Raw genomic sequence first — 144,179 nt, 5'->3', positions numbered from 1 at the left:
TTGGATATTAAAACATGGGAAAGAACCTAAGGGATTTAGTTGATGTTAATTTTGAAAAATTAGAAAATGGAGGCTTAGGTTTTTGGTGTACTGAGGATGGTTTGATTGCGTGTGAAGGTAGACTGGTATGTGAAATGAGAACTGATGAACGGTTGAGTTCGGAACTGAAATGTGAATTGACAGTAGTTGAGATGAGTCGAGGACTCTGAATGAGATTATGGATCCATGTTATACTGAAAATGTTTACTGAAAAGCCACTAAAGTACTAATTTATACTGAGATTACGAGACACTATGCGCCTGGCAGGGATGGTGGTTAATCTCACCTGTCGAGGTGGCGGCTGTTGAGATTATGAGACGCTATGCGCCTGGCAGGGACGGTGGTTAATCCCATCTGTCGAGGTAGCGGCAGCGACGTGAGGACGGTGGTTAATCCCGCTTACGTTGAGATGTGAGGTCTGTGGCAAGAGTATCCCGCTCGCATCCCTTCGGATCACTAGAGTGTGCAGGCACAAAATCCTGAACGGTGTTCCGACCATCATATCTCGGGGGTTCCTAATGATGATTCCGAAGGGCGACATCTCCATGGAGGTGTGTCGGGTTGGCAGTTGAACCAACAATGTGATATCACAGCCAGTAGGACAGGCATTCATCATGTGCATCTTCTACCTGTTTGTTTGCTTTGCCAACGTGTAATAATATGCCTAATTGAATAACATGCCTAATTGCTTACTTGAATTACTTGCCTTATATGCTTCTACTTGTGTTTTACTTGCATTGAAATTATCTGTGTTTCTACTGGGATTGAGGAGGTTCGGAAGGCGGTGGCGATGGAATCGCATGGAGGATAGGTTGGTGATGCGTGAGCATCTTTCCTATCTTTTCCTAGTGAATTTGCATTTAATTTGTTGAGTTTAATTAAGAATTAATTATCTTTTAGCCACTATGGATGCTATTTTGAGTCTTGTGCAATTCTGTTTATTTTAGGTAGCATTTGGTTGGATTTGATGGAGCTTCCGCAGAAAAAAAGAAGAAGGCTATATAGGGCAGGAATAGCTTAGAGGATGGAGAGGAAGCTTGCACAAATGGAATCAGCACAAGAACTAAAGGAGATGACATCGAGGAGCGACGCGTGCGCATACCTGACGCGTGCTCGTGATTTGGAGCTTTCCATGGTGACGCGTGTGCGTGCCTGACGCATACGCGTGAAAAGCGAAATTGCTCAGCAAGGCGTGCATGTACCTGACGCGTAGGCGTGACACGCGAAGAAGACCATCGACGCGTATGCGTGACTGACGCGTACGCGTGGCGTGCGCCACGTGCAGAAAACGCTGATTCCTATTAATTCTGATTTAAACTTTAATTTTTAATAGGAAAAGATATTATTTTAGTTTTAGGAAATAGATTTTTAATTAATGAGGACTAGATATAAAAGAGAAAAGAAACTTCCCTTCTAGGGGGGAGGGATTCCAATTAGTTAACTTTTAATTTCACCTCAGTCAAAATACATTTTTATCAGAATCCTTATTTTCTCTCTGAACCATGAGCAACTAAACCTCCACTGTTAAGGTTAGGAGCTCTGTCTATTGTATGGATTGATTTTATTATTTTTCTATTTTAATTCATGTACTGATTTATATTTCAAAAATTATTTTTTCTCTTTATTTTATGAATTTGGCTGGAACGGAAGTATGACCCTCTTTCTAATTGAGTTCTTGTATAACTTGGAAAAGCTCTTTACTTGAACAACAGCTTGAAAACAAATTCTCCTTAATTTCTAGTTTATCTGAATTTAATGGGATACGTGACATATAATCCTTTTATAATTGGGTAATTAGGATTTCTGTGGCATATAACTAGAATTGAACTTCACCCTCTAATTGAAATTAATTGACCAAGGAATTGGCTATTGATGAAAGTTAGAGGAGACTAGAAAGGTCTAAGGAATTAGGGTCTAGTCACATATAGTTGCCATGAATTAAATCTTGCATGGTTAAAATAAATTAATAAGAGAAGTCAATCTGGAAAATAGATAACTCTGAAGCCTTAACTGATTCTCCATACTTTATTCCCAACTTATTTACTTGCCTACCTTCTGATTTTCTGAATCTATTGTTTAATGTTTTTGAACAATCAAACACTCTTTTCTGTTTGCCTAACTAAGTAAATCACTTAACCATTGTTACTTAGTCCATCAATCCTCGTGGGATTGACCCTCACTCACCTGAGGTATTACTTGGTACGACCCGGTGCACTTGCCGGTTAGTTTGTGGGTTATAAATTCCGCACCAAATTTTTGGCGTCGTTGCCGGGGATCGATAGTGATTAACAACTATTAGTTGTTTGATTGCTTAGATTAGGCGTTTTAGTTTTAATTTTATTTAAATTTTGCTTTAGTATTTTCAAAAAAAATATATATATATATAAAAATTTAGCACTAATATTTTTCTTAATTTCTAAAATTAAGTTTAGTGTCCCCTTAGTTGTTTTATTCTTCCTAGTTATTTTATTTATTGAGTTAAATTTCCTTTATGTTCTTTCTTCTTTGCTTGCCTGTTTACCACATGGTGCGTTTAATTCTTTTTGATATTTTGTGCTAAGAAAAATAATGGAGAGAGATCACATGGGTTACTACTCACACCCAAGGAGTGATTCATATTATTATGAATGGGGGAACTACCCAAATTTTGGTTGGCAAAATCAAAACCAAATGAACTTCAGTGCTCCATGTTCCAACTATCAAGAACCACCATCTCCATATTCATATCAAGAACCACCATCTCTATACTCATACCAAGAACCGCCACCTCTTTATCCATATCAAGAACCATCATCTTTCTACCCATATCAAGAGCCACTATCTCCCTATTTATACCAAGAACCATCATCTTTTTACTCCTATCAAGAATCATCATCTCCTTCTTATTCATATCAAGAGCCACCATCTCCTCATTCATATCAAGTACCATCAGATCTTGAGCTTCTCATGAAAGAATTCATACATGATATAAAGACGAGTGTCAAAAATGTAGAGAAACATGTGCAGTCGATTATCAAGTCCCAGGAAGAGGAACAAGCAAATTCCTTCCCAAGAGATATAATGCAAGATCCTATAGAAGAAAGTGAGAAAATCAATCAAAGGAGTCTATACTCTAATGAATTAGAGAACTTTCCACCCTCACACATGGAAGAAGAGGAAGATGCAAAAACAAAGGAGGAAGATGCACCAACAAAGAAGGAAGATGCACAAACAAAGGAGGTTGCAAGAGATGAAAACAATTATGGGAATCTACACTCCAATGAAGCAGAGAGTGGCATAGAGGGTGAGCTTATTGAACCACCAATTCAAGAAGTTCTTGATGAAGGGTACACTCTAACCATCACACAAAACCCAAATTTTGAAATCAAAGAAGTGAAGGAAACCAAGGAAAGCACTGAAAAGGGGATTGTGACCAAGAAACAGAAGAAAATATCCATGAAAAAGAGAAAGTCAGAAAAAAATAATCCAACCTCTACACCAACAAGCAAGGTGAATCAAGTTAATCACAATGAAAGAAAGCTTGTTCGGAAGAATTTATATCAGGGGGCACTAATTTTCACCTCTCCCCCCTTGGAGACATTTCTCTTAACCAACTGGAAGAAGAGGAAGAAAATTCAACAATCAAGTGTCAAGCTAGTGACATTAAAGAAGCGCTTGTCGGGAGGCAACCCGATAATTTCGTATCCTTAGTTATTTTTCGTAGTAGTAGTTTTCTTACTTATTTGATTTTTATTGAGTTTTTACTGTATTTCTGATCATGCAGCTATTTTAGAACAGGAACCGAACACTTCGAGAAGGATTATATTTCAAAAAAAAATGAACACACGACGCGCAAGCGTCGTTGACGCGTACGCGTCATATGTGTGTGCGTGAAAAATAAAAATGAACAGAGAGTTGCGCATGAGTGGTGCTGGTGGCGTACCTAGCGCACAAGCAAGCCCACGCGTACGCGCCCCGTATGCGTCGCTTGCGTTTTTTCCAGTCCACGTGTACGCGTCCCCCACGCGTACGCGTGACCCTGTAAATCGGCGTAAATGGGTGTATGGCCAGAGAGTTATGATGGTGTGGGGCTGGAACTGTGCTGGGCGCACAAGCCCCACCACGCATACGCGTGCGCGTCGTTTTCCCACAATGGCCATCCACGCGTACGCGCCATATGAAATTCGCGCGATCCACGCGTACGCGTGCTTTACTCGTACGCCTCGCATGCGACGCCCAATCAAACCACCTCAGCGCCTGATTTCAAATCCTCCACCCCCAATCCTAATTCTCTCTTGTTCTTTTATCTTTTTATTATTCTTTCATCATACTATTTTTTATGTTTTTTTATGCCCCTCTCTGTTTTCAGTTCTTCTTTGCTTGAGGACAAGCAAACCTTTAAGTTTGGTGTTGTGTCACTTCGCTTATGGCTTTTCTATGGGACCAAAGGGAGGCGAATCATCTTCACTGAGGAGCATAGCCAGAGGAATGAGATGGCCACCAACATAACTGAGGTGGTTGAGTTCCTTTCATTCTATATTCCTTCCCGCTCTTACTATGTTATGTTCTGGTTTTTTGCTATTTTGTCTCTTTTATTGCATGATCCTTTATTAGTTAGATTCCTAGGTTCTAGTTTAGTTCTACTATTTTAAAATTTTCTGTTAGTTGCTTTAATTCTGAAAGGTGCCTCATGTATTGCCCACTGAGCTTGAAATCAAAAAGAAAGAAGAAAAGATGTAGTGCATGAGAAATTGAGTTTAATTTTTAGAGTAGTCTCATTTAATCAAATGTGGTGGTAATTTCTGTGACTCTGAATACATGACATGAACAGTGCATATTTAAATTTGAATAAAAGAATGTTGATGTACAAGGAACAGGAATTTAGAGAATTATTATGACTTATCTTAAATAAACAAAAATTTAATCCTTGAAGCAAAAGAAACAACAAAAAAAATAACTAAATAAAAGAGGGATATAGAAGCAAGGTCCAAGGCTCTGAGCATCAATGACTAGGGAGGTCAGACATGATTAAAAGCTCAAAGAGTTGTTTCCCTAGTCATATGCTTGTGGTGTTCTTATGTCAAGTAATCTTTGAGACAAAACATTTAGAGTCGAGATCAATTGCAATTAGCAAAGTATGCTAAAGGCTTTGAGCACCACTGTCTGGGAGTAGATGAAAGAAAAATCAGAACTTCAAAAGAGTTCCCCAGTTAAGTGCTTGTGGTGTTTCTGTGTCAAGTAAAGCTTGAGACAAAACATTTAAAGTCACGGCTAGGCTCAAGGTGCAAAGCACCAAAGAAAAGAGAATTAAAGTAAATTTTGCTGTGTTCAAGGATTAAACCGGCGTATAAAGATCAGAGAATTCATAATATGATCCGAATTCTAATTCCGAATGACACTAACATCCCTCTGATTCAAAGGAGAGTGAGATGCCAAAATTGTTTAGAGTTACAATGCATAAACCCCATTTTATAAGAAGAGACCTGAGCATAACTGAACTCTCACCTCTCATGCAAAGTCACATCTTAATCATGTACTAATTTTGGTTGCTTGAGGACAAGTAACAATTCAAGTTTGGTGTTGTGATACGTGAGCATCTTTCCTATCTTTTCCTAGTGAATTTGCATTTATTTTGTTGAGTTTAATTAAGAATTAATTATCTTTTAGCCACTATGAATGCTACTTTGAGTCTTGTGCAATTCTGTTTATTTTAGGTCGCATTTGGTTGGATTTGATGGAGCTTCCGCAGAAAAAGAGAAGAAGGCTATATAGGGCAGGAACAGCTTAGAGGATGGAGAGGAAGCTTGCACAAATGGAATCAGCACAAGAACTAAAGGAGATGACAGTGAGGAGCGACGCGTGCGCGTGCCTGACGCGTACGCGTGAAAAGTGAAATTGCTCAGCACGCGTGCGCGTACCTGACGCGTACGCGTGACACGCGAAGAAGACCATCGACGCGTACGCGTGACTGATGCGTACGCGTGGCGTGCGCCACGTGCAGAAAACGCTGATTCCTATTAATTCTGATTTAAACTTTAATTTTTAATAGGAAAATATATTATTTTAGTTTTAGGAAATAGATTTTTAATTAATGAGGATTAGATATAAAAGGAAAAAGAAACTTCCCTTCTGGGGGGGGGGATTCCAATTAGTTAACTTTTAATTCCACCTCAGCCAAAATACATTTTTATCAGAATCCTTATTTTCTCTCAGAACCATGAGCAACTAATCCTCCAATGTTAAGGTTAAGAGCTCTGTCTATTGTATGGATTGATTTTATTATTTTTCTATTTTAATTCATGTACTGATTTATATTTCAAGAATTTTTTTCGCTCTTTATTTTATGAATTTGGGTGGAACGGAAGTATGACCCTCTTTCTAATTGAGTTCTTGTATAACTTAGAAAAGCTCTTTACTTGAACAACAGCTTGAAAACAAATTCTCCTAAATTTCTAGTTTATCTGAATTTAACGGGATACGTGACATATAATTCTCTTATAATTGGGTAATTAGGATTTCTGTGGCATATAACTAGAATTGAACTTCACCCTCTAATTGGAATTAATTGACCAAGGAATTGGCTATAGATGAAAGTTAGAAGAGACTAGAAAGGTCTAAGAAATTAGGGTCTAGTCACATATAGTTGCCATGAATTAAATCTTGCATGATTAAAATAAATTAATAAGAGAAGTCAATCCGGAAAATAGATAACTCTGAAGCCTTAACTGTTTCTCCATAATTTATTCCCAACTTATTTACTTTCCTGCCTTCTGATTTTCTGAATCTACTGTTTAATGTTTTTGAATAATCAAACACTATTTTCTGTTTGCCTAACTAATTAAATCACTTAACCATTATTGCTTAGTCCATCAATCCTCGTGGGATTGACCCTCACTCACCTGAGGTATTAATTGGTACGACCCGGTGCACTTGCTGGTTAGTTTGTGGGTTATAAATTCTGCACCAGTTGGTGAAGGCTATGGGACAGCGGGGACTGTTAGAATAGAAAATCCTTTAAGATAGATTACCCCTCTTTTGTATTATGATTTTATATATGCTTATTGTTTTAGTATGCTCTAAGATGAATCTTGTGATGGATATGAAGTCTAGGATTGCCTCTTGCTTCCCGGGGTTTTATATCTTACATCACTGTTACCATACTAAGAACTTCTGGTTCTCATACCATATTCTGTTGTTATTTTTCAGATGCAGGTCGTAATCCACCTCGGTGAGTTGCTCTGATGGTGACAAAAGCGGAGGATCATGGTTACTTTTTGGAGTCCTTTTGATTTATTCTGTTTATATATATATATATATATATCTCTCACTTTTGTATTTTGCTTTTTCCTAGAGGCTTGTATTGAGAGAGAAAAACTTGTATAAGCTGTTTTAACTGTCTGGTTTCCGTTGGTCTGTATATGGCTAGCCAGCTTAAACTCCGCAAGTCGTGGCTAGATTCCTATGCTATTATACTATTATCTATTGTTATATTATATCTATATCTTGTCCTTTAAGTTAGTAGCTCCGTTAGTACGTTTTGCGATTTTCAAATCCTGTTTTTGAGCTATATCCTTCATCGGACTTCTAGATTATATTATTTTCTTCTATATATTATATGTATGAGCTTAGAATTGTTGTAACCTTTGATTAACCTTTGCTTTACGATGCGAGGTAAAGCTTAGGCTAATTAGGGTGTTACATTTAGTGGTATCAGAGCGGTTCGTCCTTGTGAGCCTAAGGGATGGACCGATTGTGCTTCATTGCATACTCTGTGTGTCTTTTCTTTGATGATATTAGGTTATCTACTTGATATTGCATAGCATGCTTGTTTGTGAGTTCCTGTTTGGGATAATTGAAGCACTAGGCTTTTGATATTGAGACTGATTACCTTGATATCGACTGTTTGGTGTAGACAGAAACCCTAATGGCTACTCGCGGACAAGTTCGGTCACGTATACGGAGAGATTATGAGGGTAACCCGTCGATGGACAATCACGCTAAACTCATGGCAGCAATGACTAACTTAGCTAACATGATTCAAGCGGGCACTGCTATGGCTACTCATGCTATGCGACGGACAAGGCAATCAACTAGAAACGAAAATGGAGAAGGTGTTGAGGATAGCTTAGGTGCTGTTCTGAGAACTCTAGCTACTTTTCTGAAAGTTGACCCACCGATTTTCAATGGATCGACAAACCCTACAGAAGCAAACAACTGGTTCCAAGCTGTGGAGTGTGCATTGCGAACTCAACATGTCCCAAATTAATCAGTTCGTGAAATATGCGACTTATCAATTACTGGGAGAAGCTCAACATTGGTGGCAAAGAGAGTGTCGATTCCTGCAACTACAGAATATGGATATTCCGTGGGAGCTGTTTCAGGTTGCTTTCTACAAGAAGTACTTTCCTGAATCAGTAAGGGAGGCTAGAGATTTAGAGCTTATGCAGCTAAAGCAAGGGTCCATGACTATAGCTGAATATACCAGCATGTTTGAGGTGTAGGTTTTTGAGAATAAGTCAGGGTACTCCTGAGTCCTATGAGGGCTGGAAATGTGTTAAATACCAAGTAGGGCTGAGGGAAGATATCATGTGTGTTGTGACTCCATTGGAGATTAGGAGATTCTCTGAATTGGTGGACAAGGCAACAATTATTGAAGATTATGCCAAGGAGGCGACTTTGGAAAGAGATGTTCGTGGCAGTACTAGTAGCAGAGTTCGTGGGAAGTATGTTCCATCAAGAGGCCAAAACTTCAAGGGTAGACATGCCACTCAGCATCCTCATGGTCAAAGAAACTTCAGAAGAAATAACAATGCCTAGTTTCACCAGGCGAAGGAAAATGGTCGATGCTATACTTGTGGACTGTTTGGACACGTTGCCACGAATTGTCATCGTGGGAAAAACCAGGATGCGAGTCAGAACCAACAGTAAAGCCGTGTATTCACTGTGAACGCATATGCGGGAACTTGAGAAAAGAGGTAGGTGTATAGCTAGTTATAAAACTTTAGCTGCATTGTGTGATATTGGAACACCGCGTTTACTCATAGCTTGTGACAAAGAGAAAGGTTTAAGGATAAAGGTGTCAAACTTAGTATTCATTTTTGGACCAAGCTCACTTGTGTTGCGTAAAGTATTGCCACTAGAGCCAACAGAACTTGGGGACGTTTCTGGTTAACGTAGCAGAATCATTATTTATTAAATCGTTAAAGACTAACAAGTCAGAGTAATGCTGTGGAGGCACAGTGATCTTAATGACGGTGTGAGGTTTTATATGAATGAAAGGACCAATATATCCTTCATGGTTGCAATTCTATTTTGAGGTGCACTCCCATTTCTCTTTCTGGTGCATTTTCTAAATTCCTACAACCCTATCCGATCCCAAAAAATGTATCTTTTTAACTTCTTACGGATACCCTACAGAATTATTTTCTTTCCTTTGAGCTTGATATTCCTTCAGATAGCTTGAGCTCATTTCGATAATCACGTGCAATTCTTAGACGCAACCATCAATATTTTAGTTCCCTGGGATACAACTTATGAACACGAAGAATGAAACCAGTGAGCGTGTGACCTTACGAGGAGTTGTGAAACTTCGATTTTACAAATGGCGTTACCGATGACTGAGTCGACACACAAAGGTACCCATTGGTGCGAATGTCAGATTATTAAGGAAAATCTTCGAAACTTAAAAGAAAGATTAACTACAGCGCTGGTGTTTGCACTACTTGAACCCCATGGACCATTAAAGATCTATTGGTACGTTTTATAGGAAAATCTTGGATGTGCGTTCCGAGGTAACATCAGGATGTAGAGATTTATGCATCGCGATAGTTGAAGCCGTTATGACTTATGATCTGGAGCCTACGGCATTTGTGCTTTTAACAAAGATGTAGAACAAGGAGAAGACTGCCTCTTGAGAGGTGGATGAAACTACTAAAAGGCTAAGATTTTTTAGTAAGCTATGACCTAGAGATATCCACCTTAATTTTGGTTTTTACGTGTAGGTTCTAGGATAATTGATGTAACATTTGGTACTGGATGAATCATTTAAGTATAGAGGTAAGTAGAAAAGGAGAAAAATAAGTGGGCATGAATTTAGGATTGAATCTTGATTAGGTTTGAAATTGAATGGTAATTGATATTGAATTATGATAAGTAAAAGTGTATTAGTTGTTTAGTATGCCTAAGGGAGGTTGAATCATATACATTGGTAAAATTGTAAACGAAATGGATAATTTGACATGAAATAAATGATGTGGTGGTATTGTGGATCTTGAAATTTTGTCAAATGAGTGAATAAAACGAGGAATAGAATATTTTAGGTGTCTGAAATGATTGAGTGTGTTATGAGTGTGAAAGAGTGGATGGCGGTGAAGTTGTAGTTAGTATAAGAACTATCGCTAGGCTTTGAAGGCGTTGAATGGTTGAGAATGGACGAATATTGTAATTAGAGCTATGGAAAGTTGTTTACGATTGAAAATTTGATGAGACTTTGAATTGGGCATAGAGAATGCTATAAGGCCCTAAGTTAGGAATTAGTCTTAGGGTGAGCGTAAACCCTATTTGGGTCAAGTTGAGAAAGTTCAGAAGTAAGCCTAGGTCCTGTAAACCGATGGATGATGTATGAATTGATTAGATATTTGGATTAGTTAGTTAATTAGTGGTAAAAATCAGAGTAGCACAGCGGATGCTTGTGGAATGCAATAGCACATGATAGTCATGAGTAGAGGTCGTGGGAAGCTGACTAAACATATCTTAGGCTTGAATACTTGAAGAGTTAGTGGGGTAATATAAGTAAAGGTTTTCTAAAGACCAAGTTTGATTGGGGCAAGTAAGATTAGAATGATTTGGGCTAAGCTATGAAGATGAGGGTAGGTAAATAAATTAGAATTGGGTGATAACTGAATGCAAATGTTGTATCGGGAAGATAGGGATTGCGATATTTAATCATGAAGACTTTGGGCTTAGATTGAAATAGGAACTGATTTATTTGAAAGATAGATTTGGAGAGCATTGAATTGAAATGCGAATGTTGTATTGAGGTTGAACTAAGGAAATCTAAGAGTGAGAAGGATGAGTACATCATAGGCTTGAATTCGGTTAAGATATGACATTATGAATAAGATTAAAGAATGTAAATAGAGTATTGAGCTCCTGTGGAGGAATGCAGAAGGGAATGGTGAGAGGTAGATTTAAGCTGAGGGAACATTTAAGGATGATGATGGAAAAGCCAAATTTTGAGGACAAAATTTCTTATTTGGTGGGGAGAATGTAAGAACTGCAGCTAATTAACCGCCTAATTAGTTATTAATATTGCCTAAATTAGGTTCCGAAAAATTAGAATGGGAATTTGAGGATTTAAATATGATTGTTTGACTCAGTAGGTTTTTCTGAGCCAGAAAATGTATTTTCTGCGAAAAACTGAGAAAGATCGCGAACCGATAGTTGAACCGGTCGAACCGGTTCAAGTCTGCTCGGTACTGTGTGAGAAAAATTTAAAACAGTAAAACACTTTAGAAAAATTTAGAAGTAAAAAACCGGGCGTTAATTTTAAAGGTTTTACCCAAAGTTGGGCCAAACGGGCTAAAAACGCTAACGGATTGGGCCGGGCCCAAGTTGGGTCCAAGCCCAACATATATAAAGCCACTTAAGTGGCAAACTCAGCCATTTTCACCCATTTCTATCAGCAGCAATGTGAAATAGAAGAGAGGAGAGGTGAGGTTTCATTCACTATTCATCTTCTCCTTCCTTCTCTTATAACTTGAACTACGAAGCTCCAATTTGCATGCCGTCAGTTGCTACGCAAAGCTCTCATCGAGCTCTTTGATTTTATCCAAACAAAGTGGTAAGGGATTTCCAATTTCTTGCCCAGTTCTTCCTTCCATTACAGATTCAGTTTTTGGCTATGGTGAATGAATGGTTCTTGTGATTTTGATTATTTAGGTACACTCTAGTGTAACAGCCCAGACCACCTGCTAGCACGATATTGTCCGCTTTGGCATACAAGGCCTTACGGTTTTTCCTTTGACGATAGGGATGATAGCCAAAGCTCTCCCCCACACTCACTTGTCAAAACGCGTCATGCTAGGGAGAGGTATCCACACCCTTATAAGGCATGCTTCGTTCCCCTCCCCAACCGATGTGGGACCTTACAATCCACCCCCCTAAAGGAGTCTAGCGCCCTCGCTGGCACATCGATCCGAGTTCCGGCTCTGATACCATTTGTAACAGCCCAAACCACCCACTAGCACGATATTGTCCGCTTTGGCACACAAGGCCTCACGGTTTTGCCTTTGACGATAGGGATGATAGCCGAAGCCCCCTCCACACTCACTCGTCAAAACGCGTCATGCTAGGGAGAGGTATCCACACCCTTATAAGACATGCTTCGTTCCCCTCCCCAACCGATGTGGGACCTTACATCTAGCACTTGATTATTATTGGGTTTTGTCCCAATCATCATTAGGTAAGGTGAGCCTACTTGATCTCTTGTGGTTTTGTGTATATATGAAACCCTAGGTTGATTAGTTATAATTTGTGTGTACATAGCTTGATTATTGTGAGTTTGGAAGCCTTTGGAGTTGAGTTGATGCTTGTTGGAGTTGATTGGTGGCTTGGATTGTGTTGGAAAGCTTAATTTGCGCTCAATTGGGGTTTTGGTTCATATTGGAAGAAATCGGCCAAGGTATGGTTTCGGTTTCCTCTATGTAGTATATAATATTCATGGACACTTAGGCTAGTGACCCATAGGATAGGGATTGAATTGATATGGTTGTTGATGTTGGTTGGTTGAATGAGGTATGATGAATTGATGTTCGTAGTGTTGTTAAATAATGATGTTGAGATATGATATTTGATGAATTTGGATGAATATATATATATATATATATATTATTGATTATTGATATAAAGCCTGAATGGGGTTGATAATGAGAACTTATAGTGATGGAATGATGATTGGTGAATGTGTTGATGGAGGGTTGATTTTAATGTTATATATATTTTGATGTTGATGGTTGAGAATAGTGAAATGTGATGGAAAAAATGGTATAAATGGTGAACGGTGACCCAAGAGGGTAAATTGTGCTGTAAATGGAAGTTTGGTATTGATTTAGTTGGAGGTGGATTGAGAATTTGGAAAAATTGAGTACCGTGGAATTTGGTAAAGAGGAAATTTCGGTGAACTTTGTCTGATCATAACTCATGCCTCAGTTGTCAAAAATTGTTGAAATTTGTTTAGAATTAAAGTCCATTGAAAACTTTTCAAATTGATATAAAGTTTGTAAAATTTAGATTTTTGAAGAGGAAGTTATGATCATTCAAAGTTTAGTGTCAAAATCTGAAATTCTGCAAAAATGCAGAATTTTGTGATTTCTGGTATGTGCGCACACACAGTCTTGTGCGCACGCACACTCCTGCAAAATTTTAAACCTGTGCGCACGCACAGACCTGTGCGTACGCACACACAAGGGAAGGCTTCCTGTTTACAGCGCTAGCACAGCTTGTGCGCGCACATACCCAATTAGGATTTACAATCTATGCGTACGCACAGCCCTGTGTGCATGCACACGTTGGGAAGGTCAGTCTGTGGAGGGCGTTAGCACGGCTTGTGCGAGCGAATAGACTTGTGAACTTTTGTACCTGTACGTACGCACACCTCTATGCGTACGCACACTTATTAAAACTTCTCCTGGGCGTGCGCACGCACACGCCCTGCTTCTCAAATTTAAACTTTGTTTTCAACTATTTCACCTTCCCAACAAGCTTGTAAGGTTCTGTGACACCATTTTAAGACTTTTGGGCTTAATTTTGGATATTAAAACATGGGAAAGAACCTAAGGGATTTAGTTGATGTTAATTTTAAAAAATTAGAAAATGGAGGCTTAGGTTTCGGGTGTACTGAGGATGGTTTGATTGCGTGTGAAGGTAGACTGGTATGTGAAATGAGAACTGATGAACTGTTGAGTTCGGAACTGAAATGTGAATTGACAGTGGTTGAGATGAGTCGAGGACTCTGAATGAGATGATGGATCCATGTTATACTTAAAATGTTTGCTGAAAAGCCACTGAAGTACTAATTTATACTGAGATTACGAGACACTATGCGCTTGGAAGGGACGGTGGTTAATCCCGTCTGTCAAGGTGGCGGCTATTGAGATTATAAGACGCTATGCGCCTGGCAGGGACGGTGGTTAATCCCGTCTGTCGAGGTAGCGGTGACGTGAGGACGGTGGTTAATCCCGCTTACGTTGAGATGTGAGGTCTGTGGCAAGAGTATCCCGCTCGCGTCCCTTTGGATCACTAGAGTGTGCAGGCACAAAATCTTGGACGGTGTTCCGAGCATCATATCTTGGGGGTTCCCAATGATGATTCCGAAGGGCGACATCTCCATGGAGGTGTGTTGAGTTGACAGTTGAACTGACAATGTGATATCACAGCCAGTAGGACAGGCATTCATCATGTGCATCTTCTACCTGTTTGTTTGCTTTGCCAACTTGTAATTGTATGCCTAATTGAATAACATGCCTAATTGCTTACTTGAATTACTTGCCTTATATGCTTCTACTTGTGTTTTACTTGCATTGAAATTATCTATGTTTTCTACTGGGATTGAGGAGGTTTGGAAGGCGGTGGCGATAGGATCGCATGGAGGATAGGTTGGTGAAGGCTGTGGGACAGCAGAGACTGTTAGAATAGAAAATCCTTTAAGATAGATTACCCCCTCTTTGTATCATGGTTTTATATATATGCTTACTGTTTTAGTATGCTCTAAGATCAATCTTGTGATGGATATGAAGTCTAGGATTACCTCTGGCGTCCAGGGGTCTTATATCTTACATCACTGGGCACTGTTACCATACTGAGAACCTCTGGTTCTCATACCATATTCTGTTGTTATTTTTCAGATGCAGGTCGCAACCCACCTCGGTGAGTTGCTCTGATGGTGACAGAAGCGGAGGATCATGGTTACTTTTTGGAGTCCTTTTGATTTATATATATATATATATATATATATATATCACTTTTGTATTTTGCTTTTGCCTAGAGGCTTGTATTGAGAGAGAAAAACTTGTATAAGCTGTTTTAACTGTCTAGTTTCCGTTGGTCTGTATATGGCTAGCCGGCTTAAACTCCGCGAGCCGTGGCTAGATTCCTATGCTATTATACTATTATCTATTGTTATATTATATCTATATCTTGTCCTTTAAGTTAGTAGCTCCGTTAGTAGTACCTTTTGCGATTTTCAAATCCTGTTTTTGAGCTATATCCTTCATCGGACTTCTAGATTATATTATCTTCTTCTATATATTATATGTATGAACTTAGAACTGTCGTAACCTTTGATTAACCTTTACTTTACGACTTGAGGTAAAGCTTAGGCTAATTAGGGTGTTACACGCTCATACCATTATTGCAATTCATATTATTTTAAGACTTTTAATGAATAAGAACGTTGATTTTAAGGCTTATTATTAATGGTAATAAAAGCCTTAAAACATGTCTTGTATTCTTAATGTTACTGTAGAGTGTTATACTCTCATTTACGTGAACCAATGTTGTATTTTATATTAGCACAAAATTAGGGTGAATTTTATGTGATAGTATTTGTTTTCAGAGATTGAGACTAAGACAGAAGGATTGAGATTAAGTATGAAAAGTTCAATTGAATAATATCATTAAAAGATAACACTCGCAGTTAGATTTTTATTCGAGGTTATTTTACTAAATTTAATAACGAATAAACTATTAAAATGAAAAAAAATATATTTAGGAGACATTAATATTTTGTTTAGGATAGTCCAAATTTTCTATTTTTTGTTTCATTTATTAGAATCACAAACATTATTTGCCCTACACTTATGTGCTCATACCATTATTGCAATTCATATTATTTTATGGCTTTTAATGAATAAGAACATTGATTTTATGGCTTATTATTAATGGTAATAAAAGCCTTAAAATGTGTCTTGTATTCTTAATGTTACTGAAGCGTATTATACTCTCATTTATGTGAACCAATGTTGGATATCATATTAGCACAAAATTAGAGAAAATTTTCTATGATAGTATTTGTTTTCAGAGATTGAGCCTATGAGACTGAAGGATTGAGATTAAGTATGACAAGTTCAATTGAATAATATCATTAAAAGATAACACTTGCAGTTAGATTTTTATTCGAGGTTGTTTGACCTAATTTATTAATGAGTAAACTATGAAAATGATAAAAAAATATTTAAGAGACATTAGTTTTTTGTTTAGGATAATACAAACTTTCTATTTTTTATTTCATTTATTAGAATAACACACATTATTTGCCCTCCACTTATGCACTCATACCAATATTGCAATTCATATCATTTTATGGTTTTTGATGAATAAGAACATTGATTTTATGGCTTATTGTTAATGGTAATAAAAGCCTTAAAACGTATCTTGTATTTTTAATGTTACTGTAGCGTGTTATACTCACATTTATGTGAACCAATGTTGTATATCATATTAGCACAAAATTAGAGTGAATTTTCTGTGATAGTATTTGTTTTTAGATATTGAGCCTGAGACTAAAGGATTGAGATTAAGTATGACAAGTTCAATTGAATAATATCATTAAAAGATAACCCTAGCAGTTAGATTTTTATTCGAGGTTGTTTTACCAAATTTAATAACGAGTAAACTATTAAAATGATAAAAAAATATTTAAGAGACATTAATATTTTGTTTAGGATAGTCGTCCAAACTTTCTATTTTTTATTTCATTTATTAGAATAACACACATTTTTTGTCCTCCACTTATGCGCTCATACCATTATTGCAATTCATATTATTTTATGACTTTTAATGAATAAGAACGTTGATTTTAAGGCTTATTATTAATGGTAATAAAAGTCTTAAAATGTGTCTTGTATTATTAATGTTAGTGTAGCGTGTTATATTCTCATTTATGTGAACTAATGTTGTATATTATATTAGCAAAAAATTAGAGTGAATTTTATGTGATAGTATTTGTTTTCAGAGATTGAGACTGAGACAGAAGGATTGAGATTAAGTATGACAAGTTCAATTGAATAATATCATTAAAAGATAACACTCGCAATTAGATTTTTATTCGAGGTTATTTTACTAAATTTAATAACGATTAAACTACAAAAATAAAAAAAATATTTAGGAGATATTAATATTTTGTTTAGGATAGTTCCAACTTTCTATTTTTAATTTCATTTATTAGAATCACAAACATTATTTGCCCTCCAATTATGCGCTCATACTGTTATTGCAATTCATATTATTTTATGGCTTTTGATGAATAAGAACATTGATTTTATAGCTTACTATTAATGGTAATAAAAGTCTTAAAACGTGTCTTGTATTCTTAATGTTACTGAAGCGTGTTATACTCTCATTTATATGAACCAATGTTGTATATCATATTAGCACAAAATTAGAGAGAATTTTCTGTAATAGTATTTGTTTTCAGAGATTGAGGCTGAGACTGAAGGATTGAGATTAAGTATGACGAGTTCAATTGAATAATATCATTAAAAGATAACACTCACAGTTAGATTTTTATTCGAGGTTGCTTTACCTAATTTAATAACGAGTAAACTATTAAAATGATAAAAAAAATATTTAGGAGACATTAATATTTTATTTAGCATAGTCCAAACTTTCTATTTTTTATTTCAATTATTAGAATCACAAACATTATTTTCCCTCCACTTATGCGCTCATAACATTATTGCAATTCATATTATTTTATATCTTTTAATGAATAATAACATTGATTTTATGGCTCATTATTAATGGTAATAAAAGTCTTAAAACTTGTCTTGTAAGACCCCTAATTTTTAAAAGTTATCAATAAATTATTTATGATGTATTATATTTATTTAAGATTATATTTTAGAGATTTTTATATAAAAGTTGAGTAAACTCTTATTTATTATTTAGGATTCTTATAATTGAAAAATAATGAGTATTTTGTATGCCGTAATTTTAATATATAAATTTTTAACCTTATTTTATAAATAAAGGAAAATTAATTTACTTATCTCCAATTTTTTTTAAATTGGTATTTAACTGAAAATTATTTAAAAATTATTAACTAAAAGGTATTTTTAAGGATGGATACGTTATATTTAATTTGATGTTTACTATTATCTTAATTTTTTTTATTTCATAAAATTACACTACTATCCCTATTCACTACAACAAAATCTAATTTAGGCGACCATTTGGGGGAAGCGGTCAAATAGATCCGCCGTCGCTGCAATCCCTCATTTCACATACCAGCGGTGAAACACAACCGCCTCATTTCACAAATCCAGCGGTGGCCATCACGCTCGTTCCACGGCGGTTTATGAAATTCGCGCCATTACTTGCTCAGACCGCCTAATTTCTCTTTCCTTCGCACTTCTCGCTAGCTCCACTACCCACTACTAACTGCCATTACCCCAATTTTTCATTCTTCCCAAACCTAGCACGCCCAGAACCCCAAGTGCAGTGAAAAGAAAATCTTCGTGCAAAACAAAATTTGCAACGAATCATTGTTTAGCAAAATTATACGCATTTGTTCCTATCCCTGGTAAGCTAATTGTGTTTTTCTTTGTTCTTTTCTGATTCAATTTTATGCTTCTTCTAGTTAACAATCACTGATAACCCATTATCTTATTCTCTAGTTGTTTCTCCTTCTTGTTCATCACTCTGAACGCACAAATTTCTCTCTTAGAAGTGCACATTTCTTCAATTTAAGGTTACTCTGTCTCTTTCTCTATTAAGATTTTCTTCCCTCTCTATTTTTCTTACGCACAGTTTTTGATGGATAATTTAATGTGTAATTTTAGAAAGTGTTATATATAATATGATCACATAAGCTTTTGATTGAAAAATATTGATTAATTCTGTAGTTTCTCATACATTAAGATAGAGTGATGTCAGATATGAAAATATAATATTTTGTTGCAAGAATGACCGAAAAAATAATGAATTGAAATTGTGTAAGTGCAACAAAGCAAGTAAGATGAGCATATACTTTCTGTGTTTGTTGTGGAGTTTGAGACACAAGTAAGGGGACACTAATAACAGAATGGGAGAGAGTAAGGTTAGAAATTGGGTAGCAGAAGAGAGACAGAGTGAAGTGGGAAAAGGTAAGAGTTACAAGCTCTATTTTTGTGGCAATAATACAATTAAAATTTTCAACAAAATGATCAGATTATTCCTTCCCAGTTTGAGATAATGATTTGGAGATTTTGAAGAATTGGAAATTGACACACCAGACTGCACAGAAATTGAATTATAAATTTACTTTAGTTTGGTAATATAGGCTTATTGATTATTCCAAAAGCTCTTACAGCTCGTAAATTCTCTGAATACTATAACCATACATGATGGGTTTCGTCGGGAGGCTTCTAACATAGAAGATGTAGTGTTTTAGCAACATGATCATAAAAAACTTTATATTGTTTACAAACTTACTTTTTCTCTTTCGAGCTTTGATCATTTAAGCTCATCCTGAAAAGACTTGTTCAATTTTTGCTCCTCTGTAGTTGAAAGAAAGAACATGATAGTTAGCAATTATTTAGTTTACACTCCCAAAATGCGCCAAAATCTAATAAATATTGAAGTGCTGAATATAGATCCTGGTATTTTAGTTGGATGTTTGCCAATTTATTGCGTTCTTGCTCCAATTCCAACTTCAATTTTTGTATCTCACGAGTATGTAGAACAGCTGCTGTGGGACTATCTTTTTGATCCCTCAAATCCGCAAGCTCCTAGAAGTCATTCATATAATGTCGCACAAAACAAATAAGCTTGTGATTACATTACATTTGAAAGGTGATATTAATCTGATGCTTTTTTGTTCGTATCAGGAGTTCATAAGAGCTAGAGCATGTGGAGCTACATGACGAGGAAGAAGATGACGAGCCAATTTTTTTTCTAATTGATGAATGGAGAGAATTCTTCGCAAAAGCTGAAGCAAGGAGGAAACAAGGTTAGCAAATTTATCCTCAGCACTCTCATGTTAATACAGACTTTTTATATATGTCTTCTTATATAGATACTTATGCAAAGAGATGTAGTGCAGTTTGTGTGTGTTGATATGTTTAGGATTATGTGTACTTTATTCTCAAATCTCAAGTGAACCTGTGGCAGTTGAGAAATTGAGCAAGTCATTTAGCCGGCATACTGTTTCCTTCTTTGTTTTTGTATCTCAAATATATTTTTGAGTCAAAATCCATAAGATGAAGTCAAGTGTGGTGTTGCTAAAATTGAAAAAATTGGATGGAAAGATTAGGACTAATGAACCCGTTATCGCTAATGCACCTAGAGCATGTTTTATAATCTCTATAAACAGTTTTTTGAAACAATCTAGTAGTTTGGTAAGTAAAAAGATAGATTTTTAAGTTGCGAAATAGTTTATAAGTATAAATCTTTTTTTGAAGTATAAATCCTTTTTTGAGGTTTATAATTGTAAGTAAAAGCTGGTTGTTGTTTCAGAAATGTTGCTTTTACCAAATGGATCCTAAGTACTAAATAATGTAACAAAGAAAGCAACGTCTTTCAAGAATTTCTTCCAAGAAAACATCCGTATTTTCATTCTTATTCTAATTAGTCTTGGATAAAAGGTCAATATTATAAGTTTTTTTTTTTATTATTGATATAGATTACATTATTCTCTTTAGAGTTACAGCCTAAGCTAATATTTTCAGCCTAATATATAATTAGCTTTTTCTTACAAATATCAAAATCAATTCTATATCCCTAATTTAATTTCAACTCCAAACACTTTGCTATGTACGTAAATTATGGAAATTAAATCTCTTGATTTGACTGAATATGAAATCAATGTTAAGGACTTAACTCAAATTAAATTAGTTGAGGTTGAGCTTGTAATTTTTGAATTCTAATAATTTAGATGAAAAGAGAAAAGAAAAGAAAATGATATCTCAGTAGTTCGGTGGTTTGACAACGACTACAAATATTGTGATCATCAGTGGTTTAATAATGATGAACTTAAATTGTTAAAAAACTGGCCCTTTTTATTTGATATTTTGTTCAATTATTGCCTTGTCATTACCTTTTTGAAATCATTGATAAGGAAAAATATCATCGACAGTGTGAATATCACAATTTGGGTGCAAGTTGTTATGGTGGCATCAATGTGTATTGTCAGTTTGTCACACAACATAAATATGTGATAGATTGTGTTCAAAGGAAGAAGTTGCATGCAGATACCATCTGCAATTGCATTTATCTTTATCATTAATGATCTAAAAAGAAAAGACAAGAAAAGGAGTTGGAGTCAGCTTGGAGCAATGGACAACTTTTATTGATTATAGATTAAGGTCCAGAACTCAGGTAATTGTATGAACACACATTCTATATTTCACTTTATATTGACAAATTGCTAATTGAATTTGCATGGGTAGGAAATGTGTGAGAAAAATGCAAGTAATCGAGAAAAACAAATAATTCCTCGTACACTCGGATCCAAGACGATTGCTAGGAAGAAACACGAGTTGGTTTGTGATTGAGTCCTTATCAGAAAAATATTATGTTATTTAATTTTTACATACGTTGAAATTGAATTCCCATTTATTGAATTGATAGAAAACTGCAAACAAGAGAGTTTTTACTAGAGCTGAAATATATCCAATTAGTCATAAGAAGAAGGATGGATCTTTGGTTAATGATGAGGCTAGAGAGAAAAGTGTAAGCACTTTCACTTTATTTTGGCTTTGTTTGTTAATGATGATGGAGATTATTCTAATGATGATGTATTTCTCAAATTTTTATCATAGGAACAATTAACTTTGCTTCAAGCTAATGAGAGTTCTACTGATGATGCATATATCAAGTTATTTGGAAAAGAACACCCAGGTCGTGTTAGAGGTGTAGGATTTGGTGTTGGTCTCTCCCAAGTCATGAAATCTTCTAATAGTTTAGGAGGGGTATCTTCTTCATGCAATCATGACTTTGATATGGCTAAAGTTTGCTCTATGGAAGTAGAATTACAAGAGAATAAAGCAACAATTTCTTTATTACAAGCCCAGGTGACATATTTCATTAATCATTGTATGGGTGGAAAAGTGCCACATGACTTTCCTACAGCTACGAATGATGGGGTAAATATTATATATAGATTTTTTTTCCTGAATCTTTCATTGTGCATGATTTAGTAAAATAATAATTTAGTTATTGTTGTTCATTTTCTTAATTTGTGCAGATGACTTATGCCTTTTCATGTTAGACTTAAATTATTTAATGGTCTTTGTTTTTATTCTAACATATTTTTATTTATTTTTAATCCTAGGTTACAAACTCTCCAATAGAGACAAGGCCACCTTCTACTATTCCATGAAGAAGTTGTAGAATTTTATGATTGAAGTGACTGAAGACTTTTATTATCAAAGTAACTCTTTATTTTAAACTTTTAGCTTAGTTAAATATTAGTAGCAAAATTCTTTTCTAATTCAATTTTAGTATTGCGCTATTTGAATTTACTTTGATATGTAAATATAGGTGTTAAACACTGATTGTGTTGGATTTATGATTATGTAAGACTTATTAAATATATTATATTTTGAAATGGAATGTTCATATTATTTTTGGTCAATTTTTCTATTTTACTTTGTGTTGTAGATTTTAATATTTGTAGTAGTTATTTTTTTATTAGGATTGAAGCATTAGGAATAGGAAGTAGTTTATATATAAATTTCTTTATTTTTTAAAAAAGCATGCTGCAGTTTTCAACCGCCGCGAAATTCATGGTAGTAATTCATGTCGACCTTTTAAATGCGGTTTAAAACCGCCGTGAATGTTCAACGATAAGTAAAATTTCAAATTTTGCGGCAATTTTTAAACTGCCACCATACACCTACTCTGCCTGGTTCACGCACATAGTGGCGGTTTTAAACCGCCGCGATTCACCGAGTGACTCTGGCGGCGGTTGTTCCAGCGGTTCTTCAAAACCACCACCGCTGCTGTGCCGACGGTTGACCTGGCCACATTTTGCTCACCGCCGGGAGCTGATTCTAGCGGAAGTTATAACCGCTGCAACCCCCCAAAATAACCGCCGCCACTGCGCTGTTTTGTTGTAGTGATTTTCAATAAAAATACCTAAACTAAAACCCTAACCTAATCCTAATTTTATCTAAACCTAATTTTTACCCTAACCCTCTAACACACAAACAGCAACCACACCCCACCCCTCACCCACGGCTCACCCTCACACACACATAGATACCCACACCCACAAAAGGAAGAAAGACAAATAAAAGAAAAGGGAACAGGGAAGGGGACCGAAGAAGGAAGGAGACGGGGGAGAAGGGAAGGCGGCGCGGTGGGTGTCACTGCCACCGTCGCCGCTGCCGTTGACAGAAAGAGATCCGAGAGAGGGAAAGGAAGAGAAGTTGCGCCGTCGTTGCTCCACGCCTCGCCGCCACCGTTGCGTCGTCATCGGACCTTGGAGGAAGACCACGCCGCCGAACCGTCCTTGACCGCTGTCAAGCAACAGAACCGTGAGGAGAGGAAGACGCGCGGGGAAGAGAGGACCACGACCAGTCCAGCCGTCGTGTCCAGTCGCCGTTACTTCGTTGCCGCCACAGCTGGGTCGCCGGGAGAAGGAGAACCCGACACGAAGAGGGTGAAGAGCCACTGTGGTTCGTTGCTCCCAGTTCACTCTCACCACTGCCTGTGCGTCGTTCATGCTGCCGCCGTTCTGTTCATTGCCGTCGAGGATCCCGTCGCCGTCGGATCTGTCACGTCGCCGTTGAGGGAGCTCGTCACCGCCGTGCTTCCATCAGCGCCGTGGATCTGCCTCATCGCCAGAGTCATGTCACCGTTGCAAACCGCCGCCGTTCTGACTATTGGAAGCTGCCATCGAGCCTTTGCCTTCTTGGTAATCATTTTTATTTCCAGAACCTTTAAAAATTAGTACTTCAATATAGGTTGTTAGAGATTCTGAGCTGTTTATACCTTAGGGATTCGGTTCCGGTGATTGCATGTCAAATTAAGGTTACTGCTGAACCATCAGAGCTTCTGGCCGCTATCAGAGCTGCGGTCCGGTCAATTTGGAAGCTGCTACTGTGTCGTTCTATTCTGTTTATCATGGGGAGATTATTCGGTTCCGTTCTTGTTTATCGCAATACTCTATTATCAATTATGTTTTAATATCTCTCAATATCCATTCCATGTTAATTCTAAATTATGTCAGATATGTGGTTGTCGGAATTTCTGCGGTTGCTGTCGATTAACATGAGAATAAGGATTTAATGGGTTTAATTATGCAGCTTGGGACTAATCAAGGTAGGGACTTTTTCTAAAAACTTAATTTTGTAATTGGAATTGTTACAAATTGATATGGATGTGAAAAAATGCATTTTTAGTGATTATGCAAGTCTTATGAATTGGCTAGCTTGTTTTGGATGAATACGGTTGTGTATTGATTGAATTATTAATTGATTTGTTAAAATTGGAGATTTTTTAATTGGTTTGGTTTGATGTGATTTTTAAAGTTTGAAAGTCTGGATTTTGTTTTATTGGAAACTAGTTTGGTTTTGAACCCATTGGAAATGGTTGCGGAATGTTTTGGTTGGGACCCGGAAAGGGTGGCAAAGTCCAAGTTTTAGGGGAGGTGCTGCCGAAATTTCTATAAAATCCAAGACTTTATTTGAAAAGTTATTCAGAAAATTTGAACTTAAGACATATTATTTTATTTGAACTATTTAAGAAAGTGATGAATTACGTCTTGAATTGAATTATTGCAAAGAGAATTGTGGTGGAGCTTTGTTTCTTAAGAAAAGTATTACATTTTGAGTGCAAACCAATTAGAGAAGACTTATGTTTTGAGGCTGTTTTAAATGTGAGAAGGGTTTATATTTTTGAATTTGACTTGAGAATTTCATTCGAAGGAGCTTCAGTGAATTTATAAGTAAATGGACTTTAATCGACTGACTCCGCTTGCGATGTTTTGGAAAAGTTAAGGAATTGGTTTTAAGGAATGAAATTAAAAATTATTTTGGTTCAAACGGATGGGTTTTTGGTTCTAAATGATTTGGTTTTATTTGGATTTCGCTTGATTAATTCAAACCACGAAAACATGATTTTTCAAGAATTTTAATAAATTTAAGAAAAGGGATTTGGTTGTTCTCCCTTAAAAACTTGAGACCTTGCCGGAATAATTAATTGATAACTCCCATTTAAAAGTAGTTAAAATGATGGTTTCAAAGAGGAGGATTTTGAGTCTTTTCAAAGAAAATTTACATTTGATATGATTTTGGAATTGTTTGTAAGTTTTGAGAAAATGTTACATAAAGTAGCTCTCTTTTAAAAAGGGAATTGAGTTTGAGGAAAAAGTGGCTAGGAAGCTTGAAATAGCTTGAGATATGAGAAAGATTTTGAAATTGAGACAAAGATGAGTTTGATTGTTGTTTTTAAAGAAAAGTGATATGAGGAAAAAGTAATATATGGCATGAATGATGATTTACTTGATGTGGATTGTTGAGAAAGTGTGAAAATGATTATGAATGGTTATGAATGAATTGGAATGATAATGAAAATAAGTTGAATTTGATTGTGATATGCCTCCGGATAAGATGCAGTGGTGTTATCCACTTGCTCCGGGTAAGAGGCGAGAATACTGGGTAAGATGCAAGGGTGGAATTCTATCGCCGCTTGCTCCGGGTTGAGAACTGTAACACCACCTGGGTAAGAGGCAGGGTGAAGTTGTCCCCTGATCCGGTTACGCGGGTAAGATGCAAAGGTTGCGGCGTTGTCCCACTTGCTCCGTGTTTGGTGTTCTGTCCAATGGTTACCGGGACATGTCGGGTTGGCTTTGCAACCGACAGATGAGACTCATCAGCTATAGGGCAGACATTCATCATATGTATTTATGTGACATTGTTTGGGTGTGCATATTGTAGTTGGTTTGTCTATGTGAATAACCATGTTTAACTGCTAATTACTCTACTTGACGTAACTGCTTGTTTGTGTTTGAATCTTTTTATTTGTGTTTGTGACTGAAATTGGTTGGATTGTGGTGAGTTGGCTGTTGGTTGATTTGTTTGGCCTAGGGCCGTGATTAATTATATGATGGGCCGGGGACCGTGTTTGGTTTGTGTTTCTAGTTTAGTAAAGTATGAAAACCTATGCTGGTTCAGCATAAACTTAATGAACCTATGCTTGGAACAGCTTGGTCATTCATGTTGTCTAGGAAAAACTTTTAAAGAAGTTTTGGATTTTTAAAGAATTAACGGATTTCCCTTTTAAAAAGGATTTCGGGTTTTTGGAACATAGTCTTTGGTTTTGAAAAGATTCATAAGGAGTCTATTAATCACTGTACTTTAAAGACAGTTTTATTTCTACGTATCTTATTATAGCAATTCTCTAACCCCATAGTGAGAACCAGCAAGGACGATGTTCTCACTCCCCTACAGGTCTTTTCTTTTTCAGGATATGGACGACAAAGTTTGGAAGAGTTTTACTTTTGCATTTACACGATATTTTTTTATTGTTTTAGTGATGTTTTCCCTCGCCTTTGACCTTTCACATTTTGTATGAGGGATAGGATTTTGTATTATGTAATGCTTGTAAATTAATAATATATATATATATATATATATATATATATATATATATATATATGTATTCTTTGTAAGTATGGATGTATGTTTTGAAAAATACGGTTTAAATTTTAAACAAGCTCATATTTTAGTATTAAATAAATTAAGAGTCGTCGTAATACCCGAGCTATCAGAGTGGCGCAGCCGAAAGCGTGACATTCTGATAGTTAGGGTGTTACATGTCTTGTATTCTTAATGTTACTATAGCGTGTTATACTCTCGTTTATGTGAACTAAAGTTGTATATTATATTAACACAAAATTAGAGTGAATTTTCCGTGATAGTATTTGTTTTCAGAGATTGAGACTGAGACAGAAGGATTGAGATTAAGTATGAAAGTTCAATTGAATAATATCATTAAAAGATAACACTCGCAGTTAGATTTTTATTCGAGGTTATTTTATTAAATTTAACAACGAGTGAACTATTAAAATGAAAAAAAAATTTGGAAGACATTAATTTTTTGTTTAGAATAGTTCAAACTTTCTATTTTTTATTTCATTTATTAGAATTACAAACATTATTTGCCCTTCAATTATGCGCTCATACTATTATTGCAATTCATATTATTTTATGGCATTTGATGAATAAGAACATTGATTTTATGGCTTATTATTAATGGTAATAAAAGCCTTAAATCGTGTCTTGTATTCTTAATGTTACTGTAGCGTTTTATACTCTCATTTACGTGAATCACTGTTGTATATTATATTAGCACAAAATTAGAGTGAGTTTATGTGATAGTATTTGTTTTCAGAGATTGAGACTGACATCGAAGGATTGAGATTAAGTATGACAAGTTTAATTGAATAATATCATTAAAAGATAACACTCGCAGGTAGATTTTTATTCGAGGTTATTTTACTAAATTTAATAACAAATAAACTATTAAAATGAAAAAAATATTTAGGAGACATTAATATTTTGTTTAGCATAGTCCAAACTTTTTATTTTTTGTTTCATTTATTAGAATCATAAACATTATTTACCCTACACTTATGCGCTCATACCATTATTGCAATTCATATTATTTTATGGCTTTATTGAATAAGAATATTGATTTTATGGCTTATTATTAATGATAATAAAAGCCTTAAAACGTGTCTTGTATTATTAATGTTACTGTAGCGTGTTATACTCACATTTATGTGAACCAATGTTGTATATCATATCAACACAAAATTAGAGTGAATTTTCTATGATAGTATTTGTTTTTCGAAATTGAGCCTGAGACGGAAGGATTGAGATTAAGTATGACAAGTTCAATTAAATAATATCATTAAAAGATAACACTCGCAGTAAGATTTTTATTCGAGGTTGTTTTACCTAATCTAATAACGAGTAAACTATTAAAATGATAAAAAATATATATATAAGAGACATTAATATTTTGTTTAGGATAGGCCAAACTTTCTATTTTTTATTTCATTTATTAGAATCACAAACATTATTTGCCCTCCATTTATGCGCTAATACCATTATTGCAATTCATATTATTATATGACTTTTAACGAATAAGAACATTGATTTTATGGCTTATCATTAATAGTAATAAAAACTTTAAAACGTGTCTTGTATTCTTAATGTTATTGTAGCGTGTTATAATCTCATTTATGTGAACCAATGTTGTATATCATATTAGCACAAAATTAAAATGAATTTTGTAACATCCTAACTATTAGTACGTCATGATCGTACTAAAGATAATTATCTACTTTCCTTATTTACTATTTAATATTGAGCCTTTAGTTCGATGTCGCGTTTCAATTTTTAAGAAAATGCTTGAAAAGTTTGTTTTTATTAATTAAAAACCATATATCAAAAATCCCCGAACAATACTAATCACATAGTTATTAATAATAATAAATATCATACAACAGAATTCAAATAAAACTGAGATACAACTCCTATCCCTCTGTATAAAATAAAATCTTAAATAACAAGGACAAGAGAATTCTATGAAAGCAACTCAACACATAAACTTACCTCTAATAAGACTAATATTCGCCCGCAGCTTCACACTAAATCTTTGAGCCTGTCACTGAAAGGGTGGAAGATTTTCGGGTAAGAACAAACCACGCGTTCTCAGTAGGAAATGGGAATGCCGTAAAAATATTGAATATAATGCAAACAGTTAACTTACTCAAAAAAAACTATTTTGTTTAAACGTTTGAATATACTTTATACTCTTACTTTATATAATTAATTACCCTCTTAAAATTTTTGAATTCTAAACAAATCTCAATCGCAACTTCAGTTCTCATTCACATCAATACACAAACTAATTGCAACAAGACAAACATCATATTCACAAAGAAACAAGATAAGCAAGCACAACCAAATGCAAATGCGCAAACAAAGATGATGCATGTCTAGTCCTATCGTAGGTAATGAGCTCATTTGTCTGTTTCGACCTGCACCCGATGCAATCCGACTCGCAAGTCAGATAAGGCATTCCAGCGGCATAACCTCTGCAAGTTTCTACTCTTGCAGGCGCTGATTCTCCGGCTGAAATATGCCGAACATAACCTCTTTAAGTACTTGCAGGCGCTGATTCTCCAGCTGAAGCATGTGCTACTTTCTACTGGAAGCCATTCCATACACACGGGCACCCCGCACAATCATTCACACATAAAGCCCACGGCTTAACATTCTCACATCGGCACACTAACTAGTTACTTTCCGTCACCCTCTCGTGACCTTTTATTCATTTCATAATCACACGTGTCGTGTGCTCTTTCCTCTTTCCTTCTTTCCCTTAACAAACCGAACTCAAATCATAACTTGAAACAAAATCTATTCTCAAAAAAACTGAATGTAAAACCTTATACTTTCTTAATAAATCAAGCTGAAAATAAGATTTTCTGTAATAAACCGAAATCAAATAGTTTTCAGTAATTAAAACGTTTTCTTTGAAGCTAAGCCACTTTCTATTTTAATAAAATTCAGACCTTTCAAATCTTATGTTATTGAGTCAGACCAATAATTATTAATAAATCAAATCAATAATTTCTCAAGAATAAGCTTATAAATCAAATTTTTAAAATGAAATCACTTTTCATATATTTTTACAAAAATTGGACATTAGTTCCCCTTAAAACTGGACTTTGTCACCCTTTTCGGGTTCCCTCTTTCTCAACAAATCACCAGCCCTTTTCATCAGCAGTTATCATAACAATAGATTCTCAATAAACAACTCATCATAAACCAATTTAACGACTATCGTTCTTTTAAAAGTAAACCCGTCCAACTTCAAAAATCCATAACCATTACTCAAAAATCAGCCTCACATGATTCCAACTATTTTAGTGTTACTTATTCGTTAGCAATGTTACGATTTTATTTTAATAAAAATCAAAGGTTTAAGAAAACAATTCAATAACCAATCTTCAATCTTTTAACAATCCTCAAAATCAATTATAATTACTCATAAATCAACATTAACAACAATCTCAACCTCAACAAATAAGCAATTCAATAACCACCAATCTAGTCACCAAAAAAATTCAATAACCACCAATCTTACATAATCAATCAAAATCAGAATTTCCAGCAATTCAATCACAAGCATGATCTTAACTCAACATCAATCTTAAAAACCAAAATCAGCAGTGCCAAGCATTCTTAAAGTTATCATTCAAACATATTCCAATAAGAGATATAACCAGTCACACATTTAATCCACATCCAAAATCCATCACATATCAAGCATTCCTATATTTGCATTAATCCAGTAAACTCCTTAGGCATTCAAATTTAAAGTATTTAATTTAATAAAATATCCCCTACCTCAATTAACCGGAACTTAACTGTGACAAATTCCTTTTCCTATCTCGCAAAAGCGGTAGCCTCACACAGAACCAGCAGCAGCTACCACAGTCCCAAAAACAGCATCGACACCCATACTAGTTGCAACAGAAATTTTAGAAGTAAAGTGGCAGAACTAAAATAAGAATATAGGTGACTAGGATTAGAACAAGAACATGGTAGAGGAACAAGTTTGAAGCAGAACAAGGATAAGAGTGTTACAGTTTCAGAAATGGAGGAATCGGAACCAGAACAGCAACTCTGGTGTTCTTCTCCGGCATCAAGGACGACGGTTTGGCTTACCATCATCAGCAGCAGCGAGCTCGGATGGTGGCAGTGGCTAATCCTAGCGACGGCGACCACCCCGGTGACATCGACGGTCGAAGCTCCAACGGCGACGGAGGTAGGGCGCGGCGGCGACAGCGCGAGACAACGCCCTTTCCTCTTCTCCTCAATCGCGTCTTCTCTCTCTCGATCTTTGCTTCTCTTCTGCTCGGTCGACCCTCTCTCTCTTTGTTTCTCGGCCTTGATGGCGATGGCGGCCCCTATCCCGCCGGCGCTGTCCGTTCCCTCCTCTCCCTCTCTCGCGTTCTTCCGATTCCCCACTCCCCATCTCTGATTTCTAGCTTTTCCTTTTCTGATTTCTTATTTTTGCAGTGTTGAATGAGTGAGGGTGTAACACGCGTTTTTTGGTGGGAGTAAGGAAAGGACAGGTAACGATATACGAGAGATTAGGGGTGTACATGGGACGGACATACCGGTTTGGCTTAATTCAGATCTGACCCGAAATATAGATCGGGCTTAATTTTTAAACTCTAATTCGATCCTAAATCTAATGAAACCTACGCACCTTTGACCTTAGTGAAAATTGGGTAAAAATTGGGCCTTTAATATGTAAAAACTACCTAATCTCTAACTATTATTTTACAATTCACATAGTAAAATTCACTTAAAAAAATATAACAAGAACCAACCCTTCTCTAAAATTAAAGCATAACTATAATCAATATTAATATTGTCTAATAACACCAAATATTTAAATCAATACAAATAACACAATATTATGCATTAGTCTAAAGTCTTATACATTTTAAACATAAAACATTAACTTATAATCTTATAATAACTAATAACACAAAATATTAAGGTTTACAATATTTAAATTTCACATAAGAATAGTCATCATCCATCACTAATAACACAAAATATTAATTATATATGATGACCGGGCCACCGGGCCGAGTTCGGGTAACCCGAACTATGGCCCGGACCCGACCCAAAATAATGACCGGGTCTATTTTTGAGACCCTTACCCAACCCTAGACCCAATAAAATCCAACTAAATTAGTTCCTAAAGTGTTCGAAATCGGACCGGATCTTCAGACCGGGCGGGACCATCTACACCCTTACGCGAGATAATGGGGTATGTAAAAGTAAAACTAAGAAGCTTAATAATAAAAATGTTTAATTACTCTGTTGGTCCCTATAGTTTAGCGAATTTTTCAATTAGGTCCCTACACTTTTTTTTCCTTTCAATTGGGTCCTTGCCCCCATTTTTTTTTCAATTAGGTCCCTATTGACGGTAAACGTTACAAAAAACGTTAAGAATGAGTGATTTGACCATTATAACCCTCACTTATCCCTTACAAATGAAGGATACTCAGTAGGGATCTGAGGATCTGAGTTCTAACTCTCTTCTTCTCGCCTCTTCCTCAAACTTCTGCTCCTCTCTTTGCAACCCTTACCCTTACTATGTCAATACTCATAGATCAGAGTCAGTTATCTTCAGGAGTCTGTAGTTCCAGAACCCTCGTCAAGAAGAGACATCTTTGTTTTTGTGGTGAGGCAGTTGCTGTGATGTCTTCTTCGGCAGTAGCAAGCCATGGAAGAAGGTATGTTGGTTGTGGGAGAATGCTAAAATGCAAGTTCTTCGAGTGGATTGATGATGAAGAAGATGAGAAGAGCGGATGGTTGAAGCAAAAGGAAAGGAGGGTCCGGTGCTTTTGTGGAGATACTCTGATTCTTCGTAGTTCAAGTACATCAAAAAATCCAAACAGAAGATTCATTTCTTGCCTTAATAGGAGATGCAAGTTTTTTGAGTGGGTTGATGGGAAAGAAAAAAAGATATCTGGAGAAGATGCAGTGAACAGTTCACAGCAAGTACTTGGAAGGGTTAGAGAATTGGAGGCACAAGAAAGGAAGATAGACAGATTAAGTGTGGATCTAGAAAGATTAATTGCAAAGGTTGGAGAAGTAGATGCCTGGGTAGGAAGGTTATGTGCTGAGCTGAGTTCAGTGGAGGAGCAATTTGCTAAGATGGAAGATAGTATGAAAAAGTAATACAAGATGCTAGTTATGCTGGGCTTGATATTAGGTGTTTTGATTGTTGCAGTATTATATGTAAAGATGTAGAAAGCATGGTTGTTATGATAATGTAATAGTCTATATAAGACAATAGTGTACTGTTTAGCATGGGTTCAATGAAGTTATATGAAATGTTTAATTTTTGTAAATGAAAGGTGTTCCTTTGCTATTTAATATGCATACAAGTATGATACTGAGAAAAAAGTAGGTAAAACAAAAGATGCATTGAATTATAATAGATAGTTAGATACCATTGTTTTGTACATTATATAATGTAGGACACCTAGATAGCAACAAAATAAATGTGACACCCACTCAAAACAGTTTTCTACCAACATAACAAAAGTGGTCCACAACACATAACAACAGTGGTCCAAACAATAAAGAAACCAGAGTCACAGGTGAACACAAATCCTACATAACACAAGAGATATAAAAAAGAAACCCTAAACTCTATTCAGCCTCAATCAAGTGTAAGGTCAACATGTTCAGGCGGCTGATTTGTTGGCTTCCTAACTCCAATCTTCAGTCTTCCACTTCTTCTGACACCAAAGATTTTGGTCTTGGGCAAAGGTTGAGATGCTGGTGCAGTGGACAGTGATGCAGGTGTAGGCAAAGTGGTGGGCAGTGATGCGGGTGTGGGTAAGGTGGTAGGCTGTGATGGTGGTGCAGGCTGTGATGGTGGTGCATGGGTGTTTGTAGGCTGGGATGGGGGTGCAGGGGTGTGTGGTGGCTGGGATGTGGGTGCAGGGGTGTGTGGTGGCTGGGATGTGGGTGCAGGGGTGTTTGAAGGCCTTGGTGCTGTTGCAGTCATGGGTGCAGCCCTCCCTCTACCCCTTCCTCTGGCCATCCCTCCTGGTGCTCTTCCTCTGCCTCTCCCTTTAACCATCCTGGATCTAGCAGTTGCAGCAGCTGCAGATCCATTTGTTTCATCAGCAGCAGTAGGTTCATTAGCAGCAGAGTCAACTCCTCCAGTTCCAGTTGCAGCATCAGATCCTTGTGTGCCTTCAGGAGCTACAAGATGAAATAGCAGTTAATAATAGTTCATCAACAATTGAACAAAATAAGTTGGCAAAGAATACCTGTCACTATAGGGTTTGGACAGAGTCTCCTATTGTGTCCGTATTGGCCACAATTACTGCAGGTAACAGAAGTTCCAGATCTTCTATACTTTGTCTGTGATCTGTTTTCATCGGGTTCCCTTATCCTAACCATCCTTGGCCTTCTTGGTTTAACTCTGAAAATTGGAGGGATGATGGTATCGCATTGTATCTTTGGCCACATATTTTCTCCATTGATTGGTGATATTGACTGCCCATATGTAGCAAGGTATGCTGCCTTGCTGTAATAGTTACTACAATAATCTTTCGAGTTGTCACCCTTCTCAAAGATAGCACAGCAAGCATGGGGACACGGCATACCACACAAACCCCAGAACCTACAACTACACCTTCCAGCCATCAAATCGACCACAAACCTTTCCATGATCATCCTGTTCTTATGGTGGACTTCATACTTCAGGTCTCCTGCCCATTTAGCTTGCCACTCCATAGCTCTAACCGCGATGATATCTAGCCGTTTCTTGGGTTTTGGCAAAAGTGTACCCTCATACCTCTCTGCCTTCTTCTTTTTCTCTGCAAACCTTGTCATCAAATAGCACCTAATCCATTCAAACATTGTCAGAATTGGCTTGTCTATTGCCTCTAGGATTCTTCCATTGAATGCCTCGGAGATGTTGTTCATCAGCATGTCACTCTTGGCCAGAAATGTAAAGTGACTCTTTGTCCACAATTTTGGATCCAGAGCAAATAACTTCTCATAACAGTCTTTGTTGAGCTCCTTTAGTTGATTCATCCTTCTTTCCCATTCTTCCACATAGGTAGCTTTGGCAATAGACAGAATTAGGTCCCTTAGTACAGTACCACCCCCATATGCTTTCTTACAGTTGGCATATAAATGTCTCAGACAAAGCCTATGCTCCAGTGTTGGCAATGCCTTTTGAAAGATTTGCATCAGCCCCTGTTTTATTGATTCAGTCCAGAACACAATATACACAATATACTCAGATAAATGTTCACTAACATATCAAATATTTAACATTAATATTTAAAAGCTTAGCCATTGCATCTAAACATAGCATCACTAACATGTCAAGCTTATGTTCACAATCTTAGGCATTGCATATATGCTCATATAAATTTCAGATTTACATCTACAAACTTATTAAGTGCATATATGATTATATACATATCAGATTAATATTCACAAGCCTCCAGTTGCATATATCATCATATCAGTTGCATATATCATATCAGCTGATTTTTAAAACTTTATACATATTACATAATAAGATATTCAGTCTGATCCTGGTGTCTTTTTAAAAAAATGGATAATGTTACTTATTATTATTTCCCAATTTTTTAACCTGAAATTGACAACTAATTGATTTCATTCAAACTAATTACATTCGCTGATTCGCTATACTGAACTAATTAATAATCAAATTATATATGTGTTAATGCATATATGACTTAATGAATAGAGAATATAGAGTAATATATATACTGTATTTATAGATTAAGAATACAACTTACTATTCAATTATAAATAATGCGTAGAAAAAACTAACAGAAAAAAAAAAGGGGATCATAGTAATTATGATAGATCAAACTCTAGGCCTTTCTTTGATGTTGAACCATGTGTCTTACCAAGAAAACTCCACTCCTTCTATTCTTATTTCAGGAACAGCTTTTTCAAATTAAATATCATCACTATTCACTATGCTCGTTTTTATGTGAATAATTTAACAACTTGTATAGAGGCATTGCATATATGATCATATAAATTTTAGATTTACATCTACAAATTTCATATATCACCATAAACATAGCAGACTTATATTTACAAACTTATATTCACAAACTCATATCAGTTGCATATATCATCATAAACATGGCATTCTTATATTTAAATAAAATTAGTTGCAAAAAATTAAAGTGATACTTTTTGTTGGTCACTCATAAAAACCCATTTTCTTGATTCTCCAATGTCATTTAACAGCATCTCCAAGAACCACCCCCCAACTGTCCTTAGTCTCTGCCTCTACTGCAGCTACGGCAATGGGAAAGTAATTGTCATTTGGATCTCTGCCAACAGCAACTAGCAGCTGCTGTCCATGGTCGCCCTTCAAGTGACATCCATCTACGCCAATAATAGGTCTACACCCCACCAAGAAGCCTTTCTTGACTGCATCAAGGCACATGTACATTCTCATAAATCGGGGCTGGTGCGTAAGAGAAGGCCTATCAACCAATATGGTCAGACTAGATCCTGGATTTGCCCTAAGTATCTCTGCACAGTAATCCCTTAGTTTAGCATACTGTTGGATTGCCCGCCCATGTACCTCTTCTCTTGCCTTCCTCCTTGCCCAGTAAGCCTTACCAACACTGATATTGGCCATGTATTTGTCTTGTATAGTCTGAATAACTGTCGCAAGCTTCATCTCTTCCCCTCTACTGATGTTGTTGGCAATCTTCTTTGAGATCCAACTACTTGATGCAAGTCTTCCGCTATAGTTCCTTCCACATGTATGCTTTCCATTCAACGTCTTGATCCGGAAACAGTCAGAACCCCCCACCTTACTCGCAAAACAAACCCACTTGCACTTTCCCTTTCTTCCCTTGCAAACAACTCTACACCTCACCTTATCATTTTTTCGAAACCTAATGTCCCTACCATTCAATAGGGCATGCTCCTTAACAGCCTCTTTGAATTGACTAAGTGATTTAAATTCCAGCCCCACCTGAAATTCATACTCTCTGTTCATCTCTGCCTCATTGTACTTAGGGAACCTCCTCTTTTTTATCATATCATCAGAGTCCCCCTCATAACTATCTATGTCATCAGTCTCATATCCATCAGATAAGCCCCCAACTTGCTCATCACCCTCCCTTAAACCTTCATCACCTTCAGCTGTTCCAGCTGCTGCAGTTCTCTCATCATTTAGTGGGCCAGTAAATCCCCCAAATGCATTTGATGGTGGATCATTATCCTCCACCTCAAACCCAAACTGATCATCATGGTCACTATCATCAGCACTATCATCAAATACCTCTTCTTCAGTAGAAGGCTCTGACTCAGCATCCACTTCAACCTCTAACAACCCATCATCATCAGCACTGTCCTCACCTTCCTCTGGCACATAATCAGCATCAGTTGAAGTGATCTCAATCCCATTACTTTCTCTGGCTCCATCGACAACATATACCTCGCAATGTTTGCAGGAATTCGACACCAGTGACCTAGCCATTCTCATCGCATCCCCATCGGACTTCAACTCTCTAAGACCTGACTTTAAATCCATCCCAGGTTCCTTGTACCAGACCCTAGCGAAACCCTTATACCCTAGTTGCTTTAGCTGACTGACAATCTCTTGCAATGACCATTCATCAACCTCAAAATGTAAATCCTCCACAACCATTCCTCCTAAATACTCTAATCGTTGTCCACTGTCAATAAATTTGCCACCATGGTGGATTTCGATACTGAAATCCAAATCACCCATAACTGCATACCAAAAAAAATAATAATGCCATAAATCCCTCTTCAAACACTTTGAGAAACACAAGGAAGCTCTAATAAACAGAATGACAAACTTTCACAGGAGAAAAGAACAAAAACCCTTCAACCAGTGAAACGTTGAGCGTTGTCTTACCTAGAGGAAGAAGCAACGCCTACGACGACGGCAGTGATATCGGAGATACCAAACCCTCCCGCAATATTCTGGTGGGATTAATCTCTGCAGCTGAGCGAGTTGGGAAGCAAGGCATGCACACGAGTTTCTTCTCTAAGTTTGGGAGAAGAGACCGAACAGTTTTCAAGAGGGTAAAATGGTATTTCAGAAAAATATGAGTGAAAGAGCATTAGGGATTTCACATAAAGTTAGGGAATCTTTAACTTAGGAACGAAATATTCCGTTAAATCTAACAGTTTGGTCACGGTAGGGACCTAATTGAAAAAAAAAATTGGGGGCAGGGACCCAATTGAAAGGAAAAAAAAGTGTAGGGACCTAATTAAAAAATTCGTTAAACTATAGGGACCAACAGAGTAATTAAACCTAATAAAAATACATGTTAGTATTTTATAAAATATTTGAAATAAAATCATAATTTAAAACTAAAATATAATACGTAAAATTGTTTTGGGAACACGTAAAATTTAATAATATACCGATGAATTCAATTAATTATTCAGATTTTGAAATTTTAAATAATTAAATAATTAATCTTTTATTTTGTAAAATAAATATAGACCCCAAAACCTCAATTTAGGCAAATTAAATTAGGCAACTTATATTAGTTTTCAATTACCCAAATCTCAATTTTAATTAATCAAAAATATCTAATTGTAATTACAATTTATATAAATCCGAATTAAAACTCAAAGTCTCTTAATTTTGGTTTACTTATTTTTTAGTAAAGACAACTTTTTAAAAATAAAATCATATGTATAAACATAAATAATTTATTATTTATTTTCTAAAAATTTGGGATCTTACAATTTTCTGTGATAGTATTTATTTTTAAAAATTGAAACTGAGACTAAAGGATTGAGATTAAGTATGACAAATTTAATTGAATAATATCATTAAAAGATAACACTCGCACTCGCAGTTAGATTTTTATTCAAGGTTGTTTTATCTAAGTTAATGACGAATAAACTATTAAAATGATAAAAAAAATATTTAGAAGACATTAATAATTTGTTTAGGATAGTTCCAACTTTCAATTTTTTATTTCATTTATTAGAATCACAAACATTATTTGCCATCCAATTATGCGTTCATACTATTATTGTAATTTATATTATTTTATGGCTTATTATTAATGTTAATAAAAGCCTTAAAACGTGTCTTGTATTATTAATGTTGATGTAGCATAGGGGTGGCAAAACAGGTCGAGCCCGTCGGGCTGATCCGCTAAAGCTGTTAAAAAAGGCGGGTCGGGCTAGGATTTGGAGCCTGCCAAATTAAAAAAACCCGCCAAACCTGCACCGCCAAATTGGCGGGTTTTGCTGGGGCGGGGTAGGCCGGTCCGCCGGGTCGAAAATTTTTATTTTTCTTTTTTTTTATTAAATAAAAGAGTGATTACTATTATAAAATTAATAATTATAGAATTTTTAAACACTTTTTTTCATTTTTTGTTTTTATTCTTCTTTTAGTTATTAACTTTATTTATTTTATTTTACAATTTCGTATATATGCTCAAATTATGTGACTTATTTTTTAAAATAAAGACGATTCTATTGACAAATATTATTTTAAACAATTTTATTGAAGTTAAAAATTAAAAAAAAATTATATTATAATTTGACTATTTTTTATTTGTATTTGATTTTTTAATTATTATTTTTTGGTTAATTTTAATGAATTTTATTTTTCAAAAAAAAAAAAGAGTCAAGCGAGCTAGCCCGCTAACCCGCCAATCTGCCATAAAGCGGGACGGGCTAGCATTTTGAACCCATTTTAGTTGGCGGAGCAGGCCGGTCTGCCCCGTTTATGGGGCAGGCCTAGGTGGGGGTGGGGCGGGCCAGCCCGCTTTGCCACCCCTAATGTAGCGTGTTATACTCTCATTTACGTGAACCAATGTTGTATATTATATTAGTACAAAATTAGAGTGAGTTTTATGTGATAGTATTTGTTTTCAGATATTGAGACTGAGATAGAAGGATTGAGATTAAGTATGACAAGTTCAATTGAATGATATCATTAAAAGATAACACTCGCAGTTAGATTTTTATTCGAGGTTATTTTCCTAAATTCAACAACGAATAAACTATTAAAATGAAAAAAAAATATTTAGGAGACATTAATATTTTCTCTAGGATAGTCCAAACTTTTTATTTTCTGTTTCATTTATCAGAATCACAAACATTATATACCCTACACTTATGCGCTCATACCATTATTGCAATTCATATTATTTTATGACTTTTAATGAATAAGAACATTGAGTTTATGGCTTATTATTAATGGTAACAAAAGTCTTAAAACGTGTCTTGTATTCTTAATGTTACTGTAGCGTGTTATACTCACATTTACGTGAACCAATGTTATATATCATATTAACACAAAATTAGAGTAAATTTTCTGTGATAGTACTTGTTTTTAAAGATTGAGCCTGATACTGAAGAATTGAGATTAAGTGTGATAAGTTCAATTGAATAATATCATGAAAAGATAACACTCGCAGGTAGATTTTTATTCGAGGTTGTTTTGCCTAATTTAATAACGAGTAAACTATTAAAATGATAAAAAAAATATTTAAGAGACATTATTATTTTATTTAGGATAGTCGTCCAAATTTTCTATTTTTTATTTCATTTATTAGAATAACACACATTATTTGCCCTCCACTTATACGCTCATACCATTATTGCAATTCATATTATTTTATGACTTTTAATGAATAAGAACGTTGATTTTAAGACTTATTATTAACGGTAATAAAAGCCTTAAAAATGTGCCTTAGCTTGTATTATTAATGTTACAGTAGCGTCTTATACTCTTATTTATGTGAATTGATGTTGTATATTATATTAGTACAAAATTAGAGTGAATTTTATGTGATATTATTTATTTTCATAGATTGAGACTGAGACAAAAGGATTGAGATTAAGTATGACAAGTTCAATTGAATAATATCATTAAAAGATAACACTCGCAGTTAGATTTTTATTCGAGGTTATTTTACTAAATTTAATAACAAATAAAATATTAAAATGAAAAAAAATATATTTAGGAGACATTAATATTTTGTTTAGCATAGTCCAAACTTTCTATTTTTTGTTTCATTTATTAGAATCACAAACATTATTTGCCCTACACTTATGCGCTCATACCATTATTGCAATTCATATTATTTTATGGCTTTTATTGAATAAGAACATTGATTTTATGGCTTATTATTAATGGTTATAAAAGCCTTAAAACGTGTCTTGTATTATTAATGTTACTGTAGCGTGTTATACTCACATTTATGTGAATCAATGTTGTATATCATATCGGCACAAAATTAGAGTGAATTTTCTGTGATAGTATTTATTTTTAGAAATTGAACCTGAGACGGAAGGATTGAGATTAAGTATGACAAGTTCAATTGAATAATATCATTAAAAGATAACACTCGCAGTCAGATTTTTATTCGAGGTTGTTTTACCTAATTTAATAACGAGTATACTATTAAAATGATAAAAAAAAATATATAAGAGAATTAATATTTTGTTTAGGATTGGCCAAACTTTCTATTTTTTATTTCATTTATCAGAATCACAAATATTATTTGCCCTCCAATTATGCGCTCATACTATTATTGCAATTCATATTTTTTATGGGTTTTGATGAATAAGAACATTAATTTTATGGCTTATTCTTAATGGTAATAAAAGCCTTAAAACATGTCTTGTATTCTTAATGTTACTGTAGCGTGTTATATTCTCATTTATGTGAATCAATATTGTATATCATATTAGCACAAAATTAGAGTGAATTTTCTGTTATAGTATTTATTTTTAGAGATTGAGACTGAGACTGAAGGATTGAGATTAAATATGAGAATTTCAATTGAATAATAACATTAAAAGATAACACTCGCAATTAGATTTTTCTTTCGGGGTGTTTTTACCTAATTTAATAACGAGTAAACTATTAAAATGATAAAAAAATATTTAAGAGGCATTAATATTTAGTTTAGGAGAGGCCAAACTTTCTATTTTTTATTTCATTTATTAGAATCACAAACATTATTTGCCCTCCACTTACGCGCTAATACCATTATTGCAATTTATATTATTTTATGTCTTTTAATGAATAAGAACATCAATTTTATGGCTTATTATTAATGGTAATAAAAGCCTTAAAACGTGTCTTATATTCTTAATATTATTGTAGCGTGTTATACTCTCATTTATGTGAACCGATATTGTATATCATATTAGCACAAAATTAGAGTGAATTTTCTGTGATAATATTTGTTTTTAGAGATTGAAACTGAGACTGAAGAATTGAGATTAAGTATGACAAGTTCAATTGAATAATACCATTAAAAGTTAACACTCGCAGTTAGATTTTTATTCGAGGTTGTTTTTTTTTTTGGTGACTATTCGAGGTTGTTTTACCTAATTTAATAACGATTAAACTATTAAAATGATAAAAAAAAATTAGGAGACATTAATATTTTGTTTAGGATAGTCCCAACTTTTTTTTTTCATTTATCAGAACAACACACATTATTTGCCCTCTACTTATGCGTTCATACCATTATTGCAATTCATATTATTTTATGGCTTTTAATGAATAAGAACGTTGATTTTAAGGCTTGTTATTAATGGTTTTAAAATCCTTAAAACCTGTCTTGTATTATTAATGTTACTATAGCGTGTTATACTCTCATTTATGTGAACTAAAGTTGTATATTATATTAGCACAAAATTAGAGTGAATTTTCTGTGATAGTATTTGTTTTCAGAGATTAAGATTGAGACAGAAGGATTGAGATTAAGTATGATAAGTTCAATTGAATAATATCATTAAAAGATAACACTCGCAGTTAGATTTTTATTCGAGGTTGTTTTACCTAATTTAATAATGAGTAAACTATTAAAATGAAAAAATATTTAGGAGGCATTAATATTTTGTTTAGGATAGTCCAAACTTTCTATTTTTTATTTCATTTATTAGAATCACAAATATTATTTGCCCTCCACTTATGCGCTCATACTGTTATTGCAATTCATATTATTTTATGGCTTTTGATGAATATTGAGCCTATAGCGCCCGTTTCATTGCTTGGATCCAGTTATCGGCCTCAGTGGGGTTTGAGGTTCCCCGGAAGGTCGGAGGGTGAACCTTCAGGAATGTGGCAAGCGTCATAGGGCCATCTTCATTGTTATTCCCATGGTTCCCATTGTTTATCTAATTTCCCAAAGCTTCGGCTGTTGCCTGCATAGCCGCAACCATGTTCCCAGGGCAACCATAAAGTCTACAGGGTTAGGATTATTCCCTGTCGCTTCAGGAGTAGCATTTCCTAATCTGCCTCTACCTCGCCCGCGACTGTGTCTGCGAGTCAACATCTGGTCCCTATACACCCCAAACAAGTGATATCAAGTTGATCAGTCTCAATATCGCAAGTCTAGAGTTTTAAGTTCCAAATGCATGCTCATGAACGTTTATGCCACATATATCAGTTAGATATCCTAATAGCATATAGACACATACACAGAGAATGCATAGAAGCATAGTCAGTCCGTCCCTCAGGCTCTATAGGAACGAACTACTTTGATACCAAAATGCAACACCCTACCACACAGAGCTTTAGACCTAGGATGTAAAACAGAGATGGCGAGGCGCTACGACCTCTAAACTAAAATAAATACATATAATAGCAGAAAGAATATAATAAACTAGGAGCCTTGAAAAACAAGTAAAACAACATCGCAAAATAAAAAGCGCAACGCTCAGAAAACGAGATTACTTGCGTGCTAAGAAACCTAGAGATTGTAGATGTAACTAAGTAGAAAATGGGAATGGAGGGTCAAAAGTACCGAATAACAAGCTCCTAAATCAGCCTACGAAGTTAAGGTTGGCCGGAGAATATTTACATATATATACATATCTCGAAAACCCAAAATACATAACTGAAAACTTAACTCTCCTCAACCCTCTAGGAGGGACAAAATAAACAAGTTTTTTGGAGAGAAAGCTAAGTACATATATATAAAGTTGTACATCAAAATAAACCCAAAGACTACTCCGCTTCAGAAGTCCAGACACCTAGCGAGGAGCCTCTCGACTTGCATCTGAAAACAACAACACAGTATGGCGTGAGAACCGAAGGTTCTCAACATGGTAAAGGTGCCACGCATATAATATATAAGGTCCTGGGAATGCCAGAGGCAATCCTAGAATGCCGATACTCAAATTAAAAGCCTTAAAGTATTAAACAGAAACCATAAAGGGGTGGCTTTCTAGAGATATCCAAGCCTAACATAACTTAACCTTAATCTTATTTCCTTCCGCCTTTTCTCCGAACCTCCATCTCCAATGGTATACCATACACAGTTAAACAGATAAAATCAAACACAAAAAGAGTACAAGTACTGCAGATAACAATTATACAATTAGCATAGCAAATACATTTAGGCACACTCATTTAATGCACAAACTAGTAATTCGGGTAATATGCATATGGTGCATGTCTGTCCTATGGCTGATGAGTCCCATCTGTCGGTTATTAAGCAAAACCGACAAGTTCGGTTTGCTAAACCTTTGGACTGTCCTCTGACACGCATCCCCAAGAGTCTATGCATAGCTTTTTCTCATATTATAAATTGCTCAATGGGGGTCAACCTTCCTGGGAATTTAGAGTGCCCGGTCACATCTTACGTCGCAGGGTCAACAAAGTATCGGGTCTCAACCTGGAATACATGGTGGCAAGCAACGGTACTTTATCCAGAAAAACTTGTATCTCAAATAATTTAAATGTGTAAGCCTCATACATTTCATAGTAATTATAGAAATCAATTATTCAAGCCTTAGCATCTTCAATCATTCATGCATGCATCTCCTCTTACATGATTTCATCATTTTTAACCTTTACTTCACCCTCAAGTTCCCTTAATTTACTAACTCCACCTCATTACTAAGCTTCCTAACCAAGGTTCGAACTAACACTAGGAAAATAGAGGTTTAGAAGTTTGAAATTCAATTTAAAAACTCAAAATCTAGTTTTTGCAGAAAATAGAGCCACACGTACGCGTGGACCACGCGAACGCGTGGGTATACGTTTAGGCCAAGATGCGCATGCATCCCCTGATTACGCGTACGCATTAGCGCCAGGCAGTAGCTACCATCTGCGAATGAGGGTTATGTGTACGCGAAAGTCTCATGTCACGCATACGCAGGGCCACGCGTATGTGTGGGCGTACGTTTTTCCAAAACTTTTACCAAGTCTGAAATCTGCAGATTTGCCACTTTAAATCCTAAACTTCCGACGCGCATAACTTTTTCGTTTTAAATCATTTTTCCTCCATTCTTTGAATAGCATAAATTTCACGAACCCAATTTTCATACAAAACAAGTTTGAAACCATTTGAGGGTCCGGAAGTCAAGTTATGAGTTGCTGAAGTTTGGTCAAAAACCAAATTTCACAAAAAGCTTCAAAACCTCATTTTCTTTGCAAAGCTCATTCCAACCCAATCCATCATGCCTATAATCATCAATATAATTTACCTTTAACAATATCACAACAATCTAAGCAATCCTACCATTTCTCAATTCAATAACATCTCACTTCAACCTAAACTTCACAAGTTTATCATCAAACATTAACAAACCAACTCATATTTACATCATGCCATAATCACAAGTTCTTCAAACATCATCACATCATCATTCATCATTCCAATACCAACAAAACCAAAAGAACACCACATATACTCAAACCATATCATTGTTACTAATCATCCAATACATATAATCATTCCAGCTTATCCTATGGTTCTCTAGCCTAAGTTTTCACACGACATTATATATTATACACGCGAAACCTAAACCATACCTTGGCCGATTTCAACGTATTAACCAAGGCAATCCACAAGGCAAAAGGGGAAATGCTTCAATCACCAAGATTCAACTCTAACTCCACCAAACTCTCAAATTAAGCTTCCAATGATTCCAAGGTCTCCATATCATTCATTCACACACCTAACACATATATACATACATTATACCCAACAATTCAATAACCAACATAATCCAAACAAGAAATAACTAGGGTTTAGGACTCTCACCGTGCTCACGGACTAAACGAACTAAATCCGTCAAGCTCCACAAGCTAAATTGAACCTAGAGCACTAAATCAAGCAAAATTTCAACATGGGTTCCCTTTAATTTCGAAAATTGAGGGATAGAGAGGCTGGGATTAGATTAATCTATCCCTCGATGCGATGGACGCGTGACCACAAACGGTGCGACGATCGGAGCTCGGATGAAGAAGTTATGATGGATTAAGGTGGTGGTGAGGGTTTGGAAGCTCTCCACTCCCTTGGCTGTTCAGCATGTTCCTTTGCTGAATGGGGAAGGAAATGGGCTGCCCATTTAAGTGATGGGTCCAGTTGGGCCCACGGGTCCAGTTTAGACCCGGTTCGACCGATTCAGTTTGTCCAGCCTAATTTTGGGCCAAATTCTTCGAAATTAGTGTCAAAATTTTTGTTTTAAAGAGCTCTATCCTATTTTAACATGAGATTTACATTTCTAATTTTCCTTATTAAAATTTAATTTATTGACTATTTATTTACTAAGTTTAGCGGGGTTTACAAGCAACGCACTGTATGGCTCGAGTACGGTGTCAAATGAGCAAGAGCTGCTACATCGGTGCCCGGATGTAGTGTTAAATGAGCAAGGATTCCTGTGTTTTCATGAATAGACGAGGGTAAATAAGCTAGTTCACAAAGTAAAGGGTAAAGGTCAGAGCGACAGAAGGTTGAGATTTGGGATGGAACATAGGCACTCTAACAGGAAAATCCATGGAAGTGGTGGACACCATGACAAGGAGGAAGATTAACATTATGTGCCTACAAGAAACAAAATGGGTTGGTACGAAGGCTAGGGAGTTGGATACTTCCAGTTTCAAACTTTGGTATACAGGAAAGGTGAAGAATAGGAATGGAGTTGGTATTATTGTGGATAAGCAGTGGATGTGGTGGATGTCAAGAGGGTGGAAGATCAGATTATCTCTATTAAACTTGTGGTGGATGGAGGTGCTTTTCATGTGATTAGCGCCTATGCACCGCAAGTGGGTTCGGACGAACAACACAAGATAAGGTTTTGGGAGGATCTAGAGAGTTTGGTCCAAGACATACCTTCGGGAGATAAGATTTTCTTAGGAGGAGATTTAAATAGCCATGTTGAAAGAAAAGTGACTGGGTATGAAAGTATTCATGGAGGCCATGGTTTCGAGGTGATCAATGCCGAGGGTAAAACTATTTTGGACTTTTCCTCAACCTTTGACCTTCTCATCACAAATACATGTTTTAAAAGGAGAGACGAACATCTTATAACCTATAAGAGTGGTATGATAAGCTCTCAAATCGACTTCTTCTTGTTGAGGAGAGTCAACCGAAAATTTTGCATTAATTGTAAAATTATCCCTGGAGAGAGTTTGACAACACAACATAGGATGCTTGTCATAGATTTTTGCGTTGAGCAAAAGTTGAGGAAAAGAAATCATACGATGAACCCAAGAACGAGATGATGGTGGATGAAGGGTGGGGAACAAATAAGCTTCCTAAGACGGGTAGGAGAAGAGGCAAAGTGGGATGGGAATGGAAGCGCGGAAGAGATATGGAGGAAGATGGCAGAAGTTATTAGAAGAACAGCAAAAGAAAGTTTTGGTGAATCTAAAGGAATAGGACCAAGAGACAAGGAGTCCTGGTGGTGGAATGCGAGTGTACAAGAAAAGATAAAGATAAAAAGGAAGTGCTTTAAAGAGTGGTCTTTATGCCGCAATGCAGATAATTGAGAAAAATATAAGGCGGCTATGAAAGAGACAAAAGTGGCTATAAGTTAAGCAAGAACAAAAGCAATGAGGGTCTCTACCAGTCTTTGGGCACAAAAGAAGGAGAAAAAGGTATATATAGAATCGCAAAATGCTGTGAAAGAAGAACGAGAGATTTGGATCAGGTTAAGTACATAAAAGATAAGGATGGAGAGGTGCTGGCCCAAGAGGAGAAGATTAATGAAAGGTGGAAGAGCTACTTCTACGAGTTATTTAATGAAGGACAGAAGACTCTTCCAAGCCTTGGTCGGTTATGCACAAGGGAAGAAGATCAAAATTTTTTACTACTATAGAAGGATTCGAGATTTCAAGGTAAAAGAGGCTCTAAAGCAGATGAAAAATGGCAGGACAATAGAACCTGATAATATCCCGATTGAGGTTTGGAAGGGCCTTGGAGGAAAAGGCATCAACTGGTTAACCAAGCTTTTTAATGAGATTTTAAAGTCAAAGAAGATGCCTGATGAGTGAAGAAAGAGCACATTGGTTCCTATCTACAAGAATAAGGGGGATATACAAAGTTGAAGAAACTATAGAGGGATCGAGCTCATGAGCCATACTATGAAGTTATGGGAAAATGTGATAGAACGGAGGTTGAGAAAAGAGACACAAGTAATAGAGAACCAATTCGGATTTATGCCAGGTAGATCCACCACCGAAGTGATATACCTATTAAGAAGGATGATGGAGAGATATCGTAGTAATAAAAGGGATCTATATATGGTGTTTATTGATTTGGAAAAAGCGTACGCCAGGGTGCCAAGGGATCTACATATGGTGTTTATTGGTATAGGATTACACCAGGGATCATCCTTAAGTCCATACATTTTCACATTAGTCTTGGAAGTACTCACAGAGCACATCCAAGAGCTTGTGCCATGGTGCATGCTTTTTGCCAATGATATCGTCCTTATGGGAGAGTCAATGGAAGACCTAAATAAGAAGTTGGACTTATGGAGAGAAGCTCTAAAAGTGTATGGTCTGTGCATAATCCAAAGCAAGACGGAATATATGGAATATAAGTTCGGTCTGAGAAGGGAAAATCCTAATATAGAGGTGAAGATTGAAAAAAACATCCTACGAAAAGTTAAAAGTTTTAAGTATCTTGGATGCATCATACAGGATAATGGAGAAATTAAATAGGATGTAAATCATAGAATCCAAGCAGGTTGGTCAAAATGGCGGAGTGCATCTGGTTTTATATGCGACAAAAAAGTGCCTTTAAAACTTAAAGGTAAATTCTATCGCACTACTATAAGACTGGTTATGCTTTATAGTACGGAGTGTTGGGCGGCCAAAGGGGAGCATGAACATAAGTTGAGTGTGGCAGAGATGAAGATGTTGAGATGGATGAGTTGTCATACGTGATTGGATAAAATAAGGAACGAAGATATAAGGGAGAGAGTTGGAGTAGCACCAATTATGGAAAAAGATGGTAGAATCGCGTCTCAGGTGGTTTGGACACGTGAAAAGAAGACCGACAGAACACCCAGTTAGGAGGGTGGATAAGATGGAAGATGGACAAAGGGTGAAAGGCAGAGGAAGACCTAAGAAGACCATCCATGAGGTGGTCAAACGAGATCTATATGTAAACGATCTCTCTGTAGACATAATACATGACAGAGCTCAATGACGTTGTTTGATTCATGTAGCCGACCCCACCTAGTGGAACAAGGCTTTTGTTGTTCTTGTTGTATACATAATAAATATCATATAATAATACTGATTGGTAGTATGTTTCTTAAAATTTCTTCCTAATTAGAACAAACCCAGTTTCTTCTATTTATGTTGAGGCTAAAGAGAAGAATAGAAGTAGCTAGCAAGCAAGCAAAACATGAAAATCTATTATTATTTAGTGTAAATAAAGTTCACTTTTTTTCCTTTTAATAAAATTTAGAATAAACACTTAACTCGGTCTTTATCTATTTTTATGAAGGATAAAGCAATTTCTATTAAAAAAATATTTTGATCATAAACCTTTTTATTTTGAACAATACGATTTCTCTATTAAAAATTTGCGATAATTACTCTTATGGAGATTTTACTTATATTTTATGGAAGGTTTTATTTTGTATTTTGTGGAGGTTTAAACTCCCTCCCTCCACCAAAAGTTTTTTTAACAATATGACCATAGGCCATTATTTATTGGGTAACGCTAGGGAGACAATGAAATATGTCTACAATGGCTACAATGGACCGTTTAGAAGGCCCAATTCAGTTTAATAGAGTAAATTAACCCATTAATAATCCTAATCTATTCTAGCTGTTCAGTTAACCATACCACACAATTTTAAGTAATTACATTTTTTTCCCAAAATCCTAATACAGTAGGTTAAGGCCGTTCCACTCCTTATCCAAAACCCTTGCAATTGTTGCAGAGAACCTTGACCAGGAAGACCCATCAGCGCCGCCATCGTCAACCACGGAAGGCGAACAGGGAACGGAAGCGCACCCACCATGGCCGTCGAGAAGACCCCGCCGTGACCGCCATCGAGGCTATCCGTGCTCCGCCTCTGATCAGAACCGAGGGGAGAGTGGCTGCTGAACAACCCGCCGTCACCGACCCGGAGTCTGTCCGCGCTCCGCCTCCGATCAGAGCTGAAGGCAGATGAGCGGTCACCCCCGAAAGGAGCATTCGAACCGTTCTACTCGCGTGGGCGACGTCATTGTCGAGCTGCTGAACATCTGATCCAAGGAAACCAACCACGTGCTCGTCACAGGGAAAACGTCTAACATCATTAGCGCAAGATCCTAACCATCTAAGGTAAGTAGGTGGAGTTGTTCATTTTTCGAGGGGTTGTCACTGTTGCATGTTGTATTATAGATAGATTTTGTTGATGATATGAGTGATTAACCATGGTGAGAAAGCTTTGGTGCGATGATAGCATCCCAGAGATTGTGTAGTAGGTAGTTCATTTACGTTGTTGCAATTCATGGTGATTTAACTTTAGCGCAGGAAAAGGACGAAAAAGTTTGTTGGTTTTGGTTTCATATTTGTTTAAATTAATTTTTTTTGTCTGTATCTGTGTGGACCATGTGCATCTAATTTGACGTTAACTATCTTGACCATTGTTGAATCTTCGTTGATATTTTCTCGGATGGTTAATTTAGTATGATATTGGATGGTTAGTCTTGAAATTTTGCTATAGTTTGGACAATTTTCGATACCAAATATGTTTCTCTTGTCACTGTAACCATATAATTACTTGCTCTTTTTGATATTGCTTTGTAATAACAATAAAATAATTTTATTCTCGGACCCTTTAACAAGGTAATGTCTGCTATATGGACAAAGGAAAGTGTTGGTGGCTTTGCGATGCATCTTTGTTTCCTGCTGTTTTGTGCAAAACAAGACTGACTTTTTTTCTTTAATCTATTTAAATCCTGCTTCTCGGTACATGAGCCGGATAACAATAATTATTTTTTCCTTTTTTTGTGCCTCAGGAAGCGGTAAAACAACCACACTGTCTTAGGTTCAGGCCTTCTACAATACAAGCGTGCTAACCTGCTAGTAGGTGAATCCCCTTTGTTGAGTTTTCCTTATATACTAATTCCCACAACATGCATATTGGTTTATACAACTTGATATCACGGTGTTCGCTTTCTATATGTTTGTATTCGTTGGGTTGTTTGGTGACTTTTTAGATTCCGCCGGAAACATGTATCTTTCCTATTTGTTCAAACCTATTGATGAACAGTTAAGTGCCATCACTGAATCTTGTGCTAGGAAGAGGAATGAAACCATAAATGTGTCTTGGTGCATCTTATAATTTCTAAACGGTCTTGTTCATTATGTCATTAAACAGTTTATAATGTACACGCATATTTTATTTTTTGGTTTTGGTTTCATATCTGTTTAAATTATTTTTTTTTGTCTGTATCTGTGTGGACCATGTGCATCTAATTTGACGTTAACTTTCTTGACCATTGTTGAATCTTCGTTGATATTTTCTCAGATGGTTAATTTAGTATGATATTGGATGGTAGTCTTGAAATTTTGCTATAGTTTGGACAATTTTCGATACCAAATATGTTTCTCTTGTCACTGTAACCATATAATTACTTGCTCTTTCTGATATTGCTTTGTAATAACAATAAAATAATTTTATTCTCGGACCCTTTAACAAGGTAATGTCTGCTATATGGACAAAGGAAAGTGTTGGTGGCTTTGCGATGCATCTTTGTTTCCTGCTGTTTTGTGCAAAATAAGACTGACTTTTTTTCTTTAATCTATTTAAATCCTGCTTCTCGGTACATGAGCCGGATAACAATAATTAATTTTTCCTTTTTTTGTGCCTCAGGAAGCGGTAAAACAACCACACTGTCTCAGGTTCAGGCCTTCTACAATGCAAGCGTGCTAACCTGCTAGTAGGTGAATCCCCTTTGTTGAGTTTTCCTTATATACTAATTCCCACAACATGCATATTGGTTTATACAACTTGATATCACGGTGTTCGCTTTCTATATGTTTGTATTCGTTGGGTTGTTTGGTGACTTTTTAGATTCCGCCGGAAACATGTATCTTTCACCTTTGTTCAAACCTATTGATGAACAGTTAAGTGCCGTCGCTGAATCTTGTGCTAGGAAGAGGAATGAAACCATAAATGTGTCTTGGTGCATCTTATAATTTCTAAATGGTCTTGTTCATTATGTCATTAAACAGTTTATAATGTACACGCTTATTTTATCTCTTGGTTTTTGTACGGTTCTTGATTGTTAAATAAAAATTTCAATTTTATATGCTCATGTAGGAGTACATATGAAGTGAGTAGCTTTTTTATGAATCATTCATTTGCATGCCCTCTTGTGAAGGTAGAAAACAATATCTGGAGCTCTCTAGTTGATGAATTGTGTGAAGGTAGTTTTCCTTGATGATTGGTATGCATGTAGTTGACGGCTGTGCTCCTCGTCTTCGTTTGTTAGTGATATTTGAAAGCTATTTGGTTAGTCATTGTGAGAGGAAATTGGAAGGTTGGTGTGGTTGATAAACATGCCCATAGTTATTTGGATCATTAGTTAAGTGTGTGGATGGTCAGTTATATTGTGTATTTGCTGATATATGTGTTCATGAATTAGTTTTTCATCCTAATTATAGATGGTTACTAACGGGAAGTTTTCAGTTTTGATATTTGTTTATCTTCCATAACATAGAAGATATTAATACAAGGCTATAATCCTTGATGCCAATATTTTCTTATCTGCCTCGATGCATCAGTGTTATATTCTCGTGCCATATAGCTCCAATAAATAACCACGCTGCTCGAACAAATCAATCTCTATACCGGCTGAACTCAAACTCGGATGGGTAAAAAGGTATCGACTAGATTACATCAATAAATGAACATATTTTTTTATGACGTTATTCTGATCCTTTTTGGTTTTGCTCAACAGAAACTAGTAGAGACGCGGTGCTCACCTTGCTACATTAATAACTTATTGACCCACTTAGAATGACAACATGAGCAAGCTAAGTTGGACGAGATTGAGGCCATAGGATTCGGTTTCCTGCGCCGCGTACCACAATGGCATGTGAAACAGAGCATCATGCTCCAACTAGCCAGGTCTTATGACGTTGACACAAACACGCTCATGTTGGACGCAGGGGACGTTTGCATTAGTGCCGAACTTATTGGCAATGTATTCGGCATACCTTCTCATGGTTAGTGATAGTTATGTAGGATGTAAAAATTTCTCTGCCTGGTTTACTTTCTCCGTTGTTGACACTTGCTGATTTGTGGAAAACTGTTCCATTCCTCACAAGTGACCCAATCCCAGAATTCCAAAAAAAAAAATCCATCGCATCTGGCAATTAAGGGGGAGTTTCAGAAGAAAACAACAACCCAACTGCGTGAGTTTGTCTTTGCTTGTCCAATGGAGACTGAGCAACAGAGGATGAGCTTTAGAAGATACTTTATCATGGTTGTTTTGAAGATGTTTCTGAACCCCACAAGCCAGCAAACTATTTCACCGTGGCACCTCCCTCCGATATTAGATGTGTCGAACCCTAGAAGGTTTCATTGGCCGTATCACATATTAAAGTGGCTGCGGGATGCGATAAGGAAATACCAAGACGAGAACAGGGAAACATGCGGCGGGTGCATGTTCGTGTTGCTGGTAATGGCAATAAATTACTTAAATTTAAAACCAATGTACGACCATCGTAGGTGTAATTCCTAAAATTTAAGTCATTTCTCTATAGGTTTTGTACTTTCAGCGCTTGAAGCATGGTCTGTTGCATGCATGCCGAGTACCTGAACCCTGGATTGTTGAATGGACCACTGATGAACTTGATAAGAAGGCCGATCACGTTATCTCACAGGTTCAATATGTAATAATGCATTTTATAAAATCTAGTTAAACAAAAAATGCAATTGGCGGTTCAAGTTGATTTTTTGGAATCTCTTTTTTGCCCCAATGTTGAACACACAGGGTTGCATGGTCAAAAATGCAAGGGACAAGAGAAAGCAGAAGAAACATTGTTCGAGTAAACCTGTTAACGAGGGACGAAGGTGTAAAAGGCCCCGCAAGGACACTGACTAATCACCGTATACCAAAGGGAAGACTACACCTCATCCAAGCTATAGAAAGGCAGAAAAGGTGATTTGCTTTCCTTATGAAAGCTCGTGAGCTCAATTAATTATATCCTTATTTCTGTGATATGATGGTTGATCGTTATCATAGAATTTGCGATTACAAAATTGAAAAGTAACTTCAATATGTGGCTGTATAGCTTGTTTTGATATATGGTGTTTATAAAAGAACGGTTAGGAGAGCTAAATTCAATGACCGTGTATGATATTTACATGTTTTTATGTTGAAAGCTTGTTTGAATATAGTTGTTGTGTCTTATTCTTATTAAGGTATTATTTGAGTTCAGTTTGTTACTTAAACAGGAGGATTTAGGATGCTCAAATTAGATTCTAATCTGAATTGGATAGATAACTTATGATTAATATTTTTATTAAGGTTTTATTTGAGTTGAGTTTGTTACTTAAACAGGAGGATTTAGGATGCTCAACATAGGTTCTAATCTGAATTGGATAGATAACCTATGATTAATTTATTTGGATGGCTTTTTATGTATGAAAGAATTGATTGATGGGGCTGCCTAGTTGATTGTTGTGTGAAAATAGATTTTAGTGATTATTAGTGTGGTTTTAATTGAGGATGTTCACTGTAGCTGGGTTTTGGATGTTCAATATATTGTGGTCTTAGATGGTTAGATGGTTAGTTTTAGACGGATAAGGTGATCTGCTTTCTGTATGATAGCGCATGTGATAATTTGAATTTGATGTTCACTTTATTAGATATTTGGGTGTTCACTTTAGTACGATTTGGTTGTTCACTTTAGTAGGGTTTGGTTTGTTTGTTGATGTAAATGATGATATGCATGAATTTACCTCACAGCAATCCAAGACTGGTACGAGGAGAAAGGTGCATGTCCGTATGAGCCGATCTAGACGCGGCACCAAAAAAGAAATTCCAAGAGAAAGTGTCTCAGGAAGCATTGCTGCGCCATTGGTCGTCCCGAAATCTGATGATGATGACCACGTGCCGCTTGCTAGAAGGATACGGTTATTCCAACAGCACCCTCCGCCACATGATGCTAGACAAGAAGATCCAGTGTTCAACAGCAATCATGAAATTCATCAAGAAGGAAACACTGACCTCAAAAATGGATCTCCACACACACCGCCAGCAGCACCTGTACAGCTCAGTGACTATGATTTTGACCGGTTAGTTATTGATTACCTTGCTGTTTGTTTTTCTTCTTTATTTTTTCACACCCATGTCATGTGATTAGCCATCTAGCTAGGCATGACTTGTTATTTTAGCTAACTTCATGTCGTATTCGTTTGCGGCGAATTTGACATCTCTATTGTTCAGTGTCCTGAATTTGAGCAAGTGCTCAATAATGTTGAAAAGGGGCACCAAACAAAAGCCATAATCATGCAACCCCTGCAAACGATATTTTCAAAAAAATCACCCTATCATACATTAAGTCCAGGTAGACCGAGCTTTTCACTCGGTTTAACTCAGCTTGAAAAGACTCCAACCCCGTCCCCAATACATTTAATTCATCCAAGGCTAAAAGAAATAAAGTTGGGGGAGACTAAGGAGAAACAAATCAGAACATAGAAAGTTAACCCCTCCTTGGATGAAAATCAAGAGTTAGCTTCCTATGAAGGGCAGGACTACATGGTATTACAAAGGAAGGACTTCTGGACCTTGAAACCCCGCAGTTGGGTCAACAACTGTGTAAGTATATAAACTTAATCATGCGTTTTTAATTTCCTATCCTTATATCGGTGTTTGAATTACACTTGCTGAATATTCTGTGTAGGTAATTCAATGGATGTGCTATTATTTCAACGACACTGAATCATCTAGATTCAAGCGAGAATTCTATTGCGTGTGTCCAGGCATATTGGTAACTACATTCTTATTACAATGTGGGAAAAGCTTTTTCTTGGGATTCTTACTATGTATGGGTTTACAGGAATCAGTTATAAAAAATGCTAGTCTGGAATCATTTGTGGACTGTGTGACACCAATTTATGATGGTCTTAGTCCAAGCTTTGGTGATGATAATAGGTTCTTTGACAAAGTAGTAGCAGCAAATAAAAAATGGGTGAGTTGCTGTTTTATATTTAAATACCTGTTGGAAATAGGTTGTCACAAGATTTGAGAATGTTCAGGTTCTTGAAAGGTCGAATGAAATGAATAGGTTTTATTTTATTCTTTTTTTTTTTTTTGCCTCACATGAAAAATCTCTTCATATGTACTGCTTGCTGCAGTGGTTAATTCCTTATTGTTGGAGGGGCCATTGGTGGGTATATGCATTTGATGTGATTGCGAAGCGCCTACTTATTCTCGACAGTTTGCATTATGCACCAGAAGATGATAAACGAAGAAAGCTCGACGCATATATGGTAAGATACCATAATTCTTTTAATCAATATACATCCGCACAGTTCTAGTCGATATCGTTCTGCTCGACTATGTTCGTTCCATGATTTTCAGGGGAGACTATGTGAGGATATGGCAAGCATTACTAATCCTGCATTTGTTCGGACTACGCACGGCCCAGCTCGTTCATACGCGAGGGTTTCAAAGCAACCGAACAAGTGAGATTAAATTATAACCCAAATTTGAGGCTTTTTTAGTTTTCTTTTCAAAATGTGTCGTACCATGTAACTTGGTTTTTCTCAACCTAATTGCAATAGCATTTTATTGTCCTGTAGCTTTGACTGTGGCATGTGTGTCATTAAGCTCATGAAAAGTTGGACCGAAGATCGTGAACTTTGTGAATGGGATGAGGTTTGTTAAATAAACATTTGCACAAATGTCATGATTGATCTTGTAAAAATATCACTGTAACGGTTTCTTAATACTAAACCAACTGATAAATCTACCCACAAGATTCACTCAGATCATACAGGATGGAGTTGATGCTAGACATTATTTGTGGCCCGCATAATGTATTGGTCCACCAGCTTATTTTGTTATTGGAACACAAGGCTAAACCTGTTCGGTGCAATGCACCACAGAACAAGAAGAAGGAAGTTAGTACACCGTACACTGCACCTAGCACGAGGTCATTGATTGAACGTGCGGAAGGATTACCGAAGGGGACAATGTGCAAAGAGAGGAAGAAGTTTCTTACTTAGGTTTATCTAAATAGAATTAAAATACCATATTGTAATTATTTTACTCGCTGTTGATATGCTTATGGATTTATTTATGCCACATTAAAATGACATGATTCCAGGAGGATTTTTTCTTTGGTTCTACATTAAAAGGACTTATTGGTTCTATATTAAAAGGATCCACCTTTTTTTTGCAGCTTAGATTCCCGGAGTTATAAAAATTGTTTTAAAAAAGTTTGTACTAAACAAGTGGTTAATAACTGATTAATAACCATCCACAAGAGCAGCTAAACTAAACATCCAAAACCTTAATGTAATGAACATCTACTGTAATTTTGTCAAAAAATAAACCATAACAACGGACAACCATCCATCTCTAGAGTGAAAATGAACATCTGATTATTTGCAGAATTGAACATCCACCTTATTTGATAAGAAAAAAAGACGTCAACTGATTATATGGCGCGAATTGCAACGTACCCGAAGAAAAGCATGTAGAAATGAACTACAATTTGATTAAACAATCTCGTAACTTACATACTAACCATGAAATACAGTCAATGTGGATTAAGTCTAAACGAAAAAAAAAAGAGCAAAGTGGTGCATTTCACAAATGAAAAAACGGTTCCTGGAATTAATAAGATATAGACTTTTTCACATCTACCAACAAACCTTAAATCTAACATGGACCATTTAAAGACAAATATGACGAGATAATCACTATGACAGCCTTATCCAAATGAGACTAATTTTTGTTTAAGGAGTTTAACAAAGACATGAAACCACCGACTTGTTTGGGAACATTCCGACCAACAACAAAAGGAAGGTTTACATCTTGCGAAGCGTGAGGACGAAACACCTGCCAACAAAAAAAAAGAAAAAAGGAAACAATTATGGTCTTTCATCGTACTATACCAAGTAAAAATAGAAAGATGAGATAAAGCCAAACATGTACCGGGGGTGATTTCTTGTGATTCCTCCGAGCTGAATTCTTGAAGGACTTTTCAAGGGCAGCACTGAGCCTCTTACTCTTTGGCCTGCGCTTTGTGGCGACCTTCGATGGGCCTTGGATGTCATCAACACCAATGTCATTTGAACTCTGTGAGCCGAAGCTGGCGTGGGCATCTGACACGGTCTCAGACCTCTTCTTTGCACGGTGTGCTGCCAACTTGGTCCTTGTTTCATCCAAAGCAGCATGTAGCAATGATGTTTCGTCATCGTCACCGACGAACTCTTGAGCAACATTATAGAAGTGTGCACAAAGTCCCCTGAATGCAACATGACTCTCATCCGACCGACTGACATCATGGCTACTCTTGACATACGTATGCTGGCGCTTTACTTTCTTGCACCATCGAGGGAGAACATAACAGGGAGGTACTTTGTAAACTTTATACGAGTGGAAAACTTCAAGACAGTGACAGCACAACACACCTGAACTCTCAAACAGATGGCACTCACACCGAACCTCCTGTGTTGTCCGGTCAAAATGTACATCGTACGGAATGTAAATCATAGTATCGTTGACTAATTTCTCCTCTTCCACCATGATGGACACCGATGGCTCATCTTCAACAACGACAGAGACCCTGCAATTAGCCTTTTTTATGAACTCCGTTTGAACATCCCTAAATATGCTGGTAGTGTACTCTTGTTGAAACTGTTTCTCAATAGGCGAGCTCGTTGCACAAGGGATAACACCCCTTGAGTCTGCCGCATCATCCTCCAATTCCCTCTGCTCCTTCACTCCAAGCACATTGTCATATTCGTGAACAAATTGAACCAAGCTAGTTTTACTGTGTAAGTATCCACCGTAGAATGCGTGCATGCTCTCACTTCTTTGCGTACTCCTCATGGCAGCCCAAAATTCACCCTTGAAGTATATCGGGACCCACATGCGCCGGTCATCATACAGATTTACAAGAAATAAAGAATCCCAATTTAAGCATAGAAACCTTACACCAAACATATTACTACAACTGAGAAATGACCATCCACAGTCACTAATAAATTAAACATCCAAATGTATACTATAATGAACATCCATATAATTGTCATCAACAGTAACTGATAAGCTAAACATCCAGATGCCGAATAATTGCAATTAAAGCGTGTAGAGTAGTCGTAGAGTAACAAACCTGACAGCCATGTGTTGTTATGTAAGTTGTACTCATCTATAAAATCAGCACAGTTATCTTCGAATGACTCCTCAGTCAGAGAGTTCCATACAATGTCGTTTAGGTCATCATACAAAGATCTGTACCGGCGGTAACCCCCAAGCTTGAAAGGTAACTTCTTCGTAATATGCCAGATGCACCAATGGTGGCGTGTGTCGGGCAAAGTATTTTTTATCGCACGGTAAATGGACTTACATTGATCGGTTATGATACGATGTGGAGCAGTACCAACACACTTCACCTATTGACTGAAAACCCACTCATAACTTGCAATTTCCTCATTCCCCAGCAAAGCACAACCGAGGAGGGTCGACCTACCATGATGGTTGACCCCAAAAAACGACACAAACGATAATCCATGCCTACAAGAAGAACCAACCGGATATAAGAAATGTTAATCACGATCGAATAGAGTTTTACCAACTAAAGGACCAAACACCAACTTAACTACTACATACCTGTTTGTACTGTAGGTGCTATCAACAGACACGACATCTCCGTAGTATTCATACGACGCCCTACACCTTGCATCCATCCATACTGCACTCCTAAATTTACACTCTTCATCCAGCTTCACCGCGTAAAAGAAGTTCGGATTGATCTCCTTCATCCTCATAAAGTAGCTCATCATCTCCCTGACATCAGCATTCACGTTGCTAGTTCGGAGCCTCGCTATTATATAGTTTCTTAAATCCTTTTCTGAGAATCCCAGGTTAGACGGCCCTCCAGCCTCATTTGCCAAAGCTAGGAAGGTCTTATTTGGTCGAAATCCCAGCCTCATCGTTATTCTCGATCACGCACTTCGCATGCATGCTCAACTTCCTATACTCATGGTAGTGAACAGCCTTTCTCGCTGAACAAGGATGCGAGTGCCTCAAGTCAACCTTGAACAAAATCCAATCTTGCATGTCTTTGTCAAACTTGACATATATCCTTGCCTTGCACCCACAGCAGAAATTGTATTCTTCCGTATTGGTGCTTTGACACGAGACCCACGAATCCCATCGCGATTACAGTGGATAGCTTGGTTAACGAGTATCTTTGTGATCTTGTCATATGTTGTCGTCCGTATCTTAGTTGCAAATCCTATTTTCTTGGCGTAGGTAACATAAAAGTCATTAGCCATCTCTAGCTGCGCAAACCGCATGCCAACTCTTGGTATCTCGTCTTCTTGAAGGCAACCATGATCTGGTAACTACAATTTAGATTATTTTAGAAAAATTAGTTACCATTGTGGACCAAATGAAACATGCGAATTGTGACTAGAAAAAATTAAAGTAGATTTTAAAACCTCATCACCAAGTTCCATCTCTTCACTTCCAACCTCACTAATATCCGACAGTTGCAGGGCCTATAATTCAGAAAGAAACACAATATATGAAAGGAAATAAAATTATTACGTAATAATAAAAGTATTAAATATTATGTAAATAAAACCTGAAACAGATGCAGTAAAAACACCACAGCAGCTAGAAATCATGCTAATCATCATACACATTTTAGCTTAAAAACAACTGCATGAAAATAACAAGGATGATACTACAATTATTTATTCCATTTTAGCTATTATTTAAGGGCCTGTATCATCCTTTAGTGGCTTCTTTTTTCACTCCATGAACAAAATTTTTTTCATGTTTATTTACATACACACACTCTTTTTTCAGATGTAGGAAGAACATAAACACCTCATTCATTATAAATCACTCAAATAACTTCATAATTGGTTAATCTATACAAATGTAGGATACACATAACCATATAATCCCATGAGCATAAAAAATATTAAAATAACATGCAAGAAGCCTAGGAGCATGTATCTAAAAAATATGCACTGAGCATATAAACATACCATCACATTATTACAACACTCATATAAGCATTCCATGGTTAGCATGTTGTAACTACAAGTAGCATTCACTTCAATTCAGTAAACAACTTCAGCCACGCATCACCCTAGGGTTATCTATTTTACATACTTGCATGATTATCATGTAGGGATAACATGTGCACACCATAGATAAAAATGTATTCATATAAGCATACCAAAAAATTAAATTATGCTATTCCATCATCCATATAAGCACATAAGTCCATAATAGGATGATTAGCAAATAAAGATGCCATTTAACATGAAGACAGCATACATTCATATACAAAAAACAACTACAAAAATATGCTTCCTGTATATAATCATATAAACACGAAATGATTAATTAATTCCAGCTAATCCTCAATGCATGTAATGATACCATTAAATATAAAACAAACATAAAAATTAAAGAACTCATTTACATTGTGACTAAACATAAAAATTAAACTCAAAATAAACATCCATGGCACAATTTAAGGATCCTAATTGCTCACCTTGTTCGACTGCTGACTGTGGCCTGCGACATCGCTGGCTAAGTTTTCTCGTTCGTATGGTAAATTTTCTGAAACACCAGATGCTACAAAAACTAACGGTTCAACTATATCGACCTCCATTAATGAATTTCGGCAAGGTGATGTGCATAAAGGAGGACCCTCGCTTAAAACACGTTCTTCTTGCGATTCTGCCATTCTGAATGAGTCAAAACCGGCTGCGTTCTGTGCGGAGGAGAGGGCGGCGCTGGTTGGTTAGCTGTTATTGGCGGTGGACTGTTCGATCGTATATGAAGGAGGAAGCCGATCAAGAGGACGCAGTGGTGGGCAGTGGACTGGGAGGTAGAAAGATATGCATGGAGCAGCCGTTTGATCGAAGAAGATATGACGTGGGAGATTCTCGTTTTAACCTAATTAGCTATTTTGATGCTATAATTAAGAGTGATTCTATTAATTTCAAATTTCAAATTAAAAATAATACAAAATTAATTAATAACCCATGATCTATTCTTAATTTCAATTAAACCCCATTGTATGCATTGTACAATAAGTCTATTGTTTCCTCGTACTTTTCCTTATTTATTAGTTATTACCACCATCTTCTTCATGTTCATTATTATCACTTCTACTTCTATATGTCTATTGTGTAATCATATTCTATCATCATTGTTATCTCTTTTATCGTCATCATCACTAATACCAATATCATCAACATTAATGTTTTCTTTTTTATTTCTTATTCGATTTTATTTTTTTTTTAAAAAAAAGTTTTCGTACTACAATTATTTTTTGTTTCTTGTGACATCATTTTCATCAATAATCTTTCTGCACTTAACTACTATTAGTAAAAAAATTTTTCAAAAGAAAACTTATTAATAGTTTGTGAGAGTTTAAAATTTTCACAAATTACAAATAAAACTCTCACAAAATTAATTTTCGTTACTATTTAACGATTTTTTTAATAGAGGAATCGTATTGTCTTAAAATAAAAATGTTGAAGTCTGAAGTGTTCATTTTTCTAGACAAAAATTACCTTATTTTTCATGAAAATAGACAAAAATTAAATTGAGTATTTACTCTAAAAGTTTAAAAATATAACTTACGGTTAATCTGATTTAATTTTATTTTTATTATTTAAAATAAATTTTAATTCTATCTCTATTATTAACTTTTTGTAAATCAATAAACAGTCAATTTTTCCCTATTTTATCCTTGTACACGTCATTCTTATCATCCTCAACAACTTTACCCTTAAAAAGGGGTATTTTTTGTGTCAATCAAAGATTTGAAGTAGGGTAATAGCAACTCTTGTCATTTTTCTTCATTAACACAACTACTGGACCCCTTATGTATAAGAGTACTGATAAAATTATATAACACCCCCATAGAGCCTTCAAAATCTGTTAAAAAAGGTTCAAGAACACACAGAAAATTTCTGCATGCGCAAAAGACTTTTCAAGAATATACAAACAGGTCTACTGCATGAGTCTCTGCCTCGAACATGCAGGAACTACAACCATCACCTTTTGACCAAAATATTGATTTTGAATCTCGGTAGAAGTCTAATCAAAACACACTAAATTTGTTGATTCAGTGACCCCAAATTACACATTGATGTTTTTATTATCACTTCATATATAGTTTCTAGTATTAAGCTGTGCCTTTGCCTATGTGTACCTTAATTAACAGAGTTGTAAGTTGTAACTTGTAACATGTCCGATAGATCCTACAATGTGACAGTGACATTGTACAAAAAGAAATAACAAAGAATATTGTGGACAAATTAAGGTGGGGACTAGTGAAAGCAAGCACTCCTAAGTCCTAAGATCTTGAGTTGTTTCCATTGCCTATACTATAGTTGCTACTTGCTAGAGCGAGAGATTCAAGGCAGTAAATAAGAAAAAGAAGGCCAAGAAAACATTAAAAGAGGCTAAACAAAGTTTTATTAGTGAGCTTAATTAGGCCCACAAGAGCAACGGGGACCAAGAACAACTTACGATGCATTGCATGTGAGTCTCAAGCAAAAATAGGACAAACACAAGACCAGAATGTCTTCTAAATTTTATCATAAACTCACTAATATAAACGCATATGGGATATGGCACCCCTAGTATGGTCCACAAAGCTGACAAACTCACAAAAGGCTTTAATAAAATTTAACGGTTATAAAAAAATTAAACTTCACTTTTTTAGCTTTGTTGTCTAAAATTTAATCCTGGTTTTTAGGAATGAAATATATTTTTAATAATTATAAAAAATTAATAAAAGACTAACGTAAAGTAGTTTAAAGGAAGATAGCAAAAAATGGTTAATAGCTTCTTTTCTGTCATCTTAAGTGTTTGATTAGAAAGAAATCAAATGATCTTTCAAAACAATTATTCAGGTATTGCGAAAGTCATTGTTACATCGATTAAAAATTACCAGTGAAGTATTATCAATTCTAATATAATATTTGTTGATGATAATGGCAGAGATAATGTAGAATGAGCAATTATTAATGATGATAATGGCAGAAATAATGCAAGAGTGAGCAATGTATTTTACATTTTTAGTTTTAAGATTTATCTATCATGTGCTTTAAGAGAAATTTTTCTTTGAAAATATAATAAATTTAAATTTTTAATATATTTATTTTGTATTCATTAAATAAAAATATTTAAAATTTTTCATTAGTAGTAAGTTTATTATGTGTCATAAAGACACATATTAACTAAATCCTTAATTTTATCATTTTTATGCCTTTTTTATTGTTTTTTTTTTCTTGTTTTATTTTAGTGCGTTGAATTCTTTTGTTTAAAAAAATATTCAACGATATATTATTTTGCATTCTTTAATTATCACTTATTTTATTTTGTATTCTAATTACTTTCAGAACAATTGAGTAATATTATATATAAATATAATAAGTGTGTAATTATAGATGTTATATATATTAGATTATATATATTAAGTTAAATAACATAATTTTGACTATTATCTCCATAATATAATCAAACTTTTAATTAGTCAACTTTTTTATTGTAAAATTATTTTTTTTAACTCTTAATTTTTTGAAGGGTTTAATATTTAGAATTAAAATTTAGGTGTAAAATTTAGAATTTAAAATTTAAAATACTAAAATAATTATAAAAAATTAATTGATATTAAAAAAAATTAATTTCCTAATTAAACTCATATCTTAGTTAACCAAAATTAAATAAATAGCCCTGTGAATATAAGCCCTCACCATTTTAATAGTGCTAATGTAAAGATATAATCAATTAGTAATTTATCCTTCAAGTATATAACGAGATTGGGTTACCAAATAATGCATTGTGCATGGTAGTATGTTTTTGCAATTAACAAAGTTTATGATCAAATGGTATTTAAATGTAGATAGAACTCATATAATGGAGAAAATATCAACGCATGACAAAGCTTGTTCCTTGTAGAGTACTTAGGAAGTGAAGTCGACTTCACGTGAAATTGATATCTGAGAACCGTTAGATAAAAAATTAGTCAAATAAGTCAAATCATTTTACGGCTCTCAGGTATCAACTTCACGTGAAGTCAACTGCACCTGAATTTCTACTACTTAGAAAACCCCACGGCATACTAAGACTTCGTCTAAACCGCCACAACTTGGAAATTCGACTGCAAAGTGAAGGACAAAGACAAACACATCTTAGCTTCTTGTTAAATATTTTAATTTTATTTTAAATAAAATTCTCTACAATACAAATATAAATAAATTAATTTAAATTAAAACTTTTTATCTTAATTATAAAGGACTAATTTAAAAATAATATGTCTACATCTTACATATGTCATCCTAACAAATTTTATTAATATTTTTTTTAAGTATTAATTTATCCAAAATTTACTTAAATTTTCGAAAATTTATTTGTTATTTTATTAAAAAAAACACATTGCTATAAAATACTTATGCCTCCAAAGGACTAATAATTCATCGTTAATTTTATCAAATCAAAAGAACAAAGACTGACCCTTACTAATAATTTCGCATCTACAATTTTATTGGAAATTTTGAAAATTTTCGTCTAACTTGACGTTAATCTCTTTCGAGTATTCTCCCACAATTATTATAATTCTGCCTTATTTGTTTGCCCTGCTTTAAAGAGTTAGTTATAGGGTTATAATTAGTCTCTCACAAATAACATTGGAATATTTGCTATATATTCTCAAGCGAAATTCTTGCACATAAGAAAGCTTTTCATTTGAAGTTTCATTGCAATCAATAACAAGAATTTCAGCGTACGCCTACGTAAACAATGATGGTTCATGATGAACTCTTGTGAAGCCAGTAACTAGAAACGAAATCATGCTAGGTATGCATGTAATTATCCTTAAGCAGAGAGGCTTTAAGTTACTGCAATTTGTTAATCTCTTTGATACTAGTTAACTCGACCATTTATTTCTCATTATATTCACTTGTTTTAATTAAACAGTTAGTCCTAAAATAATTTTGAGGGACACAGTTTTTCTTCTTAATTATTAAGAAGTGAATAAAATAATGGAAGCCTATTTTAGAGAAATGCTAAGAAGCCAACAAATTTTGTGATTTATAGCTATTAATTAGTCATCATTGATATTTTTAATGATGTGAGATTACATTTAATAGTGTGAAACTGCTTTTTTTTTTTTACTGATTAAGTGTTGACCAAATTTTAATAAAAGTACTGGTCCTTAGATTTTCCCATTTATAAATACTACAAAGTATAAACAGCATTTTTTAAAGTCTAGATATCATTTTTTCTTTTATTATAATTACAAAATTAAAGTAACTTTAAATTTATGTTAAAAGTTTTTATTTTTTATATAATTATTCAAACTAAAGCAGATGTTACTAAAAAGAGAGCTTGAACAAAAAAAAAAGTAAAATAACAAATAAGTTTTTAAAGATCTACACTTCAGACATATTAGAATTTAAAAAAAAAAATGAATGGAGTTTTTACAAGAGCAGATATAGATATATTACTATCATATTAACTCCATGATCAATGTCAAAAAATTTAATTTGAACATAAATTATTCACATTTATTATCATAAAAATTTTACTAGTATTTTTTTTAATTAATTTATTCGAAATATAAATTTTAAAAAATTTATTTACCATTTTACTAAAAAAAAAAGGGAGAGGAAGAAAGCATGAATGATTTACCCTTGCTGGAGCTACAATCAAGAGCCATGAGAAAAGTAATCTTGCAGGGGGATCCTCTTCAAAGTAACTAACTCATCAACAAAGTAAACTAAATTGAGTTAGTTCCACCGAACAAGGCAAGGCATAAGTAAATGGGATTATTACTCTACAAATAAAAAACAGAGAATTATATTTAATCATTTATAGGAAAAAATTTGTTAATTTTGAAAGTAGAAGGAGAATCCCGTTTCTTCACTACTGCAAATGCAACGCACAACAACCACCACCACATTATTACAACAATATATCTAATGTCTAATGGTAATATAAAAGTTGTTTTACTATTTCTAAAATTTGAGTGTAAAACTTTTAAATTAATGGCATAACAGTAGTATATTACATTATATTAGTTAATTAATTAATTAATTAATAAGTTTTTAAATAACTCTCCTAGATTACAGTTTTAACTTTTAAGAAGACCCTTGTCAGAGAAAATATAGGAGGCGAGTCCAGCGGGAGTCCCCCTCTCTTTCCTTTTGAGTTGTGTTGTCCCTTTTCACCATTTAATGGTCCATCCCATCCTCACCGTCAGATCCCATCTTCCTCTTTCATATCCACCGTCCGATCACCTTTCCTTTCCTCTTCTTTTCTTTTTCTTTTTTCTTTTTTTTTTTTCAAACAATTTGGGGAACTTTGAAGTTCGAAGTTGAAGGAAGAGGAACAACCCTAAGAAGCTGAAGCGGGAGCTACTACAATCATTCACACTGAACTAGATCGCTCTGTTTCTCTTTCAATTTTGCTGTGATAATTCAGAGTCAGGTACGTAGTACTTTTTTTTTTCTCTTGGATTCTTGTTTGCTGAAAACTCATTCGGAAATTCATGCAAACTAAAAGACACTAATCATTCACGGATCTTTCACTTCTTCCTCTTCCATTGATGCAGACACTTTAACTTTACCCTCCCAAATGCTACCAAATTTTCTAGGTTTACTCTCTATCTTCCCAACTCCCCCCTGTCAATTTCTCAAATTTGTTGCTTTCAACTTCATCAACCTCTATAATTTATTTATTTAAAATTATATATATTTTTTACCCCATGTTACTCGTTGCGGTTACAATTGGAGGGGTGCTGCTAAGAACCGCGTAGTGGGTGGAATTGATCTTAGCTTATACTATGCATAAATCCTTGTTTGTTACTGTTACTGTTCGGTGGTTCTCGACTCAGTTCTTTTTTTCTTTTTTCTTTTTTTTTGCAGATTTAATTTGATTTGATTGGAGCTCCTTTTCCATGGACCGCAAGATCACCCCCTTGCACGCTTGTACTTGCGAGTTCGAGTTCGAATTTTGGGGGGAGAATCAGGAATGGTGAAGGAATTTGAAGCAAAGCACAGTTCCCCAAAATATTATTTTTATTGTTGTTCTTTCTTCAAAAAAATTTTGCCCAGTTCAAGTAGTCCCTGCCAATTTAATAGTGGAGCTTCATCGTGGCAGGGTAGAGCAACAAATTTATACTACTATTCAAGTAGGCACAAGTTACCCCGTTTTGGTGGTCTTCCCTAGTCAATTTAAACCATGGCAATTGCTTACTGTTTGTGAATCGTAAAAGCAAAGCAATGGTGTGAGTGAGGCCTGTGGCAATTCTGCGTCGTAACACAAGATTGACCAACCATGGAAACAAATGGAGTTGTTCATGATGGTAGTATAGGAGGGGCTAGGAGAGAAAAGAGAGAGATAGGGGACAAATCAGTGGAAGATTTAGCTAAATATGCACATAGTCCTGCCCACTTGGCTGTTGCCAGGCGCGACCATGTTGCCTTACAGCGCATTGTTTCCACCCTGCCTAGGCTTGCCAAGGCTGGTGAGGTGAATACAGAGGCTGAATCTCTTGCCGCTGAGCTTCGAGCTGATGAGGTCTCTGCAGTTATTGATCGACGTGATGTTCCTGGTAGGGAGACCCCTCTTCACCTTGCAGTACGTCTCAGAGATCCAATCTCTGCTGAGATATTGATGGCTGCAGGCGCAGATTGGAGTCTTCAGAATGAGAATGGTTGGAGTGCTCTCCAAGAAGCAGTGTGCACCAGGGAGGAAGCAATTGCCATGATTATCGCGCGGCATTATCAACCTCTGGCTTGGGCTAAATGGTGTCGTAGACTTCCCCGCATCATTGCTTCGGCAGCTCGCATACGTGACTTTTATATGGAGATAACTTTCCATTTTGAGAGCTCTGTCATTCCTTTTATTGGACGCATAGCTCCTTCAGACACATATCGCATCTGGAAGCGTGGTTCTAATCTTCGTGCTGATATGACACTTGCTGGTTTTGACGGTTTACGCATCCAACGATCAGACCAGACATTTTTGTTTCTTGGAGATGGATATGCTTCTGAGGATGGTAATGTAACTCTGCCACCTGGTTCTTTGATTGCTCTTTCTCATAAAGAAAAGGAAATAACAAATGCTTTGGAAGGTGCTGGTACACAACCAACAGAAGCTGAAGTTGCTCATGAAGTTTCCTTGATGTCTCAGACAAATATGTATAGGCCGGGTATTGATGTTACACAGGCTGAGCTTATTCCCCATTTAAATTGGAGGCGCCAAGAGAAGACTGAGATGGTTGGGAACTGGAAGGCAAAAGTTTATGACATGCTTCATGTGATGGTTAGTGTGAAATCAAGACGGGTGCCAGGTGCTATGTCAGACGAAGAGCTTTTTGCTGTGGAGGATGGAGAAAGTATGATAAATGGGGAAAACAATGATGAGTATGATGATGTATTGACTGCTGAGGAAAGAATTCAACTGGATTCTGCACTACGTATGGGGAATGCTGATATGGTGTGTGATGATGAGGAACATGGAGACAGTCAAGAAAATGGCTCAGCAGCTACCTTTGAGAATCCTGAAGCCAATGGTGTGGTTAAAGAGAAGAAGAGTTGGTTTGGTTGGAACAAGAAAAACATCAAGAGTAGCAGTGATGATCCTGAGGAGTCAAAAACTTTGAAGAAAGTTTCGAAGTTTGGCTCAGAAGGTAGCAACCAGAAGTCAAGTGATCAGCAAAAGTCAGCATCTGACTTGAAGGAAGATAGTGGAGACACTAGGAAGGGAAAAGACAAAAGCAATAAGAAGAAGAAGAAGAAAGGAACAGCCACTGAGTCTAAGAATGAGAGTGAGTATAAAAAGGGTTTAAGACCTGTCTTGTGGTTAACACCAGATTTCCCTTTGAAAACGGATGAGCTTTTGCCTCTACTTGACATCTTAGCAAATAAGGTTAAGGCTGTTAGAAGACTGAGGGAGCTTTTGACAACTAAGCTTCCTCTTGGAACTTTTCCCGTCAAGGTAATCATATTACCATAATAACTATAGGTTTTTAATTTTTTAGGCATCATTTTTCTGTACATTGCATTATTTTGGAGTTGGCAACTTAAAGCTTCAGAATATTGAGGAGATTCATGTGACTTGACTCTGTTTCTATTGTTTGGTTATTCTTGTACTGGCATTTGTGCATGACATGACATGATACTGCTGTTAGTGTTATCTATCATAGTCTGAGTAAAACAATGAATTGGAGCGGTTTGCTTCTTTCATTTTTTCGTTTCGTTTTGATTAATTGCTTGCAAGTAGTTCTGGCCATGCTTTGACTTCTCACTTCATGGATTTCATTTGCTAATTTGATTTAGATTTCAAGCTATACTATACTAAACATAAGTTACTAAAATGCGAGTGGAGTGCCTGATTTCTGCCTGTCTGGGTCTTAACCTGATGGTTAATTGGTTTGTCATTGTCAGTGTTGTTATACAAAGGCTTCTGTTTTTTAACGATAATAATCTCTGGTGCCACTCAGGTTGCTATCCCAATAGTCCCTACCATTCGAGTTCTTGTCACCTTTACGAAGTTTGAGGAGCTTCAGCCAGCAGAGGAGTTTTCAACTCCACTCTCCAGCCCAGCACATTTCCAGGATGCGAAATCCAAGGAACCGGAGGGTTCAACATCGTGGATTTCATGGATGAAAGGAAGTCGCGGAGGGCAGTCCAGCGACTCCGATAGTCACAGATACAAAGATGAAGTTGACCCTTTCAACATACCTTCGGACTACAAATGGGTGGATGCCAATGAGAAGAAACGCAGAATGAAGGCTAAGAAAGCCAGAAGTAAGAAAAATAAGAAGCAGACAGCAGCAAGAGGCAGTGAGGGTGGTGCTTTGCATCAGGGAACTGAAGACCTTGAAGAATAATAGTAACAACATGGATTCACGGTCTCTGGGTATATTTCCACTTTGATAATTGTTGCACAAAGAGTCTTTTTTTGTGCAAACAGCCACAGCTGACTTTCTCATTCTGCATTGGATTGTTTCTCCAAGAATATTCTACTAGAGATTTCTTGGGCAACCAATTGTTTGTTACTAGCTAAGAAAAATGTGCCTTTATTTTTTTATTTCTTCTCAAGTTTGGCGAAGAAAGCTTTTTCTTCTAGAAATTGTTGTATTGTCATGTGAAGTGAAAATTGAAGAGGAAGAGTTTATACTCCTCCTTCAATCGCGTGGCTTCATTCTAATTTTCATTAGTCACCAATATTTGTATCTACACCTATGTCAATGATTATCTAGATTACACTTTTGAGAGTGGCATTCTCTTCATTGTTTGTTGTTCTGTCTGTCATCAAGAATTTGAATCTTCTTTTGAAAAGGAAACATCATAAACCGGAAATAGTAAAGAACTTCAATCTTATTTCCACGAACTATTTTTGACACATACTACAAAGAATCCATGTCATATCACCAAAAATAAAAGACTTAATAACTATATATTAATTTACAAGAGGTAGAATTATTCTACCAAAATCTGTCTTTGTTAACGCTCAAATAGCCAGCCATTACCTTCCCCCCAGTATTTCTCATACCATCTATGAGGAAGCACCATGAAGAACCCAATGCTCCAATGAAGAAATCAGAGTCAGCAGCCATGAGGAAATTAACCAGTGGGTAATTGGTGCTGGTCTCCCTCCCAAGGCTGGCTTCATACTCAGCCATTGAAACATTCATCCTGTCTTGGCGTCTTACCTTTGTATAGTGAAAGTTCCAATGAGAATATTCTTTGGTTTTGTCAATGACTTCCTGAATCAAGTTAGGTTCTTAGTAATGTCAGACACTTTTAACAAGAACAACGATTGAAAAATTAAGTAGATGTGTAGTAGTAGTAGTAGTACTAGTACCTGCATCTCAGTGGAGAGCCAAATGTTGTTGAGGTTTGGGAAGTGCCTCCTAATCCTATCAGCAAGATGCATGTATTCTTCAAATTCAACCACTTTCATTTCACATGCTTTGTCTCCCATCCTTACATGCATGCTTAGAAGAGGCCTAGGAACCCATGGCTTGTGATTGGACCACACATATTCATCAATTTCAGATCTTGGCTTATTATTACTTCCCTGAAATACCACCAGAAGCAAAATTATAACAAAATCAAAAGCAATTTTCATGGTCATGTATATTCTACTCTAAGTCAGTATTTTATGTCCCAAAAAGTATTTTAGTAAGTTAACCTTTGTCCAGTCTCCAGCAAGACCTTCATGCACCATTTTCGCAGCTAATTTTCCGAATGCAGCATGTCGAGCTTCATTCAATAGGCTGCATGTGTACTCAGTTGGGAACCTCATTAAGTAACGCACAGCCTGGAAACAATATTTGTGGCATCAACATGAATTCATGAAGCAGTCACACAAAATAAGAGGGAAACTGATCACTGAAGAAAATTGGGAAAATGTGGACATAACTCTTTAATGCATTTCTTATGAGTACCCTACCTGTGCCCTCCACCACCGCATATCCATCTTTCTATGTGAAGTAATCAAGCTGCCATTTATATCAGTTGTTGGTTGCAGATACTTCCAAGGTTCACCCCATATTCTGCACCATAAAAACTAAAATTCTTTAAGTAATCATTAATGTATAACTGCAGTTGTAGTTGGAACTTACCTAGGAGTTGGCCCTGCCCATATATGCTTTGATGTGTAATTTTCTTTCGCAGTCAAAATTCCTTTACTCCAAGCATCTTCGCTTTTCATTAGTTCTAATGCTCGTCGACGACACTCTAGGGAGGCTTCTGGAAAGAAGTAACAACTCCAACTAGACCGGGAAGACCCTGCATACACATTTTATGTTCACAATGATTGTATGCAAAAGTTGTTAAAACGGAATTGAACCTAAATCAGAAGAGATGAAGCAAGCAACTGTATTGGTCTTTTTATTATACCTTTGCAGCCACCATGGTCAGCTCTATTGTAATATTTAGTTACAAGAACTCTGCCTTCATTGATTGCAATAGCAAGGAGTCCACTCATTCCAGCAAACTGAGCACCAATGCCGAATCCTGGTAATTTTTCCCAGTCAGCTACAAGGAACTTGACATCCGGATTGCTACAGTTTAAGGGATGCTGATGGATCCATATGTCACGTTGCACTTTCCTAGTCAATGGGTAATTTTCTTCATCAGATCCTGCAATCTGCCAAAAGCTTATAATAAGAAAATGGTTTAGGTTTGAAGTTTGAACCGGCAAGTAGTTGACATTATAATTGGTGAGTCTAGCTTACGCGATTCGACCTTATCCCGAAGAAATCTAACAATATGGCACAAATACTAAAAAGACATACCCAAGGTGGATAAGCACCCTTAGTTACAGCTTGATGCCTGAAATTTTGAGTCTGGTCACTGGTTGTAGCAACATGGTGCATGTCCAAAAATCCTTTCCAACTTGTCCATTGAGGGAAGTTCTCATTTCCTGTTCGCTTATCGAGACGTTCGAATAGCTGTGTCCTGGCTTTGCAGTCTTCCAAATGTGGGGCATAAGGCAAAATGGACCTACTGATTCCAAGTTTGTGCAAGCACTCATTTGCCTCACTTTCAGATTTAGTTAACACACAACTCCAACCTGAATAAAGCATAGAGACACTATCCTCATTTTCTTTATCTTTTCTGCTGTTGAAATCTGTTAGCCTCTGTGTTCCCTTAGCATTAACATTGCAGTCTGTTCTTGTCACCATAAGAGAAAAAATACATTATGACATTTGACATTAATATAATCTAATACCCCTATAAAATTGATCATATCCAAATTGATAACTGCAAGAATGTCCCAAGAAAATTTAATATTGATTGATTATGCAATGCAAAATAATGTGCCATATTCGGACAGAGTAGCCTAAAGAAAGTGTTGGTATGATTTCAAGTTGCTTCAGGTACAAGCCTTAGAATTTATTCATTCATTCATCTAATCATCAATTGAAGAATCCAATATTCTTTGCTTTAAATTTAGCCGATAATTGTTGTTCCTTTTTCAACAAGATTAACAAAGTGTACTGAATTTGTCATGTCAACTTCAATTAAGAACCATCATCAAATGGTAGAAACAGAAACAGAGAAATAAAGATAATCAAAAGTAGAAGAAGATTGACTTACTTATGGTATTATTAGAGTGAGAAAGAGAGTCAGAATGGAATGTTAAATTAAGCATTGAGAATGAGAAGCGACCAATGCCAAGCTGAAAGGTGGAAGTAAGAGCAGCCAAGATGAAAGAGGCAAGGCACACTCCAAAGAGGAATCCAACAACACAAACCATACATGGAAATGAGTTTCCCATTTGCAAGGCTCTCATTGAAACCGCTCTCTCAAGAGATTTCTGATTCACTGCCTCCATGGTTTTCTGGCAATTAAGCTCCTTCAAGAAGCTTCAAAGGCAGAAAAAAAGTCTATGAAGATAGGGAAAGACTAAAGAGGTCCATGATGTTGATGGAGCAAGAAAAGCATCCCCGCTATTTTTGGATGGAGCTAGGAATAAGGAAATAGAATTCACATGCATAGTTTTCTTCTTTAAGTGTAAAGATTAAAGAACAATGTCTAATAATCACTAAATAATTAATCATCCAAGAAGAGGAGAATATTTTTATAATACGGCATAAGCAAGCAAAGTTTTGAGGGGAAGAAGAAGAAGAAGGTGACGTACCATGAAAAAAACAAAAACACAATCCGTGAAACAAGATAAGAATGTGAGTGGCAACAACTTTTTAGAGAAACAGTGTCTGTGGAGCCTGATTTTTACCTGCACACCCTTTCTTTCTTGTGCTTTTAATATTATTATTAATAGTAAGAGTTAGTGACACCAATCTCCAATGGAAATAAAGAAATAAAGAAGAAAGAAAGAAGGTTAGATTTGGTGGCAGCTGGTGAAGTTGCCACTTGGTTTATATATTGTGATCATTATCACTCGCTCAATCTATGGCTCTATGCTTTGTTGCTATGTATGGCTGGTCCCCTCTCACATTTCTAGATGTACCTACCTCAGCTCAACCAAAAGCTAAGCCTCCAATTAATTAATCCTTTTTTTTCTTTAATCTTATTATTAATTACAACAGTCATTCATCTAATTGTTATGTTGGTTTTTGGATATGGACAGAAGGAATGGAACCACACACAAACTTTCCATGCATGCTATGTTGACTTTCTCCTTTTGAAAATTATGTGAGCTCTAATTGTGATTAGTTAAAACAAAACGAATATAGAGTTGTTCTCTTTTTGGAGAGGCTCAAGCTAAACGTAAGTGTTCTTGGCTGTGATACACTTTTCCTTTCTTCTTTTTGCTTTTCAATTATGTTTATTTATTCTTCTTCTAATTAAATATTTTGATTCTGACTTATAATAAAATTCATTAAAAGGGGGTTGGATATTTGAATGCTGGTTTTGGATCTTGAACTGAAAATTATCAATTATAGTACTCCTAGTCCTTACTACTCCACAGACCATATTAATGTATATAATAGTATTTCTTTTGCTTTGAAATAATATTGAAAGTTTTGGGGTTAAATTAATTTTGTATTTTTTTTTACTTCAAATTAAATGTTTATTTTACGTAATAAGCATACCATAGTTACCCAAAATATCAGGTGTGATATAATTATTAATAAATGAGGAGCAGAATATAATATTAATTGAGTTGATTAAAGTACTTCAAATAACATGATGGGTGATTTTGTTTTCGTCATTTTTCATTGGGAAATGAGATGGGAATGGACGTATGAGAGAAAAGCGAGAGAATCTGCATGGATTTGGAGTCCCAAAAGTTGTCATCTAAAATTCCTCTTACTTTGGCTTTTGCAGGATAGTGCGCAATAGGGCCCTTGGTAAATCTTGTACATTTTACTTGTGTATATAACTGTGTCACTGAAATATATAACTTGTCACTCATATTATTATTCAATTTAATGAAAGACGATGAAAGCATATTTGAAAATCGTATTAATTAGCAAAGTTGCACCAACCGAAAAAGTAGTCCAACAAAAAAAAGACTCCGGTGCTAGATAATTCTTTTTGACTTATATGTTATGTTGGTAAGTTTAGACCTATTAAAAAATTAAAAATTTAAAATTTAAAATTTAAAATAAAAATACTTAAAAAATTAACTGATATTAACTAAAAAAAATTCCACTCTCTAATTAACTTCATATAAAAATTGTCAATAACATTATTAAATAGTGTTAAATATCACTTGTCCATCTTCAAATAAGTCATTGAGAAACATTTCTTCCCTTAACAAAATTCAGAGCTACTAAATTATTCCCTTTTGGCCTTGATGGAAAATGAGTTATTAATACCTACTATTTGTGTCAAAAACAGATGTATGATTATGAATAATTGAAGTGGAGTGAGTGGTCAAAGTCAAACCTGTTCAAGTAGTAGAGTCCACATAAATGGGTGGGCCCAGAGATAGACGAGAATCTCAACGGTCAAATTTCAAAAGCTCCCTACCTTCCTCCCTCTTTTCTTCCATTTCAGTCCCTCAATCCCCTCTCCGCTTTTTTCTTTCTCTTTAGAAAGTGACCTTTTTCTCAACTATATCCATTCATGATGAGGTGCTTTCTACCTACTTGTTTTGGTTCTTGCAAACGCTCTAAACGCTCCAATCCAACTGCTACACAGTCCCTTCATTCCAAGTAAGCTAGCTAGCTTTCCATGCTTTTTGTTTATTCTGTGTTATTCCTTTAATTTATTTTGAACTTTCATTATCCGTCATTTTCATATCAGAATCGAATTGCAATATGAATTATTGAATCGAAGTGCTGAAGCAGCTCATGCGGCCACACCTACCAAGGATGAAGAAGAGAGACTTGGAAGAAGAGGTGAGAAAAAAGATGAACACCAAGGAGAAGGAGAACAAGAGTTTTCGGAGTCGCTGTTTTCTCTCTCCATTGGCTCCACTAAACAGATTTCTGCTGCTCAAAATGCCGACACTACTGAAGTTAACAGTCCAATGCAGCAGCAGCAACAACTTCTTCTTGGAGTTGGAGAGGAGGATTCTGAAGCATTAGGATCAAGCGCACCAACTGTTCGGGAAAAGGTTCAAGGGAACTCGTCCAAGCCGGCTGGATTCTCTTCATCCGACAAGGAAGCAGACATAGCAAAACCTGCTGAGCAACAAAATTGCATTGCCAAAGAGAAGGTGAATCCTGAAGAAATAAATTCTTCTGCCAGAGAAGAAGGTGGTGATGTCAATGGAATTCAAGAAGAGTCTTCAGAGTCGTTGTTTTCGCTGTCGACTGATTATAGGAAACCAATTTCATCGGCTGAAATAGCGGAGACCGAAGTTAATAGCCTGAGGCAGGACAAGAAAGAAGAAACTCAAGAAAGGGTTCATGATATTTCCTCTGTGTTGAATCCAATTGAGAATGTTGATACACAAGGGAGGGTGGCCAAATCCACATTGCTTAAGTCACTGAAGAACAATGATAAAGAAAACATCAACAATTCAGCAGTGGAGGACATAGCAATATCCCTCAGTCCAGAGCCAAATATGAAGCTCTCAAAACGCAAGGCAAGGCAGAAGGCGAATGATAACAAGCTAGAGATTGGCGTTGACACCAGCCTATCCAGCTGGTTGGTTGAACCGGAAGGCACGCCTGTTTCGGTGAACAACAGTTCAGTGGGAGAACAGACACCAAAGGGAGGTAGAGGATCCTCATGGAGTAATGAGGATAGACCAATTCTAGGAGCATTGACAATTGAAGAGATCAGGATGCATTCCCTATCAAGATCTTCAAGAAGGACTAGAAGCAAGAGCCCCGACGAGACCCCCATCATAGGTACTGTCGGCAGCTACTGGACTCATACTGGTCAGGACATGGAGTCAAGCTTGAACAACAGTGGAAGAAAGGTACTACATTTAGTGTTATAAGTTGATAATTAGGTTAGGTAGTTGATATATCAATAGTGCATAATAAACCTATATATTAGTTGAATTGAAGTTTTATTAAACTTAACCAGAGTTGCTGGTGTTGCAGGATGCAAAACTGAAATCAAGTACTTCAACATGTAAGACAAGACTAGAAAGAGCGTTCGAAGAAAGTGTTTGTGAAGTTTGAGCTCGCGTCCCATGGTTCTTACGTTCTTTCGTTCTGCATGAAGCGTGGTTAGCCCTAGAATAATATGGTTAATTTTTCTTAATAATAAAAAAGGGGATCTTAATGGGTATATTGTTTAGTTCTCTTGGAGCATTTGATGCGTACATAGTTTCAAGATTTTACTTCCGCAGTTTTGCTGCTGCTAATGATATTGTAAGCGCAACTATAATTAAGGACAAGCAAATCATGCCTTTGCTTTTTTGCAGTAACTATTGTTTATTGCTTTATAAGTAACATACATACTACATACAATCATGCTCGTTATAGCTGGAACTTTATACGGATGAATACGAGGAAAATAACAAAAATCATTCCTCTTCTGCATCGTGTACCTACCATACTAACGGTGAAACCCCCCATCCCTACATAGAAGAGACTAAGAGAGATGTACATATAACTAAAACCACAATTGAGAATCTTGTAGCCACGTGAGACCTTAGACATCATGAAATAGTCTCCTTATCTGCTCAACTGTTGCAGGCATCAGCGTAACTGGGCAACGCTTATACTGTAATGAGGAACCACAATAAACAAAACAAATTAGGGAATAGAAGTGATACATGTTGAATTTAACACTTGACATCACAAACGTTAGGTCCTGCCAACTCTTGCAAGATTGAATTCTCACCTGTGTAATATACTTAAATATGCAAGCATAGCAAAAGACAAATCCCGAAATTGTAACTACAGATGGATTTGCACGCTTCTGTGAGCACAAGGGGCAAATTGTTCTGTCAGATGGCAGCGGGATTCCCTCTTTCGCTACCTGGTTGTATGAATATATATTAGCCAATGGCCCAACACAATTTTTTGATCGGTTCATAGAGAGGATGCAAGTAGACCTATTCAATTAGTATGATTCAAACACCAATTTTACATGTATAGAAGTACACTGATGAAGAAAGAAGATGAAAAACAAAACGTTTATTCACCTTTGGAGGAGGAGGAGGAGGGGGTGGAGGATATACTGTCGGGGCTGACATTCTCTCCTCGGCTGACTGATACCACCATTCCATCATCTATATGTTCCACATAAATTACGTGTTAATGATTGTGCTCTGTCTCAACTAGTATGTTCCTCAAACTAACATATTTAACCACACATCACTGGTAGATTACTTAAGTACCACTTGACAGAAGAAGTTGAACACAGACCACTCAAAGATTTCTGAACCACCCAGGCAATGGTACCAACCAAAACTCTGTTGGCTATACCATAGTGGGTGTTGTTCATTTTGTTGACTTTAAGAAATCTAAGCCAACAAACAATATATAAAACAAGCTAAAACACACCAAAGTTTAAGAAGATTCAGTATTATTTTTGGCTTACTGTTTTACTATATTAAGTAAGAAAACTTATCAAGAGGGAAAAAGACATCTCACTTTAAAGAAGAACACAGCTGCAATCAAACCAGTTTGCGCATAATCCAGTACAGTGTACATACAGCTGAGCAGTGCTCCTTGCAAGGTCTGCATTATGACATATATCACATAATCATATAAGGTGATTCATGTGGACAAAAAGCATAACATTTATTCAAAGTCAAGATTGCAAATGTTAAAATGAATCTTGACTTTGGATAGGCAGAACAATATGAATAAAATCAACAAAATATGAAATTCTTCAGCTGCAACCCAGTTCATGTTATGATTTTTTTTTTTTCTTTTTTTTTTCCCTTTTTTTCAGAAAAAAATATCATTAAGGGGGAGGAGGGGGAAGGATCACTTATTTTCAAAAAAAAAAAAAAAAAAAAAGAAAAAAAGAAAAGAAAAAAGCTTTTGATGTTTTAAATACGAAATAAACTGATCTAAATTAGCGTTTAATTGATAAATACCTTCAACCATTGAGGGCCACGAAGTCTCTCACGTTCTCGGCTACGTATCTTTGAAATTCTTGAAGAGGTATCCATCTATAATCCCATGAAAGGAATAAAACCCAATTCAGTGAAACAAGAAATGAAAAAAATGCAAACAACATGTCTATTCTCATTCACCCACCACAATACAGCACTCAAGTACAAGAGTAACATAAAAGTAATGTAGTGTGACAGATTTTATAATATCCTAAATATGTACCATCTCTTGGCCTGTAGCTCGGCACACTTGTATCCCAAGTGCATGCAATGCAAATGAGTAGTATCCAGTGGCATCCAAAAGGTATAATAGCTGGTAAGCAAATTGCAAACCTGCAGTGACATTGTTAAGATATTAAGAATCAGTTAATCCGAAGTCTCAGCAAGATAACCATTTCAATAAGACAGCAGAACACACATACCCTCTGTAGTAGCATGTAGCCAAGGGTAGCAAAACCCCACAATCTTTTGAACTCTCTTCCTGACGCGCTCCCTAATAGATGCATTGGCATCAGAATCCAATGTTCTCCTCGACTCTTCGAAGCCGAGGGTGGCATCAAAACCTTCATTTTGATCATCACCCCAGAGGGTAGCCTGCAGCCTAGCTTCCCTTTCTTTGTTGTAGATTGAATGCAACTTAGACTTCAAATAGGGCAACACAACCTAGAAACACACCCAGATTCAGCTAGCTACCACTATGTATAGTACAGCAATGTTCTCCAATTGAAGCAAATCAGGAAGAAAGAGAGAACTAGGGTTACCAGAAAAACAACAGAGAGAACTTTCTGGCGCCTTTGTAAACCTGAATTGGGAGCAGCGTTATCGGAATTAGGGGAAACGGTGGAAGCATCAATCTTGAGGGCAACATTGACGGGTCTTCTTCGGAGACCGTAGAGAGATTCAGCAAAGGAAGCATCTGTGGTCCGCAAGCTGTGAGTTTCGAGGATGAGCATGAGGAGGGCGAAGGATTCATGTTCGTAGTCGAGGAGGCGGTGGAGGAAGGGGCGGCGGAGGGCGAAGACTCCCAAAGAGTAAGTGAGGGCGGCGCGCAGGCTGGCGGGGAGCTGCTGGGCCGCCGCCATCTCGAAGAACGTGGGGCGGCTGCCTTGGCCCCCCACCTGAAACAGCATATCTTCTTATCCTTTCTTTCTTACTCTTCCACCGCCTTGCGTCTTCGTTCATATATGTTTGAGCTTACAGCTTTTACTCAAAATTCATTCGTGATTACTGACTCTATGCTCGAAGATTGTTTGTTGGTAGGGATGGAAGGATCCTCCCTCCTTTGCGTTTGCGCAAAAGTGATTCTGCTACCGAAACTATATCAATATGTCCGGAATAAAAATTCATTGCAACTTCTCCTAAATAGATTTATATAAATTTAATAGACAAACTTGATTTAATCATGTAAATCAAATGGAGTAAATAGTTAAAATGGTCCTAAAACATCTAGCTATTTTTATTTTAATCTTTGAAAATCTTTTTTAATCAAATTCATTTCTAAAAGATTTTAAGTTAATAACATTAGTCTTTTCGTCATTTTTCTTACTAACACCGTTGATGGAAGCTGAACTGGCACGTTAGAGATACACGTAATTGTTACGGATCCGGCCCACGGATCCTACACCCGGAACGGTCCCCGAATCCGGTTGCCAGGGTCTGACCCGCTTCGCCCTTCCAGAAGGTTCGAAACCAGCCCACTAGAGGTCCTAACCAACTTTCGAATTCAAACGTCTCCCTTATCTTAGCCAAATAAGATAAGATAAGATAAGATAAGATAATTCAAACGTCTCCCTTATCTTAGCCAAATAAGATAAGATAAGATATTCACCATCACCTATAAATAGAGGACCCAGGTCCCTCCAGGTATTCATTCATTCCTCACACCTTATACCTCTTAGATCCATTCTGACTTGAGCGTCGAAGTGTCTTTGCAAGTACCTCCCCCTCATTGCTCCAGTCAAGTGATCCGGCATCTGCCTCAACCCGCAAGTTCTCGATCCATCTCTCAACCCGTACCAGAGACATCTTGTACATTGGCGCCGTCTGTGGGGACTTTGCAACGTTGTGGCGGCATGACGGATAACCCAGAAGAGCAATCATCAAACTCAGATTTCTTGCGTGTAACTGAGAGCAAAAAGGAATAATGTTTCCTTAACTTGCATCACCTTTGCATGTTTATGCATCCTTTCGCCCTACTCCAACGGCGAAATCCCAAAGGAATAATGTTACCTTAACTTGCATCACCTTTGCAGGTTTATGCACCCTTTCGCCCTACTCCAACGGCGAAATCCCAAAGGAATAATGTTTCCTTAACTTGCATCACCTTTGCAGGGATAACACACCTTCGCCCTACTCCAACGGCGAAATCCCAAAGGAATAATGTTTCCTTAACTTGCATCACCTTTGCATGTTTATGCACCCTTTCGCCCTACTCCAACGGCGAAATCCCAAAGGAATAATGTTTCCTTAACTTACATCACCTTTGCAGTGATAACACACATTCGCCCTATTCCAACGGCGAAATCCCAAAGGAACAATGTTACTTGCAATTACCTTCTTAGTGATAATACTCTTTATACACCCTCGCCCTACTCCAACGGTGAAATTCCAAATCCTCTAAGCCCAAAGTCTCGCTTCCCTTTAGTGGGACACCTCCACCTCTTGGGCCCTCTCATTCACCACTCCCTCATCCGTCTCTCCAAGCGCCATGGCCCCATCTTCTCTCTCTACTTTGGCTCCATGCCCACCGAGGTTGCTTCTTCTTTTGAACTCTTCAAGCTCTTCCTCCAAACCCACGAGGTCACCTCTTTCAACACTAGGTTCCAAACCTCTGTCATCCGCCGCCTCACCTGTGACAACTCTGTCGCCATGATCCCCCTTCGGACCTTACTGAAAATTCATAAGGAAGCTCATCATGAACGACCTCCTTAAATGCTACCACCGTGGCCAAGCTCAGACCTCTCAGGAGCCAATAGATCAAGAAAGTTCTCAAGGTTCTTGCACAGATATGGGGGACAGCCAAATCGTGGCAGCATGACGGAGAACCTCGAGGAACAATCCTCCACCCGACACCCCAACTCAAACCCACAAAGCCCAACTCCCGAACTCCAAGATAACACTCCTCCCACCCACGGGAGGATAATAAACCCGGCACATCGCCAACCAACCCCAACTCAACAACAACCAAGAGAGGACAACCGTCCTCCCACTGAAGCTCGGCCACCCGATGGCCTGGGAGAAAGGCGGTCCAGATAATCCAAGAGTTGTGCCTCAGGGTGCAAAACTTCAAAGGCCGAGTCACACCCAAAGAATGGTACCACCCGGAGCAAACAAGCCAAGCGACCTCCAGGACCTAATCTCATCGCGATACTAGGAACACCAGGCCCCCTGAGCAACAACACTGCAAACAGCACGATCGCAGCATTTCCCTAGACCCGAAACACCGACGCAGAGAAGACGACCGACGGCACCATCGGGAGGCCAAACGAGCAGGAAACATGCACGTGATAATGGAAGCCATCCCGTTCACAGAAAAATCCTTGAGAGCCAAACTCCTGAAGGACTTCAACAAGCCCACTGACATGAAATAGGACGGGACCAACGATCCCCGGGAACACCTAATGGCCTTCGAGGCCAGGATGAACCTGGAAGGAGTCGCCGACATGATCCGGTGTAAGGCCTTCTCGATAATCTTAGCTGGCCCTGCGATCAAATGGTTCAACGCCCTCCCAAACGGGTCCATAGTCAGCTTCCACGATATCACCAGAAAGTTCATGGCCCAGTTCACTATCAAAATCACCAAAGCTAAACACCCCATTAGCTTGCTCGGAATTACCCAAAGACAAGACGAATCTACGAGAAAATACCTGACGGTCGACGGACTCACGGACTCAGTCGCGAGCCTCTGCCTGACCAATGGACTTATGAATGAGGACTTCTGAAAGTATCTCACCGCGAAGCCAGTCTGGACTATGCACGAGATTCAGAGCGTCGCTAAGGATTACATAAACGATGAGGAGGTGAGCCAAGTCGTGGCGGCCAATAAACGGCAGAACGGCAGTACGGCACCTCGCCAAAACACCCCACCAAGAGAAAACCAAAAGGAACATTCCAAACCGACAAATGCTCAAATTACACCCTCTTGTTAGCTCCCATCACCGATATCTACCACCAAATAGCTGACCGAGGCGTCCTTCCGAAGGCCCGACCACTTAAAGAAAGAACGGGCGGCAACAAGAATTTATATTGTGACTACCACCAAGGATACGGGCACAGAACACAGCACTGCATCGACTTAAAAGACGCTCTGGAGCAAGCCATACGAGACGGCAAGCTCTCCGAGTTCGCCAAGATCATCAGGGAGTCGAAGCGCACAGAAAGAGACAAATCACCAGAGAGGGAAGGACGCAACCCAAGGACACAAAGACAAGCCCCTCGGGAAAGTCCGGAAACAGACCCGACCATAGTCGTCAACATCATAACAAGCAAGGATAAGCCGGAAAAGTCGAAATCGGTACTAAAAAAGAACCTCAAGGTCCTGGCAGTCAGAAACCAAACCCCGACAATCATCACCAATAATGCGATAACATTCTCCCCCGAGGACTGCCAATACAGCACCTCGGCGAAAGATGCCCCCTTCGTTATCTCCGCAAAGATAGGAACCGGGCTGGTCAGAAGAATACTACTCGACACATGAGCAGATTCCAACATCCTCTTCAGGGGATCCTTCGACAAACTCGGGCTTCGAAACGAAAACCTACAAACCCACCATAATGGGGTAACCGGGCTCGGGGATAACTTCCTTCAACCGGACGGCACCATCACACTTCCCCTCACCATCGGAGCCGGGAACCAAAGAAAGACCATCCTCTCCGAATTTGTCGTCCTTAAGAACTCCACCACCTACAAACATCATCCTCGGGAGAAAGACCATTAACAACCTCTCGGCAGTCATCTTCACCAAATTCTTACTCATGAAGTTCCAAGCCGATGACGGCACTATCGGCACAATACAGAGAGACCGGAAAGTCGCGGTAGAGTGTGAGAACACCAGCTCGACCCTCTGCAAGAGATCCCGAGATGCGGCAGGCATCTTCCTCGCCGACCTCGATGCACACCAAGACCAAAGTCCGCGCAGAACCGTGCGAGGAAACGACAAAGAGGCAGAGTGGGACCTTGCAGACAAGGTCAGGAGCATAGCACACCTACGGGAGCTAGCTCTAAAACAAATAATAAGTCTAAGGTACAATGGCAGCACGGTACGATGAGACTTTGGACCAGGAGACCTCGTCTTACGACAAAATGATATCGGTCCACCCACTCCCGGAGAAGGGATGCTCACGCCCAACTGGGAGGGTCCCTACCAAATTAGGACGGTAATAAAAAAAGAGCCTACATGCTCGAAAGACTAGACGGGACCAAGCTTCCAAGATCCTGAAATTCCACCAACTTACGATGCTACTATATGTAGAAACATCCTTCCAAAGCAACAAGATTGAGGTCGTTTAAGACTATCTCTTTACCCTTTATATTTTGCCTTTTTTACTTGCATTTATTGCTTAAGTCATTTAATCGTATATTTTCTTACTGGGCACTCTTTCCTACCCACATTGGGAGGTTTTAACGAGGCCCAAACCATAAATGGAATTTATTTTCTCAAAAGCATTGCCCCGTCCGACGGCACAAACCAAACGCGGCTACACGGGAATCGATTACCCCGAGGCCAACAAAACGGATATCCAAATAAGTAAACGGCTACACGGAAATCGATCACCCCGAGGCCAACAAAACGGATATCCAAATAAGCAAACGGCTACACGAGAATCAATTACCCCGAGACCAACAAAACGGATATCCAAACAATAAAACGGATATCCAAAATAAGTGAACGGCTACCCGGGAATCGATCACCCCGAAGCCAATAAAACAGATATCCAAATAACAGAATGGATATCCGAATAACAAAATGGATATCCAAATATCCAAACGGCTACACGGGAATCGATTACCCACGGATATCCAAATAAGTGAACGGCTACCCGAGAATCGATCACCCCGAAGCCAATAAAACAGATATCCAAATAACAGAACGAATATCCGAATAACAAAGCGGATATCCAAATAAGTAAACGGCTACTCGGGAATCGATCATTCTGAGGCCAATAAAACGGATATCCAAACAACAAAACGGATATCCAAATAAGTAAACGGATACTCGAGAATCGATCACCCCGAGGCCAATAAAACAGATATCCAAATAACCAAACGGATATCCAAATAAGTAAACGGCTATCCGGGAATCGATCACCCTGAGGCCAACAAAACGGATATCCAAAAAACAAAACGGGTATCCAAACAACAAAAAATGACGGCCCAGGATCGATCACCGTGAGGCCAACAAAACGGAAATCCAAATAAGCTAAATAAACAAAGTCTTGAAATCGACCCACCAAGAGGCCTAAAATAAGTTCACAATAACGGCCTAGAAAAGGCCACACAAAACAAGCATGAGCTGACGGTCTTCCAACTTGCGAAAAACCGGACTGACCAACATCCCGCCAATCAGTGCAGGATGACGTCACGCCCTTTCTAGGTTCCTCACAGTCTCCCGAATTACAGAGAATTGGACTCTCCAAACAATTTAGCATTGAGACCAAGTTAGCATGCTCTCATACTCCAGGGACAACTGTTCCAGACCCGATCTTCGGGTCCTTCCTCGGAACGGTCATCAAACCCGGCATGTGATGAGACGCACAAAAAACGTGGTCCTCGCCTGACCATGAAACGGCTAGAAACTCCCCAAATTCTCGACCTTGATCGGAAAAACCAAACAACGATCTCCTTGCCAAACCACAACGGCGAGGAAAAGGTTCCTCCAGCGATGAGACTGAGCACCCTCACTCTCTCGCTCTGGGGGCAACTGTTACGGATCCGGCCCACGGATCCTACACCCGGAACGGTCCCCGAACCCGGTTGCCAGGGTCTGACCCGCTTCGCCCTTCCAGAAGGCCCGAAACCAGCCCACTAGAGGTCCTAACCAACTTTTGAATTCAAACGTCTCCCTTATCTTAGCCAAATAAGATAAGATAAGATAAGATAAGATAATTCAAACGTCTCCCTTATCTTAGCCAAATAAGATAAGATAAGATATTCACCATCACCTATAAATAGAGGACCCAGGTCCCTCTAGGTATTCATTCATTCCTCACACCTTATACCTCTTAGATCCATTCTGACTTGAGCGTCGGAGTGTCTTTGCAGGTACCTCCCCCCATTGCTCCAGTCAAGTGATCCGGCATCTGCCTCAACCCGCAAGTTCTCGATCCATCTCTCAACCCGTACCATAGACATCTTGTACAGTAACCAATTTAAATGACACTGTTTAGATTGTTTGTGAGGGCTGACATCAACATAGTACCATATAGAGTAGAAAAGAAGACAAAACACTTATCCCTCATACTTCAAACACACTTCTCTTCACTCTTAGTCAAAGAAACCTCCTGTTCTTTGTTCCTCTCTGAATCCATCGACAAAGCTCCGTGGAAGACGACTAAAGCTGGATTTTGACGTGCGATTATACAGCGGGTGTCATGTGTGTCTTCTTCGATGAGTGTAGGTTCTTATTTTGCAAACCAAATTCAAAGGAAGGCAGCATTTTCGGCGCTACTGCAAAGTATAAAAAACTTTTTTCTTTCTCACCTATATGCTATCTTTGATTGCAAAAGAGAGAATGAAATTCTGCTGGTTGTTTTTTATTTGAATGAAATGTTGTTCGATTTTGCATTTTTGCCTTAGTGTTATTTGTGCCCTAATGATTTGGTTTGCAAATGGGAAGGTAACTCTATTTTTATATATATATATAGTAATGTGTTTGTTATGGTGAATAAACTCTTTTGAATGTGTTGAGGTTCGATTTTGTAGGTGATCTATGGTTTAGGGTTGTTGTTTTTAGAATTTGGTTAGGGTTTACGTATTGTGATCCACAGAGTTAAGCATGTATTAGGCTAAATTTTTTAAAACAGAGTTAATGGAATGTATTGTTTCTAATTACATACTGTAGAGAATATAAATACTAATTTTTCTCGATTTGAAATCATGTTTACAAAGGCCTCAATTTTTTTCTAATTACCTGTGTTGCTCTGCTTTCTAAGAATAAGATCATGCATTGTCGTTAGATTAAAAATGGAGATAAAAAATTCTTCATGTTCTAAGTAACATGAAACCAATTCTTGGCACAACCACCTATTTTCCAAGATTTGTTCGGAACTATGTGAAACAGCAATGTATAATATCTCTGTGAAGCAAGTTTCATCCACAAAATTTTCTCAGAAACCGAATTTTATAAAGTAGATTACGTTAATTTCTTCTGAAATAAGTTTTTCTAGTAGATATTATTGTTATTATTATAAAATAGATTACATCATTGTTTAGCATTGATTGGTAAATAGAATAAAATAAATGAGGAGCAGTAACTGCAGAGAAAAACACAAAATAGATAAGTTTCCTTGTATGCTATTACTAATGTACAGTACAGAGTTAATGCTCGTGTAATAAGTTAATGTACAGTATAGAGTTGTTTATGATTTTGAGTTTATTTTGAGTTTTATCTTTATTCATTTGTAGATGGAAGAACCTTTCATGACATTTGTGTTTCACCACGGTAAAAAGTTTAGCTAGACAGATGCCTATCCATTAACATAATACACACAAAACTCAGAACAAGTTGCATTTATAACTGGAAAAAATTAAACGTTGTTGTTTATATTTGTAACTGAAATCATTTTTGAATGTTGGATGAAATTGTTGTTGAAATTATGTAGGAAAGTGTTGCAAGGCCCATAAAACTGAAAGTTGTCAAAGGGAAGAGTCAGAAGAAATGCCTCCCCCCAAGTTGTCGCAACATCAACAACTCCTTCTGCTGAAACCATTAGGGAAACTAGCTCTGTCACTATCAAGAGACTTGCTGACTATATGACTTTTGTTCCTACTCCAAGATTCAACTCTCTTAAGAAGAAGGATAAACTTATTTGATGCTGATTTCTGATCATTATGTAATTAGAACTAATGCCATATTTTTTGTATAGGGCTCTCTTATTGCCATTAAAAATATTGTGGTTGGTTTTATTGTTAAGTCCATTTTTTTGCTTTAGCCCTTTTATTAAGTTAATGGTAGTGATATAAGCTATTATAGTTAGCTTTTTGGATATCGATCAGACAATTATGATCAAACAATGTTGTTTCAGTTTCAATATATGAAAATATTTAGTTTATCTATATCTCATTATAATCTTGTACAATTAGGTATAATTGTGTAACGTGTTGACGGATTTCATACAAATATTGAATCCTTAGTTCTAAGTTTAATTAACCAGATTACAATTTAAAGAATAATCTTGTCAAGAGTAAATTTAATAAAACACGTTGTTCAGTTCATTGCTAAATTCAATAGAATAGGACATATCAATTTGTTCTTTTCATAATACATTACATACCTGAATAAAGTTAAAATCTTTATAGCACTATTAATTGAAAATACAAAATATACAAATTAATTCCACAACTAAAGTTACAATTATCAATCCAATAAACATAAAACTCATTAATTTTTGTCAATCTTACTTCTGCTTCCAAACTCTTCATTCTCCATGCAATGTTTACTTTCCACTCATCATGATTGCTCTCAACTTTTGCATCAGTTTCTGCATCTTCATTTCTTTCATCATATTCATCTTCATCAACTCACTTGAAGAAGTTGCAATGGCTTCCTTTCTGCAGAAATTTAAAGAATATTATAACTAAAAACTACCACAACTAGTAAGAATACCGAAGATAAAAGAATTCATGAGAACAAATCATTTGATATCTTGGACATATATGGAATAATCTATCTGAGTTCTCTGAAGTTCCAGATTTCTTAATCAACGTCTTCAGTCCACAATGACATGTTATGTCTTCATTCTTCCTCTTTCTACTTCACATAAATGAATTAGACCCATAGCTACCAAGTGAGTGAGAAGACACCTCACCACGACGACCTCCATTTCCACCACCCATTATGCCGGCGACTTCCAATCTTGTTCTCTGAACCTCTGTAACTTAACTCCAACGTAAGGGGATATATATGCACTATGATGGGATTAGGGTTTATTAGTTAGGGATTAATTTGACGAAATTTCGTAAAGTTGTCATGCCGAGAGACAATTGGGATGAACAAGGGTGTGCTGACATGGATCCTAACGTGCCATCTCAGCTTCTGTCAACGGCGTTAGTGAGGGAAGTGACGGAAGGACTAATGCGATTAACTTGAAATCTTTTAGGGATGAATTTGATTAAAAAAAATTTTTGGAGATCAAAATGGAGATTGTGTGGTCTTTCATGGACCATTTTGACTATTTACTCAAATCAAATTAGCTGAATTCGATTTAATATGCATTCAAATAAATTCAAATTAAACTAATTCAATTTACTAGAAGAAGAGAGACATTGAAATACATATTATAATTTTATCAGTTTAATTCGATTTACTTATGTAGTAATAAATCTAATTCGCCTAGTTCAATTTATTACTATCCATATTACAAAATATGTATAAAAAAATAAAAAAGAATAAAAACGTTTTTTGATGTACTTATTCTCTTTTTACAATAAAATATTCTCTTTTTCTTAATCAAATCATGCATACTTATTTTTAATGAAAAATTAAAATTATTGAATAAAGTATTGTTTTTATCCTCAACGATTGGAGTAAGTCCTGAAATTGTTCCTAACATCGTCCTATATAAGTCTATATGTTGTCTTGCCGTTAGGGATTTGTTAACAGAATTGACAGCGGGACAAAATTGACATGATTTTGAAACGTTAGAGACAAAAACGATACATAAAAATAAATTTTATTTTTATCCTTCAATAATATCAATTTTTTATGGTACATAGTTATTCAATTATTTTTTAACCACATCTAAGCAAATTAAACTTAATCACATTACTTTTATTCTAAATAAATTTATTTTTTTATAATTTTACTCTTAAAATTTTTTACTCATCATGAAATGTTTGTAGAATGATTAATACATAAACTTGCGAAAAAGAAAAAAATGATACATATACAATAAAGTATAAATTGTACCTTTTGTCTCTAATATATTGAAATTCTTTAATGTTAAGAGTAAAAATCTTTAAAAGTAAAATATAAAAAAAAGTAAATTTATTTAGAATGAAAGTAATATGATTAAGTGTAATTTACTTACATGTAGTTAAAAAATAATTGAATAACTATGTACCACAAAAAATTGATATTATTGAAGGATAAAATTAAAATTTATTTTTATGTATCATTTTTGTCCCCAATGTTTTCGTCCTATTTACGTTCCTAGTGTTTCAAAATCGTCTCAATTTTGTCCCGTCGTCAATTCTATTAATAGATCCCTAACAGCAAGACAACATTGAGCCAATTTTAAAACGTTACGAATTTAAATAGAACGATTTAAACGTTAGGGGCAACTTTGGAACTTACCCCAAACATTAGAGACAAAAACGATACTTTACTCAAAACTATTTTACTAATTTATCCTAAATCAATCACATCAAATCTTATATCAGGATAAAATTGTCAAATATGAAACAATTTGATATTAAAATGAAAATGTTTTAAAAATTAATTTTGAAAAGGTTTTTATTATTCAAAATTTTAAAAAGAAATAAAAATGATGCAACGCCTCTCCTGCTTTAGTACCAATTTGATTTACTTGGATACATGTTAAATCCAATTGGACTAATTGGATTTATGTAAATATGTTTAGGACATTTGTGTAAAATTAATCTCCAATCAATTTATTAATGTAAATCACCCTATTATTTACAAAGCCTTATTCTCAAAATAAAAAGATTCAACTTAAGGGCGACTTATATTGGTATATCCAAATAATGAAATTTGTACAAATAACTTGTAGAGTGATGTGGCAAAGAATCTGAAGAGTGAACTTTGTTCTGCACTATGATTTATGGCTGTTGCATTAACCTTCATCCTGGAAAAGCCCCTCTGTCTGAATCTGCACCAAAATGACCTTCATGTCCTCAATTCACATGGAAAAGAAATCAGTAAGCAGCTAAGAAAGAAGGCAATTATGAACGATAAAACAAATGCTATTTAGATTAAATGATTCAACAGGTTCAAGAATATACAACAATTTCCAAATGCAAATTTTATCTCCCAAACAATGAAGCCACAATCATAGCCATGCATAGCATTAGCTGCTGTTCAATTTTGAGGATATATCATTAAAGATGAGCACTAGAGTTCATTCATTCATTCATTTCATCTCAGGAAGGAAAGAACACTTCTGCTTTTGTCAATCCTTTTTAAGTCTTGACCCGTTTTGTGGGTGGTGGGACACTAACTTGAGCTTCATCTGCCATTTCCTGCTTCGTGCTTTCGTCCCAAGAGCTTTCTCCTGGCCCGGCTTTCGTTATGCAACTTCCACTTCCTAATTTCTCATTTTGCTCTTTTGGAGCTTCTGAATTGGAAGGCTCGTCCAAGGAGGAAGAGGAGGAGTCCTTAAACTTGCTATCTCCCATCTCTCTCTGCTGCTCGAACATCATCTGGAGGCGCTTCCCTTGGTTTTCTATTTGAATCTGCAACTTCCTTTGGATCTATACATTACAGCTACAATATCATAATATGCCAAAACTTGCAGTAAAGAAAGCAACAAGACTTGAGGTGCAGAAACACAGTCTCGAGTACAAACGAATTACCTCAAGTTGCTCGTGAAGCCGCTTCTGGAGTTCCATTTGCAACCGCAATGCCTCGGTAATCCCCTTACTCCTGCAACCAAAATCCCATGCCTTGTTTGTGAGAATTGTTGTTAATTTCAATGGCAATAAATCTCACAAAATAATTGTTTCGAGAGAACAAGAACTCACGTTTTCAAGTCTAGAGATTTCATTTCTTCAATTGAACTTAGCTTTTTCTCAGAAGTTCCTGCAGATATAGATGATGAGACTCTCACCCAAACTATTCGATTGGCTATTTAGAAGTTTTTATTTACTCTTTAACCAGATAATAGCAAATTTTACCTCCAGTTTTTTAAAATTTCTTTGCAACTGTAATGAAGATCAAAGCAAAAAGAGGATGCATTTGATATTGCAAACAAAACATCTTTCCTTTTTCTTTTGGGTAAGCTTTCACATATGAACGATAGAACTGATAAGTAAACTTTCACATACCTTCTGGGGTCTCAGGTTTGTACCTGGCCGTTCTATACTTCTGCAGTCACAAATAATGTATGAAAGGTGTTAGATTAAATAAATGGGTCATTCTAGTATGACTATGTTATAGTGACTACCTGGTATTTTAACGCTTTTTTTATTATTAAACAATGGTTTTTAGAAAGTGTTACTTAAAAAAAGTGTTACAAAATATAAAAAAAAATGTGACTTTAATTTTAACAATACTTACGTAGTCACCATAGTCACTATAGCATAGTCATACTAGAATTCACCTAAATAAATTTACTCACATGCTATTTAAGTGGAAGGAAAATGGAATGTACCTGTAGGTGGCTTTTGACATGGTAGATCGTAAGGCCCTTAACTTTCATGAGGTTCAAGACCCCCTTGGGAGTAGCCTCTGCATGTTGATTAACAATTTAACATCATGAGATGAACAAGAAAAATCAACTGAAAAGGTCCATCATTGTGAGACTATGGAGAAGTAGACATACTCTCGCTGCCACCAAGCTGATTCACCGCTTCCACAAAGGCCTCGTGAAGTTCTGGTGTCCAACGCATTCGAGGCTTCGTTTGTGATGCAGTTGATGGAGAACTAGGAAGACCTTTAACTTCTTTAGATGGTACATTCTGCTGCTGGATGGGCTGCATCAAAAGGGTAGGACCAGGATAAGTTTTCGGAACACATACAATAAACATAAACAAAATAAAATAAGGAGAAACAAACCAACTTCACGTGAAGTTGACTAAATGATTTGAATGATTTGACTAAATTTTTATCTAACGGCTCTTAGTTATCAACTTTACGTGAAGTTGGCTACATCTGAGTTTCCACCTGCAAAAACCAGTTAGAGAAACAAACCAACCTTTGGTTTTGGTTCTGATTCATTATCATCACCAAGGAGCTGACTCCAATTTGGGTCATAAGAATCATCAATTGACATTAACTTATCAACCCACTCCCCAAAATCAGATTGTTTGACATTGTCATCGTTTGTATAACAAGCACCATTTTCCACCTGATCATGCTGGACAGAAACATTTTCAGGGAAACCAAGCATATCCTGGAACGGATCCGGTCCCCAGGAAATCTCGTCGCTTTCTTGAGGCTGGGAAATGAATGATGCTGAATGTAGCTCCGAAGACACACTGTCTTCACCTAATGTCTGTGAAACAAAGGAAGAAGGTTGATGCTGCCTTTCATGCTGCGAAGCTGAAGAAAAAGAGACAACACCAGGGGACGAAAATGTGTGTCCGGTACTTCTGGTGTTGGAATTCGACGATGTAGATTGTAAGGGGGATGGATTCACAGTCATTTCTCTTATAGGCGAAAGCTGAAACGAATCTGGGGGTTTCATGTACTTGTTATCCAGTGGTGTTGGAAGAACAGGAGAAGATGAAGACATAGAACTCAAAGCTTCCTTCCAAGTGAAACTAGCTTTGTACCTTTGTCAATAACAACCAATGACAATTATCATTACTACCAACATATTTGGACAAAATATACAGCAGGTTCCTTGTTAATCCTCTAAGAACCTAAGTTGAAATGACAAAATCACACAAAAACAGATAGAAGTAATGCAACATGGTTATCCAATAATAGACCAATATTTAGGCTAAATTAGGCATAATAAATAAGATGGGATGAGAAATACAACATTCGGCAAAATCAATCTTATAACTTCAAAAAAAGGAAAAATCAGATTTATTATTAAAAATATATCCAACTCCTAAAAGAACTCCACATAAAGGAAAAAAAAAAAAAAAAAAGCAGTGGCCTAAAAAGTTTTCATCAGAAGCCGCCGGCAAAACTAATGAACACAAATATACACATACGTGGCAATTATGTGAATCCATTGAACATTAAGCTATTTCAGTGGTGCCATCAAATCTGAATTCGCCGTTAAAAACATTGACAAGTGTCACAAAAAAAAAATCAGAATTTCACCCACACCCACACCCCAACACACACACACATCTCTGACCAGAACAGATCAAAACACACTTCCAGATTTGAACAAAGAAATTTGCCAAATTAATAGATATGAGCTCAAAATAATTTACCTTATCCAAAAATAAATCCAACCCAAAAACAATAAGCAAGTGACACCTAACCCCAACAATCAAAAATCAACACTTTTTGAAATTTACAAAAGTGGGTGTATGGATTATGCACTTACCTATAAAAATGATTATGTGGGAACTAAGAGAACCTGAAAGCTGGGAATCCAAGGTTAGATTTTTGAGGTTCGGCTATGGTTGTTTGTGGTTATGGTATGCTATAACAGAAGACAAGGTTGAGAGGAACACAGAGTTGTATTGCTGTTGCACACGTATTTTGGGTTTGTCGTGTTTCACTTAAACAAACAATCTCGGAACCCAAACTCGGTCCTTTTTGGTGTTTTTGATTCTCATAATATCATATTATCATTCTCTCTCTCTCTCTCATAAAAAATCATTACCACACCCTCCATTTCTCTCTCTTGTCATTGGCCAACTGAAACAAGTTTGCCATCCCCTGCGCCACTCACACGTGTGTCTCTTCTCTTGTTCATTCTCCACCGTCCGATTCGGATTCATGCACAAGCTTTTGTTTTGTGTGTGTCACTCTAATCCTTTTCCTCCCTGCTATTTGCACTTTGCAACTTGTTGACTTTAACAAATGTAAAGCAAATAATGACATGGAAAAAAATTATGTATATTATATAGTATTTTTTATAATTTTAATTTTGATAATGTAATAATATAAAATATTTTATATAATTATTTAATTATATTTCGTTTTTCAAATGATTATTTATACAATTAATATAAAAGATAATTAATATAATTAGATATAAATATAAAATTATTTGATATTAATAGTGTATTAAAATTAAATTTTTTAATTGTGTATTTTTTTTCTATTTAATTAAATGGGTAAAGTGTGTGTGGATTTATTGGCTGCTGATGGAAGCGAAAGGCTGCTAATGAACGGTGTTGAGTGAAGAGTGAAGAGTGAAGAGTGATGAATGTGAGTGTGGCATGGGTCCAAAAATGGTCCATCAAGGTCATTGGTCATTGTCTAATTTCTTTTTGAATGGTGGCGATTCCTACCTTATTACTTGCTACTCTATGTCAAATTTGTCGAAAATGAAAGAAAGCTATGCCCTATGTGCTGGATTATTTTATTTTTCCAGGGTATCTATCATTGAAAAAAAGACTCACTTCTTGGTTTTACTTTACTTTTATTAGAGGTGCTTGCTTTTAATTTAAAAGGATAGATGCTAACTATAAATTTAAACATTAATTCAAACTCTTGACCCTTATCTAAAAGAATTGTTATGTGCTAAGTGCTACATAATCACTGGGTAAAATGTTTTGTGGCTAGTGTTCCAGACTAATAACAGATCTAATTTCTAGATTCGTAACTTTATAGCGTTACCTGTAATTAATTAAGTAGGCTCAATATCATATCATAGTCCATTTTGTTTATAAAACATAAAAAAATCATTCACTATATTTATACATATTATTTTATATATTTTTATTATATATTTTAATATGTATTTTAATAGTTAGTTGCATAATGTTAATATTTTCATTTTATTGATGGGATGTATGTATACAAATGGCCTTTTTGCCAGTTCCTTCTAGTTTTGTTATATCAAACACCTACTTATAAAAAGAATAAAAAAAAACGAACCACTCAATATTTGATTTAGCAAGGATGAAGATACCCAATCACCATACAGAGGGCTTCAAGACCACAGATTACCTTTTTCTACCGTTTTTTATTTAAAAAAAATGTTATTGTATTATAATCATCGTACTGATTGTAATGTAATTTTTTAGTTTTAGGATAGGTACTCTTTTAATTTCTAAAATTTAGAGTTGAAATTAAAATTGTTTATAACATATTTTCGTTTAAAATTATCATTAATATTAAAATTATTTTTTGGTCAATAAAACGATAAATTTACCCTTAATAATTATAAAATTAATAATTAAAAAATATAAACCCTATCTTCCTCTTTGTTATTAATGATATGCCTAGCAAATTTCGATGTTGATAACAGTGGTAAAATAGGACAGCGACAGTAAATGTTGGAGTAACGATGGCAACGATCTCTCTCTCTCTCTTTCTCTTTCTCTCTCTCTCTCTTCGAACTCCCTTCAAGCGACGGTAGCATCACGTGACGGATCTAGGTCTTTGGAAAGAAGCTCGACTTGGTAGATGAAGTTATTAAGTCCAGAGATAAATATGCAGAGCTTGAGGCAACCATAGATAAAGGTATGGATGAGATGGTGCAGAACCTGAAGGCTCAATTTCGGGTTGTTGCTCTCGAGGCGGACCTCTCCCTTATTAGTCCCGACAACATTGTGGTTGATGGGAAGATTGTTCCTGCACCTAAGGACGATGAGGATACTCCCATGCCCGACCCGAAGACCTTAGAAGTCCGAGTTAAGGGAGCTTCTCAAAGCTTTCCAACTCGGATGGAAGATGAGCCCATCATACCTCCTCCTAAGAAACTCCCTACTCCTTCTGAAGCTATTCTGACCTCCTCTACTTAGCCTAAAGATGCTACTAATGGAGAATAGCTCCTTCCTTTGTAATTCATTGCTTTGAATGACCCGGCTTGTGGGTCTTTATGAAAAATTTTTTGTTTTGTAATAGTCGTAGTTGGAATACTTTATTTCTCCTTGCTTAAAGACCTTTTTCCACTACTCGCATATGTGGTGGTTCTTTTGCATGAATGAGTATTTTTTTTTATCATCCTCTGCTTAGTTTATTTTTGCCTTTTACGACTTAATTGTAAATCATTTTGGTAGCTTTAGATGCTGCCTTGAAAATGTTGGGTTTTTATTAAGTGGAAAAAGACGTCGGTAAAGTAAGTCGGCCATTCTTTAGACGTTTCTCTTGTAAATTTAACTTTCCCTTAATTGTTTGCATTCCGACTTTAAGTAGTCGAGTTTATCAAGTTATTCTTGAATTTCGTTTTTAGGCCCGACTCTTTTAAGGTTGGACCACGAAGCTTACATAACTTCTTACATTAATTTGTACCTCGTCGCTTCATCTTACTGACCACTCAGGTCGGGCAATGATTTTCGCAGTTTTTCGAGGTCAAATTAATGTGTTTGAATGAGAAAATTGATAGAAAATGAGTTATCAATAAGAGAAAAATATTTATATACCTTTTCTTGCTACTAAGGATTTCTTTTATCCTTAGCCCTTGTTGTGGTGCCTCATTAAAATCCCCTCCAGAAAAATTCTTTTCGGAAAAAAACCATGAAGTCAGAGAAAAGAGTACACCAGGGCGCAAGGTGCACTTTCTGACGGTGGATTTGACGGAAGGGTAACTAGAGGCCGTGATGAGGTCAGCAACATACCATAGTCGTACAATGGTGGTGTGGCATACTGGGCACCAGGACGAACCCCACCGCGTATGACGATCTAGATGCAGGAGATATCTGTGGCATCCACACCGAGGTATATGCGGGAACAGATGGATACTGGTACTGTCCGACACCCTGCTCTCTCCCAGTCTAGAATGACTCTGCTAGGCGCTGCATCGATGCGGATCAGCGGTGTGAAGCTAGAAGGCGTTGTCGAAGAATATCTCATTCACCATCTGCTCCTCCTGATGGCTACATGATGGTCCTGGATCATGCCATCCGGGTGGTGATGTGTTCCAGATGGCCCGATGCTGCGGTCCTCCTAAACCAGGTGGAAGATGCGGTGCGTGGGCTGGTCGAGGTGGAGGAGGTGCAGGTGCAGGTGTATCCTCCCTGTCTGACGGGAGGTCTCCATGATCCTCCTGTCGATCGTACTCTGCCTCCTCGTCAGACTCTACATCCAGCCGCGCCCGACGAGGCTTGACCCTCTCCCTCCTAACCCCCTCGCCCGGTATTCGATCTCTAGCACCCCTGTCCCTTCGAGCAGGTCGCCGGGTATCGTTCTAACCTCAGTCGCCCGCCTACGCCGATCTGGCACTCCCCGAGGAAGGTAAAGATCGTCCCTCAGCTAGCTGGCAGTGGGCTGTACATCAGCGGGTAACTCGATGAGCCTCGAATCCTCCAACACCTCTTCGCCTAACAGGTACCTAACATGACAAGCCCTATGCTACCAATCGTAATACTCCTGCGTCGGCCTGGTGTCGAACATGTTCATAATGGAGTTCCTGTGACGTGGACGAAAACTGGTACACCATCCCTCGTACCAATCGTGATGTCTGTCAAACCACCACATATCCTCACCCTGGCCAGGAGCCTGTCAGAACAAACACAGACAAATAACTAGTCTGATGGGGTTGTCTGGGGCACATATGTATATTGTAATAATTTAACTCTAAAACCAGTAAAGCAAAGATAAATAAGATTTCAGCGATACCTGTCATGGTTCACTAGAGTGTCAGGCACCTACTGCTCTCCATTGAACTGCCGTTTCACCCAGTCAACCTAGTGAAACTGCACAACATTGAAGCAGACAAGAGGGACGACTGACATCCATGTCCCCCACTCCTCCTCCTCGACAAACCAAGGAGGGCACAGAGCCTGCAGAGCAGGGTCATCATACGCCCTCCATACAAACTGAAAGAACCGTGACATAACAAATAATTAGTACTTATAAACGAATGCAACATAAAGGACAAAAATGAAATTGTGGTTCAGTCAAGCATGGTACTAACCTCATCAAATCGTAACCTGTCGATCGATACTCTCCAATGCAGGAGCCTGGCCTCATGCTGATCTCTGCTCTGCTACTGTAGTCCAACCAACCTGACACCAATCAAAACAATAAAAGCAGTTCATTATGCAGAAGGTCGTAAGAAATTACAAACTCATAACTAAATAAAGACATAAACAGTTGTTACCTCACAGCCATAGGATACATGTAGTTCGCTCGATCCGGTAGACACCACTAAGGAAATCTCTAGTATATCCAGGACATCAATAGTGGAGTGCATCCAACAATGTCCGTGACGCCTCGGTGTGCCGCCAAGCATAGTGACTGGTACATCCAAGCCAGCACGGCCAAGCACTAAGACAATGCCCGCACTGCCCAAAGTCCTGAAGAAGTGAGAGCCATCGCATGTGGACCAAGTTGTTCGACTTGTCAATCATCAGATATCCTCCGATCAGTAACATGATATAGCATCTAGCATACTGTCGGAGGGTCTTTGGGTCGTCCATAGCGGGCATCTGGTGGACACGATCCTGCAGCCATACGAGCTTCAGCGTGAACGACTCCTTCCTCTATGCTGCCTATTGTGGAGCCATTGGAGGCCTGGCACCCAGGAGCCGCTCCACCAACTGCCACGTCTCCGTCTGGTACCACCTACCAAAGTCACGGAAGCACCCCCCAACAGGGTCCTCGTGGGGGCGTAGCCCTAGGTGGTACGCAACGTCCTGCAGGGTGATAGTAACCTCATCCCACGGGAGATGAAATGTGTGGGTCTCCGGACGCCATTGCTCCACGAATGCCGTAATTAGGGCATTATCGAATGTGAAGTCTTTGAAAGACACCGTGTCACCGAATCCAGCCTCCCTCAGATACGGGACGATAGCGTCCAGTGGAGGAAAGGTATGACTCACTCACCGAGGCAGTAGAAGGCAAGGCCTCTGAAGAAAAAATATATGTTCGCAATTATCAATAAATAATTTTAAATCTTTTACTGGTTTTTTAAAGTTTAACTGTCCTTATAATGTCACTAAATTTTTAAATAGGTGCCTATATTTTTTTTTAATTCTTACACTATTTTTAGTTTTGTAATTAGATCTTTTCAGTATAAAAAATATTAAATTTAAATAGATACTTTTTTATAAATTATAGATTTTATAATTAAGAACGTAATTACATATTTAGTTGCATATTATTGAGAAAAATCTTATTCCGTTAGTTTTAACATATTTGATATAAAAAAATTCTAATTATAAAATTAAAAGGGGTAAAATAACCAAATTAGATAGAGTTCCAAACTAATAATTATGTAGTAATAACCTAAGACAAGTGAAATAAAAGAGAGTTTTAAATTTCCACCAGTGACCTATTCCATACTAACTATACTGAAAGGTATCAGAGAACCAGATAAAAAGCAGAACGAAGTAGAAGATGTTAGAGTATTGTGAGAGTCATAGAGAATTCCAGAATTTGAGAGAGAGAGTTCTAGAAATTAGGGTTACATAAGTGATTTCTAAACTGAGCTGTGATCTGCTATTTATGCATAGTGAGGACTGTAACAAACTGATGCCAGCTCACCATATTCCTAACTATATTCCTAACTGATTGACAGCTCAGATAACAGAACTCAGATAACAGAATTGGTGCCAAGCCACTAACTACTAACTGCCTATAGGCTACTCCGAACATCCTTCCTTAACCTGAGGGGTACTGCTTCCCTGGTATAGCCTCACTGAAATCCTCCCTTGAACTTATGGGACGTCTTGGTGTGTTTGTGGCAACTCAAAGCTTTGGCCTGAGACTGTGGAAAGCTGCCTGCGACAGTGACTTAGTCAGTATATCCGCAAGCTGATCTTGTAGGGGTATGTGAACTATATGAGCTAGTTGCTGCACTACTCTGTTCTGTACAAAGTGTAGATCTATCTCAAAATGTTTTGATCGACAGTGGAGAACTGGATTTCGGGTCATTAGTACTGTGCTTTGGTTGTCACAGAATATTGTGGGTGCTGGGCCAGGTGGTAAGCGTATCTCTAGTAGTAACTTTTACAACCAAATTGTGTCTGTCATAGCATCAGCTAACGCCCGAAATTCAGCCTCCGTGTTGGACCTTGAGACTATTCGCTGCTTCCTACTCGACCAGGTAACTAAATTCGTGCCAAGGAAAACACAATATCCTGATACGGACTTGCGATCATCAGTGTCTGTGGCCCAGTCAGAATCACTGAAAGCCATGATTCTTAGGGTGTGGCTCTTGTGGATCTGTAACCCTAGATCAATTGTCCCGACCAGGTAGCGAAGAATCCGCTTAACTGCTTTTCAGTGCAGATCTGATGGAGCATGCATGTATTGGGACACCTTGCTGACAGAATAAGCAATCTCAGGTCTGGTAATGGTAGCATACTAAAGCCCCCTACCACAGATCTGTATAATGAGAGATTTTCGAAGGGAGATCCCATGCTTGCTGTGAGCTTAGAACTGCTGAGCATAGGAGTTAGCACTGGTTTGGCATCTGGCATGTTGGCTCTTCCTAAAAGCTCTTTGATGTATTTGGACTGTTTGAGAAGAAGGGAATCCGGCGAGTCCCTGACCACTTCGACCCCGAGAAAGAAGCTCATTTCTCCTAGATCTTTGAGGGAGAATACCGCATGCAACTGTTGAATTAAGCTTTCAATTTCAGTGGCGCTGGTGCCCGTGACGAGAATGTCATCTACATAGACCAGGAGATAAGTGGTGGACATCGAGCAGGAACGCACAAAGAGACATGGATCCAAGGTTGTACTGGTGAACCCAAAGCTGAATAAGGTGCTGCTGAGCTTGAGGTACCAGGCTCGTGGGGCTTGTTTCAACCCATAGAGCGCCTTCTCTAGTTTACATACCACACCAGACCGTTCTCATAGCCTTCTGGCTGCACCATATAGACCATCTCATGCAAGTCTCCATTGAGAAATGCATTGTTAAAGTCAAACTGCCGGACCTTCCAGCCCTTTGTCATGGCAACTGCGAAGAACTGTCCTTACGGTAGTAGGTTTAGCTACTGGGATGAACACCTGATCATAGTCCAATCCTTCTCTTTGATGAAAACCCTTTGCAACCAACCTTGCCTTGTACTTTTTCACCTTTCCATTAGCCTGCCGTTTGACCCAAAAAACCCATTTGCACCCAATTGTTGTTGTGTCAGCAGTCTCAGGGACCAATCACCAGGTATTGTTCTTCATCAACGCACCAAATTCCTCATCCATGGCAGCCTTCCAGTGTGGTGAGGATAGTGCTTGAGCAACCGTGGCAGATTCAGTCTCTATGAGGTCCAGTAAAGAACTCTGGAGTTGAAGATGATACGCTTTTGGCTTGAAGATACCTGCGTGTGACCTAGTGATCATGGGGTGTGTCTGAGTGGGTGTTGACTGATCATTTGTCTCAGTTAACCCTGCATCAGAACAAGAGAAAAACACAGCAGTAGAAGAGCAAATATCTGTATTATTAGATAATGAACAAGAATCAACATTAGTAGTATTGGTTGTGTGCTCTAAGGTGTGAGATTCGAAAGGGGGAGTTGGTGAGGGTGCACTAGCTGCTGGGTTGGAACAGGATGGGTGTGAAGGAAAGGGAATGGTGCTGGATTGAGGCTGCTGTGCTGTGAGCTGAAAGGCAGGGGCTGTTGGGTGTGGAGCAAGTCTAAAGAACTGGGTTGATGTGGTGTGGGGCTGATGTGGTACAGCACAGGTAGGGCTTTGGTCATTAGTAAAGTTTGAAAATAGGACAGGGAATGGAAATTCAGTCTCGTCAAATATTACATGTCTGGAGATCAGGATTTTACTTCTTCACTACTACCCTAATCATGGCTACATACACACATTCATCTATATAGGATTGCGTAAAATTCAATAAATTACAACTAACCGCAAAGTCAATTGTCCCACATAATGCGAAATTTCGTTCTCGTTTACACTGTAATTGAAATACGTGTAAAGTCATCTCGTTCACAGTATAAACGAGATAAGACAAGGTGACATATTTCGATAATAATTTTTAAAATTATTTAATTCAATAATTAATATATTTATTTTATTTATTAAAATAAAAAATCCTTGCTTCTCCTAGCGACGCCTCTTTAATAAGAATCGGACCAAATTAATGTAATGTTTAGATCAAGAGTGCGTGTCAAATCAAGAACAGTCGAGAGTGTGGAAGGACCAACCACACAAGTCCCTAAGAATCTGTTGCTATTTCTGTGTCCCCACACTTTGATTTTATTGTTTGTGTCATCACTTTGCCTTCTTTCCTTTCCTATTTTTGAGCATCTGACAACTGCCACCGCCACACTCCAAACGAAGAAAGAAAGTAACTTCCTTCTCTCCTTCCAGAGAAGAACACTCTCCACAATGGCAACAACACCGGAACAATCCCAATCCCATGAAGCCATGGCAACGGTGGCCGAAAAGGCACCGGTAACGGCTGAAAGGAAGGTTCCTATGGACTTGGAAACTAAGCTCCCCAAACCCTGTAATCTCTATTTTTCTTTCAAGTTCATTTCTTTTTCACTTGAAATGAGATTATAGAGTAGGAAACTTTAATGGGGTTTGATCTTTTTTTTTTTTTTTTTTTTTTTTTTGCAATAATCTTATTGATTGGATCATGTTTTTGTCCAGATATGCCAAGAGCACTGGTTGCACCTGACACACAGAATGTGAATGGGACATGGGGTCACAAGCATAACAACATGTCCGTGCTTCAACAACATGCTACCTTCTTTGATCTTGACAAGGATGGCATCATCTATCCATGGGAGACTTACAGAGGTACTTACTCTCAACCCTTCTCTATTCTTTCTATTTCATAACAGATTAATAGTCTTACTGCGATTTCTTCATGTTAAGCTAACACACGTTCCTCTGTTATTATTGGATTGGATTGTATTGGGTGTGATACTCGTCCCATGTGAATCTCACACTGTACACTATGCTATCAATACACAAAACATTTCTCTTATTGTGTTGCACGCCTCCTTGACTATTCCTGCTTTTGGGGTTTTTGGATTGTAGCTTTGATTATTGTTTTGATAATGTTGCAGGGTTACGCAAAATAGGCTTTAATGTTATTGCTTCCTTCGTGATTGCGATTATTATTCATATAGCTCTCAGTTATCTTACACTTCCGGTGAGACACTTTCAACATATGTTACCTTAGTATAATTACCACTCCAACTTACTTGCACATGTTGTGACTTGTATGTAACACAGACATGGCTACCTTCACCTTTCTTCCCAATTTACATAGAAAACATACACAAGGCCAAACATGGTAGTGATACAGGCACCTACGACACAGAGGGAAGGTAATTAAGTGTGGTTAAGATTTAAGATTAATAATATAAACCTCTTATTGCCTGGTGACATAAGATGGTACGGCCAAAACTATTTTTCAGATTCGTTCCTGCAAATTTGGAAATCATGTTTAGCAAGTATGCACAGACAGAGCCTGATAAATTGACGTTAAGAGAGATGTGGCACATGACACAAGCAAACGCTGTTGCATATGACGTATTTGGCTGGTCCTCTCTTCTCACACCCTCTCATTTTAGTTCTACACAAGTATCCCTCAATTAGAAAAAGTGGGTGAATGAAACCTTTTGCTACTGCAGGGCTGCGGCAAAATTTGAGTGGAGTGTATTGTATCTGCTAGCAAGAGATGAAGAAGGCTTTCTAGCAAAAGAAGCTGTGAGACGGTGCTTTGATGGCAGCTTATTCGACTACTGTGCTAAAAAGCGTAGTGGTAATAATCATACAGGAAAGATGGCTTGACACTCTCTCTAGCCTCTTGTAAAGGTCCAATTACCTCATAATAAGGACATATGTGTGCATGTTTACAATTTAGGTAGAGTAAATGTGGTGTTACTTTTGAAATAATCTATCTTGAGTTCTGACTTCTTAGGCGTAAGGTCTTCTATTTGCGTGTTTGATTTCAGGTGTGGCGTGTATATGATATTCATACACTTTTGAGATATCAAATCCAAATACAACTTTAGGTCTACTAAAACTAAACCAGAGAGGATGCATATTAATTAATTTTAGAATTGACTGCAATATTGTTCTAGTTCTAGACCGAATAAAGCCTGCAGTTCTTGTTCAACAAAATGAGTGTGGCTACCGGTCGGGGCAGCATTCAAGCTAAATGAACAAATTTCATTACCTTCCTGTTTTAATTTCCCCCTTTCAGAAATAAAACATATTTTGGGTAAAATAGTTGCAGCTACTGAACTTTTGATTCCATTTTGGGCAAGAGAGAAGGGAAATCAAATCTATGGCTGTCATTAAATGTTAACATATAGTGGCAACTAGCTGACAAATTAATTACGTTTGATTTGTTGTGGAAAAATGCTGACAAACTTTATGTTATCAGAGTCTTTATACAGAGATCTTAGTTTTTTTGTTTGGAATAAACTAGCCTTCTGCCCGGAAAAAATTGAATTACAACATTTCTACACTCAAAATATGTTCATGGACATCAAATTTTGTTTAATGTGAAAAGTTTAATGTTGAGATCACATTAAAATCCAAGTGTGTTAAAATAGTTGTTGTCAAAGAGTACAAAAAGTTAGTGTTCAAAAATCAAAATCATTTACTATTGTAATCACTAGACCAACCCAAATTTCAGGTAATTGGACTTTGAAAAAATGTGTAAAAATCAAACCGATTTGATCAAGTGGTCCTTTATCCTTTATGGTCAATTCGGATGTATCAAATCTCTAAACCGTAACCGAACCAAATGCAGCATTGAGGTAAGTGACGGATTCACAAGGCATGATTGAAAGGGAAAATGGCTGGACTGAGGAGAATCAACTAGTTACTTTCTACGGTTCGAAGGAAACGTATATGACAATGCTTCCTTGCATCAACCCACCAGGTGGAGGTGGAACTTGAATTCTAGAAGCACGATAATCATGTACCACAAGAAATTTGTTTACTCCCTATTCTACTAGCTGCAGGTATTGCTTCGGCTGCTTCCAAATTCAGACACACTTGTTCTTGCAGATACATGGACCTGATTTTCTACTTTCCCTTTCCCTACAAGATGAGACATCAATGCAAAAAACCTCAGTCTTCCTATATTGGTTCCGATAACAGCATAATCCAACAAATACTAAGTGAACAAATTATTTTTTTAACTAAGTTCAAATAAGTCATTTTTTTAAGCCTTTCCTCTTTTTTCTTAAATGAAAATTTTTTATTATCAATCCTTAAGCTATTGAACCAACTAAGTTAAATTTGGTTATTAAAATAATTTAATCATGTAATATTACTGATAGACAAAAGTATACCTAAAAAAATTTTAAATGGAAAAAAATATAACTAAAGATTCCTGAAATATAAAAATACACTTCAAAAACGTTTTCGGTGGACAAAAGTGTTATGCCGTAAATAAGAATTTGATATTTACGAATATTTAGTGTGTACTTTTGTTCGCAAAAATAATTTCTAAAGTAAACTTTAATATTTATAAATGTGTGTACTTTTGTGTTTTAAACTTTTTTACATGTTTTTTGTCCATTTTATCTGTCTATCGAGTTACCTTTTCTCTTCTTATCACCGCAGAAAGCGCTTCCACAAGAACATTGAAATGCTTTAATAGGATGGTCATGATCATCAAAGTCAATACCATAATCCTGTAGAAAATTTATCACGTGTCAATGAGAACAACAAAATCTTACAAGGAGAGAGTGTTACCAGAATCAACTTACCCACGTCAACTCCTCATTGGCTCTCACATCTCGGGTGGTAAAGAAAGCAAGCTGTAGAACAAAAAATCATGAACATATGACAAGAAGTTAGTTTTCATTACCTTACACCAAATAAGGTAAATAGAGAACTATATGAATGCAAACTCAACTAGGTATTACATGGTAATAGTGGTGATCAGGAGTCTCCACTTCAACAGGAATGTCAATGAGATTTGCATCAAAGCATCTGGAATGTTGAGCACATAAATTTCATCGGAAAAATCTACATAGAAATGAAAAGGATAGAGACATGGAAAGAAATTTGTTGTCTTTGATTTCACGTTATATAAAGCTTGAAATCAATATGAAGTATACCTGTGATTGATAAACCTTCCAACATTTCCATTATATGTTGCATCTAAACAAAGCGCTTCCTCATCTTTCAAGACCCCTTCTGATCCCCAGTCTGCATCAAGAGTTACGGGATATGTGTGTCTGTCATTGCTGCAACTGCTGTGCACATTCCTTTCGTATAACTCTGTATTGGTTAATATTTCCCCAATGTATTCACATACAAAAGTACCCTTCGGCAAATCCTCAAGTGTTCTAAGGCCCCAGCCCTTTCCCTCACGAGTCATGTACACCTGAATAACAAAGAATGAGCAATAAATTTAGCCTAATTTGCATCTACATTACACAGAATCTTTTCTGCATATACGTTGACAGAGAACGTACATATGAAATATTATATTTTGCACCTCCTCTATAAGTGTTGCCTATATGTCGGCCAATGGCCACCTACCAAATTCATATTTATAATGAAACCACAGACACTTATAATCAAACTTAAAAAACAATATAATCAAATTTACATTTATAGTAAAATAGATTCATAATTATAAGAGTGTGCATTGTAAATTGTATTGGTGATTAATTCAGTATTCATAGAATAACTTTTAAGGTGGATTCTATGATGAACTATTATCATAGTAGTTACAATAGCTATATAATTTTGATAATATTTTTTACTTTTTTTTTCTATTTTTTTATAATAAAAAATATTTTCAAATAGCAAAAAAAAAAAAAAAAACATTAATTTTAATAATTGTATAGTAATAACCATTATAGTAATACAAAAATATTATGTATACATAAAAAATTAACTAGTTATTATCTTGTAGGTCCTTATAATTTTACTAAAATTTTAATTAAATTCCTATATTTTTTTTAATTGGATCCTTATACCATATCAGATTTTGTAACTAAGTCTTTATGATAGCGTTTGGTGGAGAGACAAAGACGGAAAGACTGAGACTGAGAGACAAAGACTAAGAAACTAAGAGACAGATTGAAATAATTCTCAGTATTCTCTTTGGTACAAAGTAGGAGACAAAAATTGAAATAAAAATGAAACTCTAATTTAATTTGCACAAAGGGTAAAATTGGTATTAATTAATTGAAATGAGGATATTTTAGGTATAAAATATTATTATAGTTTTAGTCTTCATCTCTAAAAATTTTAATTCCCGGTATCTCTACTTTTTGGAGGTACTAAAATACTGAAATTTTGGGGACAGAGACAGAAATTTTAGTACCACCAACAAACATGATACTGAGTCTCAGTCTCCCAGTCTCTGTCTCAGTACCTCAAAACAAACGCTATCTACCGTAACAAAAACGTTAGAATCAACGAAATTCAGTCAAGTGTTAGGCATATTCATTTTGTTTAACATAATATTCCATTCATTCTAACATTTTTGTCACGACAGAAATTTAATAAAATATAATATGTTATAGAGACATAATAAAAAAAAAAGTATAAGGATCAAATGAAAATTTAATGAAACTATAGGAATTGAGAGAATAATTAAACTATAACTATATAATATCTTCAATATGTATTTCAACATATATTCTAATTTGGTGACTAATTTTTTGTATATACACAGCATGATTGTAATAAGAAAAATTTAAGACCAATAGAATTTATTATTTTTGGTCAGCACTTCTAGTGATCAGTCTAATATTTTTAGTATGACAATTTAACAATATATTTTTAGCCTACACTTTTTGAATATTGCTAGCTAACTATTAGCTAAATTCTGCTAATTTTCTAGTATTTTTTTAATATTCAATACATAAAATTTCTAAAATTGCATATATTATAATTTAATCAACAACTATATTATGTGTATACTAAAAATTAGCTACCAAATTAACAACTCGCACAAAATATATGTTGAAATATAAAATACATATTAAAAATAGAAAAATGTTAGAGAGCCATCAAAATTTATTAATTTTGGCTATTACTTAATCATCAACTCAATTCTTTTAGTCTAGTAATCCAACAATATACTTTATCCTATACTTTTAAACATTGATGACTAACGGATAGACAAAAATAATAAATTCTAATAGTACTCTAGTATTTTTTTTTTTAAAATAAGTTGAATAACATATATTTATAGATAGATAGTATATGGGTTAATAATCAAATTAGTCCCTAAAAGATAAGGTATTTTTCAAATTCGTTCTTGAAAATTTTTTTCAATCAAATTGGTCCTTCAAAAATTACAAATTAATTATATCGGTCCTTCAGTTACTCCACTCACAATTTCGTCAACGATTGATAATGTAAAATGTTAACTGATAACATACATGACACATAACATGTTCAATTAGCTATTGACTAAATATGTTTACGAAAATCTATCAATTTAGTCACTAGGTCATATTAAGAATAAGATTTTTGTAATTGGAAAAATGACTAAATTAATAAATTTTCATAAACATATTTGGTCAATATCTAATTAGACATATCAGGTATTATATGTGTTATCAATTAACGTTTTACAACATTAATCTTTGAAAAAAAATTATTAATGAAATGACTAAAAGACAAATATGATTAATTTGTAATTTTTAAAGGACCAATTTGATTAAAAAAAAATCTTAGAATGTTATCTTTAATAAACTAATTTGACTATTAAAGTGATAGTATATGTTACTTCGTGTTTGTACGACACAATACATGATTAATGTATGCGTAAAATCTGTACATATAGCTAGAGAATATTAACTTACCTGCAATTTGCATCTTATACCTCTTTGTACTACTCGATTTCCACACCGCATGTCACAACCACATTTCCTCCAGCATTCTTTGATAAACTTCCTAACCATATGCCCTTTGCATTGTTCGGGCATGAACTCATTCTTAGACTTCTCCAATGGGCACTCTTGACAATACACGAAATGACGATCTTGAGGTTCATTCTTCATGGAAATGCAAGCTTTAAGAAACTCTTCTTTCAACACACCTTCAGGAGTGTAAGCAAACTCTCCACCAGTTTCACGGGCACATGCACAAGGCAGTGAAGCAGAAAGACAGTTGCCTGAACAATCAGAACAGCAACCCTCATCCGAAATTCGAGCCAATGAAATATTTACATTAGCACTTTGGTATATTATATTTTGCGGTATATAATTAAATTTTGGCAAGTCCTCACTGCCATTTTCATCTATTAATGGGATTTTCACCTTTTCTGAACCTCTTGTTATGTCATTGATAAACTGAGAGGAACTCCTTTCATCTTGAGTAACTGCCAAGTTGCTGGAAGAAGATCTGAAATTTGAACGTTTTTTATGTCCCAACATCAGATAGCTCCTGCATAAACCATTTAGTAGCTTCACCATTGAAAACTGAGGATCCTGAGTCATGCAAGAGCTAAGGTACTTCTCCTCCATGAACTTCATCACAGTATCCAAATTAGGATTACAGAAGTCCGGTTGAGCCAAGGCAGAGTTGCAGTTTAAAGACAATTTAACTTCTCCACGGGGTGAAGAAGCAATAGTGATATTTCCCGTGCTAGTTGTGGCATTATTATTGCATGATGAGGAAGCATCAAATAATCCTAAAATCAGCAAGAAGTTAAATAACAATCTTTGTTTTATATATATATTAAACCAAGTTGAACACATGAAACAATAACAGCCAAAATTCATCTCATTGTATGAGTTCGGCAACAGGAATCTTTGATGTAGGTGGCCTTATTAAAAAAAATTTGTACATAGCTAATTCCTATTTAATTGTTCGTGTTAAAGTTTTAAGAAGATTTCTTCATCGCTTTTAATTAGAAACCTTCAGTTTGATATACTTTGCTTAGTTGAGCCTCCTTATTCACTTATGGTAGAAGGTGGATACTTCTATGAATTGCAAACTGTTAGATAGTTTGATATGTTTGACTGAACCATTTAACGTTTCAAAATATCATCATGATAGAAAACACTTATCAGCTTTTGGTGTTAGTCCCCTCTCTACAGCTGCTGTGACTTGATACTAAATACTATTTCTAACAATGAAAGTTTGAGTGCTGACAATGAAAGATGTAAATTTACTCAATAGCCATCAATGAGTGAATATGAATATTTCTATAGCAAGCATTAAGATTTTCTCCTTTAGGAAACAGCTGCTCTTGAAGTGCACTGTTAGTCCCTTGCTTGCATCATAAATTTTGACCTACTATGTGTAGAGCTTCATTAGAGAGACAGAAGAAAGCTGCTCCTCATAAATCTGTAAAGCACCCATCATCTCCACAAAACATTGCAAGATGGAGACAATCAAAACCACGCAACTAGTGATATGTGACCTCCTACTTTTAACTCTCAAACCTACATTCTACATACCACTCTGCAAACCTCGAGCAATTTCTTTTAATATAATTTAGAAATGAGAAAAATTAACAGATTAACATGATTACCGTCATGATTTGTTGAAATAGGCTGAGTCTGTAACTTTGGTTTCTTAGTTCTGGGTTTCACTAGCTCTTTCTCATAATCAACAGAGTGCCCTGAAGATGGTGCTATGTCGTAATACGTTTTTCTATATTTAGGTGCGTTGCATGGTGAACTGGAAACCCTTTCTACCTTCATCAACCTTGCATGTGATGCTTCTGAACTAGTTCTCGGCTTGCTATCTTGCTTAGAAGCTTGAGATGGCTCAATGATTTCTTGTGAAGAATTACCTGGAGGTGTTTTCCTATCTGCAATGGATAACTTTTGGCTCGACTTGTTTGTTGTTGACAAAACCTGGTTATCATCATCATCATCATCTATCAAGTGCAGCTTCTGTTTTGGTCTTTCTCGAGCATGAAAATTGACAGACACTTTTTTCTTAGCATCTGTTCCCTATTTGAATATAACAAGGTAACTATAAAAATATACAGCAATAGTTTGAGAAAGGATTTGTAAGTTCAATATATTGCTTCAAACAATTATAAATCATATCAGTTTAATCTCTAAATAAAAAAATAATGTCTCTAAAACTACATGTAAAACCAAATGCATCTTTAAGGATAAAAGTGATGTAGAAGATCATTTTTTCAAGAACCACATGAATAATACATATGCCTTTTAAAAACCAAATTAATTTCACAAATTTTGCCAAGACTAACATAACATATGTAATTTCTTTTGTCCATAAACTAAATTGATGTCACAATTTTTTAAAAACTTTAATCAATCACATGTAGTTTTGACCAACTACATTGCTATTTGCTAGGTTAGTTTAGAAAATAAAAAATGCTATCTACATACTAAAATTCAGTCCCAATCAATTATTATATATTTGTGTATATTCATCTATGTTGTTTCATATATTCTCCATATATATTTCACATTCAAATATGTATTATATTTATATGAGTAGCTGATTTAATAGTTAATTTTTAGTATACACATAATATGATTGTTCAAAAATATATCATATTCCTATAAAAAATTTTACATACACACTAAAAAACCAGCTATAAAATTAATAATCATATATTTGTGTCTACGTAATATGGTTGACTCCTTAATGCATAATCCAAAAGATAGTATTTAGTAAGCGTTTCAAAATAAAAGAGAAAAAATAAAAAGACAAAGAAAACACAAAAAAAACTTGTGTCTCTATTGATATTTGTATTGCGGTGAAAAGTTAGACAAATTTTATCTAGTCTATGTATTTTTTTTTTCTCTAAATAAATTTGCAGTTTTATATCGAAGGTACCAACAACTTTTTATTCATCATGTAACCAACATTCATAGAATGCCCTTAAAAACTAATACCTAACAGAATCAGCAAAAACAACAAAAACAAAAATACAGTAGAAATTATATTGTTTATTTTGATATAAAATTGTAAAGAGTTGAAAAATATAATAATCTATGTATTCATATTCTTTATCATTTTTATGCAGAGTGTAATGACTCATATATACTTATGTGTGTACAAAAATTAATAAAATATTAAGAATGTGATGTGTTAATCAACTGTTGATTAAAGTAATTGATGTTCTAAAATTTGTTTTATATTTGCCTCTTCTAATATCTCAGTATATCTATCCTAAGCCTATTACCGAACAATGTTGTCAGCAAGAACAAGTATGAAAATATAAATAAGGATAAACTACTAAATTCGTCTCCTATGTTTGGACGTAATCCTGTTTTGGTTTTTAAAGATTAAAGTGTCCTATTTGAATCCAAAAAGGTTTCATTTAACTTCAATGTAGTCTCACCGTGACATCAAAGTTAAATAATTAACGGAATATCCTATATGACAGTATAAGAACACGATCGATAATTTGGAGAACAAGTACAGACTCTAGAAACACAAAATCAACCATAGATGTATTAATACATTTATTTATCATTCTTCTTACCATTTAAATAAAATATTTTCTATAGAACTAAGTAAAATGATAAATAAATGTATTAATGCATCACAGTTGATGTTGTGTCTTTGGAGCTTGTACTTGTTCTCTAGATTATCGACCTTATTCTTGTAGTGCTGTTATATAGGACATTCCGTTAATTATTTAACTTTGACCTCACGGTGAGACTACATTGAAGCTAAATGAAATTTTTTTGAATTCAAATAAGATACTTTAAACCTTAAGAACCAAAATAGGATTATGCCCAAACATAAGAGACTAATTTAGTATTTTATCCTTAAAAATAACTTTCATTTCTCCTTCCTTTTCACAGGTAAGGAAGCTACATTATGAGATAAACCGTTGTGGTCATGAATTGAAAATTTTCACATCAGTATTTAATTGGATCCCTAGTGGTGATAATTTATTCAGTTCATTTGTGTTTGTTTCTGAAGATGTAAACACTCTCAGTGACAACTTCCAATAATTCAACTACCACTTTTTCTATCTCATAGTATAACTTAGAAATGAAAGGTAAGTCAATACTACTTAAAATAAAATTTAAAAAATAAAAGAAGAAAAAGAATGAAACAATACAAATAAGCTCATTTCTAAAATTTTTTTAATATAGTTGGAGGAACCTTATCTTCTTTGAAGTCAAAGTATGCATCTACAAGTGTCCGATAATTGTCCTCTTCAATAAGTTCCCAATTTTTATCGTAGACTCTTAACAACTCTGCCAACACCGGCTTCACCTCTTCAGCTGAAATTCCTAATGCCTTCATAGCATTAAAGGCCTGAACAACTCTTGGATTGGGAGCCATATGATCAACACTGTTACAAGAACCACTTGTTCAGAGGGAAAAAAATGCTTGATAAGATCCTCTAAATGTTTTCTAAGAAGCTTACTGTGGTCAAGAAATTTATATGCCACAAAAAGTAATCATTTCCCTATATATAGGCTCATTTTATTAAACATATTAACCGCTAAACCTGCAATGAAATTACTGAATAATATATGAAAACTACACTCACTTAATTCAGTAAAATTTAATTAGACTCCCCCCTATTTTTTAAGATAGAGATTGATTTCTTTCAAAATTAGATAATAATAATAATACATTTTGCACCATTGTATTTTCTAAGCATAACGCTAGTCTCTCTTTTATGTTCAAGGTGAGTAAACATCATCTGAAGAAATAATAAGGTATCATAATAAATTTCAGCAAACCTAAGTAGAGATTAGCATAAGTTGATCTTGAAGTAACGATAATGCAGAGTAGTATAAGGAAATAGCATGCAGAATTACTTAATCTAGTAGTTGAAGCACGGAAAGAGTTAAACACGAGTTGATAAAAGAGAATGTGGCAATGCAAGTCACAAGAACGAACAATTGATAGCAGAAAGCGAATAAATTATTATCGATCTGAATAAAACAGTAGATAAGCAGAGCTTTCGCAAACTATGAAAACAATCGTATTAGAGAATGAACAGAGGTTTACGTGGAGAAATGAAGAGAGGGAGAGTGGTGTTGGTGATGGTGTTGGCGAGGGAGAGAGAACCGTCAAGTATCAACCATGCCTCTGATTCTGAGTTAGTTATACATCAAGAAGAATGTCGTTAACAGAATGAATAAAAAACACAGGATGTGCGTGTGTGTGTGTGAGAGAGAGAGAGAGAGGGGGGTGAGGTGAGACCTGAGATTATCGGAGTGGTGGCCCAGCGGCCCTACTTGGTTACGGAGGGGGAAGGGGAAGGGGAAGGGGAATGGTGAGTTCAAAATCTCTCGAATAATGTGTACTGTGATGTGAGTCTGTGACGGCTTGATGAACGTGAGTGTGTACAACATACAATTTTATAGGAGAGGAAGCGGAATGGTTGGGTAGTTTGTTAGGGGCTTCGATTCACTATGGCGAGGACTTGGGGAATACCGTACACGCACATATGAATGCCACTCTTCAATGCTATCTCTTGATGGCTGCCTCTTGGTATGCCTCTCATTTGGCTTACTATTTCTGAAACTTCACCCCCTTCTCTGTACCTGAGCTGCACCTCAAAATATACTCGTTCTTTTTTAGTCTTTTTGACTAGAATATCGATTTCATACTTTATCCAAATTGGCGGCCTTAGCCCCGTCCTATGGTTATTATGGACTTCATTTGGGTTATTATCGTGATTGAATTTTGATCTACTCAATTTTAGATTTTTTTTTAAAGATAAAATAAAATTTTTTATTATTGAATATTTTTTTTTATTTTTTTTTAGTTTCATCTATAAAATAAATAATGATAGATCATATTTTATTCTCTAAAGTAAAATTTAAAATTTAAAAAATCTAAATCTATTGTAATTATCAAGTGTTATTACAATTAAAGTTGTATTTTTTTTATAATTTTATAACATTTTTTAATAATATTATTTAAGAGACATTGTTAAATAATAAAAAATTATTTATTTTAATTTTAATAATATTTTTTAAAATATTATAATTACCATAACTACCGCAGTATAAATATACTAAAATAATTCATGTAGTCTATTCTATTATATAAAAATTGGATTTCTGACACTTAATGATGGAGTTTATGTGACATGTTTCTGAGAGTGTTTCTCAATTTATTTCTTTTAACTCATTAAATACAAGTTATTACGATAAACTAACTATATCAACTAATTGATTTTATTAAATATTTAAATATCATATAATTTATTATAATTTATATCAATTTGATCTGATAGTATTTTCTAATTTATTTATTTTAATATTCTGTTAGTATTTTTTAATTTATTAAACCAAATTTATTGTGTGTACTAATTAATTAATTTGATTAATTTATTAGTCATTAAAATAATAAATCTATTAATAAAATAGACAACTGAGATATTTTTAACTAATAATCAAATCAAATCAAATCAAATCAAATCAAATTATATATATTGAGCTAAATTCAAATAATGTGAATTAAGGACAAAATTAAAATAAAATAATTCCTTACTTATTCAAGTTGAGTGCAATAAATACAAATTAATTATGTTAGATAATTATAGTTGTCTGGTCTACTATATATAGATGGCCACACAAAATTATAAGAATTGTGATTTTTATCGCTCTTGCTATTTCAACTCTTCTTTTTTTTTCTTTATGTATGTATAATTCAAAGTGGCCAATGTAATATTCTATAGTATTAGATAGAAGAATATTTGTTAAAAAGAATATACTCATTGTAATAATTTTTTTTTCAATTGTTATCTTTTTATGTCAGTCGTGTAAATTCTTTCAAGGCACAAGATAATAAAATAGGTTAACTTTAATATTATTAGAAGTTAAATTTAATGGTTCAAATAAGTACCACTAATTATGTTAAAAAAATATAATTTTGCAATAATAATGTGATTTATATATTAATTTTTTCGAATAAATTCATTTCAAAATATAGAAATTAGACTCAATTACGCTAAAATTCTAAAAGTAATATAAAATTTGACAACAAAATTAACATTCATTAAGAAAATAAATTTATTTATGACTATTTCCTAACTATAAATAATAACAAGACTTATAAAAAAATATTAATGTCATCATTCTTATTAATTAAATCATAATATTAGGTAGTTGATAGTTTCATAGGTAGAAATTATTAAATAATTATGTAAAAATTAGCAACGAACAAGCAATAAGGATTCAGAAAAAATCTATTATATAATACCAATTTTATAATTAAAATATATCACATATCATATTCTCATATATTCTATTTATTATCTATTCTATTATATAAAAATCAAGTTTTTGCATTTAATGATGAAGTTGATGTGACATGCTTATGAGAGTGTTTAGCGATTTGTCTCTTTTAACTCATTAAATGTAATTTATTATGATAAATTAACTATATCAACTAATTGATTTGATTAGATATTTAAATATCACATAATTTATTATAATTTATATCAATTTGATTTGGTAGTATTTTTTAATTTATTTCTTTTAATATTCTGTTAGTATTTTTTAATTTATTTTTTAATTTATTAAATCAAATTAATTATATTAATTATCTGTATTAATTAATTAATAATTAAAATAATAAATCTATGAATAAAATAGGTTCTCGATATATTTTTTACTAATAATTAAATTAATTCAAATCATATATATTAAGCTAAATTTAAATCATGTGAATTAAGGACTAAACTAAAATAAGATTATTTTTTTCTTATTCAAATTGAATGCAATAAATAAAATTAATTTTGTTAGATAATCATGGTCTTCTGGTCTTCTATATATAAATAGCCACACAAAATTATAAAAATCATCATTTTTATTGCTTTTGCTTTTTCAACTCTTTTTTATGTATAAATGTACTCAAAATGAGAAAGTATGGACGAGTATTTCATTAATTATTTGTTTGACAAATATTATAGTCTAAAAATGTCTCAATTTAAGCATTCTACCGCTGTCGATGGAAGTTGAACCTGTAGTAATTCAGGGTGAGAATAATATTTTTTATAGTATTATATAAAAAAATATTTTTTAAAATAAATATACCCGTTGTAATTAATTTTCTTTGTCAATTTCTTATCTTTTACCTAACAAACAATATCCATATTGAATATATTATTTTCATCAGAAGCCATACATAATTGATTGATAATTCTATATATACAAATACTCATGTGGTAACTAAATACTACATTGTTATCTCGCTAAAGTTAATTCTCCTATGATTATGCGAGTGTATAGCACTATCAGATAAAAATTGATTAGATTACATTATTTTCAATGAGGTAGGTGATCTTTTAGGCCTAATCACGGTCAGAGTTGAGGAAGGTTTGAAAAATTGTAACGATATAAATACTTTTTATTTTTAATACCCAATAATAAATATATAAATTAAAACTAATATTATTTCGTATAAAGTCATAAAATGTATAGCATACTCAAAACATATTTAATCCGTATTAACTGTTATTGTTTATCAGTTACGTTATGACAAATCTGGTTATTAAAAAAAGATTAAAATTAACTTAAATATACACATTATTTCTTGATTTTTATTTTTATTTTATTATCATAAAAAGTCCTACATATTATAAGAGAACCTCATCGTTTTACCAACGGTTCTTCCATTCAATGGTTTCTTTAAAGAAAAAAGGCATAATAATATTGTATTTGGCAAGAATATATGAGATTTTGAAAGGTTATGATGACATGTCATCATGTCATGTTTTTCTATGCTTTTTCATACAAGAAATTGATAATTAGTGCTTAAATATTGCATTCTTTTGTGCTTAAATGTTATATTTCTTTGATCTTTTGATTTGAAAAATTTTGTAGGAAATAAGAAGAAAAAGAAGTAAAAAAGCACAAAATAAGCTAAAAAGGAGGAAAAAAAAGCATTTTGGGGGCACACTTTGAAGTTGGAGCACACTTTGGAGCCTTAGGCCACGCTTTTAAAAGCGTGGCCCATGACCAAATCAAGGAAGCTTGACAATCAGCACACAAAGCTCAGTTAATGCCAAGAGCAGAGCTTTATCGTGAAGAAAATTCGGCTTGGAAGCAAGAATTTTTGCTAAGTTAAACTTGGGCGCTCACAGCATGACCATGCCTCCTTTAAAGGGCCATAACTTGAGCTACGGACGTCCAATTGATGTGCTTCTAGTTGCGTTAGAAAGCTGACATTCAGAGATTTCCAACGATATATGGCAATCCATATTTGACACAAAATTGAGTGACAAGTGAAAGGCATCTTTAAAAACTAAAAACAAGCAAAAATAGACCAAAGTGCAACCACCAAGATTCGAAGAGGGAGACCAAGGGAAAGCCAAGGAAGTAGCGCTCACTTGGAGAGCTCAGCGCTCACTTAGAGAGCTTTGTCGTGCTCTCTCCTTATGAAAATACAAAGAAATTGGCCAGCAATGTCCCCACCAGGATTCGAACTAGGAGTGCACACTAGAGACAAAGGGGATGCTGCGCTCTTGTGGGCAACCGAGCGCTATGATGCGCCACTCCCCCCTTGTCTTGCCAAGCCTTGTCACACACCAAAAGGGCCAAGGAAACAAGCACCAATGCTGCGCTCTCCCCATGAACCGAGCCTTGTCCTGGGAGCAACACCTATGGGCTAAAAAAATTCAACCAAAATTCCATTTAAATTCAATTCTTTACCAATTGAACCAAGGCCATCCGGATCCATTCTTCCTCAAATCCAAAGCAAGCTAAGCCCATTATCATCACTCAAAGGCACAAGAGATAGTTAAAATAGGAATTTCATTTAATTGTAATTTGTTTTTAATTTCACTTTCATTTTCATTTTCATTTTCACTTTGTAAAGCCTATATAAAGGCATCAATTTCATTTCATTAGAAGGCGGGCTCCAATAGGGAGCTTTGTACTCTCTAGTTTTCATTAGAACTTCTGATTTTTGTTTGAAATTTTTGATTGAGATTGAAGGAATTTTGTTTCAATTCTTAATCTAAAATTCATCTTTGTTCTTCTTCCGCATCATTATGAGAATCAAGGAATTGGATCTAAATTTCATTTGCTGTTTCATTTATATTTCTTCTGCAAATTCATTTTCTGTTTGATCAAGGGAGAATTGAGATCCAGATCTGCTTCTTGAGCTCATTGCTTTTCTTGGATCTTCAAATTCTCTTTTAAATTTTACAATTGAGCTAAGTTTCTTTCTGCTTTGTTTCTTCAAACAATTTTCCATTTCTGTTTGAATCTGCTGCATCTTATTTCATCTTTCCACTTCTCTGATTGATTACACTTTGCAATCTCTTGTTTTAATTCTGTTTTAATTTCCCGCACCCAATTTCCTTTATTCTTCCTGCAATTTAAATTTCCAATGATCTATTGTTTTCTTTAATTTCCAGCACCCACTCCCCTTTACATTCACTGCAATTTAGATTTCTTGTCATTTAAGTTTCTGCAATTTACATTTCTTGCTCTTTAAGTTTCTGTCCAATTTACTTTCTGCACTTTAAATTCTCTTGTCATTTACTTTCTGCTGCATCAATTATCACTCACCAATGTTAGCTTGACTAAACTAATTACCCACTAAAATTGCTTGATCCATCAATCCCTGTGGGATCGACCTCACTCTTGTGAGTTATTACTACTTGATGCAACCCGGTACATTTGCCGGTGAGTTTAGGTGTTGGAATTCCGTTTCTAACCCATCAAGTTTTTGGCGCCGTTGCCGGGGATTGATTTAGATGAACAATGATTAAGTGGGTGAGAATTCTAGATCAAGCATTTTTTTTATTTTTGTTTTCTGTTTTAGATTGAAACCAAGGTGTTTGAGTTTTTACCTCACTAAGAAATTCTCATCTCTGATATGAGTAATTTCAATTTTCATTGATATTGCGTTTTACAAAATTCAAATGGAGTTCAACTCATCTTATGGTCAAACAAAATTCTATGGGATATTACCCACCATCACCAATCTCTAATGGTGGCTGGGAATATCACCAAGAAAATACAAATTCTAAGCACTCCAATCTATGGAGATTTGCTTCAGAAACACAAGATGAGCAAGAAAATCATATGGGATATTTCCCTCCACCACAAAATGATGCAAGTCATGATTCTAATGGTGGCTGGGAGGGGAATTCTAATACTCCATATGATATTTATCCAGAGATGTTGTCACTTGACCATGCTTCAACAGAAAGCCCCTTTCAAAACTTACCACCCACACAAACTTCCATGAACCAAGGCCTCTCATAGCTTGAGATAATGTTTGAAAAATGTAAGGAGGTGGAACAGAGATTAAAGAACTCCCTCAAAAATATGGAAGTGCTGGGAGAACAATTGTTGAATGCAAGGAAGGAGAAAATGGAAAAACAAGAACACAAGGTCCCTGTGTCAAGTGATATTGCAAAAAAAGAAGAGGTGGTGAAAATATTGGAACCTGAAACTGCACTTGAGATGACAAGAGAACCTGAACACTCACAACCTCCTCAAACTCCCCTGGACCAAAAAGTCTCAACAACCGAGTTTGTGATTAAGAGAAATGAAGAGGAGATGAAGAGATGTTGGGAAGATCAACAAACCTCCTCCATGAAAGAGCTATTAAGTCAAATGTTGAGTGCAAAGAAAGGAGTGGAAGAACAAGAAAGTGAGGAAGACAATCAAGAGAAGTCATACTCAATTGAATCAGAGAAGTGCATAGAGGAAGGGCTTATGGAACCACCAATTCAAAAGGCTCTGGATGAAGACAAAACTCCAATAATCACACAGCAACCAAGTCTTGAATCCAAAGAAGTGAAGGCAACTAGCAAGAACACCAATCCTGTCCCTGATCCAGCAAGCAAGATCAATCAAGCCATGTACAAAAGGAAGCTTGCTGAGGAGAGGCCAAGACAAGGGACAGTAGCTGAATCTTCTCCCCCCCTTGAGGTCATTCCTCTTAACAAACTGGAAGAAGAGGAAGAAAGTGAACAACATGTCAACCGTAGGTAACATTTCTCTTCTTTACTTTGTTTTCTTTCTTTGCTTTGTTTAAATTCAATAAATTGGCATATGGTTACATTCTAAGTTTGGTGTTGCCGTGCAACACTTTGTTTTCAATCCCTCTAGATGATTGCATCAATTCTAAAGTGTCACACTGAGATTCTAAGTTTGGTGTGCCACTTAATTCTCTATGCAAGAAATCCAGCAACACCACTTGTCTGCATAACCATAATGCCTTTGCAGTGTTAATTTTCTTTTGGTTTGACACTTTGTTATTCTGTTTACTTTAGTTATTTCTTTGTTTTTAATACTTTCACTTGTTTTGCTAATACATCACCAAGAGATCCTTATTCATGACAGATTCTTAGCTTGGTGACTGTATTTAACATATAACAATTTCATTTGCTTAGTTTTAATTCAAATAAATTGACATATGATTGAATTATAAGTTTGGTGTTGCTATGCAACAAAATTGGGTTCCAATCCTTACTAGATACATGCATCAATTCCAAGTGAAAGTGTCACACTAAGTTTGGTGTGCCACTTATCTTTTATGCCATGTATCATGCACACCTTCTTATGTTTGCAATCACAATGTCTCTGTCCTTTGTGCCTTGATTGTTATCTTTAATTTTGCTTGCTTAAAACACATGTGCTACTAACATTTCATTGTGTAAGATATTCATGATCCATCTTAGCCCCATAGCCATTGTTCTAATTGTTGCTTGAGGATGAGAAAGCATTTTGAGTATTGGTATGGGAAGAAGGAGAAGAATGGGAGGAAAATGACAATAATAGAGAAGATGACTTACAAGGTTGTAAAGTTCTTTTTCCTCTCATTTGTTTCCAGCACTTTAAATTGCATGATTGTCTTTATATTCTCTGTATGCATGTGTGGTATGAATAAGCATAGCTTGAATTTTGATATGTAACATGTTGTTATGCCATTATGACTACCAACTTCAGTTTTGTAAAGTTCAAAGCAATAAAGCATCATGATCATAAACAAACAAAGTCATTAAAGAAGAACTTAGCATGTGCATACAAGTATTGGAAGGCTAGTATGATTATTTGTGGCTTAATTGCATTAGATTTTATTTAATTGAAGTTTTCATCTAGGATATTTTTGTGAAATCTTTGGAAATCATGAAAACTTTGAAGAAGCAATTACAAATTAAAGCAAGAAAAGAAAAAGGGAAAGAACGAGAAAGCTGAAGGTTCTGAGTACCAATAACAATTCCATTGTTAAGTACTTGTGGTGTTTATGTATCAAGCAAAAAGCTTGAAAACAAAACATTTAGAAGTCAAGGTTAGGCTCAAGTGCAAAAAGCACTCCCTCACAAGGCTCTGAGCATCAATGATTAGAGAGTCAAGGAAAGAAACAAATGAGCTTAATGAAGTCCTCTAATTAAATGCTTGTGGTGCTTATGTATCAAGTGGTAATACTTGAAGACAAATCATTTAGAGTCGTAGTTTTGTTATCAACTCATGGGGCAAAGCACCCAAAAGGAGAAGCTAATAAGAAAATCAAAAGCTTTTTTCAAGGAAGAAATATAAGAAAAAGATTTCATAAATTGAGTTAGATGGAAGCATCAATCATTTACATTTCTTTTGTGATTGTAGCATGCATAGAAAACTAGCCTACCATGAACATTAAACTTGCTATTCTTCCTACCTTGGATTGTCAATCTCTGTTGCATGATTCTTTTCTTGCTTGGGGACAAGCAATGTTTAAGTTTGGTGTTGTGATGACATGTCATCATGTCATATTTTTCTATGCTTTTTCATACAAGAAATTGATAATTAGTACTTAAATATTGCATTCTTTTGTGCTTAAATGTTATATTTCTTTGATCTTTTGATTTGATAAATTTTGTAGGAAATAAGAAGAAAAAGAAGCAAAAAAGCACAAAATAACCTAAAAAGGAGAAAAAAAGAATTTTGGAGTACACTTTGAAGTTAAAGCACACTTTGGAGCCTTAGGCCACGCTTTTAAAAGCGTGGCCCATGACCAAATCAAGGAAGCTTGACAATCAGCACACAAAGCTCGGTTAATGCCAAGAGCAGAGCTTTATCGTGAAGAAAATTCAGCTTGGAAGCAAGAATTTTCGCTAAGTTAAACTTGGGCGCTCACAGCATGACCATGCCTCCTTCAAAGGACATAACTTGAGCTACAGACGTCCAATTGATGTGCTTTCAGTTGCGTTGGAAAGCTGACATTCAGAGCTTTCCAACGATATATAGCAATCTATATTTGGCAAAAAATTGAGGCACAAGTGAAAGGCATCTTTAAGGACAAAAAATAAGCAAAAATAGACCAAAGTGCAACCACCAAGATTTGAAGAGGGAGACCAAGGGAAAGCCAAGGAAGTAGCGCTCACTTGGAGAGCTCAGCGCTCACTTAGAGAGCTTTGTCATGCTCTCTCCTCATGAAAATACAAAGAAATTGGCCAGCAATGTCCCCACCAGGATTCGAACTAGGAGTGCACACTAGAGACAAAGGGGATGCTGCGCTCTTGTGGGCAACCGAGCGCTATGATGCACCACTCCCCCCTTGTCTTGCCAAGCCTTGTCACACACCAAAAGGGCCAAGGAAACAAGCACCAATACTGCGCTCTCCCCATGAATCGAGCCTTGTCCTGGGAGCAACACCCATGGGCTAAAAAAATTCAACCAAAATTCAATTTAAATTCAATTCTTCACCAATTGAACCAAGGCCATCTGATCCATTCTTCCTAAAATCCAAAGCAAGCTAAGCCCATTATCATCACTCAAAGGCACAAGAGATAGTTAAAATAGGAATTTCATTTAATTGTAATTTATTTTTAATTTTATTTTTATTTTCATTTTCATTTTCACTTTGTAAATCCTATATAAAGGCATCAATTCCATTTCATTAGAAGGCGGGCTCCAATAGAGAGCTTTGTACTCTCTAGTTTTCATTAGAACTTCTAATTTTTGTTTGAAATTTTGGATTGAGATTGAAGGAATTTTGTTTCAATTCTTGATCTGAAATTCATCTTTGTTCTTCTTCCGCATCATTATGAGAATCAAGGAATTGCATCTAAATTTCACTTGCTGTTTCATTTATATTTCTTCTGCAAATTTATTTTCTGTTTGATCAAGGGAGAATTGAGATCTAGATCTGCTTCCTGAGCTCATTGCTTTTCTTGGATCTTCAAATTCTCTTTTAAATTTTACAATTGAGCTAAGTTTCTTTTTGCTTTGTTTCTTCAAACAATTTTCCATTTCTGTTTGAATCTGCTGCATCTTATTTCATCTTTCCACTTCTCTGATTGATTACACTTTGCAATCTCTTGTTTTAATTCTGTTTTAATTCCCAGCACCCAATTTCCTTTATTCTTCCTGCAATTTAAATTTCCAGTGATCTATTGCTTTCTTTAATTTCCAGCACCCACTCCCCTTTACATTCACTGCAATTTATATTTCTTGTCATTTAAGTTTCTGTAATTTACATTTCTTGCTCTTTAAGTTTCTGTCCAATTTACTTTCTGTACTTTAAATTCTCTTGTCATTTACTTTCTGCTGCATCAATTATCACTCACCAATGTTAGCTTGACTAAACTAATTACCCACTAAAGTTGCTTGATCCATCAATCCCTGTGGGATCGACCTCACTCTTGTGAGTTATTACTACTTGATGCGACCCGGTACACTTGCTGGTGAGTTTAGGTGTTGGAATTCCGTTTCCAACCCATCAGGTTAAAATATAGGTTTAGTCCTTAACATATTTGTAGATGAAGTGCAGAGTAGATAAAAGAATAGCTAATAAAAGAATAGTTAAAACTTCCTCAATACTAACAGTCATAGTGTATAATATGTGTTCTATAATTTTTTTGGATTTGATTGTTTCTTTATTATTATATGGTGTTCTGTTTAATTTATGTTAGAAAGACTTATAATAATCATCTTATCGTAGTAGTGTAAAAGTTATAGGTATTATATTTACTTTGTATGCTCTTAAATCTCATGTTTTTTATGGATATTTGTGACTGAGTAATTATTAAAAGAAATTGGTTTAATATATATTTTATATTCTATTTAATTATAATAGTGAGTAAATATTTTTTTCAAAATAAATAATGCGATTTTTTCATAAAAACAACATTTAAATAATTGTGAAATTAAATTATACACAAATGATGATAAATATCTTGGCATTAGATCTGTTATAAAATAAATTTTTTAGTATATTATGTTATATTATATAATTTATTTATATTTTTCTTATCTTCAATCTATATTATTTAGATTAGCATATTTCTAAAAAGAGTTATTCAAGATTTTTTTAAAATAATTAAATTAAATCAGTTACAAACTAATTAATTAGATTGATTAAATATCTAGATATTTTATAATTTAATATAATTTAATTTATATAGATAGATGACTTTTATAATTTTATTATTTATTATAATCAATTCTAGAGATAATTTTTGTAAGTTATAATTTATTTTTTTATCTGCATATTCAACTTTTAAGAATAATTTTTTTTTAAAATTTGTATTTATAATTAAATTATTTTCTACTTTAATATATGAATTTTTTTATGAATTTTTTTATTGCACAATTCACTTTAACAAAAATAAATTAATTTATGAAAATTTAAACTTGAGCGTTTACTATGGTTAAACTCAAACTTTAATTTATTTTGTCATATTATTATATAAATATTAAATTCTTTGATTAAACACTTATTTGATTACGAAATGATATTATATGTTACTTTCATATTGGCAATTAAATTTCAGTTATTACACAAATATTATATTTTAGGTAATTTTATATTTTTTTATTATTTTAAAAATTATTATATAATTTTAAGATTATTTAATTATATTTATTTTTTTAAAAGCATTGTCATTATTGGAGAGTAACTAATGTTTGTGATAATCTAAAATTGAGAAATAAAAATACAAAATATTAATATAATGAATTTTCAAAGTATAAATCTTGAAGTAAATATATGTGATTATAATTAATGATCATAATTAAAAATCTTTATTTTATGTCAATTTATTCAAGACATGTTTATCTTAAATTTTATTTTTTATTAATTAGTATTTTTTTGTATATTTAATTGTCATTAATTTATATAAATTAAAATGTATAACTTAAAAAAATAGATATGTGTCTAAAAAATAAAAAAAAAAATTTGTTAGTAAAAAATTTATGTCGTTTTTTTGGCATCATATCTTACATTTTTACTATAATTAAAAGTTAGAGGTAAATTATTTAATATAAATTAGTAAAAAAAATATAATACTTAATAAATTATCATAATTATATTTAAAAGTATTTAAATTATTTTTATATAATAAAAGTGATATGCTTCAAAAAATATTTATATATAATTTAATAACGAATATATGAGATATTTATCATAATTTTTATTTTTAATAAAAATATCATTGTACTAAAGTGATGTATTTTAAAGATGTATAAATGAGATTTTTATTAAAAAAAATTACAAGATAGCAAATGCAATTTTATTTTAATTTTATCTTTAACATTTAGTTTTAATTTTACCTTTAGAGTTTCAATATGTTTCAATTATATTATCTGATTTGACCAAAATTAAATAAACATTAAATTATTTAATAAATAATAAAATAAATAAATTTAATTTGAATTATTCTCTTATTATTTTCTATATCTAGGAATCAGAATGTGTTTTTATGTATTTTGGTTAATAGTTCTTAGAGGAGTTTTTATTTTATTTATCAATATTTTAAATTTTTTATAATATTTTCATAAAATTTGATTAATAGGTTCTTCTTCACAATGTTTCTTTTTGAATTTTTTAATAAAAATATATCTTAATTTTTGTCTTTCATCTTTTATATTCATTGATTATACTAATTTTTTTACAGTGTATTTTATCAACTACATGCATTATTTTTCTGTCTTTTTTTATTTTTTTAATTATTTTATTACTTTATTTTTAATTATTTATTTTACTTTCACTCCTCATATGTTTATTGTATTTCACTTCATCTTAGTTTTAATTTCATAGTTAACTTTCAATTATATAAAATTCAATAGTTTCTTTCAAAACATGCTTAAATATATTATCTATTATATAGAATCATTAGGATAAATAAATAAATAAAAATTAAATATATAATTTAATTTTAATTTAAACTAAAAACTAAATGAATTGTCAGAAAAATAGTAACTAATTTTGTTTTTAATTTTTCTATAATTAATTTAAAGGTAAAAATCTCTCTATAACCAATAACATCGCCAACAACAAATTATAAGTTTCTATAAAATAAAAATAAATATATAAAATAAATAACATATATGATGGTGTTTTTGCGGAAAACGAATTTTCCAAACACACAAAACTAACCGGCAAGTATACCGGGTCGCATCAAGTAGTAAAACTCACTTAGAGTGAGGTCTATCCCACAGGGATTGATGGATCAAGCAACTTTAGTGGGTGATTAGTTTAGTCAAGCTAACATTTAAGTGAAATTGGATGAGAGGTAGCCAACAGAAAGTAAATTGCAGGGATTATAAAGTTGCAGAAAGTAAAATTGGACAGAAACTTAAAGAGCAAGAAATGTAAATTGCAAGAATCTTAAATGACAAGGAATATAAATTGCATCAAATGTAAAGGGGAGTGGGTGCTGGAAATTAAAGAGAGCAATAGATCAAAGTTTAGAGAAAATTTAACTTGCAGGAAAAGTAAATCAGATCATGAACAGAAATGTAAAATGCAGAGCACTTGCAGAAGAATTAAATTGCTTGAAAGTAAATTGAATTCAGTGAGAACAGAAAGCAATGAGAACCAAAAATCAAAATCAAGCTCAATGTAAATTAAATTGTAAACTTGCAGCAAAGGAACTTGTAGTAGAGGAGAAATTAAAATTTCAGAAGAAGAACAAGAGAAATCTTAGACCGAGAGGGAAACAGAATTTCTTCTCCCCTCAATCCAAGATTCAAATTCAAAGAAAGAAAAACTAGAAGAGGGAAAGCTCTCCAATTCTAATGCTCCCTAGTGGAGCCAGCCTCTATTCTCTCTATTCGGGCCTTTTCTTCTAAAATGAAAATGATGCCTTTTTATAGGCTTTTACAAACATGACAAATGAAAATGAAATTGAAAAGCAAATTACAAAGAAAATGAAATTCCTAATCAAATTGTTTCTTGTGCCTTTGAGTGATGTCAATTGGGCTTTTGGCCTTGATGGAATTGGGTTGAAAATAGCCTCTGTTGATTGCTCTTGACCTTGGGAAATATTTAAGCTTTGAACCGGACCATGAACCAAAAAAAGTTTGAGTCAAAGGCAAACTTTGACTCAAGCTTTTTGTAGCAGCTTGCTCTTTTTGCTGTCATCCACGTTTGGCTTAAAGTTTGAGGTCAAACTTTAGCTCAAACGTGGATCCTCCCTTGCATGTCTTGTGGCGCTACTTTATCCTCTTGTCAATGTTGCCAATTTTATGCCAACTATAGACTATTATATATGGTTGGAAAGTTCTGAATGTCAGCTTTCTAACCCACTTGGAATCACCTCAATTGAACATCTACAACTCAAGTTATGCTCCTTTGAAGAGGACAAGGTCGCTGGCTTTGGTGTGCAGCGTTTGAGGCGATGTTTGCCTCAAACGTGGTCGAAAACGCCAGATTTTGGAGACTCAAACACATTGTTCACCCCATACTATTATACATTGTTGGAAAGCCCTAAATGTCTACTTTTCAATGCCGTTGGAAGCGCATCATTTGGAGTTCCACAGCTCGAGTTATACTCCGTCGAAGGTGCAGAGGTCAGTTGGCCTCACTGCAAGTTGCCACCATGTTCGTTTATGCACATTGCGGGGCAGTTTTCTCCCTCAATTTTAGTGTCCATCATGCAGTGCCATATATGCTTGGAAAGCTCTCGATTCCTACTTTCCATTGCTTTTTGAATCACCTCATTTGGAGCTCTGTAGCTCAAGTTATTCTTGTTGGAAGTATACCCCTTTAGGCTGTGAGACGCCAACGTTTGCCAAAAAGCTTGAGGCAAACGTTGGCACAAGCTTTTCTCCTCCAGGGTATTGTTGTGTGGCGCCAACGTTTGCCAAAAAGTTTGAGACAAACGTTGGCGCAAGCTTTTGCTCCATCCAGGGTGTTTTCAACTCTTCCAAAAGTTTGAGTTAAAGTTTGAGGCAAACTTTGGCTCAAACTTTTTGTCCTCTCTTGCTCTTTGTTTTGAGCCACGCTTTTCTTCCTTTGGGCCACGCTTCTCTTCCTTTGGGCCACGCTTCTCTTCCTTGATTTGGTCATGGGCCACGCTTTTAGAAGCGTGGCCTAAGCCTCCAAAGTGTGCTCCAACTTCAAAGTGTGCCCAAAATTCCTCTTTTCTTCTTTTTAGCTTATTTTGTGCTCTTTTTGCTTCTTTTTCTTCTTATTTCCTACAAAGTTTATCAAATCAAAAGATCAAAGAAATATACCATTTAAGCACCAAAGAGTGCAATATTTAAGCACTAATCATAAATTTCTTGTATGAAAAAGCATAGAAAAACATGACATGGTGACATGTCATCACAACACCAAACTTAAACCTTGCTTGTCCCCAAGCAAGAAAAGAATCATGCATTTAAATATTGACAATCCAAGGTAAGAAGAGTAGCAACTCAATTTTCATGGTAAGCTAGTTTTCTAAGCATGCTACAATCGCAAAAGAGATGTAAATGATTGATGTTTCTATCTAGCTCAATTTATGAAATCTTTCTCTTATATTTCTTCTTTGAAACAAGCTTTTGATTTTTCTTATTAGCTTCTCCTTTTGGGTGCTTTGCCCCATGAGTTGATAACAAAGCTACGACTTCTAAATGCTTTGTTTTCAAGTATTACCACTTGATACATAAGCACCACAAGCATTTGATTAGAGGACTTCATTAAGCTCATTTTTCTTTTCTTTTCTTGACTCTCTAATCATTGATGCTCAGAGCCTTGAGCTTTGAGGGAGTGCTTTTGCACTTGAGCCTAGCCTTGACTTCTAAGTGTTTTGTTTTCAAGCATTTGGCTTGATACATAAACACCACAAGTACTTAACAAATAAATTGCCATTGGTACTCAGAGCCTTCAGCTTTCTCATTCTTTCCCTTTTTCTTTTCTTACTTTAATTGTATTTGCCTCTTCAAGGTTTTCATGATTTTCAAAAGATTTCACAAAATGTCCTAGATGAAAACTTCAATTAAATAAAATCCAATGCAATTAGGCAACAATCAAACATACTAGCTTTCCAATACTTTTATGCACATGCTAAATTCTTCTTTAATTCCTTGTTTGTTTATGATCATGATACTTTATTGCTTTTGAATTCACAAAACTCAAGTTGGTAATCATAATGACACAGCACCATGTTGCAATTTAGAAATCAAACTATGCCTTTTCATACACACATGCATACAGAGAAGGTAAAGACAATCATGCAGTTTATAGTGCTTGAAACAAATGAGAGGAAAAGGAACTTTACAACCTTGTAGTTCATCTTCTCTATTGTTGTCATTTTCCTCCCATTCTTCCCTTTCCCTTGCCAAACTCAGAATGCTTGCTCATCCTCAAGCAACAATTAGAACAATGGCTATGGGGCTAAGATGGATCATGAATGTCTTACACAATGAATTATTAGTAGCACATGTGTTTTAAGCAAGCAAAATTAAAGATAATAATCAAGGCACAAGAAACAGAGACATTGTGATTGCAAACTTAAGAAGGTGAGCACAATACATTTCATAAAAGATAAGTGGTACACCAAACTTAGTGTGACACTTTCACTTGGAATCAATGCAAGTATCCAGTAAAGATTTGAAGCAATTTGTGTTGCATAGCAACACCAAACTTAGAATGCAATCCTATGTCCATTTATTTGAATTAAAACTAAGCAAGTGAAACTGTTATTTGTTAAGTACAATCACCAAGCCAAGAATATGTCATGAATAAAACTCTCTCGGTAATGTATTAACAAACACAGTGAATAAGTAAACTAAAATGAAAGCATTAAAAACAAAGAATTAACTAAAGTAAACAGAATAACAAAATATGAAACCAAAAGAAAATTAACACTGCAAAGACATTATGGTTATGCAGACAAGTGGTGTTGCTGAATGATTTACATAGAAAAATAGGTGGCACACCAAACTTAGAATCTTGGTGTGTCACTTTCATTTTTGATTTGATGCAATCATCCAAAAAGATTGAAAACAATTTGTTGCAAGGCAACACCAAAGTTAGAATGTAACCATATGCCAATTTATTGAATTTGAACAAAGCAAGGAGAAAAAAATGTACCTACTGTCTACCTGTTCTTTACTTTCTTCCTCTTCTTCCAATTTGTTAAGAGAAATGACTTCAAAGGAGGAGAAGTTTCAGCTACTGTCCCTTGCCTTGGCCTTTCCTCAGCAAGCTTCCTTTTGCAAATGACTTGATTGATCTTGCTTGCTGGATCAGGGACAGGATTGGTGCTCTTGTTAGTTGCCTTCACTTCTTTGAATCCAAGTCTTGGTTGCTGTGTGATTATTGGAGTTTTGTATTCATCTAGAGCCTTTTGAACTGGTGGTTCCATGAACTCTTCCTTCATGTACTTCTCTGCCTCACTTGAGTTTGGAATGACTTCCTCACTTTCTTGCTCCTCCACTTCCTCTTTTACACTCAACATTTGTTTTAATAGCTCTTTCATGGAGGAGGTTTGTTGATCTTCCCAATATTTCTTCATCTCCTCTTCATATCTTTTAATCTCAGATTCAATTGTTGAGACTTTTTGGTCCAGGTGGGTTTGAGGAGGTTGTGAGTGTTCAGGTTCTTTTGTCACCTCAAGTGTAGTTTCATTTTCAACTATTTCCACCATCTCTTCCTTTTTCACTAAAAATTCACTTGACTCAGTAGCCTCTTCCTCTTGTTTTTCCTCCTTTTTCATTGCACTCACCAACTGAGCTAGCTGAACTTCCATGTTTTTGAGGGACGTTTCTTGTTCTTCCCAGTACTTCTTTGTCTTCTCCGTAAATCTTTTGAGCATGGACTCAAGTTTTGAGAGTCTTTGGCTATTGGAAGTTTGTTTTGGTTGTGAGTCTTTGGCTATTGGACAATCTCTCATGTGACTTGACTGCTCAGAATTTGCAGTTTCTTGGTACTCCCGGCCACCATTAGAATCATGACTTGCATCATTTTGTGGTGGTGGGAAGTATCCCATATGATTCTCTTGCTCATCTTGTGTCTCTGAAGCAAATCTCCATGAATTGGAGTGCTCAGAATGTGTATTCTCTTGGTGATATTCCCAGCCACCATTAGAGATTGGTGATGGTGGGTAATATCCCATAAAACATGTTTGATCATAAGATGAGTTGAACTCCATTTGAGTTTTGTAAAACACAACACCAAGAAAAATTGAAATTCATATCTCAGAGATGAATTTCTTAGTGAGGCAATAACTCAAACACCTTGGTTTCAACTTAGAACAGAGAACAAAAATAAAGAAAATGCTTGATCTAGACTTCTCACCCACTTAATCATTGTTGATCTAAATCAATCCCCGGCAATGGCGCCAAAAACTTGATGGTGTTTTTGCGGAAAACGAATTTTCCAAACACACAAAACTAACCGGCAAGTATACCGGGTCGCATCAAGTAGTAAAACTCACTTAGAGTGAGGTCGATCCCACAGGGATTGATGGATCAAGCAACTTTAGTGGGTGATTAGTTTAGTCAAGCTAACATTTAAGTGAAATTGGATGAGAGGTAGCCAACAGAAAGTAAATTGCAGGGATTATAAAGTTGCAGAAAGTAAAATTGGACAGAAACTTAAAGAGCAAGAAATGTAAATTGCAAGAATCTTAAATGACAAGGAATATAAATTGCATCAAATGTAAAGGGGAGTGGGTGCTGGAAATTAAAGAGAGCAATAGATCAAAGCTTAGAGAAAATTTAACTTGCAGGAAAAGTAAATCAAATCATGAACAGAAATGTAAAATGCAGAGCACTTGTAGAAGAATTAAATTGCTTGAAAGTAAATTGAATTCAATGAGAACAGAAAGCAATGAGAACCAAAGATCAAAATCAAGCTCAATGTAAATTAAATTGTAAACTTGCAGCATAGGAACTTGTAGTAGAGGAGAAATTAAAATTTCAGAAGAAGAACAAGAGAAATCTTAGACCGAGAGGGAAACATAATTCCTTCTCCCCTCAATCCAAGATTCAAATTCAAAGAAAGAAAAACTAGAAGAGGGAAAGCTCTCCAATTCTAATGCTCCCTAGTGGAGCCAGCCTCTATTCTCTCTATTCGGGCCTTTTCTTCTAAAATGAAAATGATGCCTTTTTATAGGCTTTTACAAACATGACAAATGAAAATGAAATTGAAAAGCAAATTACAAAGAAAATGAAATTCCTAATCAAATTGTTTCTTGTGCCTTTGAGTGATGTCAATTGGGCTTTTGGCCTTGATGGAATTGGGTTGAAAATAGCCTCTGTTGATTGCTCTTGACCTTGGGAAATATTTAAGCTTTGAACCGGACCATGAACCAAAAAAAGTTTGAGTCAAAGTTTGAGGCAAAATTTGACTCAAGCTTTTTGTAGCAGCTTGCTCTTTTTGCTGTCATCCACGTTTGGCTTAAAGTTTGAGGTCAAACTTTAGCTCAAACGTGGATCCTCCCTTGCATGTCTTGTGGCGCTACTTTATCCTCTTGTCAACGTTGCCAATTTTATGCCAACTATAGACTATTATATATGGTTGGAAAGCTATGAATGTCAGCTTTCTAACCCACTTGGAATCATCTCAATTGGACATCTACAACTCAAGTTATGCTCCTTTGAAGAGGACAAGGTCGCTGGCTTTGGTGTGCAGCGTTTGAGGCGACGTTTGCCTCAAACGTGGTCGAAAACACCAGATGTTGGAGACTCAAACACATTGTTCACCCCATACTATTATACATTGTTGGAAAGCCCTAAATGTCTACTTTTCAATGCCGTTGGAAGCGCATCATTTGGAGTTTCACAGCTCGAGTTATACTCCGTCGAAGGTGCAGAGGTCAGTTGGCCTCACTGCAAGTTGCCACCATGTTCGTTTATGCACATTGCGGGGCAGTTTTCTTCCTCAATTTTAGTGTCCACCATGCAGTGCCATATATGCTTGGAAAGCTCTCGATTCTTACTTTCCATTGCTTTTTGAATCACCTCATTTGGAGCTCTGTAGCTCAAGTTATTCTTGTTGGAAGTATACCCCTTTAGGCTGTGAGGCGCCAACGTTTGCCAAAAAGCTTGAGGCAAACGTTGGCACAAGCTTTTCTCCTCCAGGGTATTGTTGTGTGGCGCCAACGTTTGCCAAAAAGCTTGAGGCAAATGTTGGCGCAAGCTTTTGCTCCATCCAAGGTGTTTTCAACTCTTCCAAAAGTTTGAGCTAAAGTTTGAGGCAAACTTTGGCTCAAGCTTTTTGTCCTCTCTTGCTCTTTGTTTTGAGCCACGCTTTTCTTTCTTTGGGCCACGCTTCTCTTCCTTTGGGCCACGCTTCTCTTCCTTAATTTGGTCATGGGCCACGCTTTTAGAAGCGTGGCCTAAGCCTCCAAAGTGTGCTCCAACTTCAAAGTGTGCCCAAAATTCCTCTTTTCTTCTTTTTAGCTTATTTTGTGCTCTTTTTGCTTCTTTTCTTCTTATTTCCTACAAAGTTTATCAAATCAAAAGATCAAAGAAATATACCATTTAAGCACCAAAGAGTGCAATATTTAAGCACTAATCATAAATTTCTTGTATGAAAAAGCATAGAAAAACATGACATGGTGACATGTCATCAATATATAATTTTAAAGTTATTAATCATAGACTATGGATAAGTTTTTTTTTTAAAAAAATCCTTATGGATCAAAATGTAATTTTTTGATATTTTTAATTTTTTTTCTAAAATTTTTCAAACTTATCAACATTTAAGTTGTCTATACATCACTTCTCAAAATATATGATTTCACAAGTTATAATATGTGGGATAAATCACCTTTATAAACCATTTGCAAACCAATTTTACGTATATCCTCCAAAGTAAAAAAGGCTACATACATATCTCAATTTACATATTTATGTAAATCAAATTTATGGAGTTCGAATTATGTGTTTTCGTAGTAAATCGAATCTATAAGATTCGAATTACTTGGATGCTATCTATGCTACTAAATCAAATGAAGGAGATTCAATTTACAATGAGTTGGATTGCTACTAAATTAGTATAAATTGAACCTTATTGCTTCGATTTAACATGGACCATATAAATCGAATATAGATTCGATTTAGTAGGGGATGAATTCGAATTCTTTGAATTCAATTTACTTTCAAATCACAATGTCAAGTAATTCGAATCCTATAGATTTGATTTACTACTTATTACCCCAATTCGAAGTCATTAAATTCAATTTATATAGAAATGTAAATGGAGACAACTAGAAAATATTTTTGGGTTTGGGAGATTCAGGTAATTTTGGGGTGGCTTTAGTTTATCAACGTAAATTAACCTAATATGTGATATTAGTTATTGTTATATATATATATGAAAAATGTGACTTATTTATGCATTGTTTGGATTAGAAGAATTTGTAGGGAAATAAAATGCTGAAGATGATAATTGAAGATGTTCTAAGTTATATTTTGGATTATGTTTTATGCTTGACTGACTATAAATTTGAAGATGTTTAATTATATATTTTGGACAATATTTATTTTGCATTGGCAATGTTAGTTTTATTATTTTGTTTCAAAATATTGAGTTTATAATTATATTTATTACATATTTATAGTTATAAAGACTTTAATGTGTGTGAATTTAAAAATTATATTTTTTTTATGTTTTTAGAAATTATAAATTTATTAAAATTGTTGTGAAATTATATATTATTTAATATTTAATAGTTTATAAAAAAAGAAGAACTCGCCAACCTGCCAGCCTACTGTTAAGCGGGGCGGGGGAGAAACTTAAGATCGCCTTACTAGACGGGGCGGGACGGGCCAACCCACCAGATGGCGGGCTTTTGGCGAGACAGGGCAGGCTTTTTCGTTTGCCACCCCTAATGGGACACGGACATAAGTACCTGCCCTATGGAACCTATTAAATATACGCAAATATAAAATTATGAATTTATCCTAATTTATATATACATAAATCCATTTATTAAATTTAGTAACCTTAATTTCTGCCTCTAATTCGAATTCTTCCTTTTTCTTCCAGACTCATTCTCAGCCTCAATCCTCTCTCTCTAACTCACTTTCTCTGCCTCTCAAGTCCGTCACTACGTCGCTCAGTATCATTAAAAAAATATTATGTTATGTTATTATGTTGGAATATATTTTTATGTTTTTTCCTTTTGAAATGTTATTTTTCATAACGAATATGTTATAAATTGTGTTGAATTATATTAAATTGATTATTTTATGATTATTATATCATATCTTTTTGTGTTCATTTTTTTTAAAAATTTTCAAAGAATATTCGTAGATATCCAAGGAGATCTGTGTTCCTAAGGGGTAATTAAACAGGAACTTGCAATGACGGAGACGGAACTGGAGCATTTCTTTTTAAATGGGAGTGAGGGATAGGAAAGGGGCTTCTCACGTTTCCCTGAGTACTCATTACCATATCTAACTAGCAACAGAGATCCAATCTGAGCCGATTTAAGAGGGACGCGTGGACTTCATCTGCATTGGGCATTTGAGGTAATGAACCTAAATCGAATTTGGGACCTAACAATGGATTTTAGTTGATCTTGCTTGCGTTGAGGTTTTATTAGGTCCAAATATATCTTGGATTAATATTTTGAATCATTGTTATAACAAATACTATATTATTTAATATTATAACACTTAGTATATGTAAAAGTTGGATGTATTTATAAGACATTTTTTAATTTAAATTAAAAAAATTAATTATCTCTTTTTTAGTTTTAAATATTATTTTTTAATGTAACAAAAAAGTAAAAATAACAATAATCACTCATATAATTAAAATAGATAATTTTAATATATACATGACACTATATATATAAAGGATTATTTATTATATATGATATATAATTTTTTTCTTTTCTGTAATGACTATTTATATAATTTATTGAATAATTTTTCATCTTAATATTTAATAAATTTAACATACAAAATAATTAACTTAACTCATCTTCTAGGACAATAGGTAAATAGTGCAAATACTTATTTATTTATTAGTAGTAAAAAATATATAAATAGTATAAATTGATATTTTTTTAGTATAAAAGTAATAATCAAGGTTATTAAAAAATAAGATCATTATTTTTACATAATACAAAGTTTATAAAAAAATTTTGGATAATAAATCAATTCTCAAAAAGATTATATATTAATTTTGTCAAAAAAAATTAATCAATACATTGGATATTATTATTTACGTACTAATATAATATAAGATATATATATTATCGATTATTAAGTTTATAATTAATTTTTAACCCAATTTTTGGTAATTAAAATTTAAATGATTAAAATTATTAAATGCTGAATATTTTGTATTTAACCAATTTATTTTTTTATTGAAATTAAAAAAGGATGAGTTGTTAATCAATTTTAAATTTAAATTTAAATTTGAGTAAGAAAAAAAATTTTAATTTTATCTCACTAACCAGAATTAATTTTAAAATAAGAAATTACTTTGTACATTATATATATTGTAAGAAAGTATGGTCATTTACTATTTTTTTAATGGTAAATATTGTCAAATAAAATGGTGTAAGAAATTAGAAGAAAATGTATTTACAAATTTAGGAAATATTAATTTATTTTTTAATAGAATAAATTATATATCGAATAACAAAAGTTGTTATTGGTTTCTCTTCACACTAACTAATACTCAATGATAGTGTTTCGGTACACCATGTTACAATGTTGATCATATTGTTTTGACTTCAAGAATGAATACGATACAAACAAATAAAATTGTCCCAAGTAAATTTCAACAAAGACAAAGTCCATAAGTATTGCTATTAATGAAAAATTAATCTATTTTAAAGATAAATATAATTTTTTTCTACGAATTTCTTAACTCATCAAGTCGAGGACTAATCCACCACATATTGATGCTCTATTTATTAAGGGTCTGTCGTTAACTAATAGATTGTTATACACACAAGGCGAGATTCGAACTCCAAATATTTGCTTAAGCAGACAAATGAGATGACCATTCAACTAATCCAAATCGATTAAAACAAATATTAATTATTTTTAATATTTTAAAGTTGTAAAATATTTATAATAATAATTACTATATATATTTTTCATTTAAATTTTCATAAAATTTTTTTATATAATTTTATGTATTACCACGTGCAGGACACAAGAACATACACTAGTTTATACCGTATAATTGGTCGAATAATAATATTTTGTAATTTTTTATTATCTGGTGCTTTGACAAAAAAACAAGTCAAAGTGTTACCAATTATATTTCTGTAGTTTTGTTTAACTTTTATAACCTAACATTTATAAGTACTTCATAATTTAAGAAAAAATATATCAAGTTAAATTTTGAGGGGTCAACTTCGTTTTATTGAATAATAAAATCATTCTATAGAATAGAGATAAATTATTGATATTTGCAAGATAATGGATGTACGCAATTAAAAATGTGTATTTTAGAGGATGTAATATGTTCTGGCAAGGATATTCTTCTCCGTGCTATATGTTGGTTCTAAAGGGGATGATCTCGTCTGTTACTGGGAGTATTTGTCTCGAACGTGAATCCGAGCGTGGTACATGCAAAAAGGACTCCGACGCCCAAGTCAGTCAAGAATATATTCTAAAAGCTTTTGAGTATGATCGAATTATTGTTCTGTGACTGTGTGTACTTACTGACGTTGTTGCCGTTTTTATAGACTTGAGGTTTTGATTTTGTTTGGGAGTTAGTTTGAGTGAATCTCGGATAAAGCCGAGATTCATGGAGAGTGACATTTACATGATAAGATTTTGTTCAACTGCAAGTTTTGAATTGCTCAACGTAGCCGAGATATAAGTCGTGATACTCCGAGTTTGAAGGGTACGATACATAGCCCCAAGCTTGACTTGCATATTCGGCGTTTTAGCAAGTTGAGATTTTTGGACGACTTATATGTCGGCTTTAGTCGAACCTTGTAGCCCCCAAGCTCAACTATGCGTGAGCAGGGCTTTTGATTAAATATTTTGAAATATTCTGTCTTAGGGAAAGTGGTGCCATTAATTCCTTAATTACCGTGAATGAACCGTTTTTGTCCTAGGGTATCTCAACGGTTAATGTATTGATCTTCCCACTTAGTTAGTGGGTTGTAATAGAGTTTAATTGCTTTTGTTCCTTTGAAAATCTCCCGAAAGTCTTTCCTTTTTACCTGGTTTTGATGAGAGAAAGACTTCCAAAGGTTAGGTCTTTGCTCTTTGTTTTGTTTCTTCTTCTTCTTTGTCTTCGTAACTAAAATGGAAAAAGAGAAGTTAAAAGAAAAACAAAAAGTAGTTAAGGATGATAAAGATAACCCCTTATCACTGAGTGCACGATGATGTCAAGACTCGTGCTTCTTCTTATTGTACTTCTGAGTCTCTTCGGGAGCTTCGTAGTCTGAAATTGACTAAGGATTGTTCTAATGTTGTTATTGAACTTCTCCCCTGCTCCAGTGATGATAGGGTTTGTGAGCACAGAGGAGATTGGGGATATTTTTACATGTATACTCCCTGCCTTTTGGAGTTGCATGTTAGGTTTCCTTTTTCTTCTTTTGAATGTGATGTGCTAACCCAATTAAACTGTGCTCCTTCTCAGCTACACCCAAATTCTTGGGCGTTCCTGAAAACTTTTCAATGTTTAATGGATTTTCTTGAATATCCTCCTTCTCTTGGCGTTTTTTTTCTCTATTCCAATCTAAGGGGGCTCGAAAGGGTTTGTGGGTGTTTCTGAGTAGTTTTCCTGGTCGTTCTATTTTCTTGATCCTCAAATCTTCTTTCAAAAACTTCAAATCTCTATTTGTAAAGGTCCGGTCCGTGGAGACTGAATATCTCTTTTACCTTGATGATGAGTTGATAGAGAGGTATCCGCTTTTCTGGTGTTCCGAGCCTATGCAAATTCTTGAGGCTTATAGGACTGAGGAGGAGGATTTGGTTATTGATTTTTTGGTTGGGAATTTTGCTTCTGGTGAGTGCTTATCAATTCCTGAGATATTGCAGTTTCAAAAAGAAAATGATAGGGAAGGATTAAAAACTTATATAGGTAATACACCTGTGTACCTTTACTGTTAGTATACTACTTTATTACTGATGTTTGTTTCTTTGTCTTCTCAGGAGGACGGGTGCTGCATTTAAGTTCGTCGAGGCTTCAATCCTTTCTCGACAAGAAAAAGGAGAAAGGTGTGAGTACTTCTGCGTTTCCGAAGATTGGTGATGGGGATGCTGCTTTGTCTGCTGCGCAGCCGGCCTCTTCAAAGAGGAAAAGAGATGTCTCAGGTGACTCTTTGGAGGTGTTGTCTGAGAGGGATAAGAATACTACCGAAGTTTCGAAGTCTGTTTTTGATCGTCAACGTAAGCTTCATGGTTTTATTCCTGGGACGAGTCCGCATTCTCTCTGGAGTGATCAGTTTCCTTTGGCCAAACTCTCGGATAGGGTTTCTCAGTACCCTGGGGACATGCTCCTTACTCATCGTGCTGGTGTGGAAGCTTTAGGCAAATACGTTCAGGTTTGTAATCATTGTGTCATTTGTGTTGCTGTGGGTCTGTTTTATTTGTTTTCATTACTATTTTGCTTTGTGTACCAGGTGGTTGCTGCTCGCCTGTTGTACGTTGGTCGCACTACGGAATTACTTGGTTTTGAGCGGCAAGTTGATGTGGAAAAGTTTGTTGCTTTCGAGCGTTCAGTTAAAGAGAAAGAAAAGGTTATTATTGATATTACTGCGAAGATGAAGGAAAAGGAGGAGGCTGTTACTGATGTTATTGCTAAGTTGGGGGAGAAAAAGGATGAAATCACTCGTCTCCAAGATCAGATTCGTTTACTTCAGAGAGAGATAAGGGATAGTGATAAGACGAAAGGTGAGATGACTGCTCGAATTCATGAGCTAGAGGAACAAGGTATAGAGATGTTTACCTCGGGCTTCGACTGAGCTATTTCTCAAGTGTCGTTGTTTGCTCCTGAGTTTGATGTTCGTCAACTTGACGTGACAAAAATTGTTATTGATGGAAAGCTAGTGCAAGATGAGGCGGGCGAAGATCATGACGAAAATGTGCCACCGCCTGTTTGAATTTTTATGTCTTTATAAGTAGATAAAAGTTTGTATGTTTTGAAGTACTATAGCCGGTGTTTGTTCCAGTTTTATTGACTGTTTTTTCGAATTTTGATTTCGGAATTTGACTATGATATGACTATTTTGATATTTATGACTCCAACTTTTGATATTGTTGGTTCGTGATATTGTAGAATACAACTGAGTAGTATAGAGTATGTATAATTTGTTTCATATTTGAATGATCCTCGTGTTTGAGGTTTGCGGGATGGTCGGCCTCGTTAAAACCTACCCGAGTAAAACCCTCCTTAGGGAAAAAACCTCGTGGTTAGAAAAAAGAGTACCTGGCCATCCTGTTTGTTACATCAGTATGATCAGCTATAATAATATTTGAGTGATGAGATGTTCCATATGTTTGGTATGGCTGTTCCACTTAATGTTTCTAAGCAGTAAGCCCGTTTGCCGATAACTTTAGCGATCTGAAAAGGTCCTTCCCAGGTTGTTGCCAACTTCCCATGTCCTGGAGGTTTTCGGATGTCTTCGAGTTGTCTGAGCACCAGGTCTCCTTCTTTAAGGGTCCTCGGTCAAACTTTCTTGTCGTATTATCGTTTCATAGCTAATTGCATTGACTTTTGTCTTAGCTCTGTAACGTAGTGTCCTTCTTGAATAAGGTCGAGCTCGGCGCGCCTTTTTTGTTTGTTGTTGTCTTCATCGAAGTGCTCGGTTCTCATCGAGCCTTGGTTAAGCTCTAAGGGAATCATGCATTCAGATCCATAAACCATTCTAAAAGGACTTTCTTTTGTTGTCGTCTGGGGAGTTGTGTTGTAGCTCCACAGTATTTCGGGTATAAGTTCTGCCCACCGACCTTTAGCTTCAGTCAATTTTTTCTTTAGGGCCTGCAAAATTATCTTGTTAGTTGCCTCTGCGAGCCCATTGCTTTGTGGGTGCTCGACAGAGGAAAAATGGTGTTTAATATTAAGATTGGTTAGGAACAAAGTAATTTTTTTATCAGTAAACTGCTTACCGTTATCAGAGATGATTTCCCTAGGTAAACCATATCTACAAATAATGAATTTCTAAATAAACTTTTGTACCTTGTTCGAGGTTATTCTCGCAAGTGGCTGTGCTTCTATCCATTTTGTAAAGTAATCAACAGCTACCAAAAGGA

At 35.5% G+C, this 144,179-nt stretch overlaps 8 protein-coding genes and 2 long non-coding RNA genes across 15 annotated transcripts; 4 read left to right on the top strand and 6 right to left on the bottom strand.

The window, feature by feature from the left end:
• Positions 1-28,452: 28,452 nt before the first annotated feature.
• Positions 28,453-31,202, bottom strand: LOC112758453 (uncharacterized). The gene is made up of 3 exons (XR_003179636.3): positions 30,666-31,202; positions 30,426-30,541; positions 28,453-28,677 (listed from the first exon to the last, which is right to left on the bottom strand). It is a non-coding gene; the product is annotated as an uncharacterized lncRNA (long non-coding RNA).
• A 26,608-nt stretch (positions 31,203-57,810) lies between these two features.
• Positions 57,811-59,214, bottom strand: LOC112756800 (protein FAR-RED ELONGATED HYPOCOTYL 3-like). The gene is made up of 3 exons (XM_025805420.1): positions 59,204-59,214; positions 58,021-59,044; positions 57,811-57,924 (listed from the first exon to the last, which is right to left on the bottom strand). Exons 1-3 carry the CDS (start codon positions 59,212-59,214, stop codon positions 57,811-57,813), a joined length of 1,149 nt encoding a protein of 382 aa, XP_025661205.1.
• An 8,002-nt stretch (positions 59,215-67,216) lies between these two features.
• On the top strand, positions 67,217-71,374 carry LOC112758317 (uncharacterized). Of its 3 annotated transcripts, XM_025806949.3 has the most exons (4): positions 67,243-67,563; positions 67,688-67,729; positions 68,001-70,077; positions 70,583-71,374. In XM_025806949.3, the coding sequence occupies exons 3-4, from the start codon at positions 68,413-68,415 to the stop codon at positions 70,970-70,972; spliced, it is 2,055 nt and encodes a 684-aa protein (XP_025662734.1). In that variant the 5' UTR covers positions 67,243-67,563; positions 67,688-67,729; positions 68,001-68,412; the 3' UTR covers positions 70,973-71,374. The 3 variants fall into 3 exon arrangements, with proteins under 3 accessions (XP_025662733.1, XP_025662734.1, XP_025662735.1); XM_025806948.3 differs by lacking the exon at positions 67,688-67,729 and having other exon boundaries at positions 67,217-67,563; XM_025806950.3 differs by lacking the exon at positions 67,243-67,563 and having other exon boundaries at positions 67,726-67,890.
• Positions 71,375-71,444: 70 nt separating this feature from the next.
• On the bottom strand, positions 71,445-74,995 carry LOC112758318 (uncharacterized). Of its 2 annotated transcripts, XM_025806954.2 has the most exons (9): positions 74,737-74,995; positions 74,193-74,461; positions 73,388-73,761; positions 72,990-73,239; positions 72,713-72,878; positions 72,541-72,643; positions 72,280-72,408; positions 71,950-72,165; positions 71,445-71,851 (listed from the first exon to the last, which is right to left on the bottom strand). In XM_025806954.2, exons 2-9 carry the CDS (start codon positions 74,428-74,430, stop codon positions 71,570-71,572), a joined length of 1,758 nt encoding a protein of 585 aa, XP_025662739.1. In that variant the 5' UTR covers positions 74,431-74,461; positions 74,737-74,995; the 3' UTR covers positions 71,445-71,569. The 2 variants fall into 2 exon arrangements, with proteins under 2 accessions (XP_025662739.1, XP_025662738.1); XM_025806953.3 differs by lacking the exon at positions 74,737-74,995 and having other exon boundaries at positions 74,193-74,711.
• A 1,508-nt stretch (positions 74,996-76,503) lies between these two features.
• On the top strand, positions 76,504-78,393 carry LOC112758314 (uncharacterized). The gene is made up of 3 exons (XM_025806944.3): positions 76,504-76,720; positions 76,812-77,937; positions 78,065-78,393. Exons 1-3 carry the CDS (start codon positions 76,632-76,634, stop codon positions 78,143-78,145), a joined length of 1,296 nt encoding a protein of 431 aa, XP_025662729.1. The 5' UTR covers positions 76,504-76,631; the 3' UTR covers positions 78,146-78,393.
• Positions 78,381-81,409, bottom strand: LOC112758315 (peroxisome biogenesis protein 12). 2 transcript variants are annotated; one of them, XR_011873989.1, is made up of 8 exons: positions 80,799-81,390; positions 80,460-80,700; positions 80,261-80,370; positions 80,020-80,094; positions 79,568-79,654; positions 79,117-79,203; positions 78,813-79,026; positions 78,381-78,692 (listed from the first exon to the last, which is right to left on the bottom strand). XR_011873989.1 is itself a non-coding variant. In XM_025806945.3 (8 exons), exons 1-8 carry the CDS (start codon positions 81,165-81,167, stop codon positions 78,621-78,623), a joined length of 1,179 nt encoding a protein of 392 aa, XP_025662730.1. In that variant the 5' UTR covers positions 81,168-81,409; the 3' UTR covers positions 78,381-78,620. The 2 variants fall into 2 exon arrangements, 1 of the variants encoding a protein (XP_025662730.1); XM_025806945.3 differs by having other exon boundaries at positions 78,813-78,950; positions 80,799-81,409.
• Positions 81,410-87,433: 6,024 nt separating this feature from the next.
• Positions 87,434-89,308, top strand: LOC140179916 (uncharacterized). The gene is made up of 2 exons (XR_011873988.1): positions 87,434-87,709; positions 88,857-89,308. It is a non-coding gene; the product is annotated as an uncharacterized lncRNA (long non-coding RNA).
• Positions 89,309-92,157: 2,849 nt separating this feature from the next.
• Positions 92,158-95,869, bottom strand: LOC112758313 (protein PHR1-LIKE 1). The gene is made up of 8 exons (XM_025806941.3): positions 95,442-95,869; positions 94,128-94,707; positions 93,756-93,906; positions 93,585-93,661; positions 93,259-93,298; positions 92,956-93,013; positions 92,788-92,857; positions 92,158-92,685 (listed from the first exon to the last, which is right to left on the bottom strand). Exons 2-8 carry the CDS (start codon positions 94,665-94,667, stop codon positions 92,395-92,397), a joined length of 1,227 nt encoding a protein of 408 aa, XP_025662726.1. The 5' UTR covers positions 94,668-94,707; positions 95,442-95,869; the 3' UTR covers positions 92,158-92,394.
• An 8,197-nt stretch (positions 95,870-104,066) lies between these two features.
• On the top strand, positions 104,067-105,849 carry LOC112758311 (peroxygenase). The gene is made up of 6 exons (XM_025806939.3): positions 104,067-104,422; positions 104,569-104,718; positions 104,991-105,076; positions 105,160-105,254; positions 105,345-105,470; positions 105,561-105,849. Exons 1-6 carry the CDS (start codon positions 104,302-104,304, stop codon positions 105,718-105,720), a joined length of 738 nt encoding a protein of 245 aa, XP_025662724.1. The 5' UTR covers positions 104,067-104,301; the 3' UTR covers positions 105,721-105,849.
• Positions 105,850-106,428: 579 nt separating this feature from the next.
• LOC112758310 (probable inactive histone-lysine N-methyltransferase SUVR2) lies at positions 106,429-116,361 on the bottom strand. Of its 2 annotated transcripts, none has more exons than XM_025806937.3 (10): positions 116,029-116,361; positions 115,834-115,920; positions 114,973-115,165; positions 112,400-112,826; positions 110,724-111,553; positions 108,012-108,280; positions 107,817-107,883; positions 107,658-107,708; positions 107,489-107,582; positions 106,429-106,983 (listed from the first exon to the last, which is right to left on the bottom strand). In XM_025806937.3, the coding sequence occupies exons 3-10, from the start codon at positions 115,153-115,155 to the stop codon at positions 106,895-106,897; spliced, it is 2,010 nt and encodes a 669-aa protein (XP_025662722.1). In that variant the 5' UTR covers positions 115,156-115,165; positions 115,834-115,920; positions 116,029-116,361; the 3' UTR covers positions 106,429-106,894. The 2 variants fall into 2 exon arrangements, 1 of the variants encoding a protein (XP_025662722.1); XR_011873987.1 differs by having other exon boundaries at positions 106,937-106,983; positions 107,807-107,883.
• Between the last annotated feature and the right edge of the window lie 27,818 nt (positions 116,362-144,179).

The sequence above is a fragment of the Arachis hypogaea genome, chromosome 16 (assembly GCF_003086295.3).
Source record: "Arachis hypogaea cultivar Tifrunner chromosome 16, arahy.Tifrunner.gnm2.J5K5, whole genome shotgun sequence".
NCBI lineage: Eukaryota > Viridiplantae > Streptophyta > Magnoliopsida > Fabales > Fabaceae > Arachis > Arachis hypogaea.
The sequence above is the reverse complement of the archived record's forward strand: the minus strand, read 5'-3'. Positions and strand labels throughout refer to the sequence as shown.

Coding starts and splice junctions, on each gene's coding strand:
- LOC112758315 (XM_025806945.3), bottom strand. CDS start 81,167: ATGCTGTTTCAGGTGGGGGGCCAAGGCAGCCGCCCCACGTTCTTCGAG. Junction 80,701..80,798: donor TTCTCTCTGTTGTTTTTCTG/GTAACCCTAGTT, acceptor GTGTGTTTCTAG/GTTGTGTTGCCCTATTTGAA. Junction 80,095..80,260: donor GAGCTACAGGCCAAGAGATG/GTACATATTTAG, acceptor ATGGGATTATAG/ATGGATACCTCTTCAAGAAT.
- LOC112756800 (XM_025805420.1), bottom strand. Junction 57,925..58,020: donor ATCACAAGAAATCACCCCCG/GTACATGTTTGG, acceptor TTTTGTTGGCAG/GTGTTTCGTCCTCACGCTTC.
- LOC112758314 (XM_025806944.3), top strand. CDS start 76,632: ATGATGAGGTGCTTTCTACCTACTTGTTTTGGTTCTTGCAAACGCTCT. Junction 76,721..76,811: donor ACACAGTCCCTTCATTCCAA/GTAAGCTAGCTA, acceptor TTTTCATATCAG/AATCGAATTGCAATATGAAT. Junction 77,938..78,064: donor TGAACAACAGTGGAAGAAAG/GTACTACATTTA, acceptor CTGGTGTTGCAG/GATGCAAAACTGAAATCAAG.
- LOC112758313 (XM_025806941.3), bottom strand. CDS start 94,667: ATGTCTTCATCTTCTCCTGTTCTTCCAACACCACTGGATAACAAGTAC. Junction 93,907..94,127: donor AATCAGAACCAAAACCAAAG/GTTGGTTTGTTT, acceptor CTTTTGATGCAG/CCCATCCAGCAGCAGAATGT. Junction 93,014..93,258: donor CAAACCTGAGACCCCAGAAG/GTATGTGAAAGT, acceptor CTATATCTGCAG/GAACTTCTGAGAAAAAGCTA.
- LOC112758317 (XM_025806948.3), top strand. CDS start 68,413: ATGGAAACAAATGGAGTTGTTCATGATGGTAGTATAGGAGGGGCTAGG. Junction 70,078..70,582: donor TTGGAACTTTTCCCGTCAAG/GTAATCATATTA, acceptor GGTGCCACTCAG/GTTGCTATCCCAATAGTCCC.
- LOC112758310 (XM_025806937.3), bottom strand. CDS start 115,155: ATGGCTCCCAATCCAAGAGTTGTTCAGGCCTTTAATGCTATGAAGGCA. Junction 112,827..114,972: donor TTGACTTCAAAGAAGATAAG/GTTCCTCCAACT, acceptor ATATTCAAATAG/GGAACAGATGCTAAGAAAAA. Junction 108,281..110,723: donor GTATAAGATGCAAATTGCAG/GTAAGTTAATAT, acceptor TTTGTTATTCAG/GTGTACATGACTCGTGAGGG.
- LOC112758311 (XM_025806939.3), top strand. CDS start 104,302: ATGGCAACAACACCGGAACAATCCCAATCCCATGAAGCCATGGCAACG. Junction 104,423..104,568: donor AACTAAGCTCCCCAAACCCT/GTAATCTCTATT, acceptor GTTTTTGTCCAG/ATATGCCAAGAGCACTGGTT. Junction 105,471..105,560: donor GCATATGACGTATTTGGCTG/GTCCTCTCTTCT, acceptor TTGCTACTGCAG/GGCTGCGGCAAAATTTGAGT.
- LOC112758318 (XM_025806954.2), bottom strand. CDS start 74,430: ATGGAGGCAGTGAATCAGAAATCTCTTGAGAGAGCGGTTTCAATGAGA. Junction 72,879..72,989: donor TGACCATGGTGGCTGCAAAG/GTATAATAAAAA, acceptor ATGTGTATGCAG/GGTCTTCCCGGTCTAGTTGG. Junction 72,409..72,540: donor TGCGGTGGTGGAGGGCACAG/GTAGGGTACTCA, acceptor TATTGTTTCCAG/GCTGTGCGTTACTTAATGAG.